General features: G+C 39.4%; 15 protein-coding genes, 1 non-coding gene and 1 pseudogene across 33 annotated transcripts in view; 11 read left to right on the top strand and 6 right to left on the bottom strand.

Moving 5' to 3' along the window:
* The first annotated feature begins 4,238 nt into the window (after positions 1–4,238).
* On the top strand, positions 4,239–6,054 carry LOC103990295 (BIIDXI-like protein At5g11420). The gene is made up of 3 exons (XM_009409376.3): positions 4,239–4,396; positions 4,759–5,256; positions 5,334–6,054. Exons 1-3 carry the CDS (start codon positions 4,327–4,329, stop codon positions 5,867–5,869), a joined length of 1,104 nt encoding a protein of 367 aa, XP_009407651.1. The 5' UTR covers positions 4,239–4,326; the 3' UTR covers positions 5,870–6,054.
* Positions 6,055–6,375: 321 nt separating this feature from the next.
* LOC103990296 (uncharacterized) lies at positions 6,376–13,876 on the bottom strand. 5 transcript variants are annotated; one of them, XM_065116585.1, is made up of 6 exons: positions 13,683–13,868; positions 12,692–13,113; positions 12,106–12,411; positions 7,424–10,597; positions 6,960–7,038; positions 6,376–6,856 (listed from the first exon to the last, which is right to left on the bottom strand). In XM_065116585.1, the coding sequence occupies exons 2-4, from the start codon at positions 13,088–13,090 to the stop codon at positions 10,553–10,555; spliced, it is 750 nt and encodes a 249-aa protein (XP_064972657.1). In that variant the 5' UTR covers positions 13,091–13,113; positions 13,683–13,868; the 3' UTR covers positions 6,376–6,856; positions 6,960–7,038; positions 7,424–10,552. The 5 variants fall into 5 exon arrangements, with proteins under 5 accessions (XP_064972657.1, XP_064972656.1, XP_064972658.1 ...); XM_065116584.1 differs by having other exon boundaries at positions 6,960–8,128; positions 10,484–10,597; XM_065116586.1 differs by having other exon boundaries at positions 10,484–10,597.
* Positions 13,877–14,709: 833 nt separating this feature from the next.
* Positions 14,710–19,337, bottom strand: LOC135616875 (monothiol glutaredoxin-S4, mitochondrial-like). 2 transcript variants are annotated; one of them, XM_065116582.1, is made up of 7 exons: positions 19,184–19,337; positions 18,054–18,180; positions 16,697–16,903; positions 16,455–16,554; positions 16,249–16,315; positions 15,157–15,235; positions 14,710–15,072 (listed from the first exon to the last, which is right to left on the bottom strand). In XM_065116582.1, the coding sequence occupies exons 2-7, from the start codon at positions 18,114–18,116 to the stop codon at positions 15,010–15,012; spliced, it is 579 nt and encodes a 192-aa protein (XP_064972654.1). In that variant the 5' UTR covers positions 18,117–18,180; positions 19,184–19,337; the 3' UTR covers positions 14,710–15,009. The 2 variants fall into 2 exon arrangements, with proteins under 2 accessions (XP_064972654.1, XP_064972653.1); XM_065116581.1 differs by lacking the exon at positions 19,184–19,337 and adding an exon at positions 18,898–19,102.
* A 219-nt stretch (positions 19,338–19,556) lies between these two features.
* LOC135616874 (protein OVEREXPRESSOR OF CATIONIC PEROXIDASE 3-like) lies at positions 19,557–22,806 on the top strand. Its single transcript, XM_065116580.1, has 4 exons — positions 19,557–19,812; positions 21,429–21,764; positions 21,903–22,250; positions 22,488–22,806. The coding sequence occupies exons 1-4, from the start codon at positions 19,582–19,584 to the stop codon at positions 22,635–22,637; spliced, it is 1,065 nt and encodes a 354-aa protein (XP_064972652.1). The 5' UTR covers positions 19,557–19,581; the 3' UTR covers positions 22,638–22,806.
* Positions 22,807–24,112: 1,306 nt separating this feature from the next.
* Positions 24,113–24,442, top strand: LOC135618039 (uncharacterized protein At1g15400-like). The gene has a single exon (XM_065118941.1). It carries the CDS (start codon positions 24,113–24,115, stop codon positions 24,440–24,442), a length of 330 nt encoding a protein of 109 aa, XP_064975013.1.
* A 3,893-nt stretch (positions 24,443–28,335) lies between these two features.
* Positions 28,336–32,196, bottom strand: LOC103991047 (ABC transporter C family member 3-like; annotated as a pseudogene).
* A 2,266-nt stretch (positions 32,197–34,462) lies between these two features.
* LOC135616873 (glyoxylase I 4-like) lies at positions 34,463–35,794 on the bottom strand. The gene is made up of 3 exons (XM_065116579.1): positions 35,478–35,794; positions 35,251–35,356; positions 34,463–34,876 (listed from the first exon to the last, which is right to left on the bottom strand). Exons 1-3 carry the CDS (start codon positions 35,630–35,632, stop codon positions 34,598–34,600), a joined length of 540 nt encoding a protein of 179 aa, XP_064972651.1. The 5' UTR covers positions 35,633–35,794; the 3' UTR covers positions 34,463–34,597.
* Positions 35,795–41,106: 5,312 nt separating this feature from the next.
* On the top strand, positions 41,107–43,537 carry LOC103990301 (F-box/kelch-repeat protein At1g55270). The gene is made up of 2 exons (XM_009409385.3): positions 41,107–41,478; positions 42,050–43,537. The coding sequence occupies exons 1-2, from the start codon at positions 41,416–41,418 to the stop codon at positions 43,289–43,291; spliced, it is 1,305 nt and encodes a 434-aa protein (XP_009407660.2). The 5' UTR covers positions 41,107–41,415; the 3' UTR covers positions 43,292–43,537.
* Positions 43,538–43,578: 41 nt separating this feature from the next.
* On the top strand, positions 43,579–49,377 carry LOC103990303 (uncharacterized). 5 transcript variants are annotated; one of them, XM_065116575.1, is made up of 10 exons: positions 43,649–43,718; positions 44,259–44,385; positions 44,514–44,640; positions 44,719–44,847; positions 45,074–45,189; positions 46,354–46,435; positions 48,394–48,453; positions 48,532–48,639; positions 48,788–48,833; positions 48,936–49,377. In XM_065116575.1, exons 3-10 carry the CDS (start codon positions 44,572–44,574, stop codon positions 49,148–49,150), a joined length of 825 nt encoding a protein of 274 aa, XP_064972647.1. In that variant the 5' UTR covers positions 43,649–43,718; positions 44,259–44,385; positions 44,514–44,571; the 3' UTR covers positions 49,151–49,377. The 5 variants fall into 5 exon arrangements, with proteins under 5 accessions (XP_064972648.1, XP_009407661.2, XP_018684758.2 ...); XM_009409386.3 differs by lacking the exon at positions 44,259–44,385 and having other exon boundaries at positions 43,582–43,718; XM_018829212.2 differs by lacking the exon at positions 44,259–44,385 and having other exon boundaries at positions 43,635–43,784.
* A 321-nt stretch (positions 49,378–49,698) lies between these two features.
* On the top strand, positions 49,699–55,524 carry LOC103990304 (uncharacterized protein At2g34160). 6 transcript variants are annotated; one of them, XR_010488523.1, is made up of 7 exons: positions 49,702–49,921; positions 50,185–50,233; positions 54,525–54,587; positions 54,708–54,775; positions 54,848–54,972; positions 55,124–55,171; positions 55,261–55,524. XR_010488523.1 is itself a non-coding variant. In XM_065116578.1 (6 exons), exons 1-5 carry the CDS (start codon positions 49,799–49,801, stop codon positions 54,941–54,943), a joined length of 399 nt encoding a protein of 132 aa, XP_064972650.1. In that variant the 5' UTR covers positions 49,702–49,798; the 3' UTR covers positions 54,944–54,972; positions 55,124–55,219. The 6 variants fall into 6 exon arrangements, 2 of the variants coding, with proteins under 2 accessions (XP_064972650.1, XP_009407663.1); XR_672111.3 differs by having other exon boundaries at positions 54,848–55,022; XM_065116578.1 differs by lacking the exon at positions 55,261–55,524 and having other exon boundaries at positions 55,124–55,219.
* Positions 55,525–64,894: 9,370 nt separating this feature from the next.
* On the top strand, positions 64,895–67,781 carry LOC103990305 (protein NRT1/ PTR FAMILY 6.2). The gene is made up of 6 exons (XM_009409390.3): positions 64,895–65,032; positions 65,128–65,230; positions 65,694–65,911; positions 66,011–66,558; positions 66,643–66,986; positions 67,075–67,781. Exons 1-6 carry the CDS (start codon positions 65,030–65,032, stop codon positions 67,584–67,586), a joined length of 1,728 nt encoding a protein of 575 aa, XP_009407665.2. The 5' UTR covers positions 64,895–65,029; the 3' UTR covers positions 67,587–67,781.
* Positions 67,782–67,992: 211 nt separating this feature from the next.
* On the top strand, positions 67,993–71,129 carry LOC135616088 (FAD-linked sulfhydryl oxidase ERV1-like). 2 transcript variants are annotated; one of them, XM_065115264.1, is made up of 7 exons: positions 67,993–68,356; positions 68,443–68,520; positions 68,940–68,987; positions 69,598–69,662; positions 69,898–69,975; positions 70,112–70,262; positions 70,940–71,129. In XM_065115264.1, exons 1-6 carry the CDS (start codon positions 68,141–68,143, stop codon positions 70,227–70,229), a joined length of 603 nt encoding a protein of 200 aa, XP_064971336.1. In that variant the 5' UTR covers positions 67,993–68,140; the 3' UTR covers positions 70,230–70,262; positions 70,940–71,129. The 2 variants fall into 2 exon arrangements, with proteins under 2 accessions (XP_064971336.1, XP_064971337.1); XM_065115265.1 differs by lacking the exons at positions 70,112–70,262; positions 70,940–71,129 and having other exon boundaries at positions 69,811–69,922.
* Positions 71,130–71,612: 483 nt separating this feature from the next.
* On the top strand, positions 71,613–83,624 carry LOC103990307 (uncharacterized). 2 transcript variants are annotated; one of them, XM_009409392.3, is made up of 8 exons: positions 71,613–71,967; positions 73,522–74,264; positions 75,068–76,863; positions 80,058–80,356; positions 80,448–81,075; positions 81,152–81,233; positions 82,476–82,523; positions 83,292–83,624. In XM_009409392.3, exons 1-8 carry the CDS (start codon positions 71,694–71,696, stop codon positions 83,493–83,495), a joined length of 4,074 nt encoding a protein of 1,357 aa, XP_009407667.2. In that variant the 5' UTR covers positions 71,613–71,693; the 3' UTR covers positions 83,496–83,624. The 2 variants fall into 2 exon arrangements, with proteins under 2 accessions (XP_009407667.2, XP_064972646.1); XM_065116574.1 differs by having other exon boundaries at positions 82,418–82,523.
* Positions 83,625–83,968: 344 nt separating this feature from the next.
* TRNAL-AAG (transfer RNA leucine (anticodon AAG)) lies at positions 83,969–84,049 on the top strand. Its single transcript has one exon. It is a non-coding gene; the product is annotated as a tRNA-Leu (tRNA).
* A 2,836-nt stretch (positions 84,050–86,885) lies between these two features.
* On the top strand, positions 86,886–90,272 carry LOC103990308 (cyclin-D5-1). The gene is made up of 6 exons (XM_009409393.3): positions 86,886–87,400; positions 87,472–87,558; positions 87,639–87,933; positions 88,048–88,184; positions 88,290–89,334; positions 89,453–90,272. The coding sequence occupies exons 1-5, from the start codon at positions 87,122–87,124 to the stop codon at positions 88,473–88,475; spliced, it is 984 nt and encodes a 327-aa protein (XP_009407668.2). The 5' UTR covers positions 86,886–87,121; the 3' UTR covers positions 88,476–89,334; positions 89,453–90,272.
* A 306-nt stretch (positions 90,273–90,578) lies between these two features.
* Positions 90,579–107,632, bottom strand: LOC135616871 (mitogen-activated protein kinase kinase kinase 5-like). 2 transcript variants are annotated; one of them, XM_065116571.1, is made up of 11 exons: positions 106,836–107,632; positions 103,226–103,846; positions 103,060–103,147; positions 102,635–102,697; positions 102,383–102,546; positions 98,474–98,549; positions 95,325–95,384; positions 93,634–93,753; positions 91,558–91,767; positions 91,398–91,474; positions 90,579–91,311 (listed from the first exon to the last, which is right to left on the bottom strand). In XM_065116571.1, the coding sequence occupies exons 1-11, from the start codon at positions 107,384–107,386 to the stop codon at positions 91,080–91,082; spliced, it is 2,262 nt and encodes a 753-aa protein (XP_064972643.1). In that variant the 5' UTR covers positions 107,387–107,632; the 3' UTR covers positions 90,579–91,079. The 2 variants fall into 2 exon arrangements, with proteins under 2 accessions (XP_064972643.1, XP_064972645.1); XM_065116573.1 differs by having other exon boundaries at positions 103,592–103,846; positions 106,836–107,631.
* Positions 107,633–112,987: 5,355 nt separating this feature from the next.
* Positions 112,988–115,685, bottom strand: part of LOC135616870 (putative disease resistance protein At5g47280) — a 4,344-nt gene continuing 1,646 nt past the window's right edge. The window contains exons 2-5 of the mRNA XM_065116570.1: positions 115,558–115,685; positions 114,734–115,089; positions 114,442–114,653; positions 112,988–113,992 (exon numbers count right to left, since the gene is read on the bottom strand). The exon at positions 115,558–115,685 is cut by the window's right edge and continues 267 nt beyond it. Of these exons, the coding sequence (XP_064972642.1) occupies positions 113,160–113,992; positions 114,442–114,653; positions 114,734–115,089; positions 115,558–115,685 (1,529 nt within the window). The 3' untranslated portion in view covers positions 112,988–113,159. The remainder of the gene's footprint in view (positions 113,993–114,441; positions 114,654–114,733; positions 115,090–115,557) is intronic.

Genomic DNA, 115,685 nt, shown 5'->3' with positions numbered 1-115,685 from the left:
TATCTTATTATACTTATATCTATCCTTATTCTTATTTACTCAGTTCTCATGAAAGCATAAGAATATGCAATATGTTATATTAAAATACGAAAATAACCTTTATGTCAAGATTAAAATCAAATAATTAGATCAAGTTTAATGATGCGTACCTTTTGATGTCATATGTTCATATATTTCTGTTTGACCTGTAAGACACCGTCTTTAATCCAAGATCACTATTCATCTACAAGGAGGAATTAGATCCTTTCTTCTCTCTTCCTATCCTTTCACATGATCAATTAGATGGATGATTTTAGGGAGAAAATTGAGGAGAAAACTATAATCCCTCAACTATTTTCGTTGTGAGACGAAGAAAAACTGTAATCTCTCAACTATTTCGCTGTGAGACGGAGATGTACGTCTGTGCGTGTCCTCAGTCCCTATAGGTTATCTCCTAAGGAATCGTAAGTTAAATGGACTTCTATTTTATTGCCTAAAATATTTCAACGAAATTCAATTAATTATATTATATATCTTATCTATTTATAAAAGGTCGTAAAAATCTAACACTACCTAAATATAGTACTTCGTATACACTATTTGAATGCCTGTACATTCATTACTGTGTCACCGTGCTCAGGTAAAGGACAGAGTCGTCATTACTGTGGCGTGCCGAAGACCTACAGTATGTCCTTTTCGTCTTCTTAATGATCACCTTGTGATAGTGATTAGAAATGACCCTTCCAACAGTGACAGATCCAAAGCTACTCCAACACAAGTAGTCTAATGACCCATCTCTTGTATTTAATGACACTTTGGGTCAAGTGGAAACCATTTCCTAAATTCTATAATAAGGTATTTGCCACCATATATCTATTTCCCTATAAAATACTTATATTTAAGATATTTCTTAATTTATATTCTCATTTTATTTTTTTCTCTCCTAATTTGAAAAATATATAAATTATATTTTTAATTATTTTCACTTGTTATAGTATTTCTAGCCTAGTGTTTTGGCCACCACAATAAATTACAATAAAAATACTATATAGTATACTAAATGAGTCTAATAAATTCGAAACATATTAAAAAATATTTAATATACCAAACTATATTGTGATTTAAATAGGTATATGTAATAGTTTAGCAACGACATCACAAAAATAAAAATAAAAAATTGACCGATAAAACTTACTTGAAAATATTATAAATGATCCAAATGGACCTTTAACGTCTGCCAAACCAATTACAAACCTAAAAATATGACATCATAATAATCTACAGTCAATGACAATCAAAGATACACAATATGATATCACTTATAATATTTATTTTTCAGTATCTTAATAAAAAAATTTATAAATGAGCCAAATAAAAGTATTACAATAGTCTAAAACTGTTACAAATGGATAAAAAATTTGGTGAAAAAATTTGAGGGGCATTTTGGATTTTTTTTTTAAATTAAGAGTATTGTTTGAATAAAAATGGTAAAAGAGGGCATACCGATTGAGAAATACTCAAAATGATGGTAATTTCTAGAGAAGTCACCCACACACACACATATATATATATATATATATATATATATATATATATATATATATATATATATATATATATATATATATATATATATATATATATATATATATATATATATATATATATATATATATGATTTAATCCACGAGAGATTATTTTTATAATTTAAAGGTTGATTATCTAAATCAAAGAGATAAAAGAAAATTAAAATTTTTATTTGCTTCTGTAGATTTAGATTGAAAAAAGAAGAATTGCATCTTCTCCTTTTTGCCTCGACGTTCCTTTTATAATGTTGGGCATTGATCGCATAGAACTATAAGTTTCTCCTTCATTTTAAGTTTCTGCTTCTTCTTCTTCTTCTTCTTCAAGTTTCTTCTCTTACAAGGCTGTCGAGCTCGCGGGGAGCTAAACACCGAAGCCATGAAGTCTGACCTGTCACAACAGTGTCAGTTCTTGGCTTCAAGCAAGCGGTTTCCAAAATAATTGGATGATGGGACGAAGAATTCGAGACCAGTTTCATCGATCGATACCGATGCCCATTCATGTCTTGTATGTTACTCCAATCATGCACTTCTCTATAATGCATGTATCTCACATGATCTTTATTCTCAACACTGATGTTTGCGTGATGATTCTGCAGCACGCTCAACCGAGAACCATGTGGGATTTCTCTTTCCTTTCCCCTTAAAATCTTTTGGCGTACGTGCCTGTGTCAGTATAACGAGTTGTATTATGTTTGTATTTGTTGTCGGGTTGGTGATGCATCATCCATGCCAACACCGAGAACATGTGCCACCCACTGCTGCATGTCTCTTCTCCGAGTACCGATGGGGCTGTGTGCTGACCCATCATGTGCGACTGAGCATTTCCCTGAATCTATCAAGTAAGCCAAACCATTCCATGGGGGAGAGGAAATGGTTTACAAGCCAACCTCTGAGGCCTGGTTGCAGGTTCATGTATATGTTAGGCACCCCCTCCATGTGATCTCACATGAGGGGTTTGCTTTCGAAAAGGAACTGGTTAGCTCATGTTTGCCTCAACATCTTATCTGAGGCATCTGGTCTTTGTAACTGGTTGCGGCAGTATCCACCGGTTCATTGCACCAGCAATATAGAAGGAGAAGAAGAAGATGACAAGTTACAGGAAAAACCAAGCGGTCAACCCAGCTCGGTGAGAGGTGTAAGGAGAGGATAAACAAAGCAACGATGGTCCCAAAGCTTAGGGTTCTGCGTGGCCTTGCAGAAGGGCACATGGGGAGCCACGTTCCCCTTAGTCAGAGGGAGAGAGAGATGGGGGAAGACATGGGTGGGTTTACGTACCTTCGGCTGAGCCTTGGAAGAGGAGAAGTTAGCCAGCAGGAAGATAAGACCTCGTCAGAGGAGGTCCCTCCTTTCTTCTCCCTCGTGACTGTCATCATGTGCACCGGAAACTTTGCTTTGTTTCCCTTCTGAGTTGAGTTCAGCTGCTAAGCCTGATCGCCTCGTTTCCATTAGAGCACGAGCGATGCTTCCATCATGATGATTCTGATGGTGAAGCTCAGTGTTTGGTGCGGAATGAAAGCGTCATTAATTGGTGCCGCGAGAGCCATGAATGTGAGCCAGTAGGAAGTGAAAGCTGAGATGAAAAGGATGGAGGACCATTTTCTATGTTCTTGAAACGGTTATCATTTACCCAAAATACTTTCATTCGAGAGTAATCTAAAGGGTGAAATCTATCATTGAATGAACCTGCAGCACTCCATTGACCACTGCCACCACAAACACTACATCACAGTCGACAAGATCTAAGGTTTGCTGGCTGAAGTGACACATCTTTGGCCGAATCCATGAGCCTAAAAGTCTCAGTTTGCCCAAGAACTTCCTGCTGATCTAAGTTGCACCTCATCCTGCCAAACTACACTGCCAATAATTCTAGGCAAAGGAATACTGAAACAGCAGCAATCAAGGCATGGAATTTCTCTTCTTTTTCTCTTTTTAGTTCCATATAAATGGAGTCAGCACATGAAACCTCAGGGAAGAGCACATGAATCCCCAGTTAACTTTGGGCCATGAATGGGGAGGGGAGACCTTTGCTGTCCTTGTATCATATAAAATCACGAGAATAAGCTGAGCCATTAATGCGAGCTGCCGAAGATTTCCTCAGTCCCAAAATGCTGCTTTTATACACCACCATTAGAATACCAAGATGTGTCAATGCCAATGTTTGCTTGATTGATACCAGGGGAGGTCTTTTCTAGGTCCACCTTATCCTGTATTATTTAGTGCCGAGCCATGTGATTACTACAGTGTTCTTTCTACACATCCACCAGCAACATCTTGTAAGAATTAACAGGATCAAAATACTAGAATGTCAGTAACACACAGCTCTGTTTCGAGTATATACAACAAAGATTTCCCGGAGTAAGAGGGTGAAGACCTTTTCTGGAGAAAATAGAGGCTATGAAATGGTTAGCATACACAAAAAAACCACCTCAAAATATGTTCTTTTGTTGTTGTTGTTGTTGTAACATTACATGTTGAGCTGAAGTGAAGAAGAAAGACACTCTAATTTAGTGATGGCAACTCATTAACAAATATTGGGTTGTGTTGGTGAGCACATTTACTCTGTATGTGGGCATATAGGGATCAGTAATTAAAGATTCTATGTTCTTTATAATGGCATTTGGTATATTATAGACAAATCCAAGTCTATTGTGTTGGATGGACAGCCATTTAAGTCGACCCATGCCTCTGTAGATTTACTTCGTTCAGTGATCTCTTTCCTTCCTCCTCCCCTCGCACTCTCTGCTTCGTCGGGCCACCAAAAATGCTGCGTTTGCTTCCTTCATTCTTGCTTCTCTGTGTTGCTTGTCAACTGGCGGCTGCCTTCACGGATGGTGAGATGCCCAGACTCTTTATTTGCCCCATTCTAGCTTGTTTCTCAGATAGAAGATTTCTTTGGAGGTGGAAGAGATCTCCACAGATTTGTATCCGCATTGTTAGAATGTAAATGACGAGACTTCCTCTGTTAATTCCTTCCAAAGTTTGGCAGTGGTTAGAGTTCAGTATGGAATCAAAGCAGCAGGTCATGTATTTTTAGTCTTCAGATCATGCAATTTGGTAGAACACTATGCTAAATCCAGATCCTCAAGTCCTCGACAATCTAACAACAGAACACCGTGCTGCACTTGGTTAGAATGCTTGAAGCAGCATGTGCTGCCAGCAATTGACTTCTTGGTGTGATGTATACCTTGTGCAGGCTTGCTGCCGAATGGGAACTTTGAGCAGGGGCCGAAGCCGTGGCAGCTTAAGGGCACGAAGGTGGCGGGCCGCGACGCCATCCCCCGGTGGCAGATCACGGGCTTCGTGGAGTACATCCAATGGGGGCAGAAGCAAGGGGACATGCTGCTGGTCGTGCCCGAGGGCTCCTACGCCGTCCGCCTTGGCAACGACGCCTCCATCAAGCAGAGTGTGAAGGTCACCAAAGGCGTGCGCTACTCGCTGACGTTCAGCGCCGCGCGGACGTGCGCGCAGGAGGAGCGGCTCAACGTCTCGGCGTCGCCCGAGTCGGGCGTGCTCCCCATGCAGACCATGTACAGCAGCAACGGGTGGGATTCCTACGCCTGGGCGTGGCTGGCCAAGTCCGACGAGGTGGAGGTGGTGATCCACAACACCGGCGTCTCCGAGGACCCCGCCTGTGGCCCTCTCATCGACTCCGTCGCCATCAAGCAGCTCTTCCCTCCCCGGAGGACCAACAGTAAGCTCGTCACCTACCAACATGCACGCTCGCTCCTCCTGTTCGATCTAATCTCACGCTTGATCCATGAACGACAGCGAACCTTTTGAAGAACGGAGACTTCGAGGAAGGGCCATACATCCTCCCCAACACCACCTGGGGCGTCCTCATCCCTCCCCAGATCGAGGACGACCACTCTCCCCTCCCCGGGTGGATGGTGGAGTCCCTCAAGGCCGTCAAGTACCTGGACGCCGAGCACTTCTCCGTTCCGCGCGGCCGCCGCGCCGTGGAGCTCCTCGCGGGCAAGGAGTCCGCCATCGCGCAGGTCGTCCGCACCGTCCCCGGCCGCCGGTACGCCCTCTCCTTCGCGGTGGGCGACGCTAGCAACGCCTGTGAGGGGTCGCTGCTCGTCGAGGCCTTCGCGGGCGAGCACACCATCAAGGTGCCCTACGAGTCGAAGGGGCGGGGCGGGTCCAAGCGCGCGGTGCTCCAGTTCACGGCCACCACCGCGCGCACGCGCGTCGTCTTCTGGAGCTCCTACTACAACACCCGGAGCGACGACCTCAGCTCGCTCTGCGGTCCCGTGCTCGACGACGTCGCGCTGGTTAGCGTCCGCTACCCGAAGCACGCGTGAGCGTCGGCGGCCGTCGCTTGGCTCTATAGGCAACTCCTCGTTGGCGCTTGAGGCGCGGCCACCACGGCTTTGCGGGTCTCATTCAGTGGCGGAGTCGCCATGAGCGCAATATCACAATTATTTTGTGTGCTACGCTAAATTATTTGAGATTAATCAAATATAATATTACGCAATTAGATTTTTCATGTTCCCTCGTATGCTTTCAGTGTCCTATCAGTAACATTGGAGAAAATACTACTGGAACAATTAAGCAAAATAATCATCTTCCTCCGTCACAATCAACCATCTCGAATTCCATGACATAGCAGTCAAGCAATAATGAACACAAATTATGAATGCAACATATGAGGCAATCCCTCTCATCATACGAGCAATAATGCAAACAATAAGGACAAGCAATCATACAAATGATCTCACTGATCATTGCATTCAATTAGGTATGAAGCTTGTAATTGTTCACCCCCACGTTTGACTTCACTACCATGGCCAACACAATAAAATGATATAAAGCCACAACACATCACTGTCCTGAATCATATTGGAATTCCTGGAATCAGAACATAGAACACTGCAGTGACCTAGAAACAGTACAAATTTAGATAGCTACTATTCATCATTTTGAGATGCAGTTCCCATGCCTGAGAAGTCCTTAACAATTGCACATCCATGGAAGCTCACAGATTCAGATCAACCACAGAGTTCAAGTCTACTACAATAGGGATGAAATAGATGTATGCACACTTCCCATGGATACAAACAGGTTTCTACAGGAACTCAATAATACTTCACATCTAGAGCTTTTATAACTAGGACTACTCAGATTTGATCATAAACCATATTTGATATTGGCAAGTAGAAGAAGCCATCAAGTGCTAGTGCAACTCCAAACATATTTGCTCCAGCAAATAGCATGTCGAGATTTTTTGGTCTGCAGATTACAATTTTCCATGATCGCAACACTAGTTCACCTCGTGCTTGCTATGACATCTGCAACAGTAGCCAATTGAATACATGGTAAGTTTAATGCGCTCCACAGTTTTTATACTCTCTGCACAATATCACCAAAGAGAAAAAAGGAAAAAAAAATCACCTTTATGTCATATGTCAAAAATCAAATCAGATTCCTTCAAACTTCAGGCATTAGAGTGTACTCCCAGCGTTCTGAGCACCTGCAGACGATCCTTAATCTTGCAAGTTACTATATGTTAACATGAAAAACTGCCTTGTTCTCAGACCATAACGAAAGACTTAGCATTATATATGCACATTTATAACAGGCTCTGCAATGGAAATGGTCATAAGAGCATTCTCCGAGTAACTGCAGACATTCTTAACTAGTTACTGTTGGTTACAGGATATCAAATTAACAAAAGTCAGCATGAAAAACATTTAAATCAGGATCTGTAAGAATGGGTTATACCACTAAGGTAGCTACAAGAACAACTTGTCTAGTAGAGATCAGTCATCTTCATTTTGGTGTATGTATATATTCCGTGAAGCATTATTTATAAATTACTCATGATTTGGTTCCTAATCTAGGCCTACAGTCCATACCTACAACAGTTGATCAACCCAGCAACAAATGCATGATCAACCCAGCAGCAAATGCATGATTCCAACAATCACCATCATGCTCCAGGTTTGTGGCTAACTCATTTTATGACATCTTCCCTAATTGAAGCAACAAAGTCTATGATACCTAGTTGACAAAGAGGCCTCAAAAAAATAATAATTAGAATAAGCAAACAATAGTTCCAGAATTAATTCAGAAAATAGTGTTTCAACATATAAACTGCTGAAAATAATAACTATTGAATTTCGCTTATGCTAACTATTGCAAGAATGCAGAGGTGGAAAGAACTTGCATGTCATTTGAAGGAAAATATTATTTGATAAGACTTAATCCATTAGAAAATTCATGACTGTTTTTCCCAGAAGCAGACTTGTTCGAAGCTCACCACCTATCTGTTCATGTTACTCTTCAACCATATGTAACCAATTGTCTAGAGAAAAGTAAAATCAAGGTAGTAAAATACAGATTATGAAAATATACAATATTCATAAATTAAAATAATGCATACACAATTAAACGACTGACTTGAAATGAAATTCTGGTTTGTATTAAAATAATTAAGAAAATGAAATTCTGGTTAGTATTAAAATAATTAAGAACGTTGACCTTTTCTTTTGACGGATACAGGACAGTTTCACATACCCAGTTTGTGCAATCACCCTATGCAAGACAAGACACGTATCCATCTGTATATAGAAAAATAATTTCAGCAATGGAAATATAAGTAAAGCAATGTTCAGAAGATTTCTAGAGCTTGTGAATAGAGAAATATCACTGATGCAACACTTCTCCAAAAGCCCCAGTTGATTGATGAGGTTGCTCTGCTTGAAAACTTTATCATACCAGTGTCACCTAATGTTCAACAATTTAGGCCTTGTTTGATTGTTTATGGGCAAGAGTGAAGTGTTGGATAACAACACTACTGCGGAGGCTATTAAGCATATAATGCTTGTTGGTTGGTAAATGTAAGTGGAAGACTAGGTTAAAGATATTATAGCAACAAGACAAAAGGCTGTATTATAGGTTTCTAGAGCTTTAAGGCAATGTCACGACCCGAGTCTGATGAGCTAACTGGCCAATAACTCCATTTTGGTCCTTCAACCGTGGACCAAAATGCTTAAGCGGGAGTTAACGTAGTACACTCATCAGGCCCTTATAAGCTAATCATACACATTGCCCACTTCCGATGTGGGACTAATGGGATGTTACATTATCCCCAACTCAATTAGCTTGACGTCCTCGTCAAGGTCCAACATATCCCAGATCGAACCCTAGCATAGTGCATGTGAGGATTAACTCAGTGGTGGCTCCACGCCGTGATGAGTTCTCTAACTCCATCCACGGGTAGCCCTTTCCTACTCGAGCCCTCTCACCCTGCCCAAATGCTAGGTCGGCTCTGATACCAAATTTCATGACTCGAGCCTGATGGGCTAACTAGCCTATCAACTTCGTTTGGTCTAAACCACTGACCAAAATGCTTAAGCTGAAGTTGATAATAGTACACTCATCAGACCCTTATAAGTTAATCTTAATCCCGTCCACTTTCGATGTGGGACTAATCAGGGGTGTTACAAAGTATCATGACCTGAGCCTGATGGGCTAACTAGCCTATCAACTTCGTTTGGTCTAAACCACTGACCAAAATGCTTAAGCTGAAGTTGATTATAGTAAACTCATCAGACCCTTATAAGTTAATTTTAATCTTGCCCACTTTCGATGTGGGACTAATCAGGGGTGTTACAATCACCCCCACTCAAAGGCACCCCCACTCAAAGGCTTGACGTCCTCGTCAAGACCCAACATAACCCAGATCAAACCCTAGCATAGTGCATGTGAGGCGCAACCCAATGGTGGTTCCATGCCGTGACGAGTCCTCTGACTCCGTCTACAGGTAGCCCTTTCCTACTCGAGCCCCCTCACCATGCCCAAATGCTAGGTCGGCTCTGATACCAAATATTATGACTCGGGCCTGATGGGCTAACTGGCCTATCAACTTCGTTTGGTCTAATCCACTGACCAAAATGCTTAAGCTGAAGTTGATAGTAGTACACTCATCAGACCCTTTATAAGTCAATCTTAATCCTGCCCACTTTCGATGTGGGACTAATCAGGGGTTATTATGCAAAGTTGAAAAGATAATAAATAGGATAATGGGAAGAGGAAAACATGTCAAGACAGCGATGGTTATCCTGGACCCAATCCAAGTACTCCAAACTCATTTTAGGGGATGAAGATGGCCTCATGCAACACACACACTGTGGGAAACAAGAAACTAAAATGATTATATGATGTCCACGAGTAAAAGCTATTCCAAGAGAAATGGCAACTAAAGAAATAAGATTCAAGTAAATAAATCTAGTTCACTGAGTCTAGACTAATAATTCAGCTCTCACTAGGGATTAGACATTGCTCATTTCTCATCATGAGTTAGTTCATGTCAAAATGCTAATCTTGTAAAGATGAAACAAAATATTTGAGAATATGCCAGCAGTGGCTAATTCAAATATCATACTGTGACTTTACCCAAACACTTGGAATTGCATATTGATGATTCTACCTATGATTTGCATTACCTAAAAAACAAACAGTTGAAATTAATAAACAGACACTATACTAACATAACTGATACCTCATTCTTAATTTTACAATTTTGGAATTCCATGTCAAACAAGTTTTGCATTAACTGTCGTGTCATGTTCATAGCTTAGTCTCCAGTGTAAAATAAGCAGCAAGGATATATTTTTATAGACTACGTTTTGCTTGTAATCCATATTACAGCAACAAGTAGACCACAATTATAAGCACGCCATGGAACATACATATGTTTACTAATAACAGGCATTATGCACACAATCAACAAGTTTATTAAAGATCAAATATAGATAGGATAGAAGGCTTAAATTAACAGTTTCACTTGTAAAGATTTTCTTAATATATTTCTGGTTAACTTCCTTGCATCATGCATGTATTACAGGCAGAAAATAAGCCTGAAATAGGAAGATATAACAGAAATAAAAGTACCAATAATCAAATATACTGACATATTCATAGGAATAAGATGGAAGTTTTGCCACACTGTTTGAAGTGTAAAAGCCATGACAACTCCATCATCAGAGACATAAGGAAGCAAAGCTTAGAAGCCTCCAACTTTGACCCTGGAAGAGGCACAATAAGTGTCAATAATGTCCACAGAATGAAACATTTCACTGGAGTTAACCAAATGGATCTGCATTAATATTAGTGCAACACAGAGTACACAGCTTCACACACTTATGATAGCCAATATCAACGAAAGCACCTAGAGGTATCACTAATTATCAACCATGGGAGATTCATATCCATTAAGTGAAGACCAAAAATGCCCATCCAGTATACCATTCAAGATAAAAAACATAGAAACATTTTTCAAGCCAAAAATGCATCAATCAGATGGTACCCAAGAGAACCAAAATTGAAGTATACATATGTATATGCTCATCAAGGATCTACAAAAGTATCCACATGCCACAAAATTAATCATTACATTATCAAAATCTTCTTTTTTTATACAATGAGCCTGCCAATATTACTGTAAGGACATTTTGGCTTCTACATAAACCGCAAGCTTCAAGTGTGTTAACCAATTTCAGCATAATTATGGTGTATTGAAGCAACACAGTTGACTATCCATCTTAAATTTATGGGCGGAAAGCGTGAGATCAACAGCCTGATTCTGGATGGACACGTTGAGAGTAAATTCACATCCAAGGAGCAAAACAGATTTTTTCTAGGACATGAATTCACATTAACGAAGAAATTCCTTCACCAGACTGTTTTAATAGGTATACCAATATCTACTCTGACATGTATAGATATAGATATATGTTTTAATAGGGTTGCTCCAAAATGAGACTGCAATGAGTTACAAAGCGATAACCAAGTTCAGATTGAAAAAGATTTACTAAAAGATATTCCATATAGCTAAATATTTGTATACAAAAAGATTTGCTACACAAAGTGACCTTTAAAGAGTGACTTGAATATTCAGTATGCAGCTACAATTTGATTCTCATCTTACACAAGAAACAAATGATTGAAACAATCCTGTGGCTAACTGGTAACTCCACATGTGCAAGATCTAAGCATATCCTCTGGTCAACTATGACGTTGTGGTGGTCATTTCAGAATGCATCAAATTCCTTAGCTCCATTAAGTGTTCATCATTTGATATGTTTAGCATAAGACGCAAATTTGTCATCAATGCTTCCCGTTCCCAACTTATAGGGCCCAAAGCATGTAAAGCTATCAGACTGGACCGATATGCGTTCAACTCTAGCTGATGAATTTCTGCTTGTAACTCATCCTTTCTAGAAAGAGATAATTCTCTTTCCACACCACAAGAAGTTTCAGCATGATCATAATGGTTATACAATTCTTTGGAAGGATAGGTTTCATGGTGCCAAGGTAACCTACATGGACTGCTGCCGACACTACAACTACCAACAGAGGATGAAGTACTTTCAGCATCATTAAATTCTGCACTCCTTACAAGACATTTTTGCTTATCTGAACTTGGTCTTCCCCTTCCCGACTCAATTTTAGAGGAAACAATTGTTCTGTTGTTTAAGCAAGTATGCATGCATTTTTCACCCATCACTCTTCCTTTGGAAGCAACAGCATCTACCTTTTCCAGACAATGTATTGGGTGCTCGGTAGATATTCTTTGATCCATCCCATTTTTTTCGGTTGCCCTTGTCTTTCTTCTAACATCATTGCACTTCTCAGCAGGAAAATATATATCAAATGGCCTTTTCTTTGTTTCTCTTGAGAGGAATCGTCTAGCTTTCTCAGGAAAATCATAATTTTCAATAGGAGAAAGGCTCTTTCCAGCAGAATTATCTATCTCCACACATGACTGAGGCAAGTGGTAACTGGACTTTCCTCCTCTTGACAGACTGCTTAGCATTGCACCATTTTGTACTCCAGAATCCTAATGGAAATGACAAGTATCATTAAGATGAACAACATGCAAATGTAAATACTCATATAGCATTGAGTACCAAAATAGCTATGGAACAAAAAGATTTGTGAAGGTTAAAGCAACTAAAAAGACTTGGACTATAACAGAAGAACAACTACACCAAGTTAACTTGGTGAAAATTGTGCATGTGAAATTTATACAAAAAATAATATAAAGATGCTAATAAAGCAATCATCATGCACATGGAGTTAGGAGCAATTTAATCGAGAATAAACACATATGATGTTACCTTATGAATCATCACCCACTTGTTGTCTTGCCAAGACAGCCGTCTCCTTAAGAGAGATTTGTGGGCTCTGATCTCCCTGGAGGATCCAAGGAGCCTAACAGAACAGTATTTCTTATCAACAACTACCAATATCTCAGCGAGCTTCCATGAATTGTTGTCGAAAACTTCAACAACATCACCAGATGTTGAATCCTCCAGGGTTCCGGCAGGTGGAGGGCAGGGTCTGATAGCTTTCCTTGGCACTCTGTCCACTGCCACACTGCCGTCCATCGGATACCCATCATATCTCACAGTATAATAATGCCCATTGCCCGAGATGATGTCGGCACTCCGCCATGAGCCTGACGGAACCTCCCTCGGGCTCCAAACCTCCACCTTGTTCCCCTTCTTGAATCTCATGGCAGCCCCTCTTTATCGAAACCCTACCAAACAAAACATTGAAAAATAATAATTAATACGAAGCAAATATAATCCGATGACTGAGAAAAGAACGTATTTAACTCCTTAACCAAGCCACACGAAACATAGACAAAATCACACAAAACAATATAAGGAAGAACTGATGTAATGGCCAAATACAGAGGAAAGAAGGATAACGAAAATTTTGATTGATTAGATACTAAACACCATGAAAGATGACGCGCTTCCACAAATAATTACCTCAACCTTTTGCCAAACCAAAAACGGGCATGGACTCAAGCCACATCCACGAGTTCCGAGCCGCGAATTTCTTCGAATCCATTGAATGATCAAACCTCAATTGAGTCCAAGTTTGAAAAAACCACTAAAACCATTTTAAATAAATAAAAAAAATATACATCCAGACGTACATTAATGAACCTAAAAAAAATCATCAAGAAGCTAATACGAATCAAAGATCATAAAATGAGAAAGCAATTGATTTACGGACCGCAAAACAAATCGATGAATGAAAGATGATCTCATCTCACAAACTAGCCATCAATCAAGCTACCAATAAAAGATCATCAACCTTGCAACAGACGACGAGATCGATCCACCGAAACCGGATTGTTCTCGAGAACTATTTTTCTTCTCTTGTGTTCTCTTCTCGCTGCCTTCTGTCGATTCTTTCCCACTTCCGCAACGAGAGAAATCCGAAAATAAAACTATGGGGAAAATATAAAAACGGAAGCGAAGGGGGGCTATCAAATCCGGATTGTTGCGTGCCTCTCAAATCCGCTCCTTGAGAATACGTGTCAGCCGATCGCAGCCGTTTGATACGGAAAGGATCGGCCGATCGAACCGTCCGGATGAGGGGAAGGAAAGATAAAATGGACGGCGAGTGATGATGATTCCAAGGACTAATCTAACCAGACTACAGCAAATTGCGATTGTTAAAGCATGATTAAGGCTCGGGAGACGTGCGCATCATTTTGGGTCAGTAGGAGGTGTGTCGCATGGAGGTGTGAAACCCGATGTTTCAAGAAAACGAATCGGAAAGTTGGAATTTATTTGGTTTTTTAGTTCCAATTAGTTCGATACGTTTGTTTTGACGACTTCAAAGACGCTTGAAGTACACATAAAGAACATGGCGTGCCGTGGTAGAACCATCATGATCTACGCGTTAATGATTCTGATTTGATGGTCTCATTGGTTGGCTTTGTTGGATGCAAAACTTCTTCACAAAAATTGTAGGCCAAGTGAGCAATTTAAGTTTCTCAAAAAGCCTCTACCAAACCACAATCAAGATTTATAGTCATTTTAAACAGGACTTACCAGATTAACCAATGATATGATTTTTTTTTTTTTATCAATCAAAACTTCACATGTGAAATACCATATCATATCAATTATATATATATATATATCAAATTTAATTATATCAACCAACAACAACTTTCTCATTCTGCTAATAAACAAATCACTGGTCAATCATACTACTCACCAGGATTGTTTTTACGAGGAAATCCGAGATAAGCCCACAAGAGATGAGCCTTTGAACTTCCAACAACACCAGAGAAGTAGCCTAAACCATGATAAAGTCCACTAACAAGAAGTGATGAAAGAGTCCCACAAACAACTTGTATCTTAAATGCTTTTATAGCATGATAACAAAGGCGTGCTGATGTTCTCATCTGACTTAAACAGGCAGACGAAGTAAGCTTTCACCAAGTGAGCTCATAGGTTAGACCAACTTGTTCCCGATAGCCGGAGCCGTAACCATAGTTACATAGCAAAAACGAGAATTTCTTACTAGGAAAACAGTATCTGGCATAAAGATGCCAACAACTAGGAAGTCTGGAGCATTTAGATTAGCCTCTCAAGTGCAGACAGTGGACCTGAATCAACAACAACGCTCACTCCCTGCCTTGGTTGCCATTATGAGTGATGTCTGCCAGCAAATCCTTGAGTTCGCCTTTCTGAAGATAACAGAGACAGAATTTAAATGAAAGAAACCAAAAGAAAAGCAAAACGTAGGGGTATTGTAAGTTGAATATAACCACCTGATGCATATTAAGAACAATGTCAGATCCTCCTACAAACTCTCCTTTGATAAATACTTGGGGAAATGTTGGCCAATTGCTGCAATGTACCAGACAAACATAGAATAACAATTCCAGTGATTGCTTATTCCTCTTTTATTTTCTATGAAATGATATAAAAGAACAATGTTACTTGCGAATGAACCACTGACAAGTTATAACCACCAAAGCAATAATGGAAATTAGAAGAACAAATTTGAACAAATTTTACCTTGTTATATACGGTGTTTATATCTGTTGCCAATATGAGTTCCATAAAACTTAGCAGCATCCGATTCAGAGGACACCAATTCAGAGAAGCACACCAATCTTAAAATCTTTTTTAAGGGATTATATAATTCATGAACAGAATAAAGCACATTGGAAACCTATATGAAGCCATCTTTTTTTTTCAGAAATCTGTCATTTAAAAAAAAATAAAAAATTATCGTTACATTGATTAAATGGCATACATGATGCTCACATGTGGACTCAAACCTGATACCTATCACTCGTGCAAGAATGCACTAAGCAACCCGGATGTCTTAACAGAGACTAAATCATTTGAATGTTTAGTGTTGAAGCGGAACAAAAATCTTACTGAGTGATCTTTGAAGGAATTCTTACAACTCCATTTTCTATAAAAATAAACTTAGTTGCAGAAGCAACTTCTGATAAATAAACACACCATCCGCTACAGAGAATAAAGTATCTGATTCCTGATTTGCCAGATAGCTTATCATATTATATGACATTCTATAGTAATCAAGTAATAGAATTTATAACATTAACATTGGTCGTAATATCATCTTTACAATATTTGCTGACATTTATTAGGATTTAGCAAAATAACTTGTAATTATAGGGGAAACAAGTTCTATTTCACGAGGCAAATTCTATTAATCTATTTGTTCCACTAAAAAACAACTCAAGTTAATGAAAAACCAAATGAAATAGCATCTTGGGACAGATCGGTATACCATAACACTGGCAATCATGACCAGAAATAGAATGCAAAGCATAAAAACTTCATGCATATAAAATTTGCTAACAAAATAGAAGGTGACAACTTACGTATAAGCTTTTACACTTTCTTTAAGCTTAAGATCTCCCAAAATATCTCTCGCCCTGATAGGGACACCTGAAAATATCCATTTAAAAGACATAAATCACAAGCCTAAAAAAAAATAGAAAACAAAATGACTCATTTGAAACAGTTCTCAACTGCATAAATTTATTGTACTCTAGATGTCTAATGTATCAAACTCAAGGTATCTTACCATATTGTTGTAGGACCTTCACAGCCAATGCACTGAATCCACAGCGAGGGGCATCTGGCAGACCCTTCATATAAATCATGACTGGATTTTCCTTGACATCCTGCAAGAATATTGACTAAAACTGAACCAACGAAAAGTCTTACATCTGGAAATATCATTCATATATGAAAAATCAAATCACAGGTGATATTGAATTGCTTTTATGTTTATAAAATCATCTATAAACTTGCAAGTGTTAGCACCTGCTGCACAATATCTAGTATAGAGATGCCAATATTTTTGTTTGTTGGCTGAAAGTCTTCGTGTGTATCAGGATCACTGGTTATCCTTGTTGGGTATGTGCCAGAAGACGCAAAACTGTTGGTGGGAAGATCTGCATTTACACCAGAATCAGCACTTCCCCTGGTTGAGTACTTCATCTGTTTCAGATAGGATGAACCAAATGCAACCTGCTCTTGCATGTTATCATAAACTGCATGATCAGATGTCTTGGATAATACAAATAAAAATAAAATAAAGCTGTATAACTAAACTGTAAATCTAAATTAGCTCAAAAAATAGAGGTCAGAGTTAAAAAAACATAAATAATCAAATTGTAACAAATTGATTATGAAATAGAAACAATACATAAGTAATTGTTAAGAGTCCATGATGTGTGCCACGAACAATAAAAAATATAAAATATTTATGAACAATAAAATTTGAGAATTTAACCATAAGATTTTCTAAATTTTTCAAGCCTTTGCCACAACATAAAGAACTAGATTTGAGTTCTGGTAATGTTTCCGCTATAGATACAGATTAAGTATGAGCTGTAAGAAACTGAAGAATTAACATTCAGATGACATATGAATCAAACTATGTCTTGCAGAAACTCATGAAGATCAAACAAAAACACAGGAACATCAGAATCTAAGCGTTACCTGGTGCCATGAAATGGAAGTATGACGAAATTCAAAATATCAACAATGTGTGCATACACAAAACAGGTAAAGTGGTATCTCACTACTCAGCAGCACAAAGAGAAGACTAAAACAAAAGCATGTAAATCATTTTACAGAACATAGTGTATACCAGGAACACCAATATCCTCAGTATATGCCAGAAGCAAAACCATAGGTGGTAAGTGGGAACAAATAAACTGTAACATAGGGTCTAAGTTCTGGCTTCATAAAATGGTATATATGAAAGCTTCTGAATGTTAAAATGTTAGAGCAGAATATTACATTATATTATATACACCTTTATGAAAGGGAGAAGGCTGCAAACAAACTTTGCTGCCCTCATTAAAAAAAAAAAAAACTAATACTATTCAAAAACTCCCCATCTGCATCTTGGAGGTCACATCTTAAGAATAAACCAGCTTTCTTTAATACCTTTTTATGACACTGATTTGCATAAGGCTGAAATTTTGCTATCATATCACGAGGACAAGTTTTCCAATTTCATGAACGTAAAACAATAGAGCCACCAAACATTTAAAATGCCAACTTGATATCTGTGAACCGAGTCAACAAATATCTTTGCATAACTCATTTGCTAGTCTGCACATTAGGGTAAAGTGTAACCTTCAGGATTGAAGAAGCAATTTGGTCTTACCTTTGTGCTGTTAGAGGAACTGGTCATGGCCCTTAGGACCATGCTTGACAGTAATCTTGCCATTTGCCTAAAGAAAGATTGTCCACAACTCCCACGATAACAGTCTTGACAATCCAAACAACTTGAGCTGCAAAACGAGAAAGGAAAAAAACAATGGAGTATCAGTGCAAAGAGCTTAGAACACAAACATGGTGTAGATGAAACCAGCAATTGCCAAAAACTGGATATTGGCTCATGACAAACACTTAGATTTCTTATTAAATTATTCAAGTAATAACAGCCACAATCAACATGTATTAAAATAAAATATTCTATCCTGTATAGAGTATCCCAGTGAATCAGTCCATTATGTAGCTAGCCTTTACCACAAAAGTGACAAAAGACAGAAAATAACTTGTGAATACATAAAAAAAAAAAACGTTTTTCATGAAGATATAAAATCAAATGATAAGCAAAGAAACGGCAATTTTTTTTTTCTTTTACATCTCTTGCATGTCCATGCTTGAAGATTGCATGAAAGAGAGGAAAGCATTAATTTTATAAAGGATAGCCTGTGCAATAACCGGAGATTAATGGGAAGTACAATCCTACATGCAATTAAAGTCTAAATTGTATAAAAAGCAAAAAAAAAGGAGCCTTCCATGATGGTTTGCAATAGGAAAGATCATGAAAGCTTGACATGGGCCAAAGGCTCTAAAAATACTATGATAGACCTCCAAAATATAACGTGCGCTTATTCATAAACCAGTCAACAGTTAAACAACAGCAATCTAACTGATCTAACTCTTGACGATAGCTCCTTCCAATAGGAACACGAAAGAGACTTGAATCCAAAGCTACCCACCATCTTCTGCCCATTGTCTCATGCAAATGGCCTCGGTTAATTTTCTTTCTCGAAGAACAGTGCAAAATTAAGCAGATTGCCAAAATGAATGGGTCGGTAACAAACTATCTTGAAAGAATGACAGAACTACCAATTCGTCAATCCCTTTCAATTTATAATACAGTGATCAAGATCAACAATTGTAGTTTCGGTTACACGTGTCGAAGAGGAAGAAGAAGATGAATAAGGAAGAAGAGGAGAAAGAAGAGGAGAAGAAGGAAAAGAGGAGGAGGAGGAGGAGGCGTACCGGAGCGGCCGGCGACGGGTGAAACCTCCTCGCGGCCTCCTCGACGAACCCTAATTAAAAGGACAAAAAAAGAGAGAATAATATATTGTTAAAAAATATGATCAAATAATATGTAGGTTTAATTTAGATATTATTGGGTTACTGTCCGCCTTCGGTAGTCTCTTTTATGGAACAGTTAATGCGGACTTCAACTGAGCTAAAATGACATATTATTGTCCTCGTTCTAATTTGCCTGTTCCGATAAATCCGTCAAAATAAGCATCGCTGTGTGCATGGAAGAAGACCGTGGGTCGGGTCGGACCGGCTTATTGGGCCTAATTATCGCCCACGTCGGCCTCTTCCAAAGGAATCCCGGCGATAAAAGGGTCGCGGAGATAATTTTGCTCGCTCGGGCGGTCATGGCGGCATCCGCTTCGACGCCCGCCATGGCCTTAGGGGTCTCGTCGGCGGCCCTCCGATGCAGAACGACGAGCAGGCTGCCTCTCCTGGTTGGCGCCTCGGAGCAGCTCCCCTCATCGGCGGCACCTCCGCGCCCGCGCCGCTCCTTCCAATCCCTCGTCGCCTTCTCTCGGCGCAGGAAGAGCAGCTCGGGGCTCGCCAAAACTAAGGAAGGTCCTCCCAGGCGTAAGGTACGGTTTCCTCCCCTTCCGGCTCGGGATCGCCGGCTCTTGACGTGATTCTTCGAAGTATTATTTTGCTTGGATTCTTCAAGTTTTTGCGCCTTGGTAAACTAAGGCACAACACAATTCAACCCCTCGGAACACAAAAATTGGATCTTTATTCTACTTATGTTACCATCCCGAAGTGTTGGAAACCATTTAGAGTTCAGATAGAATAATGGTATAAGTGATTTACCTGATACGCTTGTACATGGCCGAGAAGGGTTTCAGCTTTTCCATGTATCATAAGATAATTAAGTTATGGTACTTGAATTTAGGTTGTTGAATTCTGGGAGTTGTCCCGTTGTTGGATTATTCGGATGTTGAAGTGTTGGACACTTTGAAGCATGTAACGAGGTCTGGAAATATCAAACGAGAAGGATGCTCTCATGGGTTCCATTTAGTAAGTGGGATTTCATCCTAAGGACCTGAGATTGTAGTGTATTCAGGGATTGCTACGTAAATTCGTTCTTTCACACCTCAAAGTGTTTATCGAAGTACAGTGACAGACATTCTCTTCCACTTTGAACTCCTCGTGTTAGATTCTATGCTTTGCCAATCATTATTCATAAAGGCATTTGTACTAAAAGTAATCTCCACCCATATCTTTGCAACCATGCAATGCAAGAATTTTCTCCTTGGGGGATCTTCAATTAGCATCCGTGTTATTTACATCTTCTGTGTCTAGCACCATCCAAAGTTCATTTACTTTTTTGCTTCTCATTTCTCCATCAGGTTTACAGTTAAGAAGGTACAACCATAATTGGTCACAAGAGAAAGATAAAGGAAAAAAGAGAATGACAGAAAATTGGATTAAACACCCAAGGATAAGGTGAAATCTCATAGAAATGTGGGAAAGAGTTCATTGTACAAAGGAATCACTCCCAAATTACATGTAGGTAGTTGTAGAGAAGGTGAAATGGAATAATTAATGATATGATCACATATAGCTGTTTATGCACTCAAATCTTAGCAAATCCTCTTCATGTACAACAATCAATTAAGTTACTGGTGAGCCCCCACTTGCACCACTTGTTTCCTTGCTTCATTTTGGAAGACCTTGTAAGTGCTAGACCGAGCTCTGAAAATGTCACATATGTCAGATTGGTTTTCTATCTTTATCTGCTTATTTTGGGCATCGGATACTTTTTCTTGAAATTTCTTTGTTCCAAAGAATTCATCTGGTATGTGCATCTTATGCTCATCGACCAAAATCACATAGTTATTTCTACTGTTTCTATGCGCAAACATTGTTTTTTGTTTTTAAGACATCTATATTAGTAATTAATTTTATAATCATGTCATTTACAATTAATTTGCAAAAGACATCCATCTGGGTGAGCTGCAGCAGTAAGGATCAACGAACTGTGTTTTTGTTATTGATGTTAAGTCTTCATTCTTTGGCTTCATGGTATTTTGACATGCACCACCATCGATTTTTGTGAAGAGTTTTTTTTTTTTTTCGTTTCATGCTATTCAGCCAAAGTTTATGTTTCTATTGAGGGACCAGTGGCGTAAATTGGGTAATATGCATGAGCAAGTTATGTATGTTTGAACTTCTCATATTGACGGAAATTTATTGTCAGTCGACAGAGCAAAATAGTGATTGGGCTGGAGATGATATTGATGAAGATGCTTTTGAGGCACTTTTCAGCCAACTGGAGGAAGATTTGAAAAATGATAACCTTCTGAGTGATGATGTTGATGATGACATAAGTGAAGAAGATTTGGCTAGGCTAGAACTAGAGTTAGAGGAAGCACTAGAGATTGAAGATAATGATGATATTTCTGGAATTTCACCAAGTTCTGGTCATTTGGGCAGTGATGAGGATGATGAATATGAAGACAGAAGACCAAAGCTTAAGAATTGGCAGATGCGGAGACTGGCTCGTGCTTTAAAGATTGGTAGGCGTAAAACTAGCGTAAGTGTCTTACTATGAATACCTATTTATTATGAATAGCATAAGATCGCATGCAATGAAGATTTTGTCTAAACAATAGTTAATATGGTTTCAAGATACTCATTATTTCATCGTTTATCATGGTATTTTTCTTTGCAGATTAAAAGTCTTGCTGCAGAACTTGGGCTAGAAAGGGCTTTTGTCCTCGAATTGCTTCGTGATCCACCTCCAAATCTTTTGCTTATGTCTGCTTCCTTACCTGATGAAATCAAACAGACAAGTGAACCTTCAACCGAGTCCTTAATGGGTGACACCACACATACACCTGAACCAGAAAGCAAGCTGTTGGAATCTCCTCCTGCTATAGCGACGGATGATGTACAAAGCAAGCCCGCTAAAGAACTTCCTGTTCACGTAATGCGAACAAGGTGGTTGGCACAGAAGAGACTGAAGAAAGTGCATATCGAAACATTAGAAAGAGTTTACTCGCGAACAAAACGTCCGACTGTGAGTAACTTGCTAAAATACCTTTGTATTTAAGACATTCAATGTAGACAGTATCACGCGAAATAACTTAGGTAGCCCTTTGTAGTTGGAAGCTTGTCACCAAATTATAATGCTGAAATTCTCCTCTTTTTTGGGTTCACTTAGGCATCCAATTTGTAAACAGGCATGACGATTAGGATCAGTACATCTTGGTATTACTGTCTTATCGCTAATTGGTTTCTGTGCTATGCAATACAGAATGCAATGATCAGCAGTATAGTACATGTAACAAATCTTCCATGGAAGAGAGTGCTGAAGTGGTTTGAAGAGAAGCGACTCGAGGATGGAATTCCTGATCATCGTGCTCCATATCGGCGGTCTTCGCCTGGGACCATCTCCGCTGGTTGATCAGAAGTTCTACTCCAGGAAACTTATGTAACTTTCCTCTGAAACCTGTTATACTGCTCATTAGCTCTTTTAAGAGTCCAAGTTCCTAGAGTAGCTGTTCACAAACTTTTGCAGGGCCTGTATATCTGTTTCGTTCAAGCACGCAATGCTTTGAGAAGCTTGTTTTGCATTTTTAGTTTATTTATATTGCATTTTTTTTGCCTTAAATGATGGATTAAGATCTTGAAGTTCAATTAAATGCAGTTGAATCAAGGGCTAAGCTTGGTTAACATGCTCCATTCTCTAAACATTCTTACATATCTGCTTCCTACTATAGTTTGAGTACAGGAATTTGCATATGTGCATATTTAAGCTCCTTGAGAAAATCTATCGTCTCTGTAGGTTTAATCAGAGATTGTCAAAAGGGATCTGGTTCTTGTCCCACTAACATGCATGGTGGTGAAGTGGGAGGAAAAAGTCTCTCTTTTTCAATTACCATAATCAGCTCAGCAAATGAAATAAGTTGTAGCAGACACATTTACAAGGATCTGGTGGAATAATTTGCCTGATCCTGCTGCTTTCTTTGGGTGGGTGATGCATCCTTTCCAATATTATTTATTGCCAGATGAATAATTCAATGAGTCAAATATTCAAACCCAACTTTGAATGTCAAGTTGTGCTTCACATTGTCAGCTTTGATCTGATCCTTTTCTAGCTTGTACAATATTCTCTCCATTCTCCTCCCATCTGAACTTGACTAGTCCAAGTCCCAAAGTGTCCATTCGATCTCAGGGAATCTATAAACAAAGAAAATTAGCTCATTTCAATGCACATATAAGTGTGTTGATCGATGGCCTTTTCTTTTCTTCTTCTCTGATTCTGAGAAAGGGAGTTAGGTTTCAATATGGTCTGCCCTTCACCTTCACAGGATTGACTCTTGGCCTCTTGTGAAGTCAGTGCCCTAAAATTATTGCAACATGAAGGGGACCATTATGTTTCTTTGGACACTAAGAGAATTCTTCATGTCATGACAAGTTTACCTTCTTTAGCACACCAACGAAGACAATTAGGCCAGGTGATGCAGCAAGATTGCTTGGTCGGCAAGTGGATCTTGTCTTCATGCATATCCTATAGGAACCTACCCAAGAATGCTTATCCCCTCTATCTAACTTAAAATATGTCTCATCTAATAACGAAGAACACTCTTCTTCTACTTTGGACGGCGGATCCATGTTGGAGTGGGTCGATGCAGCGTCCGCCACTGGCCAAAGGAAAGCCGGAGGTCAACCAAAGGAAGTCACGTCAATCACTACATTAATAAGATACGTGAATCCTCCATGACAGCATCAGATTGCACCGTTTCCGTGGATCTCTTCGTCTTCTCCTTCATCATCCGCCGTTTCCTTCTCCGGCCTCCTCCTATTTATTAGCGGAACTACCGAGAGAGCGATTGAGAGAGAGAGAGAGAGAGAGAGAGAGAGAGGGGGGGGGAGAGGATGGCAGAGCTACAAAGATCTGCGACGACGTTCAGGAGGTCAGGTTCATCAGGGCTGGTGTGGGATGAGAGGTTGTTCTCCGAGAAGAAGGAAAAGGAGGAGGAGGAAGGAGCCGAAGAAATCAGGGAACTGAAGCACTCGAAGAGCGTGGGGTCGACCCGCCGAACGATGGGACGCAACCGCAGCACCGGCGACGGCAGGCACGCCTTCCGTGCAGGTGTCCTCCCTCCGAACGTCGACCCGCCATCTCCTAAGGTCCCTCGTTGCCTTTGCTGTGGATTCTTCGGCAAGCGCGGATCGGCAAGGCCGTCGAAGCCAAGAAGCCAGTGAGCCTGGCGGCCACCATGACCAACCTTCATGCTGCTGCTGCTTCTCCTTCTTCTTCTTTGTCAACAGACAATAGTATTTTGTCATGTAATTGTTGTTCCAAGGCCGATTAATTCTGTACAGATGACAAAGGTTGCAGTCTGTGTCACCCTGAAATCGAGAGTCATTGAGATAAGCAAATAGGAATTAGACTCTTTTCTTCCTTGCGGTTCATCCTCTGAATCCTGAAGCCAAAGGAAACGTAGATGAGATGTTGGGTTCTCTCATTCTTCTGTGTCTATAACTTTGTCTGAATTCACCGATTATTAACAGCCCTTTTATTCTTTTGCTACAGAGAATTGAATTCAGCAGATAAAAGAATGAATGAAATAGATGTGACCACAACGTGATCATATGTGCCACATCCTGCGATCACTAATGTTGAGCCGCCCATCGTTGACTGTTTCCTTGATGGACACTGCTTATTAGTTGGACTAAATCATCTTTGGAAACTGTGATGCCGACTCTATAAAAGAATAGAATTTGTAAGCCTTTTGATTTGTTCCAAATTATACCATCATTTTAGCTTTTTTTCTTTTAGTCCAGAAAACAATTTTCTGATCCATAATACTTTTGCCAGAAGATCAACTACTGCATCATTTGTTATTTTACATATATAAAAAATGGATGGGTACGTTGACTAATCATTTATTATCGTATCTTAGATTCAATGCAATACGAATAATATCTACTTTTCAATTGATATATATAATTCTACATGAGAGGAATTTATATGTTATTGGGGGAACCCTATAAGTACATACATATATATACATATAATACATATACATATACACACGCGCACGCATATATATATATATATATATATATATATATACACGAGAGAAATTTATATGCTATTGGGGGAACCCCCTATTATTTTCCTTTAAAAAATTATGTGCCATATATATTAACTTCAACAGTTTTGTTGTTTCTTCATGTGAATTGGCTTTCCTACATCATCACTCTTTGTATAAGGCTAGTTATATGCATGTACATGTGTCTGTAAAAAGAGAACAAATTAAATGATTAAGAAACAAATCTAGTAATATATTATTTATTTGTTTATCAACCAATTGTCAGTATCAAAATGCTTCATCTTTCAACTCATCAGCTCAAGTTCTTTTAACATTGGGTGGAGATTGATAGAAAACATCAAACAATTGGAGGATGCAGAACTCCCCATCAAATAACATGATTTCAATGTAATTCTCAATCTCACTCTCTTGTTATGATGTGTTTTGGTGGGTGCATGGATGCTTTGAAGATCCTGCATTGTAAGCAGTTTACATATATCATAATATTAATGGAAAAGAAAATTATATTTAAGGTCCATCTATGTAACTATGACAAACATTAATAACTATTATTACAAGCACTATTTAAGATTATGTTTTAGATCAGAAGTAAGACATTTGATGATCAAGTGTACATCACTGTGACTACTCATCAAAGTAAAACATAATACACTCTGATAAACCAAGAAACCACTTCAGTCATCCAAAACATGATGATGCTGTCTTAATCCAGATTAGCTACCAAGCAATATTCCTTGGGTCCTGTGATCCAAGGTCACTATCTACTATGAGCCATTCAATTAATTTGGAGTGCAACCCAAACCAAAATTCCATTAAGGTGCAACAAAAGGTCCAAGTGGCTTGTATGATGCTTGCTTTTGCAGTCAGGAATCATTTAGTGCTAATAGTAACCACACTGTGGGGCTTTAAACAAGGATTTATAGTTTTACTTACCAACAGTGGTTAATGCACAGCAAGATGCAGTATTAACAGTGGCAGTCACATGGAATTATATGATTAAACATTTTTAAGGAGTATAAACAAAGAACATACTTTGGCACGACGATAAAGAAGTTTGCTACTTTGCGACTAAAGAGTAAGTCATCTTTGACAGTGAGACACCTAATTAAAACCGACTTTACTGATCAAACCTCAGAGATGGAAGGGCATAAAAGTTAGAAGAAAGGAATCAGATTCACAGCCGCATAAAACAAGAAGGCTATGTTAATCTTGTGGAGAAAGGAAAGAGAAAAACAATGTAAAAAAAGTAAAAAGCTTGTCACAGATGGAGCACAAGAAACACAGGATGCAGTCCCTTCTGCACCAAGTAGAATGGGTTTCCTAAATAGAATACACTAAGCATACAATGTGAGGGAAAGAACATAAATGCTCTGTGGATTGACACATGCACCCCCTCTAGAAAGAGACTTGAGAGCTCTGGCTAATAGCAAAATCTAGCATTCATGTTTCTTGACATAAGAGAGGGGAGACAAATATGGGTGGTTTCTTGTTCAGGATGCATGATTCTTAATTACATTACATGCATTATGAATGCCAGCCTCTAATTTCTACTCCAAAGTAGAATAGAAAGAGCTTAAAAAAAATTCTGAAAAAATATTCTTCACTCTCCTCTTTTCTTCATGAACTAGAACATGGTGCAACCATTAAACCATACCATATGAACATTGAAAGAAGAAACCTAAATGAAGAAACTGGGCCTGCCATGCATAAATTCCACAACCATTGTGGTACAGCTAAAACAAGGAAGAGCAGCTAGAGATCAGTAATGTACCAAATGAAGTTGAAAACAAAAGGAGAGCTCCACAGGCCAAAGTAATTATATCAACCAGAGACTGCATGGTTGTTCATCTTTGTTCCTTCCCATCTTCCATCCATTCTGCTTTCTTCTCTTCCCTGCATCTGCTTTCTGAGGGCTTGAGAGCAGCAGAAATGGGAGCTGCTTTCAGACCAAAACAATATCATTTCCTAGATGTTATCTCTTCATATTGCTTTGGACTGAAGGGAGCTCCTATTTCTTCTGGTTTTCTTTGTTGATGCTGTATAATTCTTTCAGCAAATTCTGTGATCTACATTGGTTGTCTTTCTGTAAATTTGATTCTCCGGTAAGTTGCTTCTTATTCATTTCTCTTCTTTTTGCAGATTATTTGAAGCTAAATGTTTTTTTACCAATTCTATTTACATGATAAATCCCAAGAGCCATATGAAACTAGTTGTGAAAATTACGCAGCAAAATTTTGGATAGTCTATAAGTAATTTTATCTTTTATAACATTATTATGTGCATTACTTAAACTGGTTTAGCTTCTTGCTTATTTCTATCAGTTGATGCAAGATATATTTGTTCTGAGAAGTAGACCAAAACAACCAAACATGATCACTGAAATATCTCTGCTAATGAGATTTTTTACCACACACACACACACACACACACACACACACATATATATATATATATAATCCTTTTATTCTTTACTGCAGAACCTCCAATAATACCTGGTTGAACTCTGTCAGCTTGTGTTTCAGTTTCATGCCAGTTTTGATGTGTGCTTAAAGTTAATATAAGCTCAAAGATGGAAGAAAACTGTTAATCATGCAAAATCCTATTTAGATTGACTGAACCACACTAATATGTTATCTGAGGTAATGTGGAAGTTGAGGTGTCCCTACTACTACTGTGGATACAAAGTTTAGTCAACAAAAACCAGCAATTCATCAAACAGATTTTGGGAGTGATAGATGCATTTCTATATTTCTTGCACTTATTACTGGTTTCTTTTTTTAGAGAGGGAGAGACTTATTGGTTTAACTGTATGAGCTCAAGCCATATAGAATAAAGTGATATAGAAGCCTATTATTAAACAACTGAGAGAAGTGTTACTTCCCTTCTCTTGATTACATAACAGTTTTTGAGCTATATAGCTGATGCAAGTTTCCTAGTACATCTGCATTTTAGTGTAGCAAGCAAAGACTAGTCTAGGATGGAGAGAGATTCTACATTAGGTGTTGATAGTAGTGATGTGCCAGTAGTTTTACTGATAAGTAGAACAGAACAATCTAGTTCCGAGTATGAGTAAAGATCTAGCTCATTCTAATGCGACATGTGATCATTACTGTTTATATGACATAGCCAGATGGATCAAAGAAAGGGAACAACACATCTTTACTTACAGTTCTTGACCATCTTCTTGCACCCAAAATATTCTCAGTGAGATAGTGTATCAGTTATTTAGTTGATCAAAACCTGAACTAGATCTCATGGTGTATTCTGCGACAAGTTTTGCAAATAAAGAAGACTTGTCCACTAGCAATCTTGCTGGTGTGTCATATTCCACAATCAATCCTGGTCACCAGAGAAAAAGAAAAAGGTTACATTAGAGGTGATGAACTGATGTATCTTGAGGTAAAGAAAAAAGAAACAAAAAACTTCATTGTACTTACCATCATCAAGAACTAAAACCATATCACTACCGAGAACAGAAGTTATCCAATGTGCAATTGTGATCACCATCGACTTCGAAAACTGCTGCCTCAGTGTCTTTTGAATCAGATTATTGGTAGCAGTATCCACTGAAGCAGTTGCTTCATCAAGAACCAAAATCTTGTTTTTCTTCAGAATCACCCTACCCAAACAGACAAGCTGTCGTTGACCAACGCTCCAATTCTCTCCATTTTTATTCACTGCAATCCATGATTAAATAAATAATTGAAGTCCTAAAAGATCCAACCGAAAGTAGAAAAATAACCTTGATACTAGTTATGAAAAGTTTTAAATCTCAATCATCACATATAATTTTAGAGCATAAGATTTCATATGCCAGATTGCATAAGACAATTTTGATACCCTATTTCCGGTTCCATTGTTCCGCAAACCGATCGTGCAAGTAAGATCTTGATGCCTTTATCCTACTATAATTATAACTCAAATCACAAACTAAGCCAACAAAGATACTTAACCTTCAGAGTTGAGCTTTAATTCTTTCTTCCTTGTTTCCTCCCCAAGCTGACAGGAATCCAAGGCCTAAAGCATTTCTGTTGCATTAGATTAACGAGTCTGCGTAATTAACAATTGAAAGAAAATGATGAATCAAAGATAAATCACCTCCCATATTTCTGCATCTGTGTACTCTTCAAGTGGGTTGAAGTTGCTACGGATGGTTCCCTCAAACATTGTTGGATCCTGTGGGATTATGCTTAATCTTGATCTTAGCACACGAAGTTCTACCGTTGAAATGTCAACACCATCAATAAGTATATGACCGTTGGTAGGATCAACTATCCGGAAAAGGACCAGTATCAGGGTAGACTTTCCACTGCCTGTTCTTCCAACAATACCAGTCTTCATTCCTCCAGGGAAAATGCAAGTCAGACCCCTCAACACAAAAGGCATCTGCGGTCGATAACAATCCTGCACACACATTGAATTATCACTTTTTGCCAATAAAAACAGGCATCAATGGCGTATAGAAACAGCTTGAAAGAGAGATATTTACTCAACAGAGACATGCTTAAAATTATATTTTTGACATTTTTGAGGAAGCATTATAAACCAATACTAATATTCACATATTTTTTCCATGATTTTTCACTTTGTAAAATCACAAGGACAGAACTATGGTTGAAGCATAACCAAGTCATAGATAGAGTTAAAACATTTTGCAAAATCAGCACTCTATCACAGATCAGATAAAATGATGCATTGCTTTACTCCTAAAGTAATTACATCTGTTCAAGAGAGACCAAATTGAATTTTACACTGACATAGTATATGACCCTTCCATAATGTTACACAACTAAAAGGAAAAGAAAGCAAATTACCAAAAAGCATAGTGTTACCTGTAAGTCACGAATACATATTTCACCTTTAGATGGCCAACTTGACTCTAATTTGTCTGATTCTATGAAGAGAGGTGATTCACTGGCAATGCTGGTATACTGTAGTAATCTCTCAACAGAGATTATCTTGTTTTGAAGTTGGCAGAGATTCCAAATTACCCAGGTTTGTAGTGCATTAAGATTAAGTCCATATGTTACTGCAAGGCCAGCAATGCCTGAAAGGAAAAGAAGACAAAATGGTAGAGATTAATTAGCACCCTACATTCTTCACATCACTCAGACAGGATAGAACCCAGATATCATCAAGGCAATTACCAGGATCAATCACTCCCTTTCGCACAGAGACCAAGAATACTATAGAAAAGGCAAAAGTAAGAGAAGACAACATTTCTAGTCAAAAGCAAAGCCATTGCATAGCCATGGCATTGTGAAACTTAGGTCGAGAGTAATCGTCCGACAGATGGAAATTAGTGCCTACAAATCTTGCATCCTGGCCAAAGCTCCTAATTGTCATTGACCCTGACATTGTGTCTGAGAAGTGTTGTATGGTTGGAGCTTTGCAAATACCAATCAACCTTGATTATTCCCAAACCGTATCTATGTAATGCATCTAAAGAACAAAATAAAAGACAAATGTTCAAAAAGCGAGCACTGATGAGAAACAATAATAACTTAAAAAATTACTTAGCTTATCATGGCACCAATTTGGTTAGGAATACTGGTATCTACATCACTTTGATCTGTTGATGCCTGGAAAAACAATTGAGTGTCAACTCAAACACATTTGCACTACAAAACTGTGGAGGAAAAGATGAGTGATAATCGCATACTCTGTTGAGGATACGACCACTGGGGGTTGAATCAAAGAGTGGCATAGGAACACGAAAAATGCAGGTGTGCAACTTGTTGAAGAACAGTGTTTCCATCTTGTATCCGCCTGTTACAAGCAGTAGAGCTCTTATAAGAATGCAAATGGAGCACACTAGGGCCAGTGCGATGTAGACATAGATCAGCATCGAACCACTAAGAGGAGGTTCCTCATCCTTCGACACAGGAGCTGCCCATGCCATCTAATAGTTACTACCAATCAGAAGGGTCTCAATAAGGATCTGAGCCAATAGTATTAGTGGAACCAGATCTCCTTTATATGCCATGGTTATATATCACCAGTAGATCCAAAACCCAACTTTGACTTTCTCCCTCTCTTCTTGAACTAGTTGTCCCTTCTTGTTGCTTTCCTCTTCTGCCTCATCTTTGCTGTCAACTTGGTGAAGAGATCGTGGGCTACTTCTCGTGTCCATGTTGTTGTGTGAAGCACCTGTATCAAGATCAATTGTGTCGAGTGCTTCCAAAGCATGCTTATGCGCGCTGACCAATTATACCTTCCATGAACTCTGATCCGGAGTTTAGTATCTCGTTGTACCTTCCTGCTTGTGCAATCCTTCCATCTCTCATACACTAGGAAAGAGAGCAGCAATATTTTGTTATGTAATCTAAGAAAGCTCTGATGCTATTAACTGAAGAATCAAGAAAAATGAACAAAAGAAGAAAAGCATCACTCACCAAAACGAGATCAGCTGAAGGTAGGAACTCCACTTGGTGGATGACATATATCACTGTTTTTGAAGCTAAATGGCCGATCAAGCATTCCTGTCAAGGATGTGAGGCATTCATGTTTCACCATTTCAATGAAAATTATGATTAAGATGAAATGAGCACCTTAAAGAGATGAGATCCTGTGTGGGCATTGACAGCACTGAATGGATCAGCAAACAGGAAGATATCAGCATCATCATGGTACAGAGCACGAGCAATCTGAATTCTTTGCTTTTGTCCTCCACTCAAGTAGATGCCTCTCTCCCCTATAATTGTCTGGTCTCCGAATGGCAGGATCTCCAAGCCATTCTTCAAAAAGAGCAAGCTTCAAGGACCTTGTCATACTTCTCACGGTCCATTTCCTTACCGAACAAAATGCTGTCTTGAATCTTACCACTCTGTATCGACTCACACACCTCTGGCTTTCGATGTCCCATTATAACTAGCGTTGTGGCATGAGTCGAATTTCCGGACTAGTACTTCTCAAACTGCCTTATTTGCCTACCGTTATAGTGTTCATTCTTACTGTCACGGGTTTGGGGCTTCCGCTACAGCGGGCCGTCGTCCCAGCTGCAGCGTGTCTTCATCTTCGCTATAACAAGTCTCCGTCTTTGTCACATTGAGTCATTAGGCTTTCATCGTAACAGGCCTTCATCCGATCGTAACGGGTGAGAGACGTCCGTCACGACGATCCATCGGGCTGGGTCTCCTCGTCGGCCGAACCCTCCTGTTACTCATCTAATTGTCAGGCATTGGATCCTGACCTGTCGTCCCATCACATCATAGCAGAGCAGGACGGCCGACGGCGGACGTCAGATCGTGGCGGATTTTTCCCGCCTTATCAAGGGTTCAGCAAGCCTCGAGGCCCGCGCTGTTCCCGCGGGTCCTTCGATGCGGGGAGAGGTGAAGCTACAGAACGAGAGAGAGAGAGAGACCACGGACTGTCAAAACATGGAAGTACAGCGGAGATACCAGTAGTGAGAAGAAGAACGGAGAGTAATGGTATGGAGCTAAGCATGCAACTCTTATAGCAGATTATATTATACTTTATATATATAGCATGATAGAGAAATAATACATATTGTATGGACAGATAAACATACTTCAAAAACCACTGTATAGCTTTGCTATCAGCAAAATCAATCATTATATATCCGACCTAAAAAGCATTTTTGGAATCCCAAAAATACATGAGCTTTTCAAGAAACTCATCCCACTTGATAAATGATAGAGTTATAACTTCTTCCCAAGTCCTACTTATATGATCTGATTAATGTGATAACATTTTGGCTCCCAACGCACCAAAAAGACGGTCTTAAAAGGATGGCTTAGAAAGATCATGTCTCGATTCCTACCATATCCTTCCTATATGCTTTTATTAATATAGACTATAATCATTTCATCATCATTTTAATACTCTTGATATTTATAAACTGTTGTTGTTATAATTATTTAAGATACAAGGAGAGATTAAAAAAGATCTTAATAAAAATAATAAATAAAAATCTAAATACAATGAACTTAACTAAGTATAAAATTGTTAACATATCTAAAATGGTGGCTAAGGATGTTAGTCGATCCAAAATCATTAAAAACTTACAGCTTATTGATAAAATTGTAATATTCTACACGAGTTATAGAGTGGGATGATAAAAGAATGATATGATATGATTCACTTCCTTACTGAACCACCTTATCTTCGAAGGAGATGATAGATTTATCAGGTCCTTTGATTATAGTGCGTGCTGATATCTCTTGATTTAGATATTCGATTGGTCCAATGATTTGCATAAATCCCATAATTTACGTGCATATTTGCTATCTTTTCAAATATATAAATGTACCAAAAGTTATGCACACATTCTCGAAATCTTTCGTCACAGCTGATGATGGATCAACAGCCGCGTTTATTCTTGACAAAAAAAGCTAGAATTAATTAGTCCTTTGCTGTAAATTTTTGCTCTTTTTGTTCCAACTGCAAAAAGCTTGACGAAGAGATGAGGTCGAACAAGCAGGTGGTGTTCTGAAACAGATGTTGAAAGAACAGAAGGTGTGTGACTTGCATGGCATGAATGACGACTATCTTTCAAATCAGAAGTGGAGCCTAAGAGAAGTGTTTGTGTCCCCAAGAAACATGGTTCAGCTGCTGCGTCTTGATCCCGTTTCTCTTCCTGTGATGACTTCCAGGTTGCTTTCTGCTTTGGTGATGGAGATCGTAGGTTTGATGCCTTCAATTGTCATAAGATGACTGCAACAGACAATGACAAGTCGCTTAGGTAGAACTGAAGCTTTTGGAAGTGGGTGGAGGGTGTGTCATGAGACCTTAAGAATTTGAGATGTCGTAGGATGTTTGGATTCCTATTTCGGGTTGACACCACTGTTGTTCCCCGTCATGGACTGTTGTCCTCTTCCTCAGGATCAAACAATAGTGCATCTTTCGGGATTAATCTGCCAAGATGGTTTCTCTTCGAGGACGGAATGGCACAGGAAATCTGCTGCAGTATATATACGTGTATAGACGCGGCAAACTGCTTGGTCGCAGAGGGAGAAAGATTGAGGTGATGATTCGGAGGGCCTACTGTTTGTTGAAATGCCAGTGTTATTAGTAAGCATCGCATGGCTCACGTTCGTCCAGTTGTTCGTTTAGGTCAGGGCGTGTACGCGACTCTCACGAGATTCCTGTGAATGCTGCCAACCTCGTGGAAAGAAACGAAAGGTGGAAAACGACGAAGGTTACATGACAAACTCACAACTGGCTTCATAGTTCATACATCGCGACGATACATGCAAGTCGCCAACATCACGCCTGCACGACTCCAAACACACAGAAAAAGAGCGAGAATAAGATAAGCAATCGTACTGGACTTCCATCTTCACGCGCAGGACTCTTGGTGTTGCTGCTGCTGCTGCTGTTGTTGTGGTTGCTGTTGCTGTGGTTGCGGAATAAGGCTTACCCTCTTGCACGCCATTATGGGCTCGCCGGAGAGGGAGATCACCGGGAGGTTGTCGCAGTTGCAGATCTCGATCATGAACCCGTCCGGATCATGGAAGAAGAGCTGGTCCACGTAGATCCCGCCCTCTTCTACGCCGCTCTGGATGTAAGGTATGCCCATCTCCTTCAGCTGCTTCTCCACCAACGCCAAGCTCTCGCACTGTTTTGTAGCGTAGATCCAAGACAAAAGAAGGGTAAGCACGGGACTACGGTGATTGCGAGTGCATCACGGACCGACCACTTGTGTGGGCTGTGTGTGTCACAGCATCACGCTATGTCGATACCACAGAGAAATTTTGATTGTGTTGATCTCGAAATCAAGATGTACAGAACACAGAAAGTTTAAGTGCGTATCGTAGTTGAATTGCACAGCAAATGGTATTATAGTAACATCCCGTTCGATGACAGATTTGGTGTGTTACTGTCCATCTTCTATGCTCTGTTAACCTTCAATTCTCCAATACACACGCTTTTTCCAAGTGACATGATACAACTTGACATATACGATGAAGAAAAAGAGATTGATGGAGTTACCTGGAAGGAGATATGGTTGTCCTTGGGGTTAATCTCCCTCTTCTTCGGCATGTTCTCAGGGTCTTCAGATTGCAGTAGGTGGATGCCAATTCCATAGTTGAACAACCTAGAGATCATAAGAAAAATAATACCAGTTCATGGAAAACACCTATCACCCAAACCCAAACTCCTCTCCTTCAGTGAAAACGTTGCCATCGATAGTGATCAGACCAAGGAAATCAACTTGCCATGCGCCATCAAAATCAAAGGATCCGGGCCTGCGGACGGGGAGGAAGCCGAGCACGTTCTGGTAGAAATCGAGTGACCTCACCAGAGATCTGCAGACGACGGAGATGTGGTTCAAGGACGCCAGCGGCAGCGCACCACCTTTATCGCCCAACATCGTTCTCCTCAACTATCACAGAGAGAGAGAGAGAGAAGAAGAAGAAGAAGAAGAAGGATCGAGTGCAGAACCACAGAAAGACGATGAAGGCAAAACGGAAGGAGCGAAGAGTCGGGGATGCGAGCGCACGAGGTGGAACAGAGGATGAGCCACGGCCGACCACCGTGTGCCCCATATAAAGAAAAGGGGCGTATACGTGTGCGGTCCACCGTCGCCCTCCAATCGGTAGGCAACTGGCACTCCTGACGTGGACCGGTTTCCTGTTTTTGACACGTGGATCCGACTCGATTCATGTTATCTTGAGGATCTCCCTTCTCCCTTATAGTCCGGCATGCTGAGCTGGCTGCATTATCCACAGTTTATGAAATAATTAGGGTTGATAATGTCAAGGAAGGTAAGAAAAATATATGAAAAATGTTAAAAATAATAAACAAAAACTATAGTCTTTATTATATATATATATATATATATATAATATTATAAGAAACAGAATGACCAAAAAAGATTAGGGTACTTGATTGGAAATAATTTGTGTTATTGGGTATAATTGTGTCATTAGGAAATAATTTGTGTTATTAGGAAAAAAATGAACTCAGATATCGAAATCAAAGGCTGTTGGGTTGGATGTAGGTGAGTGAGATGAGATGCAAATATATTTGAACTAAGGTGCATTGATGGAACACGCCGTCCAATCTTATCTCATGAGTTATTGAGCTAATTAACCCAATCAAGAAATAACGCAAGGTGGGAAGATGTACAGCTATAAAATTGAAATGAAATATAGTATTTCTATTAATTCCTGGTTAATACCTTGCCAGTATTTATCTTTCTTTTTTTGAAAATTCATAGAAAAATAAACACACAAAAAAAATCTATAAAGTAAAACTAAATAATTATCTTCATATTTCAAGAATAAACCATAAATTTTGGATGATTTTTTTATAATCATCTACATTTTTAGTTTTCTAATTTGATATTTTTTTTTAAGTGCTCTAAATATCTTATGATATCGTTCGATCATTTTCATCTATCTCCTTCTCATATGTTAGGTGTCAAGCCCTCCCCATTGGAGAGGAAATGACTATAATAAAAATTCATCTTTATTCCCTCGATCCATCATATTAGGCATAATCTACGGAACCCACCTACCATTTTGTCTCTATCATCGTTTTCGTCATAAAATATCTTTTCTTCCTTATTGTCTCTAAGCACTTTTTTTTTGTCACCTTCGTCATAACTCTCTTCATTTACGAAACATATATCTCCTCTACGACTAATGCCAGAGTGTAAGGATTCATAAAATTGAAATGAAATATAGTATTTCTATTAATTCCTAGTTAATAAAAATACTATTGCTAATATTGATCTATAAATTATTTTTTTTCCAAATCTATAAATTAAACTTAGAATGAATGAGATTTGAAATAATTACCTTGATATTTCAGAAATAAACCATAAATGTCATTTTGAAAAGCCAAATTAAAATAATTTGTTAGACAACAAAATATTTAGGCTGATGTGGTGCCATGGACAGATCATTAACGTCTGATTTATGCTATTGTAGAACCAAATCAGAACAAGCTTCCGGAGGAACTCAACCTCAACCTCAACCATTCATATATGAATCTTTCTTGGCAGGTTAAGAACAGTCAAAAGCCTTTCTTCAAACTCGGTGATTGAAACGCAACCTCAAATTGCATGAGAGAGAACATTCTGCATGGATTTATGGTCCAAGTCAATTAAGAAGGCAAGAAAGTATTAGGAAACATAATCTCATGGTTATCCATTTGATATTCCATGTGTAAGATTTCTGATCCTCTTTAAATTATTGGAAATTAGTCACCTTCCCTAAAATTTTTCAAATTAGCAAGTGTAATATTTTATTCTTATTTTCATCCATATCTATATATGTAATACTTTATCTTTATTTTCATCCATATCTATATACATGACTAAAATAGGATATTGTATTTTTATCCTCATTGTTATTATAATCAAGAATACAACAAAAAGTAGATAATCTAAAAATTAAAGTATACTAACTTATTAAATAAAATGATAAGGTTTCCTCTATACATAAGGTTTTTAATATCTGTACATAATTATAATATCTAACTAAAGAAAAAATATAAATATAATAAATCCAAAATTTATACTACAAAAAAAAATTTCATAGGTCATTGTTATATCTGTACGTGAGGTTGCACGTTCTACCTTCGAGGTACTCTATTTTGTAGGTAAGGATACTAATATCTCATCCAAGTAATTGGGTAGGAAAGTGAGACGTATAAATCTATGTCGTTGATATAAACAATGAACTGTAGATATTTTTTTTATAAAATTTTTGGATATATTATATTTATGTTTTCATTAATTTGATGATATAAGTATATACAAGTTTTAAAAATAATATTTATTATTGTATTTAATAATTAGTATGTTTTAATTTTAAAATTATATACATTTCATGGTAGTCCTACTGATAATAGTAATAAAAATTTAAAATATAATATTGTACCTTAATCATACATGTAGGATATAGATAAAACTAAAAATAGTGTTACACTAAGTCTTCTGAATATTATCTTAATCCTATATAAATATTTTTAGTTTTAAACCTAAATATTTTTATTTAGGTTTAAAACTTCTCTAATCATTAAATCTAGTTTAAAAAAATAATATTCCTCTTGAGATGAAATATTCCTGATTTCCTATTTAATTTCAAAATTATTTCAAATTTAAGGTTTTGAGGGATTACACTCCCACTAACAAATATAATTAGAATGGATTTTCTCCCAATAATAATAGAGTGATATCCCTCACTCATCATAAATACATTTTCTCCCAACAAATGAAATCATTATCTAATTTTTATGTCTAACAGTCCCCTATATCCTCCAAAAGTATAATGGCCTCATCACAATTAACATGTATCACTTCTTATTATATCAATTTTATATCTTACGTCAATTCTTACTATTATGTACATTTATCAATCAAATATCTTCATAAATATAGATCGTAATAAAAAGATCATAGGAGAGATTCAATCTAGAGCATGTTATTCGTTACATTATTTGAAGCTTTTGTTATGTGGGTCATAACTAATAGAGTTCTAACATGTATACCCAATCTAAGTAGACGGCTTATCTCTTGACAAATCATAATTAAACTCATGAATCAAACTTAATATCTTAAAACTCATAAATGATTTATCAACATCATACCCTTAATTGACCTGAACCTTAATTGAATCGGTCTTAATTGATTCAAACTTGACTTAATTCAATCATAACCCGATCAAACTAATATATTATTCTGATAAGACTAGTTTGAAATCATCCCTAAACTGATATAACTTCTATTTGGTTATATCTAATTACAAGTCAAACAAGTTTGAACTGGTCTACATCAATCCAAAGTTACCTTGAACTGGTCAAAGAGATCAAACTGGTTTGATACACGATTAATGAGAGTGAGCCGAGCCCAAATCCACTGAAACAGGAACTAAGAAAACTTGGATAGGAGTCTCAATCCATGGTGTCGCACACTGTTTTCTGTATGAACTATGACTTGTTCTTCCTAGTTGTGAAAGTTGCAATTGATCAAAAGCAAAATTCTCACTGTTTTCAATCTGCACACAGTGCCTCTATTTGTTGTGGTAAGATAGGATTGATTGATCCTATACAAGAAAGAGTTTTATACAATGGATGATTCCTCCAAGAAAGAGAGGACTCCTTCTTCACTCTCTTTTCCATAACATGTTTCTAAGCATCTAATGGGGCATTTCACAAAAGGAAATTATAGTGTTGAAAAGCAAGCTCAGGATTTGGAGATAGAATATTGCAATCACAGAAATCTGGTGTGAGCAAAGATCCATGGTGATGTTTTTAATTATGATATTGATAATTATAATGGGTAATAGTAATGAGATGGAGATGGTATTTGTATGACAATAGTAATGGTAATGATAATATTGGTATTAATTTTGATATCATGTAATGTATAATGGTATGATTGTTATATGATTCAAGGAAACAAATATAGCAAGAAAGAAAGAAAAGTATAATCAAAATTTCTTCCATGATTTGACCAAAAGTCAATGACAGTGTTCTTGTAATAAATCAGAAAAAATTCTCTGCAATCTGCATGTTGATTCCTTCGAATCCAGATCTGATTCAAACAAAACAAAATATAAAAGACCTGTCAGAGAGTTCAGTATCTTCTTTGTGGCCAATTGCTTGTCACCTGATGCAGAATACAAGACTCAAATGAGCATCAAAAGACCCCCTTTTTTATCTCATATATTGAGGATCAAAAGACTTGCTTAGAAAAAAAGTATTTGATATGAACAGGAAATGGCTTTGATATTTACTTCATCTTGTCTTGCAACTTGTCCCACTGTTCTCATCCTCCCTCAGCAAAGGCATCTTCTTCTAAAGCTTCCAAGCATATAGCCAAACCCACATCACCTTGACATCTTTATTCATGGCATTGAGCTCAGTCCACATCCATATAATAAACTGTTTATATTGTACTTAAATCTATGACAGACTTGTTGCAACTTGCAACTATTACTAATTGTTCTAACCAGTCTGTGTTTGAGGTAGGAAACAACAAAAGGCAAACCCTAGAACACAAGAGCATGTCCTGTACTTGGGAGTAGACTAAGTAAAGCTTCAGAAAGCTACTCTTTTTTATTCCCTTGTTTTCTCCTCCTTCCATGGAGAATTCTCACTCAAACTTGCAATGGAACTCTCTATCTCCCTCTCAGTCTCACATCCACACACAGTCTGAGTTGTTCTCCAGTCACACAGTCACAGTCTTCCTACCACCTTTTTTCTTCTGCTTGATGACCTTTTTAAGTGTCTCTTTGCAGACCTTTTGATGAGTTGAGATCCAACTGTTCCCCGTTCTCACTATGAGACAGCCACATAAACCTTTCGATCCCTGCATCATCCTCCACCCTCTCCCCGGTGGTGGTTTAGGTCTGTCCTTCCCCAACTCACTCCACCACCACAAGAGCAAAGTGGTTCGGGTCAGCGCCGCACTTGAAAGTCTCCCCCTCTGCGTTCATGTCGACATAATGGCACGCTGCTCTCAACTTGACGTCGGCGTTAGGGCAGGCAGGCAGGCTGTGCGAATCCATTAGGGTGGAGTCGTAAGAGGAAGGCTGATCGAGTCATTGCAAGCTTTATGTCAGCACATCGTGGTGGGTCACCAAATACTTGGGGAGAGAGCTGGTGAGCTCCGCCTGTGGAGTTCTCGTGATTCGTCTCGTCTCTTGAATCGGCCCATCTCTTGTTTCGAGGAGGATGAAGTAGAGTTCAATGGATCAAAACGATGGAATCCAACGGTCGGAAGCATGATAACCGGGGATTCGCATCACATCAGCTTCTCGGGTCCCATGGCGTGAGCCCTCAGGACCGCAATGGTTTTTACCGATGGGGGGCGTGTCATGCGGGCCACCGCGGCATTAATGCCCTGTTTGAAGTAGCAGCAGCTCCTCTCTCTTCCTTTATTATCTGCCGCTACCTTTCACGACACCGTCGAGACGGAGACAACCAGACGTATATATTTCAAAGATCACACCGCTGCTGCTAAAGACCAAAGGAGTCGAGAGAAAGAGAGCTGCCCTCTTTCCTTCTTTCTCTCTCCCTCTCTTTCCTTCGTTTGCTGTTCTCTTTCAGTTTACGCTTCAGTGGTATGCTCGTCGAGGGCAGGAGTGGCCAGGTGTGTGGCGTGTCTCAGAGATGGGATTGGAGGTGTGAGAAGCTTTGAAGATGAACTCCGGCGAAGAAGTTTGGTCGAGGATGGACGTGGAGAGACGGAATCACCCTCCACTTGTGAGTTCTGCCTCCTCCTTTCCCCTCTGTTCTTGTGTTTCTTCTTCTTCCATAAAAGAATTTTGATTCTGAGACTGCTTTGTTTTCTCGCCTTTTGTGATTGCAGAAAGATTGTGAGGAAAAAGATTTGACTCATTCTTGTTCTTGTGGGTGCTAATAATTGTTTGGTGTTCTTGCCTTGATTAGTGGTAATTCATTGCTTAGTTTCATTTAAAGAGCCCATATAACCTGCTACAGATAAAGGTGTTGCGGTATGAAGATTAAGAGTGCTCTTAATTAGAAAATAAGGGTACAAAGGAAAGAAAATAATGAGTTTGGGTGAGCCTAATAAATTGATAGGCTAACAACCCATCTCCCCTTCCATACAATAAAACTAGTGTGATGTCAATGTTAGCTTATACTTTGAGCAACCATCTTTGTTGTTGATGATCTCAAAGTTCAATTTTCACTATATATATATATATATAACACATTGGAGGCTTTACCTGTGCTGTTTGGTTCTGATCCAAATCAAATGAATTGTAGATCGACGCGAATCTATGACTCCATTTGATGTCTGTCATGAGTGCAGGTTGATAGCTCAGCATGCCTCTGTAGAGTAGATGGTGGCTTCAAGACAGTGACGGGAGGCAAGAAATATGTCCCCGGCAGCAAGCTCTGCGTTCAGCCCAAGATCAGAACGTCGATCCACCCCGTGAGGTCGAAGCCAGCGCAGGAGAGGAATCGCTGCCAGTCTCCTCTGCTGCCCGGCCTCCCCGACGACCTCGCCATCGCCTGCCTCATCCGCGTGCCACGGGCCGAGCACCGGAAGCTCAGGCTGGTCTGCAAGAGGTGGCAACGCCTCCTCGCCGGGAACTACTTCTACTCACTCCGCAGGACCCTCGGCATCGCGGAAGAGTGGATCTACGTCATCAGAAGAGATAGGGATGGGCGGATATCGTGGGACGCCTTCGATCCCAGGTACCAGCTCTGGCATCCCCTGCCTCCCATCCCCAAGGAGTACTCCGAGGCCACCGGGTTCGGCTGCGCCGTCTTGAGCGGCTGTCATCTGTACCTCTTAGGGGGCAAGGATCGTCGCAAGGGATCGATGCGGCGCGTCATCTACTACAGCGCGAGGACCAACAAGTGGCACCGCGCGCCCGACATGCTTCGGAGGAGGCACCTCTTCGGCTCTTGCGTCATCAACAACTGCTTGTATGTTGCCGGAGGGGAGAGCGAAGGCGTTCACCGCTCGCTCAGGTCGGCGGAGTTCTACGATCCCAACAAGAACCGGTGGACGTACATCTCCGACATGAGCACCGCGATGGTCCCCTTCATCGGCGTCGTCTACGAGGGGAAGTGGTTCTTGAAGGGGCTCGGAGCCCAGCGGCAGGTCATCTGTGATGCCTACTTCCCGGACACGGACCGATGGTGCCCGGTGTTCAATGGCATGGTGACGGGATGGAGGAACCCATCCGTCTGCTTGAATGGTCAGCTCTACGCTCTCGACTGCAAGGACGGCTGCAAGCTGAGGTCATACGACGCATCCACGGATTCGTGGAGTATACATATCGACAGCAAGCTGCACCTGGGGAGTTCTCGAGCCCTCGAAGCAGCGGCTCTGCTTCCTCTCAGGGGGAAGCTGTGCATCGTCAGGAACAACATGAGCATTACTCTGGTCGACGTGGAAGCGAAGGATAGCGGAGACCTGAGGTGGGAGACGGTGGCAGGGAGAGGGCAGCTGAGGACCTTTGTCACCAACCTCTTGTCGAACATTGCAGGCCGCAGTGGTCTCAGGAGTCATATCGTTCACTGTCAAGTACTACAGGCTTAGAACACAAGACATGCAAGAAGGCAAGGGGACTCCAATGATCTGTTCTTTTTCTTCTCCCTTTGTTCCTCTCTCTGTAATAAGTGATCAGCGTTCTACTCTCTGTAATAAGTGATCAGCGTTCTAGCAGATTAGGACATGTTCAGCTGCCACAAAAGAAGTTGCATGTATCCTCTACAATCTGAGTCATAAATAATTTCGAATCGAGAAGAAACTCCAAGTGTGATCAGTGACTGTTTTTTGAATCAATTATTTGGCCCAGATCGTGGTTCGAGCCACTTGGTCTGATTTGATCAAGTCCAACCGCCTAACAGCCCTGCGCGACCCCTTCTGCGTAGCCAAAAACCCTTATCACTCACGCCGTCCCGCGATCGGCTCTCCTCCTCCCTGTCGATGAGACGAGGGGCTATCGGCAGGCCCCCCTCCCGTGGTACGTCTCTCTCTCTCTATTTTCGTCGGTGCAGCCTCGCTCTCGCTCTCCCTCTTTCTCCCGCTGGTAAAGGCACACACAACCCCTACTCTTTTTGCTGCCGGTCCTCCAAACCTCCCGTATTATCTGCCTAGGTTCGGCAGCTCTCTTTCGGCTGCCCCCTCTCTGCCTCTGTAATCTATATCTCCTTATATTTCTGATAATTTTGTATTGGCGAGCGCCTTGATTCGCTCGGGCGTTGGGCGTTTTGAAACCTTGTTTTTTGACAACACTGGATCTCTTCCCCTCGCCTGATCCCTCGTTCCCTCTCCACCTTGACGCTGCTTGACTTCCTCCTGAGACGAGATCTCCCTTTCTCTCCTCTGGGTTGCACGCAGCCCCCTCGTGCTTCCCAATCCTTTGGCCTCTATATGTCAGAGGCATACTTGCTATGCTTATGAATTACTAGTTATCGCATGAAAATTGCATTCTTTTCCTGGCGATTACACCCTATGACAAAATCTCTGTGTCTCTGTATCCCTGTATTTTAACTTCTTGTAGATGGCGAGGCATGCACTCAATGGCTTCATGATTACACTGTGTTGGGAGACTTTGATGGTTCTCATGTTGTTGGTTGCTTAACTTATAGAAGCGTCTTTTTTTGGGTTCCTAGCTTGGTATGAATTTGGTGAGCATGTGCTCGACTTCCTGGAGGACTTTTTCATTTAAAGGGACCAATGGACAGGGTTATTTAGATGTTACGATTTGTAAACTAGTTATTTTCCTTGTGATAACTAGCCGTGTCTTTTGATGCAGTTCTTTGTATCTTGTTCCAAAATCAATCTTTTGGAAGGAAAAACTACGAGAAACTAAAATGATTAAACAATTATGCTATAAAGCTGCCGAACAATTGCAAAACCCACTTTGTTTTCTGATTCAGCAGGTCAGTTTTTCCTTTGAATTCCAATTACTTCAATGATCAATATTTGTTGACAGCAGAAGCTTTTTCGCCTTTGAACAGCGAGGGATTCACAGCCGGAACAAGAAAGCCATGGAATTAGTGGCAAAAGGTTGGAGTGCACTACAGGAAGTTGATAGGGTCATTGACTATGCTGATCGCAATGACCATCGTCTCATCCCTCTCCTTAGAGTATGCAACAATAAGAGAATTAAAAAACAAGCCCTTTTCTAACCAGATCATCTTCTTATATTTCTCTCCAGCATACTCTCTTAATTATTTTTTGTCAATTCCTCAACGAAAGCTCCTTTTGTCATACTTTTTGCACTCCTGAAGTAATTAATTTTAGTGTCGTTGATCTACAAGACAAACCTGGACTAGTCAATTGCCTCTTCTGAATGGATGGTTTTGCTAACAGGGCGCAAAGGAAAATTTTGAGTTGGCGCTCGAAATTGACAATATGAACACTCATGCAAGATACTGGTTGGGCAGGATGCATCTCAAGTATCATGTTCCCGGGGCTTGTAAAGCGATGTGAGTGATTGAGCTTCCTAGTTTGCTTATGTATAGAATATGCTCTGTATAGCATTGGTGATAATCATATGCCAAAATAAATGTGTCTACCTTTGATTTCTTCAATACATTAAAGAACAGAAAATGACGTTTTTTTAGAAATGAAGGAGACTTATTCTGTGGATAGAGCACATTATGGGGCTGCTGGGCTATTCTCATGTTTTTTATGAATGAGTACAATATAAGCACAGAGATAACTTGTTAAAAAGAGAGAAAGAGGTAGATCATGAGTTTCTTGTCAAATATATGATTCAATTTCCTGTTCATAACACATAACATATAAGGGAAGAATTTTTTGCTTGTGCTAGTAGACCAGGGAATTTGCTTCAATCAGATCAACTATTTGATGGGTTTGTATTCTTAAAAATATTATCATGTCATTCAATTTCTCGGAATAACTGGCTTTTCAACTGAAAGGAGGTAGAAGCTCTGAGATGGAAAGGAGGGCAGCTCGGCGTTAGGTAGTTAGGAGCGAAGGTAGTACGAGGCAGAGCCAAGACTCAGATCGGATGGAACCATCAATACAATCAAAGATCATGAGAACTCTTTTTTCCACACAACGACTAATCCTGAAAGACTACTTTGAAGCATTCAATGAAGTCAGCCTGAGCAAGGATGTTACGAAGTCGGAAATGTGACCCAAAGCGGTCAATGTGTTAAACCGGCTCATCTTAGGTCGGACAATCCTGGGAACGAACAAGAGAGCCATAATCCCAAACTTCTCATCTAATTGACTTAACTGGCACTACGATTCTGATTCCGCTTCCAATCTAGCTACAGATAAAGCCTCTTATCTATGGTGGCTGAAGACTAAATTTTTGCATGAACTCTGAGAATATTACTGCATAGTCCCCTAGAAAGTAAACATGTATTGAGGATTTCCCCTTTCATGTGCTTTTTAGAGTTGCTATTTAAATTGGGATTAAATGTAGTTCTTCTAATGTGTCTGACTCTTTTTTTCTTTTCTTTCGAGAACATCAGAACAGATCAGGCAATAACTGTCCAAAAAGCTACTGTCCAAATGAAATTTGTTCGCAAGATGTATTATTATTTTTACCACAAACAACATAGTTATACAATTATATTTTGTCATTCTTTTTGTTTTCTTTCTTGTTTTATCCTCAGTGGAGCAGCCTTATTGGTGGAGGCTGCAAACATGGGTGATCCAGATGCACAATACGAACTTGGTTGCCGTCTCCGAGTTGAGGTCAGGTTCTCATACTTGTTGGCACTCTAACTTAATTAGAGATATGCCAAACAATTTTGTCTCAAGGTTCCTTCAGCATATACAAATTTTTCATATTTTACTCCTTGCATGACTCCTAAAGCGTAACAAGATCATTACTAAAAAGCTTGGCTAAAATGGTTTTCTTTTGCTTGCATACTTGGTGCAAAGCTTAGATTTCTTGGTTATGTTCTATTATGTCTGCTCGTCTACAAAGTCTTTTTTAAATAACCAATACTTGAAAATCTTTGAAAATAATCACTGTGATACCAAAATTTCTTCCGTCTTTTCTGGGTCACAAATATACATACCAGACATTTTTTATGAAGGTTTAAAATCATGATCAGATACCGGTTATGACACATTGTTGCATCGGGTCCCAGACCAGTATACCATTTGGTATTCTGACCTGTATCACACAGTGTTGCTGAAAAAATAAGAAGTGAATATTGCTTGGTATGAGCTATATGGTTTGGCACCAATCTTCTATCGGCTAGTACATAGGGGTTTGACCAGTATTTAAAAACCTTTTTTTTTTATACTTTTAGGTTTCATTCTGTGGTGGTAAACTTTGTTGCTTCAGTAATAAGATTCCACATGATAACTGTCACCATTTTATTGAAGTCAGAATGTAAAAATGGTGAGCATGGTAGATCATAATGAGTTAAATTAGCAACTTCAGTTCTTTCAGCATGAGCAATGAGTTTTGTTGATTTTACAGGAAAAATTATCATGCTTTCTATTTTAAAATAGCATATACTTCAGAAATACAAGTTCATATAATTTTATGATTGGAGAATCTTTCTCGGAAAATTTTCTGTAAACTCTGTTGGCTTGAGTTTTAGTTTGCAAAACAATGTTTGTTTGAGTAGCATCACTCACTCTACATTGCTTCAAAGAACATGATCAATTTTCATAAATTCTTTTGTTCCAAAAACTTGCACTGAGCTTGGACACAGAAATCATCACTCGATTAGTTAAACATTCAATACAGATGGAATAGCATTGTTCTTGTTCCATAGGGAGCTGGACATGTCCTTTTCTTTAGCACCCACACGGCTGCACCTATATCACTTCCCAAATGTTCCACATTCCATGTTCCAATGGTGTAGCACATCTCTTCTTCTAATTTGTATCTATTAGGGACAGAGCCCGTACCACATCCCAAATGTTCCTCATTCCTTATTCGATCTTGTATCTAACTGGGACAAAATATATTGTTCTTGGTTACCCTTTAAAACTGAATGAAATTTAAATCAGATTCAGTTATTTAAGTAAAAAAAAAGTTTTCTCATTGCATGGTTCACCTGAAAGATTCTGTTCAAGTACTGACTTGTAGTTTAGTACTTTGGAAAGGCAACCATAAATGATCATCAACTGGATACTAGACTGAGTATTTAGTGAAAACAATTTGTCAGATTCATTTTTAAGTAACTATCCAAATTCTTAAATCAACAGTTCGCGATAATGTTCCAATTCTTATCGAGTCCTCCGGGTGCTAGTTGTATCCTGGTGCAGAAAGAAGAGGCATAGAAAAGAAAGTGGGTGACAAGCAGTGATAGGGACCTCGGACAATAGGTAGTCAGTAATATCAGCAGTCTAGCAGTGAATCAATGTTCATTATTCTTCCATTCCTGTTGCTGTTCCCATTAAGTGTGAAGCTTAGATTCATTAACTTTACTATTTTCACTTCAAAATGGTGTCAAAAACTGCAACCATATTTATTAACGGTCACTGATATCATGATGCTTAATTCAGCTGGATTTTCTTTCTTTTTTTGTATTGATAAATTATTTGATTATCTAACCTAGAATCATCTCCAATGACAATATTGAGAAATTTGCTTCCTCAAAATTTTTATGATCCTGGATAATTATTTTTCTACTTGGGATTTTTTTTCAGAGTTGTTATCTGCTAAATTTAGGTTATTATTGGCACAGAATGACCATGTTCAGTCAGATCAACAAGCTTTCTATTATATCGAAAAGGCTGTTGACCAGGTATTCTTACCTAAATGTGAAAATGAGTCTCCTGATATCAAGTCATCCTAACATATCTCAATCAAATTTTGGCTCCAGTTGCATCCACGTGCTCTCTATCTTCTAGGAGCTGTATATTTAGCTGGGGACTGTGTGAAGAAAGATGTTGCTTCAGCTATATGGTGCTTCCACAGAGCATCAGAGAAAGTATTGTATTCTTATTCATTTTTATTGTTAATTCAACTCAGATGACTTAGTAGTCCAGTGAAAATTTAAAGTGTTGAACTTGTTACATACAGACATATGAAGTATTACAAATTAAAAACCCTGATACTTTGCATTTGATTGATCACAGGGTCATGCTGGAGCAGCAATTGCTTATGGATCACTTTTGCTGCAAGGTATTATGAATGATATAATATTTTAACAAAAAATATTTGGATCACTGCTTCAATATATTTTCCAACTTTTGTTCATGAGTTTAGCAAACATATGGACTACAGGTTATGAAGTGCCAGAGGTTATAACCAGGTTTAACTCTGATAGGAGCCCATCTACCGGTGCACTGAGGAAGAAAGGGAAGAAAGTTAGGCAGGACCCTTTGGTGCTGGCAAAGGAACAGTTTCAAATTGCAGCTGATGCTGGTTGTGATCTTGGTCTGCGGTGGCTGAAAACGATTTCTGATGATGAGAAGTTACAGCAGCAGACAACCCAGTGAAGTCTCTATTCATACCAATGACTCTTAGCAGTCTATACTTGTATCCTAGCGCAGCAACCAACTGAAAATGTTTAAATGGGTAATAATTTGGCTGGGCATTGTCTTATCTTTTTGGTTAATATGTCTACCAAACTCAAATGATTAGATTATACCTCATCCTTTTGCATACAATGTAGCCCCAATGTCTGTATTATTTTTGTGGTAAAGACACGTATTTGGTTTTATAATGTCACCCTGTGTTCTTAGATGTTAGTTACATGCGTGAGCTCTCGATGATGAATAGTTGTTACTGTAATATTATTAGCATGTCACAGGGCATCTTGGCTTAACGCAGTGGCGTGGGCATGAAATTTCACTGCCTTTTACGTGGGTCCCACGCCTGTTCTTATAACGTCGAAGCGAGTAGATTGTGGGTAAGTCTTGAACGGGATGGAAAAGTATCGTTCGTCTCAAGTCATGGCTTTCTTCTAATCGGGCCTTCGGACTCGAGACGCGGTGCGACTCGACTCGCTCTCCCTCTATCTTTAACCGTATCGGTAACATGGCCTGTTTCCATTCTCATCGGCACCCTGGGCGGGCGAAGGAAAGGCTTTCGGAGGGGTAGGGTAAGGGGTTCGTCGTCTCCTACTCTGTTCGAAGGACTCCCGGATGGAGGAGATCACGGAAGGCGTGAACAATCTCCACGTCACCGCCGCCGATTCCCACAAGAAGAATCGGATCCAGGTGTCCAACACGAAGAAGCCCCTCTTCTTCTACGTCAACCTTGCCAAGGTACTACCTCAATTCCCTACCTGGAAGAGCCTTGTTTTCTGTTTTGTATTTGGTTTAGAAGATCAAGATTGCCCCATTCTTCGCTCTTTTTTTATCCTCTATAGCTGCTCTAGTCAGTATTTAGGTTTTCTAGATTAAAAAAAAAGTATTTTTGGATGAAGCTCTCTTGTTCTTAATGTTTTTCTCCTCCTTTCCTTCCTCATTTCTCACGTCCAAAATAACTTGATTATTTGACGGGTGTTGCCATGCACTGTTCAATGCAGAGGTATATGCAGCAATACAATGAAGTTGAGCTGTCAGCTCTTGGAATGGGTACACATTATTTCTTATCTGGTGTACTTAACTTCTTTGGAATTCAAGTCTCTTCTACAATTATGTTTGTCGTTTTGCATTATTATGTCAATCTTTCTTTTGAAAGAGCTAACATTCACTAGTTGGTCCTTTATGTTAAGCAGGCAGTTGTGCATATATCATAGAAGTGATTTCTTAAGGTCTTTATTTGGTAGCTTGGTTTATTGGTCGCCTTTAGGAGGATTATTTTGTATCTGAGAACTTTCAGAAGAAACAATTAATTTGGATTTAAACATGTCCAGTCCTATATGCTGTGGTGTCGTATATGTAGCCATTCTCTTTAAAGTTTTCATTTGGTCGATTTCAGATCAAACCCCTGAGAACTTTGTTTCATTGAGATTTATTTTAATTGTTGCCTTATATCTTGCTTGCTGATGATTCATATTTTCAACTTATGGTTGATTTTTGGATGCTATAAAGTATAAGTAGCAGATGAATTTATGCACTTAATTTTCATGGCCCTTTATGTTGATTTATAATTATTGTGCAAGTCAAAACTTTACATGGAAGGAATACCAGCTGTTATTGGTACTAGAGTTAGGTATCTTGATCTAGTGAGCTAGTGTGATCCTAAGTATTGGGCTTTGGTCCAATGTTTCTTTGTGGTAGTTTTCCTCATTGAATTCTAGTGGTTAGTGATAGTATGGAAATCAAATTTATGACACTTTAGGTTCTGTTCTTTGGTAAAATATTTCCTTCAAAGTATCTTTCTTGAGGAGGTATTTCCCAGGTTGGCATCCAAATATTACCAGTTTTTTATTGTTGGCATGTACCACTGCGTTCTTTTCTGTTTCTTAACTTTCCTAATTTACTTCAGATCATTCTCAACATATTCAAGTTCTTGGACATTCAGTCTCTTTTGAATCCTATTTTTGTTTAACCAATTTTCAAGATTACATAAACAAATATAAACATGGGGGGAAGTATATTGTAATTTTGTAAGGTGATGCTATAGATGCATGACGAGCCAGAGCCATGTCTTTGCCACATCCAAGAATCTCTTAACCCAAAGATCATGCCTCTTTATTCTCTTCTTTCTAACATATCCAATAAACTTGCCACTTGTGACTTTTCTTTCTATCTATTTACCAGGCTGTCATGTTTATTATCATATCGTGTTCCGTTCTTGTGCTTTTATAAAGATTATCATATTGTCTTTCATAATGATGTGAAAATTATGGGACTATATTATTTGTCATATGTGGTTTAGCCCATTCTTGATTGAAAATGACTGGAGAAAAGATTCTAATTGTTAGAAGTGATGAAGATTTCCTCTACAATAATAAACTATAATATTGTTCTTAGTCTTATAAATGCTTAACATTTTTGTGTTGTAAAACATAAGCCTATGGAGCATGACTACTATTAATGCTTGTTGTGTCTGTCTGATTTGCTTGCTAGACATGGACACATGTCAGATCTTTGAAAGCATATTAGGATTCTTGTACCTCCTCCACTTATTTTGATAAGGTTTCTTATATATGTAGGATATTTATGTAGGTGATGTAAGAATTCAGCGCATATCCGATGTAGTAGTATGTATATACTATGTAACAATGTTATATATGTTAAAATATTTTAATGCATATAATTTGATTATGATCATCATAGCATGTCTAAATTGTACACGGTACAAAATTATAATAGTCTGTTCATAACATAAATGTATTAATTGTTATTTGAAGCCGGTTCCTAAATCATTTTTCTAGATGTTGCTGTTTCAGACTTCCATTGAATCACTTCTAATGCATTTAAGAAGTTTTATATTCCAACTTTGTTCTTGGGAATATCCAGAAATTGGTGTTTTATTACACACAGGTTAAAAGAAACAGGAGTAAAGAGGAACCATAGTAAGCAATGTAATGTATAAATATTCCTATTCATAAAGCCTTTATGGTTATAGTGGTTGATAAAATTCCGCACTATAGCTGCTACTTAAAAAATAAACAATATCAGCTTTCATAGAATTTGTGAATGTGTTAAGCTAAACAAACCATTTGTAATAATGTTGCAGTTTTCAAAAGCTTGATAGATAAATCTTTATCCAATCTGGTCGATCTGGACTGAGATTAGATAGGTCCGACATTGATCCCCCCATATTCTTTGGGTTTGTTGCTGAAGATGGATCAGTCCCAGGTCTGTTTGACTGATTTACAATTTGTCCATCCTGACAAACCAGCTTGTTCTTATTGATCCTGACTGATTCCTGCTTGTTCTAAAACAAAACCTGGCACAACAATTAAATTTGACCAATTCAGGCCAATTGTAATTCTAAATCCTAGTGCTGATCTTTATTCTGGTCTGATCTTGTAAACAGACAATTGATCCACAACATCACCTTCATTGAAGTGAGGCTTCCTCTCAATAAAAAACTGTCAATTAATAATCTTGATAAATCAGCAATCATTATAGGCTGACAACTGATCATATTAGTAGGGATTCTTTTTGAGAGTATGACTTTATTTTCTTTTAATTTTTTTTCTGTTTTTTCAGGTTAGAAGTGTGAGCAACTGCATCTGCTTCTTATTTCTTTCTTCTTTGAATTTTGGTCATGCTGAATTATTTTAAGCTAATGTTGGATTTGTGATTCTTTTATGTGGCAGTGTCAAACTTCGTCTAGCTGATCTTTTTCATCTTCTTCAACACCAACTTTACCAAAATTGGATGGCAATTCTATTTCGTCCTCATTTTACCTTTTTCTTATGTATATACTCTCTTCTTGACAATTTGGGCAGCTTATGTAAGATACTTCTTAGCTCAAGATAGTGCACAATTTGTGGTACACAAATGGACACTTTAGAATGTATGAATTATTTGGCAATTTCCTTCTAGTATAACAGTTTTTTCTGTGTTATCATTAAATCTTACAAGTTATAATTAAGCTAGCTGTTGACCAAGAGAATCAACAATAATAGAGATTAGTTAAATCAGAGAGGGGCATTTACGCTATGATACAGAGCAAGCTAATGAGCTAAATATGAAGTTTTGGGAGATGGTAAGACTTGTATACAATTTATGTAATCAATTTTGTGAAAGTAATTTATTTATTGAGTAATTAATTAAATTTATAAAGAGAAGATGTAATGCCTGTATATAGTTTTTGTTATTTTAGAATCTGTAGTAGAGTTACTAAAGATATAGTAGAATGGATTTTGAAAAAGAAAGGGATATGTTGGAGTTATGTTGAATTGATAAAAGATATATATGAAATATTCATCGTAGGATGATCAAAGGACATATTTTAAAATTATGCTAAGTGACAAGATTTATAATATGCAGTGCAATTTTGTTAACCCCAAGATAATATTTGACTATAAAAATAGATGGACATGGTTTTCTTATGAATAAAGGTTGCAAATAACTTGGATTCATGAAGATGTTACTTGTAACAATTTTTGAGATGGGCAAAGAGAGATGGATAAGTGTTACAATTCTTGTGTCTTTGACTTAAAGGGTGATTTTGTAGGGTGGTTGTATGACAGCATTGAGTGGTAAGGAAATAGCTTATACTAAATTTAGTATGACTTAGGTGTGGATGATAGATAATTGTGTGGGTTTACTGGAAAATACAGGATAAATCATGTTACATTTGTGAATGATTAGAGGTAGCTCCTGTTGATGATTTAATGTGGATAAATTATTTATGGTGTTGTGGACATCTATAAGTACACTGGTTAGATGATGTCAATCAAGTGTAATAGTGGTGTGAGGAGAGGAAGAGGAAGAGGCAGTGGCAGACCCAAGAAAACATAAAGATACCGAAGGATTTATTGGCTCTTGTTATGACTAGTGATATGGTCCTCAACTGAGCTCATCGGAAAGACGATAATTTTTTGTCAATCCGAAATAGTTGGGACATTACGATTCTCAGGACAGTTTTGCAGGTGGCATACGTTAGGCTTGGAATGTTCACAGTCTAAGTATAGTTTCCTTTCTTATCTGTCTAATATTTAGGATAAAATACGTTGATTAGAGATCGTAGACAGAAACTCAGAAATCATGGACATAATAGTTATTCGCATTTGTATTGCTAATAGTTGTGGACCTTTGGATGCAGCAATAGACCTAATGATTTGAATAAATTCTTTTGTGAAGTTATAGTAATGGCACAAGCACTTCTTCCGATCATGAAAGTTGTGCTTTGGATTTACACTTTGCTATTAATATCTAATGCCACAGATTGCAAAGTGTAGCTTCTTGAACATTTAATTATATTTTATGACCATTTACTATTCTATATTGAACTTTTCAGCAATTGCAACTGTTGTCACTATCACGGAAATTCTGAAAAACAATGGCCTAGCTATCGAGAAGAGTAAGATCATAGATTCTTCTGTGCTTTCTGTTCTTTTTTGGATTATTTCCTTTTTTTCTTTTTATATCCATTTGCAATTCAGGTTTGGACATTAATTGTTTGTTGAAAAATTTTGTGCAGAGATCACAACATCAACCGTTGATGTTAAGGATGAATCTAGGGGGGGTCGGCCCATGCAAAAAGCAAAGGTGCAAGTCAATTACATTTTGATATCACTTTTTAGTGGTGTTACATTTTGTTGATTTGAGCTTCCTATCCAGATTGAGATATTGTTGGGCAAGACAGAGAACTTCGATGAATTGATGGCTTCCGCGGCTGAGGAAAGGGATGTGGGAGATGGTGAGGAGCAAAGCTGAAAGTGTTCGAGCCTTTGGTGGTGCATCGGGTTTACTCTTTACTCGCTTTCCTGCTCAATAGATGGTAGTTTGTTATGAAGTGAGAATACAACATTAAGCGTGCTTTTTCGGAGTTTGCAATTTCGTGCCCGGTAGTAGTGTTAGCCCCCCTGTTCCCTTAATTTTCTTGGTTCTTCCTAGGTGCTGGATTTACCAAGGAAGACGCGCTGTTGGAAATTAAAGCTACATGTAATCCTGTTCTTTGCTGAATAAATTGACTTCTTGGTGTTTTTGTAATCCCCACGCCTGCACTGATTGTACATAACTGAATCCTGCAGATTAAAGCAGCCTGTTACTTCGACGCCCAGCTTTGTGAAGTCTCCTTCAGTTGTGTGCTTCAAACTTGCGCCTAATTGCTTGGGAACGTCTGATATGTGCCCCATGTTTGAGATATCTTACAACAAGTCTTTTGCCTGCGGAATGTAAAGTCAAGTCACTTGTGATGTAATGGTGTCAAAATATGCCTTGAACAATAACTAAAGGTTCATCCCAAGCATCTTTCTAATCCAATCGTATATTAAGAAAATGTGGCGATGGCTACACATTCTTGTGCTCCTCTTCTTAACAGAGTCATCATGACATGTGGTTGATGCATCATCATAGTGTGGTTAGCACCATATGACAGAGCAGATCGAACGTTATCGTGCTTTGGATTCTATGTAACATGATTGGAGTTAAGTCTAGACAATGCACATCATGATCTTTATGGCCAGTGCTTACTGTAAAGATACGACATCTAGAGCTCGGTATAAAAGGGTTTTTCAAGTACATTCACAAGATAACTTTTTGTTAAAAAAGATTAACCGAATCGTCTAAATCACTTGTCAAAGGAAAATATTATTGACGTCTTGATGAATCTGACATAGTTATGACCTGTATGTATAGGGTTGTCCGATATGCCTCCAAGGTGATAACAACGAGTTCCAAAGATGTCACATGTATCAAGATCGAGGACGGGGAAGGTTTCCCGATCCCATTTGTCCAATGCCTAACATGAGGTGCATGAGTATCGGTGCGAATAATCCATTTTTTTGTGTTAAAAATAAGCTTTTATACATAATAAAAAAAGATAAGAAGAAAGCTTGCGATTGCCTTTCTAGTCATAAGTGGCAAGAATAAAATTTACGATTACCTTTCTTGTTATAAATGATAAGAAAAAAGGTTGTGATTGTTTTTCTGGTCATAAATGATAAGAAAGAAGTTTTGTTTTCTTCCTCTTTGGGCATTACCTGACGATGATATGTTGGATGATTAGCCAACCATATATATCCCTTATCATTTGTTCGCGCCCAACCCCCCCCACCCCCAAGGCGTGCTTCGAGGCTCGAAGTATAGCGTTTAGTTCATCCGATATGAGAGTATTTAAGATTTTCTCTCACGAGTTAGGTTTTTTGACTCACGTGCCTCAGACACATTTAGCCTTACGTCTTCGTCGTGATGTATTTCTCTTCACATAAGTTGAGTTTTTCCGACTCACATACTTCAGGCACATTTTATCTTATGTCTTTGTCGTGATAGATTTTTCGTTATGAGGGTCGGATTTTTCCAACTCATGCACATGAGCATATTTTACCTTGTACCTCTATTGTGACAGATTTCTCTTTATGCGAGTCGAGTTTTCTCAACTTACGTACCTCGGACACATTTTACCATATGTCTCTAATGTGATGAATTTCTCTTCATACGGGTTAGATTTTTTCAACTCATACACATGGGCATATTTTACCTTGTACCTCTATTGTGACAGATTTCTCTTTATGCGAGTCGAGTTTTCTCATACCTCGGACACATTTTACCATATGTCTCTAATGTGATGAATTTCTCTTCATACGGGTTAGATTTTTTCAACTCATACACTTTGTGCACATTTGGCTTTACATCTTTATCGTGATAGATTTCTTTTCATGCAGGTCAAGTTTTCCTGAGTCACACGCCTTAGACACATTTTATCTTGTGTCATTGCCGTGATAGATTTCTCTTTACATGGGTTGGGTTTTCTCGACTCATGCGTCTTGAGCACATTTTACTTTGTGCCTCTGTCATGGTGTATTTCTCTTCACATGGGTTAGGTTTTTTTTAACTTACGCACCTCGGGCACATTTACCTTGTGCCTCCGCTGTGACGGATTTCTCTTCACACAGGTCAAGTTTTCTCAATTCACATGTTTCATGCATATTTTATCTTATGCCTCCATTATGATTAATTTCTCTTTATATGAGTTAGATTTTCCTAACTCATACGTCTCAGATATATTTTATCTTGTGCCTTCACTGTGATGGATTTTACTTTACGCAAGTCTAGTTTTTCCAACTTGCGTCTCAAGTACATTTGGTCCTATACCTCAATCATGATAGATTTCTCTTCATATGGGTCAGGTTTTCCTGACTTCATGCCTCGGGCACATTTGGCATTGCGCTTTTGTCTTAGTGGATTTCAATAATTTTTTAGTCTTTCATCAAGCACGTTTTGAATCCTTCATCCAGTGCTTTTCAAATCCTTTATCCAATATTTTTTTTAGTTCTTAATTTGTTGGCATTCCTTTGAAAGTGTCTCGAAAGGACACTTATCTCAATTATAAAAGGTGAGAGCCTAGTTCCCCCCTATAAATCCCTCCTCACCTTATGGGTGAGGTTTATTCCTCGATTTGAGCATCCAGAGCATTATTAGAAATCTTCTATGTTTTATCCTGATTCTCTGCAAGATGAGTTGGTCCTCAAGTCTCTCATACTCTCGACGACGGCTCAACAACAGATCGATCTTTCACCATTATGCTCTTTCGTCTCCTTAGGTCAAGGTGTCTCTCATTTTGCATATAAGTTCCTCTCGATCTACTGGTTGCTAGACAGTCGAGGTCCACGCTTCGTCTTTGGACAGCCCATGGGCGGAGGAAGTCTCAACCTCCCCTTCATCAAGGATGGCAATTCCTGTGAATCTGAAAGTTCTTTGGAACTTAGATACTATCAAAGGCTCGCATGATTATGATTTAGTGGTGAGTGCACCACTTTTGGATCACCTACGAGTTAAGTATTCCATCTCAACATAGTTCGACTTACAAATCCCTTGACTCGGTCAGTGTCAATTTGACCCTATGTCGGGGTCTCTTGTTTTGTTATGCCCTCGAGGCAAGATTTCATCTTCCCTTCCATCGAGTGAGTGTCTTGCCTACATTGATAGAATATATCACCATCTTAGATGGTGTTTAACTCGTTACACTATCAAATAGTGTTCATTAGAGAATACTGGCATGCCGACATTACTCTGACCTACAAATTTTTTATGGCTTATTTTTTACTATGAAAGAAAAAAATGGCTACTACTTGGTTGCTCAAGGGGGCTTTAAAGTTAGTGGAGCCCCGTCTAACCATGAGGATTAGAATGAGTGCTTCTTCTTTATGGGTTTAGGTCGAGATTGGGGGTTTGATCTTGCCTGATCGACACACTATATAGATAATACCATATCTTCTTATTAGACGAGGAGATGGGTCAAGTGCTTTGACTGAGGGATATACTTTATTTCTCTGAGGCCATCTGAAAGATGGACAAAGACTAGCTAATTGATGCAGGTCTCAGCTTGTCTCCTTGAGTTACAAACCTTCCATCACTTTACCTCATCCTTTTTTTTTTAATCCTCTATAGACATGAATCTACAGCCTTTAAAGAGAAAGGTGTCTGGCTCCTCTTTAGCCACGACGATAGCCTCTTTAGCTCTAGTCATTATTCATGAGTCATTACTCTAGGTGTTAGGCATGATTCGATTTTACCACCACACTAGCATTAATAAGCCAAGAAAGAAGTAGAAGGTTATCATGAGGAATATACCTCGCCCCCAAAGAGGTGGGGAACTTGGGGTGCCATTTCACGAGAAGAAGCCCCTTACGTTCGCAACGTTAGTGCATTTAGTGGGTTCTCAAATTTCCAATCTTCTTTAGGGAAAAGTGGGGGATAGGCCGAGGTTGATGTTCGACTTATGTAAGGGCAGACCCCTGCCCTTCGCGGCTATATAAATAGACACACCTGACATAAGAAGCAAGTTAGGGAAATTAACCCGATGACTATAAAGCAAAAGACCAATGTGATGAAAGACCTAAGGGGTGCCGGTGGCGGTTGAGTTGTTGATCGTGGTTGAAGTGGTGGCATCATTTATTGGGTTAGTTGGTGCTAGAGTAGAGCAAGAATTTACATCATGCCCATTAGAATTTACACCAACTCGGTGTGGTTTAGGAACACTTCAGCGGGAATGAGCAGGTGACTCAAGGTCGCCCATGGGTCATTGAGCGGATGTTGGTATTGCATCAGTGTTTATGCCGAGGTGGATGCATCCACGTGCAAAAAAGAGAGGTTGTTAGTCCCCTGAGTGAAAGTGTTATGGGTCGGGGTCAGGGCTCGCTTGGGCATTCGTTAAGAGGGTTGGTAGGTAAATGTTCTTATGACATTGAGCCCTCCTTCTAACGCCAAAATATTAGGAAAAAATATTGTTGATATCTTGATTAGCCTGAGGTGGTTCGAACCCATATACATATATTTGTCCGAGGTAAAAATGACCAGCTCCTAAATTGTTATTTGCATCAAGACTAAGGTCGAGAGAGGTCTCCCAACTTAATCTCTTCAATATTCAAGTTAGTAACTCAACGAGTGATAATATAAATAGTTTTTTTTTTAATGTTAAAGGCCTAGAAGAAGAAAACTTATTATTATCTTCTTATAAGTGATAAAAAAAAATTTATAATTATAATAAATGAGAAGAACAAAACATATAATTATCTTTGTGATTTGTGATTACATGCAAAACTTCTTCGTCTTCTTTCTGGTGAGCATAGCCAGTGTAGTATTTGACTCGATGACTCAAGATTAATCTAGAAAAAGGGTCTTGACTAGTTGCAAGTGGCTCTCGGTAGGACACGTTGAGAGGACACGTCGAGAGGAATCTCGTGCACCAAGCTTCTATTTATCATGTAAAGAGATCGGATTGACTCGATGCATCGATGGTGACCTCAACTCAAGTCAACACTAAACCGTAGGTGGCGAATTTTGAAGATGAAGTTTCCAGCCGCCGAAAGCACGCGCCGACCGAGAGCCACTCGTGAGAGCTCAGATTGGAGCAACATTTGACCCCTCCACCCTTCATCTCCTCCTCAGTGGAGCACATCCTTCGCCCGATCGGCTTGCCGACGTGTCAACCGACGGCCGGACGAAAACGATGGGATCCACGGCCAGCTAGGCTCCCTCATGATCCAGCAGAGATGGGGACCTCCACGTTGGCCACTCACCGATAGATACGTCGGCAAGGTCGCTACACAGTCAGCATATGCATGCAGAGGGGCGAAGAGCGTGGCCATCGCTATCCACGACCCGACACGCAACGTGCACCAGCGAGCCGCTTCCCGGGGATATACATATCATCTCCATAATTGCACCAGCCAGATTGGCCTGCATGCTTGCCGTCACTATCCTATCTCCTACCGACATGGATCGAACAGAAGACGGAGCGAGGCTGTACTGCTGGAAGCGAACATAAGGAATGATATCCTCCCGACTGCAGACGAACTGGAAGCCACCCAGAGGATGGCGAAAGGTGGGGGATGGCTCGGGAAAAGTGGATTCATATCCTGAGGAAAAGCAAAAGAACTTACTTTCTCGACGATAATTCTCGAGGCATTCGTTCGGGAAGACAGAGACATGACAAGAAACCAAGGGTGTGGAGCAGGTAAAGTAGAACGCAGAATCTGAAGATAATAGAGATTTGAAATGATGGATGGATAGAGAAGAGAGCAAGCAGTACGAGGTGCATCGTTGCTGCTTTGGAGAAGAAGATGGGGAAAATGATTGGGGAAGAATAATTGAGCACTTGGGGAAAGGAGGAACACGAGGCATGCACACACCCCAAGAAAGCGGATTCTAAAAGAACACATATCCGATACAGTGTTGGGAGCAGTTCGAGGTCTATCATATCGAGCACTCGAGTAAAGCAGGAACATGAGGCCTTTGCTTCACACACGTCAAAAGGATGTTCCCTTTTTTTTATGTTAGAATAGCGATATTAAAACTTTAGTTGACTTTTTGTATCCTTTAAAGATACGAGAGTCAACATAGAATAACTCAATGAGAAGGATACTAACGAGAGTTGACTTTTTGCGTGAATGATAATATAAGCTTACACCACTATAATAACTTAAAATAAAAAAAATTACAATAAAAGTTTTTTATAATAGAATAACTTAATTCTCGGTTTCCAAAATCAATCAATACAAAATTTACTTTTAATGACATTAATAATTAAAATTTTAGTTTATGATTAAGATTGATTTATGATTTAAATAATTACTGAGTTTGTTTATGAAAGTCGATTCTTGACTTATTTTTTGTTTAAAAAACTGTAGTTTATAATAAATTTACTATACGCTGTAGAAATAAGGGTGTCATGATAAGATCGTTCATTATGATTTAGGCATTCGAGTTCAAGCTACGAAAATAATCCTTTTGTTCATTGACTAAATTAGGTTTACGAATATATTTGATATCATTCATTGTATTTATAAGCTTATTGTTTTGTTATTTTGTATCTAGCTATAAAATCAATCTATTTCTTTAAGTTCTTTATGCATTTTTATTTACCTCTCTGATTGATCTGATGCGTAGCGTCGAAGAATCGTCATAGTGAATTACCACTCGATCAAATAGCTTGTATCGAATTGGATGAATGGGTTGTATTTAGGTGATAGTGACTTGATTTAATCTGACTGTAAGACCTGCAAATGACACAATGAACATCGAACCCAAATATGATACGTTTATTAGATTTAGCTTGCATTAATTATTTTATTTAGCTCGGTTCGATCGATATTCGATATCAAACCCATTTAATATGTTTAGTTTGACTATTAATGATCTGATTTGGCTCGGTTAGATCAATTTTGTATGTCAAACCCAAGACTAACTATATCAGTGCATTTATGATCCAAACGCATCAATCCCATACTCAAATCGAAATTTTAGCTACTAAAATCTCAATGTAAAACTGTAGATGGTGTTTCCCAGGTCAAATTCAGAGACAATTAGGTCGGAGTTTGTGTATATTTGATCGACCAAAAATACTTTCGTATTAAGAAGATTCGAGTGAAGGTATCAACTAGTTTAGCTAGTACAGACTTTGAGACTATGTCATAAGGTGTTGAGCTTGAATCTTGCCTTCATCGCTTATCTTTTACAAAAAAAAATAAAATAAAATTAATTAATTGAGAAAATTTAGGATAAATTATATATCCACTTAAATGGTTTTTTATAATAATTTTTATTATTTCTTTTGGCTTACCTTAATAAATCATTCTTTAACACACAAAAACAGGATCTAAGTTTGTAATAGAATAATTTGATTGAGTTAATTCAATATAATTTTTTAAAAACAAAAATAAAATTTTATTATATTAAATGACATATATGACATTTATATGTAGACTCGAATGTCTCAATAGAGACAATGCAACTTAAGTATCATATCCTTTGTTTCTGACAAGCATTTTATGCTGCCCATCTCCAACTTGTGATATTTTTTCTATGTTGATGAGGTAATTTTCGATTGTTCGATATGTGATCCAATATGATCCTTTTGTCCATGAGCTGAAGCAGTTCTATATTAGAGTTAAGCAACATCTCTTAATTGGAAGAACAAAAAAGGTGTTGGGAATGAGCCCAGGAAGGTCTTGCTGATCAAAATGGAGAATAATGAGTTCAGTAATGGTGGTTGATCTTTGTTAGATTGTGTTGTTTTTAACCAAACCAATCAGCAATTCCCCATCTAAATGGCTACAAATATCAATTTCTGGATAGAACAGATCAGAATTCTACTATATTATGTCTGTCCATGAAACTATTGATCATCATGAGAAAGAAGAACTATGTAGAACTTTCTAAAGCTTTCATAGGATAGTTCTGCTGCTCCAAGACTTTGAACATAATCCCATGAACATTGGATCCATGGAGAATCAGTACAGGCAATTTACACTTCAAGCAAAATCCAAGTTGAGAGTACTCATCAAAGGGCCACTGTCATATTACCTTAGCTGGCGTTACTGAGAGATACAACACGAAAGCTAGCATCTAATTCATCTAAATATCTTGGATCTGTTGCCTGGAACAAAGATTTGATGTTGCTGAAGGATCCCGTAAAGAAGTTTGAAATGACAGAAAGATTTCAGGTAGTGGACTTCCTGGAGGCGTACAAAAGTCAAGGCATCCACTACTCACCTGTCAAGTCAAAATGCAATTCATGATGAGAGAGATTTGATTTGCTCACACTGTATCCAAACATTAATCCTGTGTTCGTGGTGTAGCGATGGAGATGGAATGGTCGGGAAAGAGGGAATAAACTACACATTTTGATATACGCAAATTAATGCTTCTCAGAAAAATCAAAGTGTTTATAACCATACAATCTCCTCTAATAATTCCTTATCACAGGGAGTGGATTGCACCAGATGAAACCAAAGAAGAGAACAGCGTTGGCAATCTTCCAAAGAGAAAAGTGGAGTGCCATAGCCTCTTCCACTAACTGCATGCTCCAAGTTGAAAGGCTAATGCCATAGAATAGTCTCATTTTGAGAACATATGGGTTAAGGCTTTCGATGTGGCGATTATGAGCCATATGGTTTTCGGGCTCAGGTTGTGATATTAACCTTTAGGCGTGTCGAAGAATACCAACCAAAGGACTAGTAATGATAATATCAAGAAGCATTTGAAAGACTGAATTTTTCTGCATCAGACTGAGTCTGAAGCCTTCACCGATCGACATCGTTTGGACTTGAAGTGGCATCTTTGATGCATTGCTACTTGTCGGCAGGCATCGATGTAATTGATCAGTGCACTGAATCTGCTATGCGGAGTAAGCATCTGAGGAAAGCAAGAATCGCTGCTACTTTTCTGTAAGATGCATGTTCTTCTCAAGCCACTTCCATGCTGCTCAAACAAACATTTCAATGAGGTGGTTTGGATGATCGCGGCACATGATCACCAAAGATTTCCAACTTTTATCCAAGTAGAAAGGCAAGTATTCACATCAGAAAGTGAGCATCACTTCTTCTGTCAGTGTTGATTCAGGAGGAAGGTAGAGATTAATAGAGGAGTTGGCAGTATCCAACCACCTTCATTCAAGAAAAATCAAGCTCATAGCAGACAATGAAACAGTAGCTTCTCACCAGAACTTGAATGCACTTGCGCTTTTTGTTTGGTGCCAAACCGGCATGGGGAAACCCTACAAATGGTTGCAGTACTTCTAGGGTTAAAAGGCAAGGTGTGTAGGTTAATGCACTCAAAACCACAAAAGGGAATCGAAGGTGATAATATCTCGTGTCTGTGGAGGGTAAAGAACTACTACTACTCTTCATGGAATCAGAACATTATTTCCTAGAAACTAAATGCCAATGTCTGTCCAAATCATATGATCTCCTTTCCTCCGTGGAGAGCGTTGCTGACAAGCTATTACTGCATTCAGCACCTCAGACTCGGCCGAGCAATTCCTCCCATGAGATGAAGACGGTGCAGCCACTAGGAAGACGATGAAAAGACATGGACAGTGAATTCCCTTCTCAGTATGGGTCAAAAACAAAGAGAAGCAACCAAAGAAGGTGGATTCTGGGGCGTGGGGCAGCCAGAGCACTTGAGGGAGGCAGCAGGCACCACGCTGTGGCTCACCTTCTCCACACCCAAAGACACTTATATCCATCCACACAAAGATTGATGTCTACATGACCATGGAACAAGGCATGTTACGTGATTCCTTTTAGTTTTCTCGTGCCAACCTCATATTTGTCATGAATCATGTAATGTCCCAGTAACTTGGACTTCTATCCCATGTCAAACCATATAGTGGAGGTCCTTTGTGGTGTAGGGTTTAGCATCCGATCAACCCCGCTCGCCTATATATGGAGTTGCAACCCATAAGGTGCCCTCACATTTGTGAGCTGCGGCATCTGAGAGAGTCGTCCTCATCATCTCCCTGCCTCGTTCTACATATTCAATTCCTTCCTGTGCTACTAAGACTATACGGAGATCAGCATGGTGTGTTCTCAGCTCTCTCTCTCTCTCTCTCTCTTATATCTTCCTCCCTGGCTCTCATCTTAACTTTCTTCCCTCCATTTCTTGGATACATGTAGGACCGGAAGGCGAGCTGGTCTGTGGCAGATGCTGTGGACTACAAGGGACTGCCTGCTGACAGGTCCAAGACTGGTGGATGGGCACCTGCAGCTCTGATCCTGGGTCTGTCTTCCACTTCTTAACCCTAACTCTTAACCTCGTCAGTCTTGTTCCGTGTTCCTTCACTTGCAAGACACTCATTCCGTCTTCTTTGATGACATCTTAAGAAGAACTATATATACGTTCTACATACATCCACACATAAAGAGAAGACTTGTGACACACTAAGCTTTTAAAGGCTATAATAACATATAACACTTTTGTCCATATGAGGTTTTGTGTTACCATGACAAGAGTGCCAAAAGTTCGGTAGCACAAAGCTGGTATCTGTGACAACATTTGAACAGTGTCCCTTTCTTGAGGATACTATTCATGCACTGCACACGTACTTCAAGAAAGACAGTGTCATAGTTTGGTCAACGTTCCCTTGAACAGTAGCTTTTTGGGTCAAACAGCTACTCACTCAATGATAACATTGAGTGAGTGAATGATACTGAAATTTCCTTAATGCTTCTTTTGGTCACAGTCATCGAAATATGCGAGAGGCTTTCCACCATGGGGATTGCAGTCAACCTGGTGACGTATTTGGGAGGCACGATGCATATTCCGAGTGCAGAGTCGGCAAACATCGTCACGGACTTCATGGGCACATCTTTCTTGCTCTGCTTGTTCGGAGGTTTCCTCGCTGATTCCTTCTTGGGACGATACCTCACTATTGCCATCTTCGCTATGATCCAAGCACTAGTAAGTCTGCAATCCAAAGTGTTTCATAAAATTCTTTGAGTTCCTATTCGAAATCACCAGATAATAATCGGCGTCACATGTGTTTTGATGTTGATGTAGGGAACAGGCCTTCTGTCAATCTCCACGAAGCTGCCCCAGCTTCGACCGCCGCCATGCAATTCTACTGTCACCGGGCAATGCCAGCGAGCTAATGGCTTCCAGATGGGCGCCCTGTACTTGAGCCTCTACCTCATCGCGGTGGGCACCGGCGGCCTCAAGTCAAGCGTATCGGGCTTCGGTACCGACCAGTTCGACGAGAAGCACGAGAAGGAGAGAAGTCAGATGGCCTACTTCTTCAACAGGTTCTTCTTCTTCATCAGCACCGGCACTCTGTTCGCCTGCACTGTCCTCGTCTACATTCAGGACGAGGTGGGTCGAAGCTGGGCCTACGGCATCTGCTGCATCTCCATGGTTCTCGCCCTTCTGGTGTTCCTGTCCGGGACCAGAAGATACCGGTACAAGAAGAGCTCAGGGAGCCCAATCGTGCACATCCTCCAAGTGATCGTAGCTGCAATCAGGAAGAGGAAGCTTATGCTTCCTTCCTCTGTTGTCTTCTTGTATGATGACTGTCCTGAGGCCTCCAGAATCCAACATACTGACCAATTCCGGTGACGAACAATTCCTCCTCGATCTATATGCTGTTCCATTTGAAGGTGACTGACATTGTTACGTACGATGGATTCCATTTACAGTTTCCTGGACAAGGCTGCGATCGTTGCTGAAGAAGATCACGAAGTTAAGGGCGAGACTAAACAGCCGAACCCCTGGAAGATGTGCTCCGTGACGAGAATTGAGGAGGTGAAGATGATGATTCGGCTGCTTCCCATCTGGGCCACGACCTTCATGTTCTGGACCATCTACGCTCAGATGATCACCTTCTCCGTGGAGCAAGCGACGACGATGGAGAGATCCATCGGTAGCTTCCAAATCCCGGCAGGATCACTGACGGCCTTCTTCGTAGCGGCGATTCTCATCACCTGCGCCGTCTACGACCGCGTCATCATGCCTCTGATGAAGAAGTGGAAAGGCAACCAAGGTACTCACTCCTTTGCTCGATACATGACGTCGGTATGCACCTTCCTGATTCCTTATGCAGCAGTGCATGCTTTGCTTCCTCCATGTAGGTTTCACCAGCCTGCAAAGAATCGGAATTGGCCTGAGCTTCTCGATCATGGGGATGGCCGCTGCAGCACTGACGGAGGTGAAACGGCTCTCGGTGGCCCGGGAAGCCGCCAGCGGCACCACCACGCTGCCCATCAGTGTTTTCACGTTGATACCGCAGTTCCTGTTCGTGGGTGCCGGAGAAGCATTCATATACACCGGGCAGCTCGATTTCTTCATCACCCGGTCGCCGAAGGGGATGAAGACGATGAGCACCGGGCTCTTCCTAACGACGCTATCCCTCGGCTTCTTCCTGAGCAGCTTCTTGGTGTCGTTCGTGAAGGGTGTGACCGGCGGCAAGGGTGGACAGGGGTGGCTTGCCGACAACATCAACTACGGGAGGTTGGATTGCTTCTATGGGCTGCTTGCGGGACTGAGCACCATGAACTTGGGAGCTTTTCTTGTTTGTGCTGGTTGGAGCAAGCCACGGGTAGAGAGCCCTGAGAAGGATTCATGCGGAGAAGACAAGTGCTGAGGGCGTGCTGAAGCAGAGCATAGTCGATAGGGGTAGCTGCTAAGCTTCTCGCGGTGATGTCTTCTTGTGTAGTGGTAGATGCTTGCTTTATGCTTGTACTTTTGCATGTTATTCTTCTTCAGCTTGCGGATTTAAATGTTTGTCTCGATTTCATGTGCTTAAATACATATGGCTTGCAAAATATTTTTGGATTCATTAACCTTATCAATCTCAGATCCACCAGCTGATGTATTATGACAACAAGGACTCGGTTTTCCACAAGCACTAAATTGTGCCTCTGCACGTTGAAATGTCTTCGACATTTAATAATAATAATAATAATAATAATAATCCACTTTCTCTGCTAGTCAAGATTCCATGTATTTAAGATCCAATGAGGCCCAGAAGCCCACTTAACGAGTCTCTTCCAGCGTGCGCCCACTGCTTTCCTGGTGTCCGTCGCAGTTGGGTCTCGAGGGGTCCCGAGAAGAGGAGCTGTTTCCGTTTCTCTTCTTCCGGAGTAATCTTTTGGAACTTCTAATTGCTCTTCTATAGCCGGTGGTGGAGACACGAACATGGCGGGGAACCCCTTAGAGCCCTTCTTCCAAGCATGCGAATCCATCTCCCACTGCGTTCAAACCCACCTCTCCCGCCTTTTCCTCCCGCCGCAAGCCGACTCCCGCCACCCCCACTCGCTCTTCAAGGAGACAAGCCTACCTCTCTTCTCCGTCTTCTCCAAGCCTCCCTCCACGACGGACGATGGAAGCGCGCCTTTTCGACGTAAAAAGGAGGTTTTTGGCAGAGGTCCCAGCTCTCGTCGTTCCGTTCTGAGTTTGGGGATAGTTTTGCCGAGGGTTTTTTTTTGCATATCTTGCAGGCCAAAGCTGCGGGGCCTTTGACCAAGGAGGAGCTCGGGAGGGCGACTTGGACTCTGCTGCACGCCATCGCTGCCCAGGTGTTTGATCAATTGCCTCTTTTAGTGCTTACTTCTGCTCTAAGGTTTAGTTATTGTCTGCTACGCAGAATGGGCCGTTCATGTTGATTAGAAGTTGTGATTGATTAGGGAAACTGTAGGCACTTGCACATGACTATTATTAGTCTCGTTTGGACATACTGTTGAATTGCATGGTCCTTCTGTGAAGTCACACATGATTTCCAAATGATGGTGATGTTATTTTGCAAGTTGGATGTCTGCTTTAGTTTGAATTGTCCATTGAATAAGAACCATAATTTTCATCTATTTTCTTTCTTTCTTTCTTTTTTTTTGGGTTAGACATTGCCCGTTCAATATGTGACTATGTGCCCCATTTGTCACATGAAATATCTTTCAAAATTTGGAGTGCTTTATTGATTATATACTCTTGATCTTTTCAGTACCCAGATCAACCAACAAGGCAGCAGAAGCATGATGTAAAGGAATTGGTATGATCAAAGACATTCTTGCTTCTTCACCTTTTTACTTTATGCAAAATATTTAAGTGTATACTTTTTTAAAAATAATCATTCACCAATGTATTTAGACTCGCTAGGAGATTTAGGAGGCAAAACTAGCAAGTGCATACTGCTATTCTTTCTGAGGATTTCCGTATCATGTATGCAATGCTTCAATATCTTTTGTTATTTTGGCCTACGCTTGATTTTAGATCTTAAGAGTTCAAATGTTGCTGCATCTGGAAAAGCTGATCCTTTGTTATTTGTGTGATCAATTTTAGTCACATAAACAACTTCTTTGCTTATAGAGAAGATTGCATATATTGACCAACTTCATGTTGGTGACAGCCTTGTGCTGGAATTTTTTTGATTCTCAGAAAAAGCACCGTATACCATTGACGGCATATTACACGTTAAACCATGCTTGAACTTTGAAGGATATGATTTGATGATTTCTAAGTGTATCAGGTAGTAGAACTAGTTTACTGTTTGATGTTTATCTAGAAGGTCTTTTTATTTACCACTTCTATTAATCCTTATGTCATTCTTCCAAAGGCTAGATGTACTCATTAATTTTGCTTCCTTTTGTTTTCTTATGTAGATGGCTATCTTATCTCGACTTTATCCTTGTAAAGAATGTGCAGACCATATTAAGGAAGTACTGAAGTAAGTTAACATCTTTACAGCTTTGCATCCATTATGTTAAGAATTGGCCATTAAACGAATATAACTAGGATTGGCAAACTTACACTGTGATCAATATATTCACACATCCTCTATCATTGAAGTTATTTAATGAATATTCTTAATGCAGAAAACACAAGATATGTGGTCCAATTGTTGATGAAGAAATTGATGGTTATGTAGTTCGATGATTTTTCAATATATGATTTCATTTCAGGGCGAATCCTATACAGGCAGGTTCACAAGATGAGTTTTCTCAGTGGCTATGTCATATACACAATGTTGTAAACCGCAGGTGCTTGACAAATTATATTGATATTTGACTTTATATCCTTGCTTTTTTATCTGTGTTTTCACATCATTATTATTTTTGGATTACCTTAAAAGATTACCAGATTTGTCAGTCTGATATTTCCAAACTCTTTCAACAGCCTGGGAAAATTGATTTTTCCTTGTAATAGAGTAAATGCAAGATGGGGTAAATTGGACTGCATCGATCATAATTGTGATCTTCAGGGAAGTTCGGACTTGACCAACCAACAAAGATGACTTTGGATTCTTTTCACAGTAGAAATGCATATGGTAAATCTCCAATCAATTTAATTATTTTGGGCATTACAAAAAAGAAGTCAGCAATTATGCATTTTCTTGCTAACCATTTGCAGCCATATCATGCATGGTAGATAAGAAAAATTTTATGAAGTGTATCTATTGCCATATGGTCTTCATGGTTGATGTATCATTTTAACATTTTTATCTTAATTAGTTGAGAAACTATACATTAATAGAATCCTTTTGAAGCCTTGATGAACATTATTGATGGTAGAACCAGAGTCTTTGTTCTTGTTCTATAACGTGTTTATTTTTACTGATTATTTGTAATTCTTCAAATTATATGCTCTCTTTTCTTTTTGTTTTGAAAATCAGGATTGTAACCAACCATTTGAATGTGGCCAAAATTGGTTTTAGTTTGGATCATCTTTGCAGTTGGTCCATTTAATCAATTCCTGTTTCTTGGGATACATCTAGGATCAAATTGGAGACCAAAACCTTAAGAAGCAACACTAAAAGGATAGTTTTCAATTTGTTAATGTTATTCTTTTATTCTTAGCATACACAACATGATGTTCGACAGGTAAAGAAGATTGAACATAGGTAGACCAAGTGATCAACTTAGGTTGATCACAAGCATATATTGTGGGTCCATTAGTGCTCATCATACTCCACATAAGATTCATGATAGGACTTTGTTTCTGCAGGTGCCTCTCACAGTTCGCTTCTTGTATGGTGGCAGAAGCTTGGTTGGTCGGAGAAGAGCTCAACTAGATTGTGGATCAACTTATTATTATTATAATTGTAATTGAATCTAATTCTGCTATCATTTGTTGCTATGTTGAGCAGGGTATGTATACTGCGACTTGAGCTCTTTAGAAATATTGCTTTGGGCCACTGGGAGTGTGTTTTTTCTCTTTCTTTTTCAAAGGAAAATAAATTATATTTCTTCAAAGGGCGTTTGTTTAAACTTGTGAGAAGTCTGTTTCATCAAACTAATATTCCAGACTAATTAGCTGATGCCATTAGAAGTAGGGAATGCGTTATTCGTGTGTACATGGATTATAATCTTCGTTCAAGTAATTAGTTGATTGCTTAGCTCATTGTTGACCATACTAATCACCTGATGTGTCCTAATTAATAATATTAGAAAAAGTCTTATGTTCCACTAATAGTTCATGATATGAAGTCACGATGACGCAACTAAGTGTGATGTGATACATTCGTCCTTTGTATTACGAAGGTAACAAAACCCATGAACCGGAAAGAGTTTGGGGCGGCCCGGGTCGGTTTAATTCGAACCTTTTAGTCAGGCTCGGCTTAAGAAGGCTTGCAATCTGGGCCGGTCCAATTCTAACTTTAAAACGTCCTCGTGGAGCAACAGAACCAAACCCCTGGAATAGAATCCCTAACGAGATCTTGCCACCGTCGCTTGCCGCCGACGGATCCGGCTGGACGTCGATGTCGGCCACCGAGCAGCCGCCCAAGAAGCGAAAGCTCTACGAGGCGATTTCGGACCCACCGATCGCCCCGCCCCATCATCAGGCCTTAGTCTCGGGCGCCCCTCCCCCTCCCCCGTCGCAGGAGGAGATCATCCGGAAGCGGAGGAACAAGGATGAGATCCGAAGTCTCGTGGAGTGCTATCGGAGAATCAAGTTTTGCGCCTCCCAGAAGGACGCCGGCCTCATGTCCGAGCTTGAGCAGGCTTATTTGTCTCTAATTACCGCTTCCAGAGGTCAGATCTCTGCCATTTGTTATTTGTTCTTCTTTTTTCTTTGTATCTAAGAATTTGCGATGAAAACGACCAATTCGTTACTACACTAAGCTTTTACTGTTAGAAATTGTATGTTTGAGTCCCTTAATTTGCTAATGGATTAATATCTTTCTTAGACAATAGAGGAAAGTCCTATAAATGTCATCTTAACCAGAGGGCATATACAATCTCAAGCGGACAAGTGAAACATGAGTTGTGTTGATGTCTCTCTGGGTGGGTCCATATTAATCATGTATACTCACATTGCATTGTTCTTTGAGCTATTGCTCAAGAATATTCACAAGTAATGAATATTTCTCCTTGAGTGGATAAACGACAGGGGACACTAAAAAATGGTTGTCCTTTTTCTTTTTTTTGACATCAAAACTGGAACTGTTTGTAGTATGCAAGTTGTTTTAAAATAGTTCCGTTATTCCAGTCCATATCAGTCATTCTTAATTTGGCTGAATATTACTTCATTGACCCCAATGTGTGTGATTAATCTAGATTGCAGATTTACTTGAGATTCAGAGGGGGGGCATTGGCATTCCCTTTAATTTGTTCTAGAGGAGGGGGTTTGGTGTTGTTGGCTATGATGACCATCTCAAGGATAAAGTAGTTTGTTTCATTATTTTCTTTATTTTGTGGACGAGTTAGTACTCTTATGAAACTTTGGTTTTATTATGCTCTGGTCAAATCATGCTCTAATCTGAGTCACTTCGGATCCTAGGTTCTGGATTTTTAACTCAATCACAGTTCTTGTTTTTAAAATCTTGGCGCCAGTGCAAAGTAGTTGAGGACCTATTAAGGGTAGCTGGCGACACACCCAGATAAGTGTAGTTGAGTAGAAAAATTAGGAAGCATGGTTTGAGGTAGTTGTTCACCAACAGGAAGCTCAGGGCTACAGTATAAAGCTAAGGGTGGATAACCATGGTTGGAAAGGCATAGTAGCCATTATAAAAGAAGATGTAAAATTGCACCAATAAAAGAAACTTATATTACTGTTAAGGTCCTGGAAACAGCATCAAATATGATAATGATTGTGTTGTATTTTTTTTAAGAATTTCTGTAGATACAACTCATATTGAGAACTGTTGGTGGATAAGGGGAGGCTAATGCAGTTTACTAGTTTCTATAGAAAAAAAGAACTGTCAGTGGATGGGCTATGGTGAACTGTCAGGAAAAGCTGCGCATTGCATATTTGGAATGCTAGGTCTAGAACTTTTTTCGTGACATACTCTATGAATTTCATGATCTGACACCAGCAATCTGTGTAGCAGTAGGCCCATCTAAATTCTGATTAGAGATTGAACTCTGAAGTGTAACTTAAATATTTAACATAGATCAATTAACACTCGTGTGTTTTCAACTGTTTAACTACAAGTTTCTTCTTTCTCTGTCAAGTACAACTTTTTTGCTTAGTATTACATAATCTATTGTAAGAACTAAGAAGTATGAAACACTTTCCTTATCCTTACCAAATCATTAAAATAATTTTCAGCTGAAGAACTTTGTGTGTTCTTATTTTCTGTATAGGTTGCTCGAGCGTACAGCGTATTGTAGCTGAGCTTATTCCTCGGTATGCATCATTCTGTCCTACTGCTCTAGAGGCAGCAGCTAGAGTTTCTATCAACATGTATAATTGGAGCTTGGCCATAATCGTGAAAGGAGAGGATGTTGATGGTGTGGCATATGAAACTGTTAAAGCCTGTATTTTTGGTCTAGTTGACATTTGTTGCACAGCATCACATGAAGCACCAACATCTTCTGTCATTCAGGGCATCTGTTCTGCAGTTTTTTCAAATATTCTTACGTTTTTTGTTTCAACTTTTGAGGGTAAGGATATTTATCAGATAGGTAGCAGAGAAGTTCTAAAGCTTCAAGACCCAATGGATTTCCTTCGTGAACTGAAGCATGAGACGAAGTATGATAGCGAAACTGTGTTACATAGGTTATTTTTGCTTCGGGCACTTAGTTTCCTTTGCATATTTTTTGCCTTCCCAAAGAACTTACTTGCAGCCTGTTTTGAGCTCTTTGTTTCTGGCGGAACTGATGTTGCTCTACATAGAGAGGGGCAGTACTTTCTAAATCAGATGACAAGTCATCTGAGTGATGATGAAAATGACGTAAGTCATGTGACAGACAAGGTGACTGATGAACCTTCACTATGTCCAAATCTGACAAAACCAAGTATAGATTCCGATGGAAACGATCAAACTGAGTCCGTAGCACATTCAAGGAAAACTTTGCTACAATCTAAAAATTGTTTATTGGGAATGGTAATGAGCTCACTATCTTTTAAGATGTAGTCTTTTATTGATTTTTGAATTTATCCAAACAATTTTTCTTGTGGTTCTTTTATTGGTTACTATTTTTTGGATTCTAGAATCGGATAATGTAATAGATTGAAAATCAACCACTAATATTTTGTGCACATAGCTTGAGGAAGCAGGATTCTTTCAATCATCAGTGTCCTGAAAATTAATGTGAATTATGGAAAATAGTTGCATGTTGCTATGATTTGTTAAACTGCATTTGATATTGAAACAGTTGAAAATACAATGGATGTATTTCATAATTTATGTACTTGTAGATTGAAATTAACTTCTGGCCTCATCAGGTATTGTTTCGATGTGTTTTCAAAGGTGTAAGTCTCATCTGGATCTTGGGTGAGAAGTTGGGTGAATTTGTGATGCTTATGAGTTTATTCTTCCATCTTCATAACCATTTAGATTTTAAGGAAAGAAATATGAGTACAGATAGGATACACTTCAGGTTCTGATATGTAAAGCTGTGAGTTTTTGCTATATATATAAATTTGAATAAATACTCTTAAAGTACTTAACTTCATTTTCGTAAGAACTCAAGAAGAAGAAATTTTTCGTTGTGAATAAAATTTTCCAGAGTGCATAGTTGGCCATATGAATGCTATATCTACAGGATATATCAAATGTTCTCAATGTTTGTCATGAATTTGTCATGTTGTTGGTCAAAAGTTTAGGTTTTTTTATTCTTATATCATAATCTAGTACACCATCATTATAAAATCCCAGCATAAACTAATTTTGGCTACACTCTGCAGGCAATTAAGAATGATCCATCCATGAGAGTTTGGATATCTTCTTATTGTAGTAAATTATCCAAGTTGCATGGCCTACAGGCTACTACCGAATCATTATCCATGTTGGAGAACTTATTTGGGTCTTTGTTAAAGTTGGTTGATGGAACAGATTTTGAAGGGAGTGGTGGGAACAAATTTGATGCATCAAATCATGATGATGTCAGCAACCCATACTTGGTTTACAAGAACCCTCTCCAGAATGAAGACATTGGTGGTGTTTCAAAGGACTCGGGAATTCCTGATGCATCTCCGGCTGATGCGTGCAAAAGAGATGATGGTTTTGCAGAAAAAGCTATGGGTGAAAGGGAAGGAAATTCCATTCATGGTGGGGAAAGGTTGGCCGCCACAAGGAAGTTACACTCTGGGAATCGGAAGGAGTCAGATACGATAAATTACCAGAGCTTTAATGCTGATCTTGGCATGCCATCTTTTGTATCTATTTCTGGAGGTGCAGCTAAAACTTTTTCATCCCCTAATGAACATTCTCCTGCACAAAGCAGTGCTTCCACTCAATTTCTTTGGTACTCTGATGGGGATCCTAGAGCCATGGATGTGACCTCTGCTTCCAAGCAATTGTGGGTGAGTTCTCTTGGGCATGATGCCACTGAAACGGCAGTTAGACTGCAGTTTGAGGATTTTGGTGCCTTGCAATGTTTTTTGTTTGTTCCTGCCAAAGATTTTGCTTTAGTTGAGTACCGAAATATTCTGGATGCTGCGAAGGCACGTAAATGTATGCAGGGCTCCTCTCTATGGGGTGGTTGCCTTCATATTAAGTTTCTTGATAGAGGAGTGGGTAGCAGAGCAGCTTTTAATGGTATAGCTGTTGGTGATAGCTCTTTTGTTTATGTTGGTAATGTGTCAACCCAGCGGTTGAAAGATGAGATACTGCACGAGTTATTGAAAGCAGGCTTGAGGAATCCCCCTATAGTTACCAGTCTTACAAGTGAAAATGCCTTGCTGCTGGAATTCGGTTCTGCAGAAGAAGCAGCCTCTGCAATTGGGCACATCAGGTATTTTCGTGAAGCTAGTGGATGTCAAGCATATGAAAATAGAAAATGGACACATGGTGCATACATTAAGGATAAGTCTGTTTCTGGATGTCAGCTTCTAGTAAAGCAAGTTGATGCTTCTATCCCCGACATGGAGTTGATCAATGCATTTTCTAGATTTGGAGAGATTACTGGATGGCAATTTGATAGACTAAATGGTTGCTGCTATATAGATTTCCAGTCACATGAAGCTGCCAACCTTGCAAAATCCCATTTGCGTGGTGCAAGGTTTGGGTCTACTACTGTTGAAGTTGAAATTAGGAGTGGAAACACTGGAAGTGCCCCAAACAATGTGCTTTTTTCACCAAGGGCTCCAAGTTTCCATGATGTGTCTGCTGACCACTGGAAGGCTCGAATGTCTCAGTTATCTTCTTTATTTTCATCTCTGCATGTCAAATACAATCTTAATCAGAATCTTTCTTATGAAAGCAATAAGCAGAAGAATTATTCACTTTCCACGAAAGATGAAGTACCGGTTAGCACTCTCTATATTACTCTGCCTGGTATTTCTTTTATGACAATCGAAGATGATGACTTAAGGGCCTTGTGCAATATTGCTGTTGGGAATCTTGGTTCTGTGGTTAGATTGACACGAATAGGTTTGCAAAGTTCTTGCTGGCATGTTGAGTTTAGCAGTGTGGATGCTGCTGTGACTGCACTAGATCTCATTCGGAGCTGTTCAGAAACGTTTCTTCAAGCTGAGTTCAGGTCTGCAACGTTATCAATTTTGCTAAATATTCATAATTTCTATAATTCAAACATTTTATAATAATTATTGTAATTATTATTATTATATTTGCTGTTGCCAATCAGTTACCATGAGTGAATGCTGTGTCAATATCTTGCTTTTGAAACAAATATCTGCTGCACATATTTGTATTTGGTAGATGCATGTGCGCTTCTTGGTCGGCTTAATATCAAGCTACACATCTGGATTTCATTATACGATTATGCTAAAACTAACATAATTGTTTAAATTAAATTGGGTGTGTGGTGGATAAATGCAATTAATTCAAGTCAATTAGCTGGTATTCCTAAGACATTTATTTGAGGAAATAAAAAATTAGAATTATTGAAGTGATATAAGTGTTTACAGAGCTAAAAACATGCTTGAAAGAAAAAGAATTCTCTTTCTTTTAGAAAAGACCCAATAGAATTTGTGTACACTAGAAAGATTTGATTTTATGTTTCATAGTTGAAAGGGATAACTCCAATTTTATTGGTGTGTGTGTGTGTGTCAACACTTGGCATTATATCAATACATCTTGATCTGCACCAAGGTTTGTAATACTGCCTGATACGGTTCATTATGGGTGGTATTAATTGGTCCGACAGCCTAACCCGATGGTATGTCCAGTACAGTGCGGTACAGGCCTTGTACCTGTAGTCCCTTTTCTGCTTTTCAGTCTTCTTTTCTAGTTTATTCTGAATTTTGATACGTACTGTCATATCAACACTTGGGACACCAGTAGAGGCTGGTATGGTTCTGGTTTGAGCCTTAACCAGTATACTACCTGTACACAAAATTGTGAACCTTGATCAAGACCAACAAGTTAAAACTGAGTTGAAATTTGGTTAGGTTGAGTCAGATTAGATTCTTTTCTTATTTCTAAATGTTTGTGTATCTCGTGCTTTTAGTTGGATAAGTTTTTAGTGCCCAGTGTTGTATTCGAGTTATGCAATTGTCTGTTATTAATTCAAAAAGAATGGGCTTTCTTGCTTGGTAAGGATTCTCCTTTATTACCTCGGTAATCAAGGTTTGACCTGTTAGTTTGATTGAAAAAAGAAACAAGCTGAGATTCATATCATATAATATCTAGAGTTCTTAGTTTTATTTTTGGGGGTGTGTGTGTGTGTGATTAGTCATCCAAAATGAGATTGCATGATGAATTAGCGACCAAAGATGTTCTTTCTTAGCTGAAAGATTTTTTATATATTTTTCTCCAGCATTGCTTTCTTCCTGCTTCATTTCATGTTTTCTTCAAGATCACTGTTATGACTCCTGTATTCATCCTAGAAAATCTCTCTTTGTTGCATTTCATTGCTTGCATATAGCCTAAAAGTGACTTGAAAGCATGTCAAGTGATACACTGGCCAGTACCATCTGATGTCACTGGAAAAAATAATGAAAAATTGAATACCAAGTGATACTGACCTATATAGTCTTGTACCAGTTATTGGTCAAACCGGTAAAGTTGGTTGGTACTCATCTTAATTTCTAGGCTACCCTGCAAAACTGTTGGGTGTTGGTACCAGCCATCTGCACAGACTAGTACACCTGTGTGTTTGTATATAAGAGGTATAGTGGAGACTGTTCATGTGTGTGTGTGAGGCAATTGGATTGTTCTTGTGGCGTCCTCCCCAAGCAATATCAGTGAATGTGCATGGATATTAACCTCCTCACATTACTACTAGCCACCTTCACCTGTGTGCTGAAGTCATGTTATTTGTAAGAGAGAGAGAGAGAGAGAGAGAGAGAGAGAGAGAGAGAGAGAGAGAGAGAGCAATTGGATCATTTTGTGGTTTTTCCCCAAGCAATATCAGCGAATATACTGGGATATTACCCTTCCCATAAATGTCTAGACTGATCAGTTTGATTTGGACTGATTTGGTCCAATATTTTATGACTCTTGTGGAGTTGACTAAACCTTCCCATTCTCTTTTAAGCCTTGGTTGGAAGGAATAGAAGATACAAACGAACATTAAAAAAAATGACTTGGTTGGAAGTAATAAAAGAATCAATTTGGTGATTGCTGGATTATCCTTCTTGACAGAGTTCCTTGGCAGAGAAGGATCGATATTGCTACTTCAAAAGATATGCAAACAACTGCTCCATATCCTTATTCTAGTAGTTGTTCTAAGTTACTGTGGCATGGGTGTTTTGGCTGAAAGCCTGAACATGTATGATCTGTGCCATGTTGAATAGATTGTTGGCATGGGTGAAGGTGCCGCTGGAGTAGAAAACCAAATTAAAATCTTCTCATTCAGAAACTTTTGATTGGAAAACATAAGACATGCAATAATACGTTTTAAATTACCTTTCTTTTATTTGGAGAATACACGCCACTCCAGCCTTCTTCTGTGAGGTGTTTTTGTCCTTCCTCCCACAAGTCTCCCTTGATGGGGAATGTTTCAAGTCTGTGCCTATCGATTGGTTGAATTCCTTCACACAGTGTTTCCCCATCTATGTAAATATTTAGCCTCTTCCCTAGGTGGCAAATGCACAGTAGAATTGAGAGCCCTGTAATATCCTACCCACCTTTCAATGCATTTTAGGGTTATATCTGGGTTACTGAGAGATTTTAAAGTTTTGGTTAACCAGAGCATACCCATTCTCACTCAAAAGTCTGATCCACTTACTGTTTAAACCGTAGCTGCAGAAGTAGCCTGTTCTGATGGACTGAGATCTCCTTTTTAGGATCTTAGTAACTGGATAACATGAGATGCTTCTTCTGTTTGGAGCAGGACATCTTGGCACTTATAACTTTGCGTTGTGCATTCTTTGAACGTCTAGTTTTATCTTTTTTGGCCATTCCTCTTTGCTATGTTATGGTGCATGTGCTGTCTTAATTAGTTGTTTGGTATTTTCTCCCATGAGATTTATAATACACTTTTTTATTTATGATTGTTGCTCTCATTACATTTTTCCTCTCAGCCTTTTGGCTTACATAGTTTTTAGACTAGAAAGATCTGATCTATAAAGTTAATGTTCATGATTATTGATTGACTAATCTCAAATTGTATTTTTGGTTTATATTCTGCATGTGGTAGGGGCCCTTTGGAGCTTTGTACTTTTTACTAAGTGATTTCCTTGCTGTTCTAAATTTTGGGAACATATTCATTTTAAAAATTTTAATGGATACTGCAGTGATCTTATTTTATACTGATCTGGTCTTTCACAGGAATAATAGAGCTGCTGTATATCATGAAGAATCAGTTACACCGAGGAAATTAAATACTTTGGGATATTCTCCATCTCCTGGGGAATTTCGCCCTGCTGGTTTGGATAGCAAACAAGGAAATCCTTATGTTAGATCTTTCACAAATAAACCTGATCTCAATGTTCATATACCGGTATCCCCAAGGGTAAATGTAGAAAATATAGGTTTTCAAGTGCAGCATGGACAAGCATTTCAATCAAACTGGACTGTTGCAAGCAGTGCTGACATGCGGGAAGTGCCCATGGATCTCTCATTTCCTGGTGAGTACTGTGTCAAGGTAGCTAGACATCCCAGACTATTTTTATGGTGTTCTTACTTCTTGTGTTCTATCTTTGGATTTTTCATCACAAGGTCCCGCCACCAATGCTGGTGAAAAAATCTGGCATTACATGAAGAAGGAGAATGAGCCACAGATGTTTGGGAAAGTAAGCTTACCAAGCCGGACCAGTGTCACACATGTGGGCTCTGTAATACCACCACCGGTGCCAACATCTTTGGTGCGCCCTGTCTATCTTACCCCAAGTAATTCCTGGGATAATTCTGGTCCAAGTCCTCTACTAAACCGAACTTCCACAGGCATGATGCTTATCGATAATCGCAATATTAATGCATGTGCTCCTGTTCCTTTTATACCCTCTTCTATTACTCCGCTTTCACAGCTGCCTGGGGGTGCCATGCAGCGATTTGACCAAGTAGTTACAGTACCAGGTTTATCAAATGTAGTTCACCCACCTCCTCCCCCATCTGATGTGCCACCTCCATTGCCTCTCTCTCAGCCACCTTCTGTTCCACCTCCTCCAAGTTCTCCTCCTCCTCTGCAACAACCGAAGGATTCCAACTTGCAAGCAAGTATATCATGTCCTCACCATCAGTGGCAAGGTACTCTTTCAAAAAGTGGAGTTCACTACTGCACAATTTATGCAGTTAGAGAGGACTCGGTCGCTTGTAAATATTCAACCACGTTGTCAGAACCAGCAGAGTAAGATTGCCTTTGCTTCCATTTTATAACATGGTTTATGTGAGGTTCTAATGAATGTCTTCTTGTGATATTGTAGCTGGCCTGCTAGATTAGATGTAACAAAACGCACAGACATTCAGCATGTGAAGTCAACTTTTTCTAACACTCCTCCTCATAAAGTGAGTTCTTAAAGCCCCTGGAAACACCAGTTGCAGATTTTTATTATCATGCGTTATGTTTTGGATTTGTATGATGTTAGCTGCTGGTGATAATTTAGTTCTTTAGGAACTCACCAAATATTGAAGAAGGGAAAATTTTAAAAGCACAACAGTAAGAGGTGCTTAGTACATATGCTTGCACAATCAATTTATTGTTCATAATTTTCTTGAGTGTTATAGCAATTTTTATATCTTGATTTATGGAGAGGCATGAATTTCTGTGTCAGATCTCCATACGAAGAGAGCCATATGCTACGATATACCAGCTTTATGAAAGTGTTGCTTAGTTCTGATTCTCTTGACATTAGAGTCTGTTACATTTTAATGGCTGAGGAAACTGTTTTACAGGGAGGGAGGGATAGAACATATTCATTCAATTGGTACATATTTTTCTAAATATTTGATCTCGGAATGTAAGTAGTGAATTCAACATATTGAAGTTTTTCGAACTTTTCCACCATTATAAGCTAAGTAGCAGAAGTGTTATATGTACATTTTTGTGAAATAGTGCTTTCCGGCTTAAAGAATGTTATAATATATAAATTTAAAGTAAAACATGTTTTGAGAAGCCCTGTTCTGTGTTTTACAAGTGAAAAGAAATCAGCTGAATTCTAGAATGTAGTATAAGATCTTTTATTAGGTAATGTCTGAATTTATTGCATTACCTTGTCTTGTTTGGTGTCTATTATATGAAATACTTACTGGCTTATGTATGTACCTACTAACCAATTTCCTTACATGACGGAAACAGTAGTCATTTAATAGATGACATAATTGTTGAAGCATAATTCTGTTACCGTCCAACGTATCCATAATTGTTGATTATGGACAATTTATTTTTCCACACACAATGAGGCTGATGTGTCATTATATTCAGCATGCAGCAATCACCACAGCGAGCTAGATGATTATTGTAAAAGCTGAACCATGATTCATTTACTTATGTGGTGTGCCTTGTGGCATAATTTGTTAGCATTAGATACTCTTCCTAAGGCTTTATGTTTGCATATCTATTTTGCTTCTTTATGTCGAACACTGATCTTTTTGTATGTATCTATTATGTTTAGATAGTTTCATTTTAATATGTTTAATGTTTTCTTATTCTATATCACAGTTAGTATACTTGTGTTCTTTCTATGTAGCAGTTTATGTTAATTTGTTGGATTCTTCTCTTGCTGATGACTGGTTTAATACATGGTGTAGAGAGAGGTTTGTCGTTTGCTGCCGTCCACCACAAACGACCAAAGAGGAGTAAGTATTATCTTCACCATTTTTCTGCTTGTCGTATCAGATATTAGAACATGTCTTTGGTACCTTAATCACTATATTTTGGTTACTTAATCTGTGTGCATTTTTCAAAGTCGTCTTAAGAATACCCAATTATTCATATGGATCTGTACAGGCTTTGACCATATACTATGTTGTGAACTATCACTATCCATATGGTTTCTGTACAGGATTTTGACCATGTACTACATTGTGAACTATCACTACAGCATCTTCGAAGAGATCACCATTGCTTGGTGGGACACTATCCTACCAAACTAGTCTTGCCCCTGCTGTCTGTAATTATCCTAGCTTTTATCAGTAATAGCCACATTTATGTGGTTTTTTTATTGTCGTAGTTTCCACCTTTGTCTTATGGTAGGTAATATCTTTCATTTGGACCTTGATTCTTCTTGGTAATTTTTCTTTTACAACTCTGTTTGCGTCCATTATCTTTCTAAAAGACTTGATGTCATGGTATAGACGTATGCACTGGTCTGTTGCTGGACGTTATGTCGTGTTTATCAAGGGGCAATATACATGTGTAATGGTACGAGTGTTTGTCATGTGTATGTCCATGACCATCGTGTGTGTCCATGCTTGCGAGGGAGCTTCTTAATAAACCTATGTTTTTAATTTTACATCAATGGTAGGAGCCTTTAAGCTGTGTTTGTTTCCTGCCCTTTTTCAGCGGCATCTACTTTAAAAAGATAACGCTTGCTTACGAGTTCTTATTTCAATCCCTTGTTGCAGATCCAAGACTTCATATCATATCTGAAGCAAAGGGACTGTGCTGGAGTAATAAAGATTCCTGCAGGGAAGTCGATGGGCTCAAGGTTACTCTTCATTCTCCCATACTCACTCGACACTTGTTCCTTGCTGGCCATTGCACCTCATCCAGCTGACTGTCTTATTGCTTTGATTCTGCCAAAAGAAATAAACACGGAACAATCATAATTTTGTATATTCTCTATTAGGGCATACCAAAAGTTGTGTCGTCTGTCTCTCTCAAGTACATGACACTTAAACGAGGCTTGAAATTTTGTACATGTTGCTCGATATAATCTACTTTTTCTTTCCATTCAATTACAAGTAGCAGCTTTTTTCAACACCCTTGATCTGAATTTTCATATTTCATAGTGAGATAATGAACTTTCTCTTTGCGAAATACTTGTTTTCATCAATGTTTTGCATCAAGATGACAAAGACACCCTAATTCTATTCGGTCGACACGTGTGTGGATATTTATCTCCTTGCAGCTTAAATTCTGGTTGAAACATTTGGCTTCAGAAATTTTTGTCTTTGGAACGAAACGTGTTATTTTCGTTGGTTTGGTCTCAAGTGCGTCACGTATTCATCTGGCTTCAATTTATCATAGCGCGGTTGAAAGAAGAAGTTTTATAGATGAATAGGAATAGAGTGATCAAAATGTTGAGATGGCCGAGTTGGTCTAAGGCGCCAGATTAAGGTTCTGGTCCGAAAGGGCGTGGGTTCAAATCCCACTCTCAACATCCTACTTAATATTTTTTATGTCGGATTTATTTTGATTGCAGCACAGGTCCATTACAGGGGCCTCAATGGCAACAACCGAGGCCCATGACCTGCACCGATCCATAACCTACAACTCACTCTACACCGGCTTCATCGATTGCAACCATTGCAGAAAGGTTTCCGTTACATGTGCCATCAAACTTGGGGCAAGGAGCAAGCATCTACCAATGGCCCTCCTCTCAACCCTATTCCAGCATTGTGATTCTTCAAGTTCAAAGAGCTGCTCAACTCAGCAGAGTTAGCAAAAAAAAGGAGTACCTTGTTGCCAGAGCTTTGGATGTTTTGTGCTAGCTAGCATCCACTCAACGCTCGGCCTTGGTCTCGGTCTTCCATGTCTCTTTCTCTATCCTCCACAGATCCTGTTGAGGTCAAATTGCACTAATCGTTGAGGATTAGAAGAAATCCCTGAAGCTCATCAATACTGCTACCGAGAATGAATCAATTGAAGAAGAAGAAGAACATGTGGTCAGTAGCTCAAGTATCTACTTGGCTATTTTTGTCTACGACTCTCCTCGAGAAGGAAGACATGGGGAACACCAACAAAAAGGCTCGCTTGCGATGCAGGGCACATCACATACACACAGCTGGGCGAGAAGAAAGCATGAGTTCAAGAAGCAGTGGCTGCACGCATCAGAGTCCCCCCATGTGATGCAAGTGGTCAAACTTTGGGAACTTGCCCGGCAGGCGACTCTCTCTTCCACCCCCCAACATCTGGTCTATCCTTTTTGATGTCTGATCCAAAGAACCAATCAAAGAGAGCAGATGGCGCGTAGCTCTTGTTTTGTTGCTCCAACAATGGACGTCTGAATCCAATATGGATGGCGGTAGATCAGAAACGAAGAGGTCAGCATTACAGGAAGATTCAACATTCATTGATCTAATAAACACTCACTAGTTCTACAAGGACGCATCAAGGATGCAGTTTCATGCTGTCCCTGTCAATTATGGCTTCACATTTGTGTGGTCATCCCATCCCATCCCATCTTCTCGATGATATACTTCTAATTCTTGCTTCTGCACACAAATGGTTTTCGTAGTGTGGCCAAGATGGGCTAATAATCGTCTTAAATGTTGACATAAAGATGGTAAGAGCCAACTGTTCCATTCCCATCGACATCACCTCCCTCCTCCACCTGTGCCCATTTGTTTGGAGATCATTGTGAAGCTAATGGCGAGTGGGGGCTGAGACAGGTGTGTCATCTGGGCTTGGATCTGACATCCTCCACATGGTTTCGCAAGAGTCATTGCCTAGTCTTCCATAGATCTATAAGTTGCAGAAGCTGTGGACTTTGATGCAGGGTTTAGGTCCCTATCTCTCATTTTTCCTTCCCCTATCTTCCTACCTCTTCTTTCTGAGGCTGAACTTAAAAGCTCAAATAAATCATGGTGGTCACAGTACATTGTTGACATATCTGGGCAACTTCTAGAAACGATTATCTTGAGCAAAAAGATTGAGCTAGAAATCTAGCAGCAAGTGTTCAAGTTGAGAATCCAGTATTATTATTTTTATTGAAGTTGGTGAAAATTTTTTGCAGCACTCAAAACTTTGGCTGAGAGAGCAATGGGCAGAGGATTCAGACAAGCAGCACTGGTCCCACCTTGTTTGGGTGACTTGTCCTCATGCTGGGCAATACTGAGAGGTAGCGAACAGATACATATAAAGATGTCCTCATGCTAATAGTTGTCACTTTCTCCAGGGGTTTGGTGCATCGAAGAGGAAGCTCGGAAGGGTGAGGTTGGGGAATGGAAAGACATGTTCCCTGACTCAGGCAGATGTGAGCTTGCAGTCCAACATTATGAACCCACTGCCACACATGAAGACAATATGTTTGATTCACTTGGAGAGTCATTCAAACTCAGGAATGCGAGGGGTCGTTGGGTTATTTGTCATTATTCAATCTGATAAAATAATTAATTTATTAATTTAATTGGACTGAAATCATGTGATCTAAAATACCTAAAATCACTAAGTATCCTTCCATAATCAATCTGACAAGGGAGTAAAGAATAAGAATGTAGTTGATATTTCAATATCTATTTGATTTTGATGACACCTTAGATTTGGTTGGATGACGATTTTGACGACACCTTAGATTTTGTTGGATGAAGTTCTATTATTATATATATTCTAACCCTTTGCATTGATAATCCAATTGAATAATATTTTGATGTCACATAATTCTATCTCGATATTATATGATCGATACCTCATAGTCAATTAGACGAAATATGCTCGAGGATGTAAGACGATGATATCTTGATAATATATATATATATATATATATATATATATATATATATATATATATGGCTTAACATTTCCATTTGGCATGTCACATGGGTACTAGAAAAGAGTAGACACATTTACTATTGCATCACTATCATATTGATGTTTATAATGTAGCATAATCTTTTTCTTATCTAATATTATATTTCAATCCTTGTCATTTCCTCTAGCAGGATGTAATCAACCCACCATTTATTCTTAATCATACGCATGAAATGATGTAATTATCCTTTCGTTACAACATTACATGTATTTTTAGTCACAAATTCATCATTTCTAGTACTAATTTTTCTTTATTATCTCAATTTCTCTGAATGAAAAAAACTCGAAATAATTCGGATTCCTCATCTCTATCCCAATTGTGGCAAAAGACCTATGTATTAGTGGTAATATATATGTTGATGGGTTAATTATCCCTATAAGAAGGCAATTTATTCTTGTTTATGTATTAAGACACAATTAATTGCCATCTTCTCCTCTCCCACACAGAGAGAGAGAGAGAGAGAACATAAGAGGAGCCTTTGTCTTGCTTGTCTCCCATCAGTCTCCCCCACCGCGCCCCTCCATGCTCGGCTCCTGCAGAGCATAAACCCCGGTCGCAGACCTCTCCTCGTGCCTACCCGACCACGACGCTCGGATTCTTCCCCGTCGTTGAGCCACCGAGCAAGCACGTACGTGCACATGGACGGCCTCCTCGCTCCCCTCCATATCTAACAGCTCCACGGGCTTTTGCTCTGAGCTGCTTATGGATGAACCAGGTTGCTCTCAGTCGATCTCCGGCCTCCTCTGCCAGGAAGACGCGACCGACATAGACTTGGATTTGGACTCTCCCACCGATGACAGCGAACTGTCTCAAGCGTTCCTGGTTCTCAAAGCCACCGATCTTTGTGAGGAGGAGTACGTAGAGAAGCTGGTCTCGAAAGAGAGCAGCTTCGAGAGGCAAAACAGTGAGTTCTGCTTGGTTCCGGCGACGGAGAGCTGGCTCAAGCGTGCCCGCTCCGACGCCATCAAATGGATCTTAAAGGCGAGTCCTCATCTCAATGCTCTGATCCTTTGTATAAACGTCTCATCGATCTGTATGTGTGTGTTCGTCAGACCAGGGCCTGTTTCGGCTTCGGATTCCGGACTGCGTTCCTCGCGGCGACTTATTTCGATCGCTTCTTTGCACGGCGAAGAATCGATGTAATGTAAAGCTGTAACATGTTCTCTTCTTTCCATGTCCATGGGGCTTCCTGGCCATTTACCGCTCTGTTGTCGATCAGAACGAGAAGCCATGGGCGCTGAGATTGTTGTCGATGGCTTGTTTGTCGGTGGCGGCGAAGATGGAGGAGTACAGAGCGCCACTGCTTTCGGAGCTTCAGATCCAGGGGTACGCATTCGACAGCAATGCTGTGCAGAGGATGGAGCTCCTCCTCCTCGATACTCTGCAATGGAGGATGGATTGCGTCACGCCATTCGAGTACCTGAGTTATTTCAGATGCAAGTTCCGGTGCGATGCTGATGATCCAGAGGAGTCACTGCGCAAGGTCACTGCACTCATCTTTGCAGCTGTCGATGGTCGGTCATTGGCTTCCGATTCTTCCGTAAACATTGCTACATTCACGACATGCTTCGATTGTTTGCATGACTTGTATTTAATTTTCCTTTTGGGCTATTTTGTCGTGGACACAGCGATCAATTTAGCCAGCTATTGCTCCTTCACCATAGCAGCAGCTGCCATTTTAGCTGCATCCAGCAGCATGTATACAAAAGAGTCAATGGAGACAAAGATGAGTGCCATACCACTGTTTGGATCCTCTTCAGAAAAGGTAGGCCATATTACGTATCGAGTTCGTTTGGTTTAAGCTTTTCAGTCATGGAAAGGTTACGAAAGCTAATCACTACCTGCTTGCGATGTGTCACTGTTGTTTCAGGAACATGTGTTTTCCTGCTACAATATAATGACCCAGGATCCACCCAAGAACATGAGATCACCCAAGAGATTGGCTTCTCCGGGAGCATCAGAGAGTTGTTCCAGCATCACTGGTGTCATTGACGGTGCCTCCTTCGGCTTGCCAAGAAATAAGAGGAGAAGGTTGCAGTTGCCGGATACCCATTAGAACCCAACCCTGACACTACTTTTACATGTGCATTGGGAATGCTCTGACCCATTTCTTCTTCTTCTTCTTCTTCTTCTTCTTCTTCACTCTCTTCTTTTCAGTTCGATCATTGATTGTCTGAGTGCTTGTTTTGCTTCTTTATGGCCACTTGAGATATGAGGTGTTTCCAAATTGCATAGTGCGACAGCTTTGGACCAGAGTGAAACGACTGTTTGCTTCGTGTATCATGTTGATTTGTGAGCTGCTGTTGCAGCCAGGCTGATGAGGTAGAGGTGGATTTGGTCTCCGGTGGGGGGCTTTTTTGCCTGGTCCTTCGAAAAGACCGTGGAGCAGCGAGAGTGGCGTGACATGGTACACCTCGTGGTATATGATGCTGGATCAAATACTGTGAAGTGGATGGATTTGTTTTGGCTTGGTGGAGTGAGATATAATTCCCAGTGATGGGGATTGTACTTGTGGTGGTGTCATGTCATGTGAATAAAACCAAGCAACATATACTCTTGTCAGAATCCAAATGTATCTTTGCCCCCCCCCATGACTTACAGTAAAATGTATCATGTCAAAAGCAGTTTTTGAGGTTGGATGGATAGATGGATTGGTTAATGGATGGCTTCATTGACAAGAGATCATTTAGCTTGCAAGGAGGCTAAGGCTATAGGGGCTAACAACATCCCTTGAAAATGAATCTACTCCTTGCATCTTCTTTTTGACTATTTGGCTCAAATGTAGCATTCTCTATGTGGTATCACTGTCAAAAGAGATGGGAGTTTCCTTTCCGGTGACCTAATCATCCATTGCTTGCTAGGCTTGAGTTGCAGTGGAAGTCTACAAAGGTCTTTGTCATCCATGCCGAACACAGGTCAGGTCTCACCCTCTCTTTACCTCAGAATAAAAAAGTCCCTTTTACCTGTTCGATGTGCCACTTGGAAAGAGAAATGCCAAAGGACTCGCTTAGCTCTCTGCTTCACCTGCTGCAGGCCATCCATCGTCCATTATGAAAAGGGTGCTGTCAAGTCTGCTTCCCTCACCCTTTGCTCCTCCGTCTGATGGCTGTGACAGAATGAACCAGATGCTGACCTCAAGGATCCTTCAGCCACATTGGTCACCATGCGGTCAAATGCAGAGCCTGGAGACAAGGTTTGGTAAACCTGTTGGTTCAAAGGAGTACCACCTAGAACGGAGTGGCCGGACGGAATGGATTACAAAAGGAAATGATGGCAGCGGGGATTTATGCATGAGACCTGCTCGACTGGTGGCCTGACCGAAGGATCCCTTGCGACAGAAGCAGTGTAGCGTATTAGAAAAAGAGTCCAGGGGGGGCTGCCTGCCAAGCCCAAGGGACTGACTGACTGGGTCAAACAAACATTTGTTTACATCCTTTGGTGAATGATGAACTGTCTTGCAGTGAGCTCGCTCACGAAAGCAGGAGGAGGTAAAAGATGCGTGTGAGACTGAGATGCCATGTTTCATTGGGTGCTACTCCTTGGGTTGCACAGTGAGAATAGCATTAGATCAGCATGATGTTTCTTTTCTTCTGGGGGCCATCAATGGAGATCAGCATGCCCCATCGCCATATGTTTGACTGAACCTTTTTTGTGTTCTTCGTTCCAAATGCAGATACCTTGACAAATTTTTCTGTCATCCAATCTTCAATCTCCGATATTAGAGGCGAATTCTGTACTCTGTTTTAGGAAAAATAATATCCCCCCCACAATGATCAGATTTTGTTTTGGAGGGATTTTGGTGTTACAGGTTGACTAATATGAGGTTGTGTATGAAGTCACCTAATATTTGTTTTGGTGTTACACAAAACAAGGTCACCTAATATTTTCAATCATTAACTAATATGAGGCTGTGTATGACATGATATATGACAATAATATTGTTGTCATGCACAATTAATATATCTGTTGAGACAAATAATATATATATGTTAAAGATCCTCCTTCCCCAACTAATAGATTGCAGCTACACATGAGAGCATCAAAATAATCAAAACTCCTCCATGACTACTATCAACTGGCATTCAAGTTTTGGCCTCAATCCAAGTTTTGCAATAAGCAGAGAAGAGAGCAGAATATTTACAATGAACAAGCATTCTCAGGACGTTTCACCACAATAGTTTGCATTAGTTTGCTGGCTGTCACTTCTTTATGTACTGAATAGTGGTGTTCAATAACAGCTAAACAATAATTGAAATCTTGCTATCATACAGGCTGAGAAAGTAGCGCAAACTGAACATTGCCTACGTCTGAATTGTCTGTGACAGTATTGTACAAGAGAAATATTAGTGTGGGCATTGACAAATTCGACCCTTGTGAAGTTCTTGAATACAATAATGGCTATGTACCACATGTACAGCTCTCCATTTCCAACCGGACTACTGGCCATTGGTCAACCGAGTAAGCTAATTCTGAGGATCTATAGGTCCAGTTTACGAACCTCCTGGATCACCATTGTTAATGACCAATACCATCAGTCTTTGATGAAAAAAAACAGGATGGAACACGAGGAGGCGATGGGACGATTGCAGACAATCGATTAAAACTCCTGAAAAGCTTGAATGATCTGTTCAAGTTTGGCATGACTCTGCCAAGTGGCCAGTCAGGAGAGATTTACAATGGCTTTCTTGTAAGGCATGGGTAACACACAGGGCTGGACGTTTGCAGCAGTCAGTCGCACACTGTTCAGAATATTTGCAGAAGTGCTAGATGAACTTGACATAATATGATTTGGTTGAGGTTGTGATGGACTAAGAACGATCTCAGGAGCAGACCGAGGTGAAACTCGAGAGACATCTGTCTCAGAAGTTCCAGGATGAGACTGCCTGCTTTCTCTGAAGATAACAAATAAATTTGTAACCCTGAGTTGGAAATATATCAAGTTAACAAATCCCCATAACTAAACAAACAAAAAGCATACCCATTTATTGAGTGTCTCCCTCTCACGCACGATTCACTTCTTGATTTATTTTTCTCTCTCGTGCTGATAGTATTATCCTATCATGATCAAATAGAAACTTAGTTCAGAGTTATGATGCTAAAATTTCTTGTAGTAACTAATGGAAAAACCCAACACTTACAATAATTTTAATCCCTGCAAATGCTTGCAGAGAACCATGTCCGTTGTAGTGGTCTGAGAGTTGTATGAAGGGATGTTCGAGCAACATGTTGGCAGTTGGTCTCTCTGCGGGGTTTCTACGGAAGCAACATTGCAGGAAGTCCTTAGCATCATTTGACAATGATTCAGGTATTGTTGGGTTTTTATGCAAGACTTTAAACATAGCTGCAGCCTGTGATTGACACAACAAATTACAATTTATATCTCCATTAACCAAAGAAATATACATCATAAATCAGACAAGTAACTAAAAAACAATTAGGATTGAAATATGTGTTATTACAAGTATAACTCAGACGACAACTCAAAACATTCCATATTTTCAACATTTAATTAGGTCTACGGACAATATGCATGCATTCAACCTTAACCGAACAATATGTTCATATGAAATTTCTTAAAATCTTAATTTAAGCAAAAACTCACTTTCAATAATCATGGTAGTAACTTTGAATTTACATTAATTTCGAGAATGCTTAATGATAGCAAAAGATCCATGTAGCCGATCCTCAATGGTGGGATATTACGGCTTGTGTTGTTGTTGTTTTATATATGCCCATGGCAAGAAAGGCTACCAAGCTATTTGAGAAATTTGATATAAAACAAGAATATCTAGGGAAGAATTAGCAAAAATTAAGAGGCAAAGAAGAAAGAGGCTGCTACTATGGAAAAATAAAAGAAAAGAGGGAACTGAATGGGAAAGAGGAGAAAAGGAGATAAATAAAGAAAAGAGGGAATTGAAAAAGAAAGAGGAGAAAAAAGACAAAAACAAAGAAAAGAGGGAATTGAATGAGAAAGAGGAGAGGAGGATGTAGTGGGTACTGGTCCGAGCAGTAGAGTACCAGTATGTCCACCTGGCAGTATACCTATACCCGTATGGTATCTATCTCGGACCAAGAAGAACTGCCTGGTCCACATGCTGATTGGCCCGGTAAATACTAATCTGTACCAACCAGTATGGTTGAAATTAAAATGCTAGATAGAGGCTGCCGATGCTTTTGGTCAATATGATCTGCCTCTACTAAGTCCTTTTCAATTCCGAAAGAACCGAGTTCCGGGAGAGGCTATAGATGCATATCCACCAAGGGGAACAAAACAAATTATGTCGGAAGTTATCCCAAAAACATAAGAAAGAAGCATCAAGTACGTAATCACTCATCTAACTGCTCGAAAATTAAAATAAAAATTGCTTTGTTATTTAATAAGCTTGAAATAACAGAAGAGTTGATAAGCTAAAACATTTGTCTATTTAATGATAATATCCATTAAATAGTCATTCTTAATTTGCATATCAACCAACATTGGCTTCTTGATCTCACAAAAAGTGGCCTCATTTTCGAACAATAATGTGCACATCGTTGTCAAGATAAGTGATCTCAAAAAAACAAATGTTGTTAATTTCTCCATCAAATAACGTGAAATAGTTTACACTTAATCATTTAAACTAGCCACTTACTGAAACCTTTAACTAAATATAATATTACAAATTTTCTTTCTAACTTTATATACGACAGTTTGTTCATCATTATGAACCAATAGAATATCACAAATAAAACCTGCTCAAGCTATTGACAGAATTTTAACAAAATTTAAGAATGTTTGCCTTTGAGGTCTTCGAACTAAGTAAAATTAGCTACCAAATGTTTACAAGTTAATTTTAACATATTAAGGGATCACAAGAATCATATGATCAACAAAACTCAACAGATCCATTTACATATAGGAAATCAATTTATCCATAACTATAACTTGATTAAGCAAGAAACTATCAGCAACACAAACTCATTCAACCAACAATTCTCAGATTGGGCTCATATGTTTAATCAGCATTACTATTATCTTCAATAAAACATTATAAAGAAAGTTTCTACCTACACAGATTGTATATTCTAATTTGACTGGAGAAACTTCCGGAGCTAATAAGTCTTAAAGAATTGGCAATCTGACATCAGAACATCTATTACTTGCAAGTGACAACATAGAACCTTTAACTATATATAGCTAGTCATACACAACATCAATGAAAAGGAACATTTACCCCTTCTAAACCACTCCAAGGCTGTTTTCCTGTAAACATCTCGATAATGGTACAACCCAAGCTCCAAATGTCAACAGCAAGATCATAACCAATATCCTTGTTCATTGTAGCCTCCATCACCTGAACAGAGGAAAGAGTAGGTTCAAGAATTACAAAGTAGTTATGGACTAAGAATGTGACACTAGGAGAACTCCAAGACTTGAATGCATGGACCAAATTTCAACTTAATAGGTGCATCTCATTCAAAGGCTTAGTTTTGTCACTATGGATACTTCATGTACGAGCATAGAGGTATACACAATAATTTGGAATCACATTCTACAGAAGATATCCTTTTGATTCAACAGTTTTACATGGTCATAGAAGTAAAAGGTACATAATATAAAGTTCCAAGAACAAGAAACTAACTCCCACATGCACAATGGAGTAGAAATATAAGAGAGGAGAATTTTGAAGAAAATTCCTGAAAAAGGAAATGGCAAAAGGACAAAAGTGCTGTTAGGATTGTTTGCAATGATAAGGTTCAGCCACAATAACAAATGGTAAATGTCATCATCTTCATATGTAAACTGTACAGACACATGAAGAAATAAATACTGCAGTTTCAAGCCATGTAATCAATTTATTATAGAAGGGTGAATATCAGAAACAAGGTTGTCAGCACCAAAATAATTTCTGAAGCAAAATGCTTCAGTAGTAACTAGTAAGTATAGTAACTCAAGTAAAATCATAGAGATTTCAAGGTCACATATAACTGCAAGTGAGAGGAGATGGCCATGATACATTTAATCAAACACTAAAGAATCCTTGAACCAAATGAATCCATAGGTTGGACGGTATCAAATTAGTAAAGATGTGCAAAGCTTTGCAGACATTTCTTGTTAGTTGTCTACATAGGTACTTTCAAAAATTTGGTGATTGAGAATGCTCAACAGTTTGGGTCACATTATGTTTAGTTCATAACAAAATGAGACTATAGTCCCACAATAATTTCCTCTGGACAGTTCAAGACAAACTGACCTTGTGAAAACTAATTGGTCCGACAAACTTCCTTAGTGAAATGGCCTTCATCAGCATCCTGTTACAGCGGTCAGCATGTATGACGAAGAACTCTCCTAGTGCTTACTAATAACACTTTCAAATCATACTTGTTTTGCATATCCATTAAATAAAAAAATCTTCCTTGGTTTAACAATGACAACTCCACAAAGACTCTCTCTCTCTCTCTCTCTCTCTCTTGTTGAGACAACTTGATGCAATTAGATGTGCTCATTACACTGTAACTCATCTTCCTTGAAGTATCTCAAACTCTGTGCAAAATCCCTTCTCAGAAGAAGGTGTTTGGTTACCAGTTCCTTTATGTTGCCAAGATTTGCTCGAGCCATACACTCTTGATTTAAAGCCAAGATAAATTATGATTAATCTTGCCACAGTTTTGAATCTATTTAACAAGAAAGAAAATTTTCCCAGGGAAGATGAATGACATACTCTGTATTGCTACAGACAGTAAATTTAGAGGCTCTTTGTTGAATCTTTGGTTCTTAGATCTGGTAAAATCTAACTCCTATGAACTATCTTTTGATATTCGTATATTCTTATAATCAAGTAAACAAAAGAAAAAACAAAAGATCAACAAATTCAAGCTCATAGAAAATCACTTCCAAAAGGAGATAAGCACACAAGGGAATTACCTCTGGAGCCATCCAATATGGTGAACCCTTTAATGAACGAGTTCCGGCTACCCCACTTAGCTGATCAATGTGGAAAAAACAACAATGAGCCGCAAGTCACACTTTCACAAACAAATGACATGTGAACATGTAGAGAAGATTGACTAACACTTGAATATATGCATGTGACTAAGTATGCACCCATGCGTATATGTACACATGCATGCATCTACTAAATATATATGACATGCACGGTTGTGTAGTTAATTTATGCATGTTAGAATACGAGGGTGGTAACCATTGTGCCCATGTGGTATTTATGTATGCATTCATGTACTTGTATAAGCAAAACATTTGTATATACATGTTTACATATACATGTGTGCTAAAATACTAGGGCAAATTAACATTGTACATGTGCTATCAAAGGGTAGCCTTGATAGAAAGAATTTACACCAAAAATAGGATAAAAAACAAAATTGAATCAGGACAATCCTATACACAGTGCTAACACAAAATATCCTGCCATTTAGAATAGGGTGAGGACACAAAATATGCTATCCAAAGACATGAACCTATTAGAAGTCCTGAGACTCACTTAGAAATCATCAACATAAGTAAATCATGCCTAACAAAACAAATGAAACAAAATTCTCTCCAGTAACAAGACTAAATCTGAAATCAGTACTTTAGTCTTGCAATTCTCATTGAATCTTCCAATTTCAAAACTTAACTCTTGCTGTCTAAACCTATAATGGACTAATGGAGCACCTGCTCATATAAAAAATGCAACCATACAAGCTCAACCTTCACATTTAAGGTACAAGAATGTTACATAAGGTTCACTGTACAGCTCACTTGGTCAAAGATTAAGGTGTTTCGCAGCATGTGTATAGAGCCAGAACAGGCACAAGATAGATGTTCACTTGTTAATACCAGTATATACTCTATAAATGCGGGCAAACTTTTTCCTCATACCTCAGTATAAAGAAGAGAATGTCATGTGAATTATATAATGCAGTACGTGATAACCCTTGGCTAGCTAACATCACCACAGCATGCATCAACATGGTCCTTATCTAAGATCATTACAATACAGAACCAACAATGGCAAAAAGCAATCAGCACATGTTACAAAGTTTCATTTTACATGTTTTCATTATTTATTTTACCTGAATAGAGAGAGGTTGTAATCTCGCCACCCAACAAAAACCCACTGAGATGAACATATATAACTCTCCAATAATGATCGCTAATCAATATTCTAAAGAGCAGATCTACGAGGCCATGTGTATTGATGCCTATGTTGATTGGCCAAAAGACTGCATCGCATTCACCATATGTGGAAATAACATGAGCTTATCTGAATAATCAGACCAAAGTTGACATGTGCCACCGCACAAAGGCACAAGTGCATCTGCACAAGACCGCATGACGTCACATGATGGTTTTTAATCCAAATAATGTTTGAATTCTATATTTCTACTTAAGTATTTTTCAAGGGTGTTCAACTTAAATATCATTGAAAGTCTGAGATTATAACATAATATTTGAAATTTTTATCAATTTTGTGACTGTCCCATTTTCTTATGGTTATAAAATGTCATCAGATAGTTCAAAATGACAGGGAGCTTATCCACTACATCCATAAAGAAGAGTCTAATCCAATATTTCTTGTCATAGAGTCTAGTCCAATATTTCTGGTCCTTCAGCGACAATTGTGCCAGATCCCTGAACTTCAAATAGAAAGCTACAATCTTGAAAAAAAGGCATATGGACCCATCCCACTCTGTACTAAGTTAAGTACTCTTCGGTCCCACTCTGTATAGAGTTAAGTATTTGCTTCAGCTTGGAGAAGATGCCAAGTTTGGCTTCTTTATTACATTATTATGTGTTTGTACGAAAATTTTCTTTCTATACATGCTATGCTGTCATCTAAAATGAAGTGTCATTATATTTCTTGCAATATATTTGTAATAATCATTTTATATTCTTTTAAATTATTTTTATGCATTTAAAACTAATCTTGCATATTAGCCTGCATACCACATGCAAATTGCAGTGACATAACCACATAAATACCACTCCCACTTTTTAAAACCTTATTCTAGCAAAATAACTTGCCTAATCTGTGTCATACCATATTAGGATTCTTGGATGCTAGTTAATCACAAAATAGGACTCTTTGAACTCCCTAAAATAGCAATTAGAATAACTACAAATCATAGAATCTTAGAAAATACAAATATAACTGCTATTAGGATTTGGCAAAGAGGCTTGGTTGGGCCCCCCTGGAAGTAATTTAGGAAGATCCTTCTTTCTCCTCCAATTTGAGTAGTGAGTTACCCACAAGCTAGACCAAGACCTGTACATGCTCGACCACAGATGCAACAGGTCATGACAGGCTGTCTTGCTCAAATATGCTGAAATAAGGTGCTCTTGGGCTCTCCAAACCTGTGAAAAATTGTCTCAAGCTGAACTGGCCCTTATTTTGGCCTTTATGATGGTGAAAAGGTCTAATCTTAGGATAGCACTAGCCCTGGCTAGAGCCTGGACTGATTACAAATTAGGGTTGCGCTACATTACAACAAAAACAAGCTAAAAAGACCTAAATTAAGCAATACATGGAACAATTTTCAATCTACTTATGTCTATTATTTTGTCAATCTCCAAAATAATAAACAATCATAAGTTTATCCAAAAACTGCAGACAATTACCTATCTACATAAGTGTGATGCATAATTGAACAGACACATGAACTGGTCATCTATAAAATGATTATATTATTCATCTTCCCAGCTTTTTGAGATAGAAGTTGTAATAAACAATGTAGTGTCTCAAATTGTTATTCATTTAAGAAAGCAACAAGAACTGCATATTGTCTATTGCTATCATAAACCTTTACTAAACACAACAATCAATTAAAAAGAAAGACATGATCACTGGCTGTTATTTCATATTATAATAGACTCAGTGTAGCAAAATATCCAGAAATGGCCACAGGCAGCTAGCCCAGTGCAGAAGACTCCTACGGTCCTACCAATGTAGGATCTGGGAGGATCAATCACAAAGTACTATCCTCGTAAGAAAAATTGATGTTTCTTTGTAGAAGTAGCAACAAAAAGGCGCGAGTAAATGGAGTCTGTTTCGATCACAGAATCACACTTACATGTTTTGCCATCCCAAAATCAGCCAGCTTAACAACGCCACGTGCATCAACAAGCAAATTTGCTCCTTTGATATCCCTGCATGAACCAATATTTAGGATACCATGATCAGTCCATATAGTAGATTGAATTTTCTGGAGCACACCAATGAAAGGCAAGAAAGGTTAACAGAAAAAACAACTTAATGAACAACTTTTATAACACTAAGCAAATTTAAGTTGAGAACTAACAAAGAAAGATATCATTTTATACTTTAATTCTTTTATAGGTAAGGAAAGAAGAAATGAAATCAACGACAATGATTTGGATGAATTTCCTATTGACACCTGTCAATTACAAAGTGATCAAATGGAAACAAGAACCTCAGTAATAAATTTGAAAGCTAGATAAAGTAAACAGGGCAGGGAAATGCACAAGGCTCCTAACAATGCCTCTGGATGAAATAAGGAAACACCTAAGATCTAAGACTCAACTTACCAAACAAGAGGCTTGATCAGGGCCATGCTTAAGCATCCCATATGTCAAAATAAAACATGGCATATCACTAACTTGTCAAATACATTTACTTCCAACTATGGATCAACAACCTTACCATATACACTCCTATGCAAGGTTTGCTGTTTTGGGTACCGAACCTGTCTTGGCAATTTGTCAAACCGATATGTACCGATGTACCAACACACGGTATGCCGATGCGTACTGGTGTTTTAGCAAGGAAGAAAAACAAGGAGAAGAGGAAGGAGCGATGGAGGAATATAGGAGGAAGAAGGAAGAAGGAAGAAGAGGAAGCGATGGAGGAGGAAGAAGAAAAAGAAAGAAGAGGAGAAGAAGCAACGACAACAACGAAGGGGTCGCGACAATGGCAACAACGAGGCAGTGGCAGCGTTATTGTATGCAAGAAGAGGGCTCACATTTGCGAGCCCTATTTTTTTATCCTTTTTTAACGCTGAGTTGGACAAGCCTCACCACTTTTTTGAGTTTTTTATTATTTTAACTGGATCGCCTAAAACGGGGGTGGTCTGCATATTAGCCCACGCCCGGACCGATACATACCGCTCGTATTGTACCATTTTGGGCGGTACAACAGTCCTTGTTCCTATGCTATAAGTCCAAAATCATCATTTGCAATTCAGAAAAAAATGTTATCTACAAAAAAATAATTCAAATCAAACACAGAATCTTGACAATATATTTGATCTTCAAATCCAGTTAAGATCCCATATCTTGTAACCATGAACATCACCAGCATAAATAGCAAGGTTCATAATTTCGTACCATACCGGAGTTTCGAACTCAGCTCAGTACGGTATAGTATAACTATACCGAGCGATACGTTTCGATATACCACTCGCTATATATATATATATATATATATATATATAAACTACGTCGCCTCGATACTCCCCACGCTCTACCCACGTGAGGAGGTTTCCTTCTCCCCGTGCGAAAAAAAAAAGAAAGAAAGGTGACGTTGTCGAGGCGACGTCGCTTGGTTTTTGCCCACGTGGGGAGAAGAAATTGTTTCCTTCTCCCCATGTGAAAAAAAAAAGAGAGAGAAAGGCGACGTCGCCCGGTTTCCTCTCGCAAAAAAAAAACAAAGAAAGGCAACATTGCTCGGTTTCTGCCCGTGCGGGGAGAAGAAACCCACGCAAAAAAGAAAGAAAAAAAAAAACGCCTCGTTCTTTTTACTTGCATGGGGAGAAGAAACCACTTCTCCTCGCGACATCACGGAGGCTTCTTCTCTCCCCGCGGGGATGAGGAGAAGTCGTCGAGGCCTCATCGCCTCAGACGAGGAGGCGACATCATCTGCGGCGTCTGACGAGGGAGGGCAACTACGGATCTTCAGGTTTTCTCTTTTCTTCTCCCTCCTCTTTCTTCTCTCTTTGCTAATACATCGATCAATTTAGGACGATAACGGAGCGGAAACAACCCCAATCGACGCTACCGCCCGGTAGCAGGCGGTCCACGTACCGGTCTGCTGACAAACCGGTACATACCGCCCGCTACGGGTCGTATTATTTGAAATTAAAATCCTTGCTGAATAGTACATTTTCTGATTAACAAAATGTACTCACAAGCAAACTTGATTGTGGCATGGGATGATAAGGAAAAAGGGTGACTTGTAGAAGACACGACTGGAGATAAAAGCTATGGACTACCACTTCCATTTAGTATGTATATTCTACACAAGAAACTTCTATACACAATCTGAAGCTAGTCCTCAATCACAATACTTGTTCACTTTCTCCATGATGTCAAATCTACTATAGCCTTCTCCAGATGAAACTGCAGCTTCTAATCCAAAGGCAAAGTGATATAGGAATTCCAATATCTCAACCATCTTATACCCAGGGATTGTTGTATCGCCTGAAACGATACGGTTTTTGCAGTACATACCGGTCCGGGTGTGGACTGATATGCGAACCACCCCGTTTCAGACGATCTGCATTAAAATAATAAAAAAAATCAAAAAGTGGTGGGCCCCAGTCCATTTCAGTGTTAAAAAGAAAAACATATTAGGGCTCTTCTTGCGCATGAAGCCGCGGCACTGCCTCTTCACCGCTGCGATGTTGCAGCAACACTACCTCTTTACTGATTTGCCACTATGATGCTGCAGCAGCGCTGACTCTTCGTTGCTTTGCTGCTGCGATGCTGCAGCGGCACCGCCTCTTCATTGCTGTGATGCTACTGCTTCCCTTCAACACTGCCGCTGCTTCCCAGGTATCACTGCACTTCTTCTACAACTCCTTTTCTTCTTCTTCTTCCTTCTTCCTTTCTCCTTCCTCCTCTGTTCCTCCATCGGACCTTCCTCTTCAACCTTTTTTTCTTCCTCGTAGAAATATCGATACGCACCTACATGCTATGTGTTGGTACACCAATACGGAGCGGCACGGCTGGCCGACCAACACACTGGCTTGGACTGGTAAGTCAAACCTTGCTTATACCAATTATTCAAGCAACAAAAGAAAAGCATATAGAAAGCCAAATGTCAACAAACAAGTCATAGGCAATAACTAGCTTAAAAAAGTTCTACGAAAGATGATTCCTTTAAATAATTAAAAGAGTGCATGACCAAGACTTTCCATTACCATGTCTAAATTGAACAATACTTGCTTGGTTGCTAATTAATGTAACAAGACAAATATGATCTTTAAGCCAACAACAAACTAGAATCCAAACATTATGCAACTCATAAAAGAACAAGGAAAAAGCCATATGTTAAATATGTCGAGAAATAACAACACCGACAAAGCCATAAGTCCCAACTATTTGGGACGACTAGATGGATTTTTTGCAGCTACTGAGTAATGTAAAAAAACTATATGTTAAGTTCAAAGTACTTAAATCTTTATTTATAGTTTCTATTAAGGTATTTTTAGATCTTCCTCTACCTCTCCTTGTACAACTAACATTAATTATTTCACCTCTTTTGACCACTACATCTGGAGATCTCCTAAACACATACATATACAATCTTAATCAATTTTCTCTCATCTTATCCTCTATCGATGCGATATCTAATTATTGATCAATAAAAGTATTTCTTCTCCTATCTTTCCTCGCAGCTTCACACATCCATCTCAATATTCTCATCTTGGCAACACAGACTTTTTGTATATGTTGTGTCTTAATTACCCAACACTTAGATCGATAAAGCATTTTTGGTTTCACGATTATCTTATAAAATTTTTCTTTAAATCTCAAAGATATCCAATAATCATACAAGACTATGATAGCCCTCGTCATTTAATCATCATTTTTTTACTTCATGAATAATATCATCATCGATCTCTCCAACTTGCTAAATATGTCAAAGAAACAAAAAAAAAATTATGCACTCCTCAAGAATAAAGATGACTTCTAATTAATCAATTAATCAACTTAGAAAATACAACTAAATAGGTACATACCTATGCATTATATCTTTACCATGCAAGTAGGCTAACCCTTTGAGAATATGGTGGGTAAAATTGCGGACAACTGATTCTGTCATAGCTCCACAATGCTGGTGAACATATTTATTGATCGAACCAGGATGAACATATTCAAGATATATGTAAAACTGGTCATCAATCTGCACATAAAAAAGAAAAAAGATACATCTAAAATGTTTTGCGAAAGAAGGGAGCACAAAAGTAGCAGTATAACCAACAAAAACTCACTGTTTCACTCCCATAATATTGCACAACATTTGGATGCCTAAATTCGCTGAGAAACTTTATTTCCTGCAAAAATGAGGGAGAAAAAGGATGATCAACAGGCATACAACCAACTTTAAAGTTCAGACAAATGAAATCACTAAAATAATAAAGAGAACTTATAACAAAATTAATAATAATACACTATAACAGTAGCTAAACAACACACCACTTAGAAAAGCACTACAATAGTAGCAAAACAACAGCCCACTTAGAAACAGTACTTATCAGTCAAGATTATTCAAGGTTTTGAACTTTGAACATTAGCCATCTCAGATATGATCCAAGAAATTATCAATCTAAATAAAAAAGGAAACAGTTCCTACAGACGTGAAAAAATGATTATAATAATCACTTGAGAATTGCATAAATTGATACAAAAAATTAACCTGTTCCAACTGTTTTATGCATTCAGCTGATTTGGCATCATCAGGAATTATATTAACTTCTTTCATTGCACATAAAGCTCCAGTGTGTCTGCAAAAGAAATTAAGTCAAGTGAAAGCATAAGAAAGAGATGTTAAACCCATCCATCAAACAGGAAAATATACAGACATGTTGGTGGCTTCATAAACATTGCCAAATGTTCCACTTCCAATGAGATTTCCTTTCTTCCACTGACTTCTCATAGATAATAGCTCAGAATTTGTACCATAGTTATGAGAGAACCCTGATTGCGAAGGAGGTGCAGCAACAGGAGGCAGAGGAAGTGGGTGAACACTAATGTTACCACCATTTTCTTGGCATGAAGCAGAATTATCTAACATTTTTCTATGCAATGGGGAAGAGGGTGTAGTAGGATTTCTGGTTCTTAAGACAAGACTTTTAGCTGTTTGATCAGGACCACCAATAAATTCCTCAGATGAAGTCTGCAGAGGGAAAACAGATTCTCTATCTGTGGATGACATCTCTGTAGCTGACCTTACTTGAAGCCCTCGAGTTGCAATGGTGGAAAAGTCAACATTATTTGATCTCCGAGGACTACTTATAGGACTCCAGACAGGACTTGAGAACCCACTTGCTGGAGCACTTTTAGCAGGGATATTAAGCATAAAGTTAACATATCCTGCAGAATTTGGATCTTGAAATCTCTTTCTGTGACGTCTAAAAGTAAATCCATTCAATGAGATGCCGCTGCGCTCTGAACTTCTGCGCAAACTCTGGTGAGGAAACCCGCTGCAAAAAATAAGCAAAAAATCTTAAAGTACCCACAACAAGACCAACAACATTGTTGCTTATACAGAAGCAAAGCGATTATCTTCATAGAGCAAAATATAATTTGGTTGATAAATCAAATTATGAGGTGTATATGGGAAAAGAGCCCCCAAGAAAATTGAAAGAAAGGACCACCAGAAGAATGTCAAGAAACAAAATGAAAGATCTAGATCTGGTAAAGTCAACATGAAGAATCACATAAAAGAACACTAACCCCAAGAAACATACACCACAAATAATGCATATTTAATTCTATGTTATGCATTACCAAATTTCTGTAGTAAGTTCTCCAGTAAATTTTATTTAGAAGACTCAAAAAAGAAAGTGGAGACTGAAAATTATGAAAAACAAGAAGGTGCCACAGCACTTGGTGTATCTGTAGGCAACTTACTCATGCTTTTTGGTAGAATCCTGGTCCATGGTTACATCTTATTTAATGCTTTCTGTGGCAGGTTATCTAACAAGCTCAGGGACCTCGTTTCATCATCATGTTTATATCAGAGACGCAAGCTTTAAGCATGCACTTGAGCCAAAATGGTGGCTGTGTAGCATGGAAAAGCACATGGTTCCTGCTAAAAATAATGAATATGATGGCAAATGAAACATACAAATATTAAACAAAGTGCTGATGTACTATAATAGAATGGATGACTGCGATCGGTGAAGATAGCAGAGGTTAAGAAGGAAGAAAGAGAAAGAGGAAGAATGGAGGAGGAATACCAGAAAAGGGATGAGCGATGAGGCAGAGGATGGTGATCGGGTGAAGACAGCAACTGGGTGAAGTCAGTGATCCAGTGAAAGCGGTGGTTAGGACGAAGAGAAGGAGAACGTGGAAGTCTCACAGGGCCCTAACGAATCAAGATATAATATAACATATGTATATTTGATTAAAGCAGACCAGACCACTCGAAATGGGTTGGGTCCACATGCCAGTTCACAACCGGACTAGTAAATATTGGTCGGTATGTATTGGCCGAGGCGAAAAGATGTTTGTTGCCACGAGGAATAACTATAAATTTATTCCTAAACCAAGCAATTCTGATTGACAGAATCCTTGATAGAGTACACACCCAAGATTCACCACCTTGTCTCAACAAATCCAAAGTAAACATATCAAATTGGAAAATGAAAGGAATTAGATTAATTATCAAGATTGGTATGGAGGACGTCAGATAGTGTGCACTGTTAGTTAGAAAAATCCAACATGGTCAGAAAAACACAAACTTGTTTTCAGTAACCTTGAATAACCTTGAATATGATTATGCTCTTCGCTGTGGTTGATTACCTTCATGACTGTCAAAATTCTGCAACTATTTGGTTCCCCCATATAAGAACAGTGCCCAGACAGGTTCTTCAAATATTTTAAGTGCCCAACAATGAGAAATTGGGATAGTACTCTTTTAAGAGAAAAAAGCATCAGAAGTAATAAAACAATAGGGAAGGTTAACTTCTTCACATAATGGCACTTACAAGTTGGAAGAAATTTACAGATAAATTTCCTTAAATGATTAAGATTTCAGCTGTTGAGTTACAAATTTGTGTTGTGAGCTAACTCTTACTAATATCAGTACAAGGTCTACAACCAAATAATAAATACAGGTTGCTAATAGGTCTACAACCAAATAATAAATATAGGTTGCTATAGGCTGGAGAATTGGTTAAACACAAACCTGTGTAGAGTTATCTCTATCATTTTGTAGGTTAGTTTGGAACCTTTTAAGCAACAAGGGGTTTTCGATTAAATTGTTAAAGCATATAACTGCTAAATATGGAGCTTAAATTGAGCTTAAATGTCAATTACAGAAAGGTCAGCAGCCACTTCCCCTCATCTAGCCCTCTGGATTGACAAGATCCTTTTCTGAAGCCCATCCTTAAGAAAAAAGACCATCCCAAAATTAACCAATAAAATACACAAGTACAGATGTCATATGATGTGAGATCTAAAGACTTAAGGGCTTTTTTCTATTTTTTTTATCAAATCAAAATGCAAACTTTGATTAGACAAAAGTACACTGGTGTTCTAAAACTTGTGTCGCAACCAAAATAAACTTTTAACAGCAAGTTCCTGTAAAATATGTTCAAGGTTGGCATCTCGCATAACGAATGTTTAACCATATAAAGAAGAAACCACTTCTTGCTAAAGAAAATATAGTTCTGCATTCTATCTAGTATCTACTGAACTATTTACCATAGTTAATTAGGATTTGTAACACCCTGTACTCCACTTGGTTTTGCTTGTCATTCTCCTAGGCTCGCTTGGCAGGCCTTTCTCTCAATATTTTCTTTGCCTATCTTAAAGATATGATTTATTCATTGAACATTTTTTCATAAATCATCAAATACTTTATCCTAAACAATAGTTTGGGAAAACCAATGTACATGGAGCCATGAAATTCTGCCACAGAAATTATCGAAAGCACAAAATTGGTCCCAAAAGGAGAAGGGAGACAGACACTACAGAGTCAAGGAGGCAAATCCGAAGTCTGTCAATTAAGGCTAGAGCATATAGTTGAAGTCTGAATTGTTATGACCAAAATATTAAAAATGACACCATAAACAATACACTTGGGAGTTTTTATTTTTTAATATTTAGATAGGGAACAATAAGCCACACAAATTGTTGAATAGCAAGCATAAAGAACAACAACTTACACAAGCTTTGGCGATATAAAGATAACACAAGATTTTTGAAAAATTAAACCAAATGCTGCAATTATTATTTAGATAACCCACGACCCATTTAAACATTCAAGAGAAACCAATAAACAAAGTTTGCAGCGTCAAAAAAATTCATACTAAATCAACTTCTTCAAATCAGCTGATTCATGAAAGTAAGTCAAAAAAATAAATTCCTGCTACTTATCAGTTAAACACCGAATTTTAGTTATTCGCTTTGCTACAAAAAGATTGACATGACTAGGATATGAAAGGGAATTAGAAAGACTCTAACCTTCCAACTGCACCACCCAAAAAAGCCTTCTCGTTGATCGGATCCACCATGGAGGAACACTCAGCAGGCGCATGAGTCGTTTCATTGCCCTCAGATCTACTTGAAGCCCCTTTTGGTGAGGGCAGAGGGCAACCCGCCAATTTTGGTGATGAAAACCCTAACCCCAGAGCCGGCGTACACTCCCGATGAGGGGACGCAGGTGCCGTCGCCACGAACTCGGGCAATGGAAGCGGCCGCGGTAGCAGAATCAGGGATGACGATATCCGGCCTGGGTTGCAGTTTAGATTGCTCGAGCGCGGTGACACAGGCGTCGAGCTCACGAAGCAGGGGCCGGCGGTGGCGCCAGTGTCGAACGACAACCCACCGACCTTGATGTCGGAGAGCTTGGGACGCTCGTGCTGGCGGGCGACGCGGCGAGAGCTCCAGGGGAGGTGGAGGTCCCTGGACCAGCTACGACCGACAGGGGAGGATGCGATTGAGGCGGGGGAGGACGAGGACGAGGGCGAGGACGAGGAGGGCGAGACGGCGTTCTTCCGGTTCCACCAAGCCATCGCGCGGGCAAGGGTCGAACATGGTATGGAGGGAAATGCCTCAGCGCAGGAATAAGAGATCAGACCCTAACCCCGAGCTTCGATCAGCGATGGCGTCACCTGTGGAGAAGGCGAGGAAACTCCAGTATTGGACCGAAATGGAGGAGCGACGACGACGCTCGCGAGGAGCGCGACATATTTGGTCCAGTGTCACCGCCACGCAGCTTCAAAGGAAGCTGCACGCGAACTGAGCCATTCCCTGAGGTCAAATGGTTTATCTGACATTTTCCCCCTTTTGTTTTTCCTATTTTCTTTTATGCACTTCGAGTCATTAGAAAAGCAAAGGAATGCCCGAACCCGAACCTGAACACCCGAATCCGACTCATCCCGAATATATCAGAAACTATACTAATCAAAGATAAATATTTATACAATTAAAATTTAATTCTAATTAATACAAAATTTCACAATAAGAAATGTATTTGGCTTCTCTTATATCTGATAAATATATTTCCCTGTGGTGTTTAGGTAGGGAACAGTGTGACACGTCATTTGAAGAGGTCGTAACTAGTAAGTCAACGCTCCGGTGGATCCGCTGCAAATCTCACGGCTGCTACCACCTCGTAGTCTGTGGACCACGGCAGTATGATCACACGTGTCGCGCGGAAGACGTGCGCCGCGGCTTCGGCAAACCGAGTCCAAGTCCACCGTTGACGTCAATGCCACGTGACCATTCCTATACGGGCAGGCCGTACCAATTGGGCTTGGGGCCAAGTCAACCAAAGCAAAGCACTCGTTTGAAATCGAGCTGGTCTCTCTCCCTATCTTCGAGTTGTATGAGTGGGTCAACCGGTGTTTCTGACTTCGTTTGTTTAGACATTTAAATATGCATTGAGCTGGTCTCTCACTCAATCTTCGTGTTCCATGAGTGGGTCAACCGGTGTTTGTGACTTCATTTGTTAGACATTTAAATATGCTAGTTTACCGGATCATACACCTATCAATTAGAAGAGGTCTTTGTTATGTTCAGGATTGCAGACAATATATATATAGAATATGGCACATATGTCATTTGGTATGTCTAACTAGATGTTGGATTCAGTCACATGATCCAAGATCTTCTTGACAGAGTGAATCATTTGGTATGTCTACTGCGCCACAATTCTTTTAGCGATGAACTTTTTTTGTGTCTACGCTATTCGTGTCTCTCGTGTTCTTTAATTCTCCATGAAGCTCAGAAACACAATCAAGCTGCGAGAGAATTCAAGGTGCTATTTCATTTAAAGCCAATGGGAAGCAAGAAAAAACATGAGGAGGACGTAGTGTTTGTTGCATACCTCTGAGAAAAAGGGAGAGACGTCGTTCCCAAAATTCCAGGAAGTCAGGAAGACGGATCGATGCGACTCCAAAGATAGTCGAGATCGTCGCTCTGGGTTGTCTCGTACTGTGGATGATGATGGATGGGCTGCTGAGGCTGTGCCGCAAATGGCCCCTCGAATGGCTGCGCCGGAACCGACCCAAGAGTCGTCTGTCGCTGCTGGGTGTGCCGGTGCTGAGGCTGTACGACCAGTGGCCCTTGGGAGGGTTGTGCAGGAATCAACCCCGGATGGTGCCGCCGCTGCTGGTTGTGCTGCTGCTTGGTCTGGTGGTGAGGCTGTGCCACTGATGGCCACTGGATTGACTGTGCCGAAGCCAAGTCCATATGCTTCCGCTGCTGATGGTGATTCTGCTGCCTGTTGTAGGGCGGAGGTTGTGCCGCAGACGGCCATTGGAATGTCTGCGCCGGAAATGTCAGCGGCAGCTGAGGTTGTGTGGCAGATGCCCCTTGGAATGGCAGATGCTGCTGCTGGTGGGTGTGGTCCATGTGTTGCTCGAGTCGTGCCGCATAATTCCCTTGGAATTGCTGAGCCGGAACCATCCCCAGATGCTGCCGCTGCTGCTGGATGTGGTGCTGAGGATGCAGCGTAGATGATCCCAGGATTGACTGCGTGGGAAGAAACCCCATATGATGATGCTGCTGAATGCAGCGCTGAGGCTGTGCCGCAAATGACCCTTGAAATGGCTGCACTGGAGACAAATGCTGCCGGTGTTGCTGTGCCGCAGCTGACCCTTGTAATGGCTGCACCGGAACCAGCCCCAGATGCTGCTGCTGCTCGGTGTACTGCTGAGGCTGTGCCGCGGACGGCCCCTCGAATGGCTGTGCCAGAGGCAACCCCAGCCCAGAAGGAGGCCCTGCCGCCGCTGCCAACGTAATGCCACCACCAATCTGATCATTGTAGTCAATACGAACATCTGGAAATCCAATATTAGATCTCGCAAGTTGCTCTCCCTCTGCGATCACATCCATGATCTGCTGCTGCTGCTCCAGTTCATGCATCAAGCTCTGCTGGTGCGGCGATGTGACGGGTGCATCAGGATCAAGCACCATTGCGGTGCACGTTCCCGGACTACCACTCGAGGATGCATCAAGATCAAGTCCCATTTCAGTCCCCATTCTGGAAGTATCGATCAATTTGGAGGGACCATAAGGATCAAGCCCCATCCTGGTCCCTGTTGTTGGAATACCACGCAATGTGCCAGGTGGATCAAGATAGAGCCCGTTTCCAATGCCCATTTCCGGGGGAGTCGATGTGCCGGATGAATCAAGATCAAGCCCCATTCCAATGCCGGTTCCCGGAATGATGCCACGAGTGGATCTGTCGGCTGCATCAGTGCTTATTCCCGCAATGCCACATGCCGTCGTGGAGCACAGTGGCGTGCCTTGGAGGTGCCGATGAGGGTGATAGGGCTGGGGGAGCGAGGGAGAGGTAGCAACGGGGCCGACGTAGGCGGACAGCTCCTTCTTGGCGTCGTGGAGTTGTCGCTGGATTTGCTGCCACTCGTCCTGGAGTTCGTGCATGTAGCGTACACAGCCATGTACGGGGTCGCGAACCCTCGCATCAGCCTCATATACCAGTGAGTCGGCGGCCTCCGGTCGTTGCTCGGGTCTCAGTTGAGCGAGAAGCCTTTGGACGTTGCTTGCCCCGAATACTCGATGCACAAGCTCGAATCTCACCATGTTACTCGCCGGAAAGCCTGATGCAAACACGCACTCCGGCTGGCACCTTCTCCTCATGAACCTGCAAGCCGCGCAGCTCGCCATCATGACAACCCACCCCTCCTTGATCGTATTGAGAACACACACTGAACAAAGAACTCGGAGTCGGCAGTGGCTTAGCGTTAGGGTCAGGGATTCCTTTTATGACGCCCAAAGATCCTTGCGGAGTAGGAGACGAAGGCCGAAACTGATACCACACCTTACGGCCGTCAAACAGAACCTCTGAGATCGATACATCCTACGTGCTTTGCCGGTGGAAGCACGTTGAGATGCGAAAGGCTGGTCTCTTATCCTTTTCGATCAAACCAATAAGTAACAGGAAATTGAAGCAAAGAACAAAGAAGCAATCGTGATATCAGAAACAAAGAAAGGAAACCAAGAAAACGAAGCGAGGAGAAGACAAAACACAAGATGGTATGGAAGAAATGGATTATGCTTCCTGGTGGGGAAGGTAGTTTCAGATTCCAACAGAAGATGAGATTGGATGGTTTGAAAGATTACACAAGGAGAAAAATTATCGTTATGATTTATGCTTTATCCAATAATAATAATAATAATAATAATAATAATAATAATAATAATAGAAAGTACAATGTAAATCCTTCTTGCATTGTATGTGCACGCATTATTTGCCTACGTATATACACAGTGCTGTTAAGGTAGGTTGTCATGAGTTAAATGTTATTTCTTGATTTATGTGGTTGCTATGTGCTTTCTTGAAGTGTATTTGATGTGATTTGGAGTTGGGATTGGGAATAACAATAGGTGTTATATCGTTTGTCATGCATGTATAGTAGCCTAAAACTTCATGAGTTTGATATTGACAATCTAAAAGACAATGAGAGATGATAACCCAAAATCTTTAATGAAGATAATTGAGGAATTTGGAAACCATTTTAAGAAGACCAGACAGTATGCTTATTACACAAGTATTTTGGAGCCTTGATCAGTATATTTATTTGTAAATTACCTAAATTTGTGACAAAAATTATTGTTTTCCTCTCATGCCAAAAGTGTTCCAATTTTACATTGACCTTTTTTTTTTGCATATAGAGAAATAGTTGCTCTTTTATTGATGCTTATAATCCAGTCTCATTCATCAAATATTGTCTTGGGTCTCATAATCATGTGTATAAGCTTACTGGTTGACCATAATATTGTTAGTCTATTTGAGCAATATACTTAGATGATTGAAGCTGGTAGTCGTTTGTTCTTTCGATGAGATCTAGCAATATATGAGTAGTGGGGTTTATCTGAACATGTGTTGTTTCCTCGTTCATTTCTTTGTTCATGTTCTCTGTGGAGGACTGGCAGAGAAGCTAACGATCGCAAGCACACTAGTTCAAACAACAAGGGTTCTGGTAAGATCTGTAATACCGAATTGTACTGTCCGATACGGATGGTATGTACCGGTCCGACAGACTATCGATACACGGACCGTCCACTACCAGACGGTACGTTCAAAAAAATCTCGTATCGGACGATACGTGATAATATCGAGTGGTAACAGTCAAAATTTCAATCGGTACTGTCCGATACAACTCGGTAACGATCGAAATCAACCGTTACCGCACTGTAGCAGTGCTATAGTGCTCCAACAGTCAATTTGATCGTTGGAGCCCTTTCTCATTCTATTTAGCCATTCTTCTCCCCTATTTCATTATATTCTCTTAAACTCTCTCTTAAACTTTTTTTTTCTTTTATAAACTCTACAAAACAATGATTTTCAGAAGGTTTAATAGACTGAAATCAGATGTACCGCTCGGTACACCCGTACAATATTATACCGAGTCCAGATCGAAACACTGATACGATATGGTATTATAAACTTTGATTCTACCAAAAAGGCATGTTAAGCTTCACCTATCATCAACACCATTTAGTCTTCTTCAACCAAATAACTCATTGATTGCCATATCTGAAAGAATTAAAGTGCAGGGAATAATATCATTCTGTCAACTGGATCAACAGAGACAGTTTGCTAAACTATTTATCAATACAGACTGCCATCTATGTTTTTGAGAAAGGATTTGACAGGTACTTGACTGACATATACTGATGCAACTCACTTGCAACTGTGACAGATTCCTCACAGCATTTTCATTCTTTAGTTGCTATCATTCCTTTCTATGGTTGGCCAGGCAATAACAATTCAGGAAAGATGTTAGTTGACTACCACAAGAAAGATCAAGTAGGTCCTCCATAAGTGAGGTTAGAAAACCAAGAAACTGAAAGAGCTTCCCTCACTGTTTAGATTCAACAAATATTCTTGTCTTCAGTAGTTGGACATCACCTCTCAAGATTCCAGTGATTTTTTGTTTGACTAGTTGGCAGATGTCACCATGATTGATGTAACATCCTCCTCGTAGCTTGGATTTTCTTAGACTGAGATGGTGAAAGTTTGTCCACTACGATCAGCAGCAGATAAAATATATGAGCTGAGAAATAGTGTAGGAATGAAATCACTCCTGATCCAACATAACTTGCAAGGATTTCTCAAACAGCTCAAGACTACCAATGTCATCTCAGGCAAAGCTGGATGGTTGATTAGAACAGAAAATAGCTGGTTCCAAGCATAGTCAATTGGTAATACCATGCACACTGCTTTGGTTTGCTTTCCTCGAAAAGGATCCATAGATGCAAGTTAAATTACAGTTATGTACACAAGACACAGGCCAAAAAGGTCTTGAAGGAACACTACTCTACAAGCCAGTCCAAGTTGAAACATTCTTCGGCTACCTGAACGCGAAGATCGGGTATACATCTTTCTGCCTCTTTCCACAACAAAGCAACCTCTTCATCACATATCACATGTCCCAGAGATTTCAAGGATGAGGAGGATCTCGGTATAGTCCTCAATTGTGAACACTCCCTCATATCAATCTTCTCCAAGCTTGTCAAATGACCAAGCTCTTCTGGGAGTTCTCGGAGATTAAAAGACTGAGAAATGTCGAGATACTTCAATCTCTTCAGCCGACAAATAGACTGGGGAAGCCTCTTTAATGATGGGCAAGCATATACTCTGAGAATTTCTAAAGAACTTAGCTTACCGAAGTCACCAGGTAACTCTGACAAATCATGACAGTTGGAGATGCTTATACATTGGAGTGAGCCGATATTGCAGATGCTAGATGGCAGCTTGGTCAAGTCAATACAATGGTCTATTGTTAGATGAGAGAGACGAGGAAGTGTCATGGAGAGATCCACCTTGGATCCTCTGAGGCTATTATTTAATTCACACAAAACAAGGGAGACTTTTCGCAGGTTTTGCAAGGGAACTGTGGTTTTGGGCAAAGGAGGGACAGCTATTTTCTCAAGCCAGAGGCTCCTCAAATTATTTAAAGTCGTGAAAACAGAGAGATTCTGCATCAATGTGCATGAGGTGCCATGGTTGATCAAAACCAGAACCTTGAGCTTAGGCATGGTACTGAGGAAGGGAGGCAACGAGTACTGATCAGCGGAAAAATTCAAAATGAGAACCTCAGCCTTGGGGAAATGCATCTGGAACCAGTCCGATTCTTTCATTTCACCTGCAACAGAGACGGTAAAGAGTCAATTTCACTATCAGACAAGCACAAATTCCATTTGAAGTATAATGACAGTGGAAGATCTGTCGCCAATAACATTAGTACTGATCACTATTAGTCAAGACTGTAACAGGGCAGGGTACATCTGTTCTACAGATGATGCAAATTATATTCCATTAACCTAATTAGATAGCTTAAAAAAGAGATATTCACATGAACCCTGTATATTTAATGATAAAAAATTTGCACATCAAATATAATCACTAGTCATTTGGAGTTTTTGATCTAATAGAGAGGTAACTTTGCTCATTAAGGAGACATTGATGACTCCACAAATACATTAAGAACAAATCACGGTTAGACATATCATGCAACATAAAAGAGGCAAATAATCAAAGAACTTAAAAAAATCCAAAGAACTAAATAGCCATGCAAAAGTAGGAGTTGAATACCTGAATTAATTGAAACAATCTGTGCCTCAAATGGCTCATCCTTGTTCCTCTCCCATTCTCTTGGAAGTTCACTTTCCCTCCTTGGCATAATTAATCTCCTTCGACTAGTTAAAGGTTCACAATTGTTCACATGAAGAGCCAGGTCCCTCAACACATCATGTTGAGTAACGAAAAACTCCATATAACTGCTATAAATATCTCCAGCCCTGTTCCTGAAGTAGGCATAAGACTCAAGTAAGGTACTTTGTTGAGAACATGGAATATTCAGAGCAATCAGAGGCATTTCACTTACTGTGCATCTTTGAACAGAGTTAATAGGTTTTTATTTGAAAGCTCCACTAGAATGGCGAAAGCATCTTCTTCATCAAGATCATGGAGCTCCATCCACATATTGATTAGCACGTCCAGAGGGATCCTCTTGTCTTCAGGAAAGGAGCCAAGATCTAGGAAACACTCCCTAACTTTGCCTGATAGAAATCCAATGGTTGATGCCATATGTTCGAGCAATTTATTCTCATGGGAGTCACATATGGCCTCTCCTCGAGCAAGCCTGTTTTTGGCTCTTGCCCAAAATTTTGGAGGCTGATCTCGTAAAGAAGCACCGATAACTTTCAGAGCCAGAGGAAGCCCTTTGCACTCCTCAACAACCTGCATTTAGGATTAAAATCAGTTCTAGTAATAACTGAAAACCAAACTATAATGGTATACACATAAAAAAAACACCGTTAACAAAATCATGAGCCTTGTGAAACAAATTAAATATATGATAAGACTACAAGAATCATAATGTTTACTTATTACTTAAAAGAACTTGGCGGTCAACTAGTCAAATACTATTATATCAGACATAATACAAATCCATGAAATAGGATTAAAACATGGAAGTTAACAAAATGATACCAGAAAAATTATTAAAAGATATCTTCTGTGATAACTCAAAATTTTGAGAAATATATTTCAAAAAAATGAATTTATCATTTTTTTCATGCTTACTTTAAACCCATTTTGTGGAGAAATGTAATAAAGAAAAAAAGTGAAATAAGGCAGAAGAATGATAAGAGTTATGCCTAACCCTTTGCATCAATGAATTAAGAAGAATGCAAATAATAATGCTACCTGCTTTACCAACTTCTTGTCAGCAGTGAATGGTATAGATTGCTGCTCAAAAGCTGCATGGCAAAAGAGAGACAAAGCATCCTCTTCTCCAAGTAATTCTATCTCGTAATTGTTCTTGACAACCGAAG

This window comes from Musa acuminata, chromosome BXJ2-7 (assembly GCF_036884655.1).
Source record: "Musa acuminata AAA Group cultivar baxijiao chromosome BXJ2-7, Cavendish_Baxijiao_AAA, whole genome shotgun sequence".
Classification (NCBI taxonomy): domain Eukaryota; kingdom Viridiplantae; phylum Streptophyta; class Magnoliopsida; order Zingiberales; family Musaceae; genus Musa; species Musa acuminata.
The sequence above is the reverse complement of the archived record's forward strand: the minus strand, read 5'-3'. Positions and strand labels throughout refer to the sequence as shown.

What these genes read in the sequence shown, in the direction of transcription:
- LOC103990295 (XM_009409376.3), top strand. Translation starts at nt 4,327, where the DNA reads ATGCTGCGTTTGCTTCCTTCATTCTTGCTTCTCTGTGTTGCTTGTCAA. An exon ending in GGCGGCTGCCTTCACGGATG is followed by an intron (nt 4,397 to 4,758) that starts GTGAGATGCCCA and finishes TACCTTGTGCAG; the next exon opens with GCTTGCTGCCGAATGGGAAC. An exon ending in CCCTCCCCGGAGGACCAACA is followed by an intron (nt 5,257 to 5,333) that starts GTAAGCTCGTCA and finishes CATGAACGACAG; the next exon opens with CGAACCTTTTGAAGAACGGA.
- LOC103990296 (XM_009409377.3), bottom strand. Translation starts at nt 13,090, where the DNA reads ATGAGATTCAAGAAGGGGAACAAGGTGGAGGTTTGGAGCCCGAGGGAG. An exon ending in AGTGGGTGATGATTCATAAG is followed by an intron (nt 12,412 to 12,691) that starts GTAACATCATAT and finishes CATTTCCATTAG; the next exon opens with GATTCTGGAGTACAAAATGG.
- LOC135616875 (XM_065116581.1), bottom strand. An exon ending in GTTCCTCTAACAGCACAAAG is followed by an intron (nt 16,904 to 18,053) that starts GTAAGACCAAAT and finishes ATGCAAGAGCAG; the next exon opens with GTTGCATTTGGTTCATCCTA. An exon ending in TTGTTCTTAATATGCATCAG is followed by an intron (nt 15,073 to 15,156) that starts GTGGTTATATTC and finishes TGTTATCTTCAG; the next exon opens with AAAGGCGAACTCAAGGATTT.
- LOC135616874 (XM_065116580.1), top strand. Translation starts at nt 19,582, where the DNA reads ATGGCGGCATCCGCTTCGACGCCCGCCATGGCCTTAGGGGTCTCGTCG. An exon ending in TTGGTAGGCGTAAAACTAGC is followed by an intron (nt 21,765 to 21,902) that starts GTAAGTGTCTTA and finishes TTTTCTTTGCAG; the next exon opens with ATTAAAAGTCTTGCTGCAGA. An exon ending in CGCGAACAAAACGTCCGACT is followed by an intron (nt 22,251 to 22,487) that starts GTGAGTAACTTG and finishes TATGCAATACAG; the next exon opens with AATGCAATGATCAGCAGTAT.
- LOC135618039 (XM_065118941.1), top strand. Translation starts at nt 24,113, where the DNA reads ATGGCAGAGCTACAAAGATCTGCGACGACGTTCAGGAGGTCAGGTTCA.
- LOC135616873 (XM_065116579.1), bottom strand. Translation starts at nt 35,632, where the DNA reads ATGTTGGGCGATAAAGGTGGTGCGCTGCCGCTGGCGTCCTTGAACCAC. An exon ending in TTTGATTTTGATGGCGCATG is followed by an intron (nt 35,357 to 35,477) that starts GCAAGTTGATTT and finishes TATGATCTCTAG; the next exon opens with GTTGTTCAACTATGGAATTG. An exon ending in ACAACCATATCTCCTTCCAG is followed by an intron (nt 34,877 to 35,250) that starts GTAACTCCATCA and finishes GCTACAAAACAG; the next exon opens with TGCGAGAGCTTGGCGTTGGT.
- LOC103990301 (XM_009409385.3), top strand. Translation starts at nt 41,416, where the DNA reads ATGAACTCCGGCGAAGAAGTTTGGTCGAGGATGGACGTGGAGAGACGG. An exon ending in GACGGAATCACCCTCCACTT is followed by an intron (nt 41,479 to 42,049) that starts GTGAGTTCTGCC and finishes TCATGAGTGCAG; the next exon opens with GTTGATAGCTCAGCATGCCT.
- LOC103990303 (XM_009409386.3), top strand. Translation starts at nt 44,572, where the DNA reads ATGATTAAACAATTATGCTATAAAGCTGCCGAACAATTGCAAAACCCA. An exon ending in TCCACAGAGCATCAGAGAAA is followed by an intron (nt 48,640 to 48,787) that starts GTATTGTATTCT and finishes GATTGATCACAG; the next exon opens with GGTCATGCTGGAGCAGCAAT. An exon ending in TGGATCACTTTTGCTGCAAG is followed by an intron (nt 48,834 to 48,935) that starts GTATTATGAATG and finishes TATGGACTACAG; the next exon opens with GTTATGAAGTGCCAGAGGTT.
- LOC103990304 (XM_065116578.1), top strand. Translation starts at nt 49,799, where the DNA reads ATGGAGGAGATCACGGAAGGCGTGAACAATCTCCACGTCACCGCCGCC. An exon ending in TCTACGTCAACCTTGCCAAG is followed by an intron (nt 49,922 to 50,184) that starts GTACTACCTCAA and finishes TGTTCAATGCAG; the next exon opens with AGGTATATGCAGCAATACAA. An exon ending in GCTGTCAGCTCTTGGAATGG is followed by an intron (nt 50,234 to 54,524) that starts GTACACATTATT and finishes TGAACTTTTCAG; the next exon opens with CAATTGCAACTGTTGTCACT.
- LOC103990305 (XM_009409390.3), top strand. An exon ending in ACCTGCAGCTCTGATCCTGG is followed by an intron (nt 65,231 to 65,693) that starts GTCTGTCTTCCA and finishes TTTTGGTCACAG; the next exon opens with TCATCGAAATATGCGAGAGG. An exon ending in TCGCTATGATCCAAGCACTA is followed by an intron (nt 65,912 to 66,010) that starts GTAAGTCTGCAA and finishes ATGTTGATGTAG; the next exon opens with GGAACAGGCCTTCTGTCAAT.
- LOC135616088 (XM_065115264.1), top strand. Translation starts at nt 68,141, where the DNA reads ATGGCGGGGAACCCCTTAGAGCCCTTCTTCCAAGCATGCGAATCCATC. An exon ending in CTTTTCGACGTAAAAAGGAG is followed by an intron (nt 68,357 to 68,442) that starts GTTTTTGGCAGA and finishes CATATCTTGCAG; the next exon opens with GCCAAAGCTGCGGGGCCTTT. An exon ending in TGCACGCCATCGCTGCCCAG is followed by an intron (nt 68,521 to 68,939) that starts GTGTTTGATCAA and finishes TGATCTTTTCAG; the next exon opens with TACCCAGATCAACCAACAAG.
- LOC103990307 (XM_065116574.1), top strand. Translation starts at nt 71,694, where the DNA reads ATGTCGGCCACCGAGCAGCCGCCCAAGAAGCGAAAGCTCTACGAGGCG. An exon ending in AAAATTGTTTATTGGGAATG is followed by an intron (nt 74,265 to 75,067) that starts GTAATGAGCTCA and finishes TACACTCTGCAG; the next exon opens with GCAATTAAGAATGATCCATC. An exon ending in CTAACACTCCTCCTCATAAA is followed by an intron (nt 81,234 to 82,417) that starts GTGAGTTCTTAA and finishes TCTATGTAGCAG; the next exon opens with TTTATGTTAATTTGTTGGAT.
- LOC103990308 (XM_009409393.3), top strand. Translation starts at nt 87,122, where the DNA reads ATGGATGAACCAGGTTGCTCTCAGTCGATCTCCGGCCTCCTCTGCCAG. An exon ending in TTGCACGGCGAAGAATCGAT is followed by an intron (nt 87,559 to 87,638) that starts GTAATGTAAAGC and finishes GTTGTCGATCAG; the next exon opens with AACGAGAAGCCATGGGCGCT. An exon ending in CATCTTTGCAGCTGTCGATG is followed by an intron (nt 87,934 to 88,047) that starts GTCGGTCATTGG and finishes TCGTGGACACAG; the next exon opens with CGATCAATTTAGCCAGCTAT.
- LOC135616871 (XM_065116571.1), bottom strand. Translation starts at nt 107,386, where the DNA reads ATGGCTTGGTGGAACCGGAAGAACGCCGTCTCGCCCTCCTCGTCCTCG. An exon ending in GTTTATGAAGCCACCAACAT is followed by an intron (nt 103,148 to 103,225) that starts GTCTGTATATTT and finishes TTTCTTTTGCAG; the next exon opens with ACACACTGGAGCTTTATGTG. An exon ending in GGTAAAGATATAATGCATAG is followed by an intron (nt 98,550 to 102,382) that starts GTATGTACCTAT and finishes TGGTTCATGCAG; the next exon opens with GGATATCAAAGGAGCAAATT.